Consider the following 144,179-nt stretch of genomic DNA (forward strand, 5'->3'; position numbering starts at 1 on the left):
GTTCTAAAGTGTAATTCCAGATGGTTCTAAAGGGTAATTCCAAAGGGTTGGAAAGTGTAATTCTAGATGGTTCTAAAGGGTGATTCCAAAGTGTAATTCGAGATGGTTCCATAGTGTAATTCTAGATAGTTCTAAAGGGCAATTCTAATGGGTTCCAAAGTGTAATTATAGATGGTTCTAAAGGGTAATTCCAAAGGGTTCTAAAGTAATTCTAAAGGGTTCTAAAGTGTAATTATAGATGGTCCTAAAGGGTGATTCCAAAGGGTTCTATAGTGTAATTCTAGATGGTTCGAAAGGGTAATTCTAAAGGGCTCTAAAGTGTAATTCTAGATGGTTCTAAAGGGTAATTCCAAAGGGTTCTAAAGGGTAATTCCAAAGGGTTCTAAAGTGTAATTCGAGATGGTTCTAAAGTGTAATTCTCGATGGTTCTAAAGTGTAATTCTCGATGGTTCTAAAGTGTAATTCTAGATGGTTCTAACGTGTAATTTTAGATGGTTCTAAGGGTATTGATAAAGGGTAATTCTGGATGGTTCTAAAGTGTAATTCTAGATGGTTCTCAAGAGTAATTCCAAAGGGTTCTAAAGTGTAATTCTAGATGGTTCCATAGTGCAATTCTAGATAGTTCTAAAGGGCAATTATAATGGGTTCCAAAGTGTAATTCTAGATGGTTCTAAAGGGTAATTCTAAAGGGTTCAAAAGTGTAATTCTAGATGGTTCTAAAGGGTAATTCCAAAGGTTTCTAAAGTGTAATTCTAGATGGTTCCATGGTGCAATTCTAGATAGTTCTAAAGGGCAATTCTAATGGGTTCCAAAGTGTAATTCTAGATGGTTCTAAAGGGTAATTCTAAAGGGTTCAAAAGTGTAATTCTAGATGGTTCTAAAGGGGAATTCCAAAGGGTTCTAAGGTGTAATTCTAGATGGTTCTAAAGGGTAATTCCAAAGGGTTCTAAAGTGTAATTATAGATGGTTCTAAAGGGTAATGCTAAAGGATTCTAAAGGGTGATTCTAAATGGTTCTAAAGGGTGATTCTAAATGGTTCTAAAGGGTGATTCTAAATGGTTCTAAAGGGTGATTCTAAATGGTTCTAAAGTATAATTCCAGATGGTTCTAAAGGGTGATTATAAAGGGTTCAAAATGTAATTCTAGATGGTTCCAAAGGGAAATTCTAAAGTGTTCAGAAGTGCAATTCTAAAGGGTTCTCAAGTGTAATTCTAGATGGTTCCAAAGTGTAATTATAGATGGTTCCAAAGTGTAATTCTAGATGGTTCTAAAGGGTGATTCTAAAGGGTTCTAAAGGGTAATTCTAAAGGGTTCTAAAGTGTAATTCTAGATGGTTCCATAGTGTAATTCTAGATAGTTCTGAAGGGCAATTCTAATGAGTTCCAAAGTGGAATTCTAGATGGTTCTAAAGGGTAATTCCAAAGGGTTCTAAAGTGTAATTCTAGATGGTTCTAAAGGGTAATTCCAAACGGTTCTAAAGTGTAATTCTAGATGGTTCCATGGTGTAATTATAGATAGTTCTAAAGGGCAATTCTAATGGGTTCCAAAGTGTAATTCTAGATGGTTCCAAAGGGTAATTCTAATGGGTTCCAAAGTGTAATTATAGATGGTTCTAAAGGGTAATTCCAAAGGGTTCTAAAGTGTAGTTCTAAAGGGTTCTGAAGTGTAATTCTAGATGGTCCTAAAGGGTGATTCCAAAGGGTTCTAAAGTGTAATTCTAGATGGTTCGAAAGGGTAATTCCAAAGGGCTCTAAAGTGTAATTCTAGATGGTTCTAAAGGGTAATTCCAAAGGGTTCTAAAGTGTAATTCGAGATGGTTCTAAAGTGTAATTCTCGATGGTTCTAAAGTGTAATTCTAGATGGTTCTAAAGTGTAATTCTAGATGGTTCTAACATGTAATTTTAGATGGTTCTAAGGGTATTGCTAAAGGGTAATTCTGGATGGTTCTAAAGTATAATTCTAGATGTTCTAAAGTGTAATTCTAGATGTTCTAAAGTGTAATTCTAGATGGTTCTAAAGTGTAATTCTAGATGTTCTAAAGTGGATTTCTAGATGGTTCTAAAGTGTAATTCGAGATGGTTCTAAAGTGTAATTCTAGATGGTTCTAAAGTGCAATTTTAGATGGTTCTAAGGGTATTGCCAAAGTGTAATTCTAGATGGTTCTAAAGGGTAATTCTAAAGGGTTCAAAAGTGTAATTCTAGATGGTTCTAAAGGGGAATTCCAAAGGGTTCTAAAGTGTAATTCTAGATGGTTCTAAGGGTAATTCTAGATGGTTCTAAAGTGTAATTCTAGATGGTTCTAAAGGGTAATTCTAGATGGTTCTAAAGGGTGATTCTAAAGGGTTCTAAAGTGTAATTCTAGATGGTTCCATAGTGTAATTCAAGATAGTTCTAAAGGGTTCTAAAGTGTAATTCTAGAGGGTTCTAAAGCGTAATTTTCATGGGTTCGCACGGGTAATTCTGAGGCGTTCTAAAGGGTAATTCCAAAGGGTTTCGTTTGTTTCTCGGCTTTGCCTATTTCTTTTTTTAAATGCCAAACTGAACCACTTCCTTCAGGCATGGGTGCAATTTTTTAGGTCAACTCATCTCGAAGAGATGGACTTATAAAATGGGTCGTGATGTCTGGATGTCTATCCAACCGTCCATCCATTAACTTTTGCTTTTTTGCTGAGAGAAGAGATGAAGATTTTTCTTGAAACTGAAGAATACGACTACTTTGCCACCTTTAATTCAGAAGACCTTAGCTTGTTATTGTCATCCCTTGCAGATATTTTTGAGGCCTTAAATGTCCTCAACCTCAAAATACAAGGTAGAGACACAACTGGGCAACTATGATGCAATTCGAACATTCATCAACAAGCGACAGCTGTGGAAGTTTCGCATCAAACAAAGGAACACAGCATCTTTTACTCGTCTTGATGAAGTCCGGAATGCCAAAAACCTCAGTGATGGCCTTAAAGCCGAGATTGAGAGTCACCTTAAAGCTCTGGAGGATATTTAGACAGAGTTCCATCGATTTTTCAATGAAAGCTGTTTCAAATTCAGTCTTGCCAGGAATCCCTTTTCCACTGCAGTCGAGGACATCGCTGAAGCAGTTTCTTGAAATGAAGTTTGATTCTGTAGCAAAGTATGACTTTACAAAACTTCCCTTGGAGAAGTTTTGGGTGAAGTACCTACCAATGTACCAGAATGTAAGCCAGCGAGCCCCTCAAGTCATTATCCCCTTGGGTGAAGTACCTACCAATGTACCAGAATGTAAGCCAGCGAGCCCCTCAAGTCATTATCCCCTTTTCAGCTACGTAGCTGTGTGGGGTAGGATTTTCAGTATTGGTTTTTTTTTTTTTTTTTTTTTTTTTTTGTATACAAGATCGAGGCTCGTGAAAGAGCGAACATTAATCACACAGAAAGACAAACAGACACATAAAACAAATAACATCGGGAGCGGTAGACAAGATGGGGAGAGAGGGGGAAGGACACAAACACAACATTTGAGAGCAGGGACCGAGAGACATGGAGACATCGAGAGATCTGTGGGAGGGAGAGGGCTTTGGGGGGGAGGCATGTGAAGGGGGGGAGGCATGTGAAGGGGGGGGGGGAGAGGTATAAACATATGGACACTGCCAGGATTTCCAGGAAATAAGTTGGAATTTCAAACAAGGTGGATCTGGGGTGAATTAGTGGGGGTAGAAAAGATCAAGGTTATGGATGGGGGAAGATAAGAGATGGTGGTGAACAGCTGTTTTAAAGACCTGGAGGGAGGAGAGGGAGTGTGGGAGTGTGGGAGTGTGGGAGTTTGTTCCACAGGCGGGAGAAAAGAGGAATGAAAGAGTGAAGGTGAGCAGAGAGCCGAGATTTCGGCAGTTTAACCATCAGAGGGTTGCTGGCAGATCTTGTGCGACCTGTAGGAATATTTGGGGGACAGAGCACAGAGAGAGCTGGGGGAGCAAGGCCGGAGAGGAGTCGGTAGAAGACAGAAAGACCACCTACCTGCCTGCGGTGAGTGAGTGAAAGGCCCTCAGAGATAGCTTCATCGCGGGAGATTCCAATGATTTTGAAAGCTTTGGATTCAACAGCGTGAAGCCGAGCCAGGTGTGAGGCAGGAGCACCAGCCCATAGGGGAGAACAGTATTCCATTGAGCTGCGGATGAAAGCCTTGTAAGTGGTGAGGAGCTCAGGTGTGCCGAGGAAGGACTTCGCACGACGGAGGATGCCCAGTCGGCGACTGGCTTTGGAGGCCAGCTTGGAAATGTGGTTTTCCCAAGAAAGATCATGGCAGATAGTGAGACCCAAAAGCTTGAGTGACAGAACTTCTTGGAGAGGATTGTTGAGAAAGTAGATGGGAGGGTTGTCCAGTCGATCTTTTCGGAGAGACATAGTAAGAGAGTGAGATTTGGCAGGATTGAAAGACATGTTCCACTTGTTTGACCAGTCTGTGATTTTGTCCAGGTCTTCAGAGAGTGAGGAGGCTGCAGACTGCCGATCTGAGGGAAGAGGAATGGAGCGGCAGAGAGTGGAGTCATCAGCAAAGAGATAGAGAGGATTTTCCAGAGAGTCAGAGAGATCATTGATAAAGACCAGAAAAAGCACAGGGCCCAGCACACTCCCTTGGGGAACTCCAGCCTGAACAGGAAGGGGAGATGAGAGAAATCCATTCAGGGCCACACGTTGACTACGACCAGAGAGGAAGTCCGCAAGCCATGCATGGAGATTTCCATGGATACCATAGGAGGAGAGTTTGGTGAGCAGAGCTGGGTGCCAGACCGTATCAAAGGCCCTTGATATGTCAAGGGAGACAGCTCTGATTTCCTGTTTGGCATTGAGGACCTCCATCCATTGTTGAGACAGCAGAAGCAGCATGTCCAGAGTCAAACAAACATTGAAGTCAAAGGTTGGGGTCAAAACAAAGCATTGAAGCCAGCTTGATGACTTGAGCGATATTCGATGCTCACTTAGCCAGACCACCAAGTATAGCAAGACTTGTGAGTGAAAAGTGTCAGCACCACCCATCTCATTTTTAAAAGTACTTGCTTGTATTTAAATGTTCATAGTGTTGCACAGCAGCTGACTCTATGTGCATTAATAATTAGAACCTTAAATGAATACAGGTATGTATGTTTTGTTACCTCCACCCACCGAAGGTGTAAGGAGGTTATCGTTTCACCATTGTCTATTCGTGTCCGTTCTAGCTAGCCACTTCCCTGCGCAGCAGGAGACAGGGTTTTGCAATCTCTTCTGTGTGTGTGTCTGTGTCTGTCTGTATGTGTGTGTGTGTGTGTGTGTGTGTGTGTTTGTCTGTATGTGTGTGTCTGTGTGTGTGTGTGTTTGTGTGTGTGTCTATGTCTGTATGTGTGTGTGTGTGTGTGTGTTTGTCTGTATGTGTGTGTGTGTGTGTGTGTTTGTCTGTATGTGTGTGTGTGTGTGTGTGTGTGTGTGTGTATGTCTGGGCCGTAACTTTTTCTAACCATTTGTGCGATCAAATTTTCAACGAACCTTTATTATGAGAATATAAAGACAAATTAATAATTTGGTCAAAAGATCAAAGGTCAGCATCACATAAAATCATAATTTTTCATGCAATTGACCTGAATTCTTAAAAATTTGCATATTGGGTCACTGAATTGGTTCACCAATCAAAAACAAGAAGCCGATTTGTTTTTTGGATGAAAAAGTCAAAGGTCAAGGTTGCATAAAATTGTCAATTTTCATCCAAACGACCTGGAATTTGAGCAGGGTTTACACATTGGGTCACTGAAGCAGTGAAGCATATTGCGTTTGAGGTCAAATGGTCAAGATCGCCTAAAATCGTCAAATTTTTTTTTGAGCCGCTAGCCTAAATTAAGGCTAACCCCCGCTCCAGCAGGGAAAATGGCCTTAAAATGCATGTTGTTGTTGTTGTTGTATGGGGTGGGGCGTTGGTTCAGGAATCGGGTCTTAGTGGGTGGAGGTTGGGAGAGCAAAGGTTTAAGAGCCACTAATATATACAATTATAGGGGAAGGTGGGGCAAAATGGCACACTTAAGCTTTCTTTGAAATTTTATCCAAAATGATGCAGTATATCTGAAATCAGACAGTGTCTTTACAATCATTATTCCATTATAAATACACAAATTACTTGGTATTAGAATCAAATCAACCATTCACTGGTGAGAACCAAAGACCAAAAATGTGCTAAGTGGGCCATTTTGTACACCACGTTGGGCAAAATGGCCCCCACATATGGGGCAATATGGTCACCCCGTGGGGTAATATGGTCACCCCGTGGGGTAATATGGTCACCCCATTGAAAAACATAATAATTACCCTCAGAGTCACCAATCAAAACACTTTGAACCTGAAATAATATTTATTGTGAAAAATTACAGACTACAAGGTGAGATTATGCACATAATTAGGCACAAAAGTCACAGATGAAATTCACATCTTCTTCATCCACACCTGCACAACCATCATGGGCCCAAAGACGACAGACTGTGCACTTTATCCATCCTTCTCCTATCACACTATAACTTTCCCGGCAGAATAAGCACATTGTTCCATCATCATCCTCAGACTCGCTAGATTCTTCTGGTGCCGTAAATATAGCCCGTTTACCCTTCACTATCTTCTTTTTTGGCTTTTCTGCAACTTTCTTTTGCTTCTGAGGTTTTTTTTCAGCTCTCTGCTTTGCCTTCTCTGCCTTCTGTGCTTCCTGTCTTTTCTTTTCTTCAGCTGCATCAGCAAGTCGTTTCTTGTATGGGCTTGATGTTAAATGCTCTGACATTGACCTTTTTGATTGACGTGTTGTAGGCCTACCCTTAGCAGGAGTAGCCTTAGGTGGGGGACTGATTTGAAAGGGTGAAATGAACTCCCTACTGGTGCTTGCAACAGCAGGTCTTGGAACAGCAGCATGTCTTTGAGTGTTACCAATGGGTCTCACAGCATTTTCGGGGCCTCTTGCAGCATTACCATTAGGTGCAGGACCATCAACAGGTCTCACAGCATTTCCAGGGCCTCTCGCAGCGTTACCATTAGGTGCAGGACCATCAACAGGTCTCACAGCATTTGCAGGGCCTCTCGCAGCATTACCATTAGGTGCAGGACCATCAACAGGTCTCACAGCATTAACATCAGGTGCAGGACCACCAACAGGTCTCACAGCATCTTCAGGGCCTCTTGCAGCATTAACACCAGGAGCAGGAACATCAGCATCTCTATGGGCATCTTCAAGGGGTCTCTGGTTATCATCCATGGGTCTTGGTTCATTTTGGTTGAGGTCTGTAACTGTCGCTGGAGCAAACTCGTGATCTTGGAAGATGTTGCGGTTCACTGGGAAGATACCAGTTTTCCTAAACCCATTTGCTGCATTCTCGGCTGTAGCGGACTTGCGATATGCAGTCCCAAACAGGCTGGCCAGTTGAAATACTGTCACACATCGTCCCGGGTGCTGCCTCAACCACCTCTCCACCTCCTGCGTGTAATATGTAGATAGTGGCGTCATAAATGAGACATCTAATGGCTGGATCTTGTGTGAACAATGTGGTGGAATGCTCAACATGTATACCCCATTGTCTTTAGCCATGGTGATGACATCAAGGTTCTGGGTGTGTGTTTTGTGTCCATCTAGTATAAGGAGCACTTTATTTTCTTTTGATGCTCCTGAAACCTTCAGGAAATGCTCGAACCATATGGTGAAAATCTCTGTTTGCATCCATCCTGATTTATGGCATTGAGAAATCGAGCCAAGTGGAGCTCCATCCATCAACTCAGGCTTCATCCTCACCCTAGGCCACACAAAAAGTGGGGGAACAAAAGCTCCCGTTGCAGACATGCAAATTTCCGTAGTAACTAGAACCCCTCGTTCAGCCGAAGTTATGGAACCAACTTGCCTCCTGCCTTTTAAGGCAATGATTTTGGATGGTCTTGACTGCACAGTGGTCATACCGGTCTCATCTACATTGTAGACTTTGTCAGGTGGAAAATTGTGTTGTTCCATAAGATCCTCCAGGAGATCAAAAAATCTGTTGACAGCTTGACGATTGAATCCATGTGCTCTTGCAGCAGATGTCGCTTCAGGCTGACGGATGGAAAGGTCTTGATGTCGTGAAAAAAAGCCTCGCAACCAATCTTTTCCAGCGATTGCATTCTTGAAAGGATGCTGGAGGTGATTCTGTTCTGCCATCTGGTACGCCAATCGACGGACCTCCACTGTGGTCATCCCAAACATCATCTGCTCCATACTCAATATATACTGCACTAGTGCTGTTTCCATTTCTGTGGAGAAGACCATCTTGTAACGACCAAGAGTTTTTGATGAGCCCTTAGCACTAGCAGTCTTGTTCCCACCCTTGTGGCGTCGTTTAAGTGTGGTTTTGGGGACTCCAAATTCTTTCGCAGCCTTTTTATACCCCATGTCACCATTCTCTATTGCTTGAAGGGCTGCCTCCATTGCCTCCACAGTCCAAGACTGCCTGGTTGATTTCCGTACATAATTGCGGGGCATCTTCACCTGCAAATACACAAATGTGTGTATAAATACTCATGCATTGTTCCAACTAGGCAATTGTACACGGGTGCCCTCTCAGATTTCTTATAACTAGGGCATGCCCGTACGTGGGTGCCCGTTCCTTGGCAAAAAAAAAAAAAAACGCTACCCGTACGCTCTACCCCGCCCGTAAACAAAAAAAACAACGCTCTTCGCTTCCGCCCTTCGCTCTGACTGAATTGGGAGAAATAATGCGCATAAGAAATCGAGAAATTATTATTTTCTCCGGAAGAAATCGAATTACGAACCGTAATGGCGCACGCGCTCGGCTCGGCTCGCTGCCTCGCTCTCACAGTCACATCGGCCACGCCTGCGCAACAACGGGTTCTGTGATTGGCTGACGGAAGTGAAGTCTTCACTGTCCGGAAGGTCGCAAATCGCAGTTACGATGAATCGCAAATTAGTTTTAATTAGTTTTAAAACATAGTTTAACGCCAACATAGTTTGCCAACGTGAAATAAAAGAATACGCTCTCAAATGTGCCGTCCGAGGCAGAGTGTGTTCGCCACGTTCGGCACACGAGATAACTCGCTGCTCTCTGATTGGTTGAATCGTTTTTTGGACATAGCTCGGTAAGTACTTGTCCGATTAATATGAAACCTTGAAAAGGCACATCCTCGGGTCCCCAGCAATATACCTGGCAAGTTTAAAGTATATCGGACCTGTGGTTGTCGAGAAACAGCGGTCACAGACATACAAACATACAAACAAACAAACATACAAACATACACACAGAGATTAGTGGAATTATAGATAGATCACCCTGCCCCTTTGTGAGAGTAAGGTCCAATGTTTCTATCTTACTTCCACAGAAAATCAAAATTCAAACAGTGACCATTTTGATGACCCATAATCCCTTATTCCTAACCCTCATTACCCGACTTGGTGAGAACAGCACTAACTAAAGCAGACAACAATCATGAAGCACCCTGCCCAATAGATGAACTTATATTTCAGTGCATAAAATGACATGGTATAAGTAGATATGTATAAGTTACATGCATGCATGCAGCCAGCCAGCCAGCCAGCATGCAAGCATGCATACATACAGACATACATACATACATACATATAGGGTAGGCCTACATGTATACATAGGCCTACATATTTGTAACAAAAATAAGAAACATGTATGGGGTAAAATGGCCCACTAAAGGGTAAAATGGTACCCCACGGGCCATTTTACCCCAGGGAAATGGACCGTTTTGCCCCATGAACGACCTCCATGAAAACCTGACATCATTGGAAACCACATGTACTGGGCAGAATGTTTCAAAGGTCAATTTTAGTGACTGACTTATACTCTAAAAGCATGCAGTAACACTAGGAAATATGAGTCACTCTGTCACCACAAACACAATTTTCTCACATACCTACCGATAGATCCTAGTCGGTGTCAAAATGTTGGATGGTTCAGCTCGAGTTCAAGACTGGATAGGGATGGCCACCATGTTGTTACTTTCTGCTAATCCACAAAGGAATGTTTTAACATGAACAGCCACAAGATGGCAGCAGCTGCTGGTGTAATATACCAAGGGGTCCATATGACCCAAGGGGTCCATTTTGTACCACTTTCCCCTACATACATATATTTTCTGCAATGATATCTCTGAAAAGTTTGCGCATTATTGGGAGGGATGTTACAGATCGATATTCTGAAGAACTTATTTCTTCAAACATTATTTGATTGGGAAAGTTTTGCCTTCCACGAAGCCCGTAAAGAGTTTGTTTTCCTTCGAAGGGCTTGTTGAGGCATTAAACATCACGTTTATGATGAACTTCAAATTGTTTTAACAAGACGTGGACAATCTGTGATTGCGCATGCGTTTCTGACAGCTTGATGAATGACGAAATTCCTTATGACACACACGACAGGAACATGGCTTTCCTGGCATGTGGACCCGTGCATGCTGCCGAAGGTTACTCGCATTTTGAAACGTCTCCGGACAAATTGTACATTTGAACGGGCACTCCTGGCTGTGGATTCTCAGGTTCTTTACAAGCTGACAAATTAGCGAATCCCTTAAAACACAACCTGCATGCGTACGGTTGTTCACCTGTATGAATTCGCACGCGTCTCCGACAGGGTGATGACGACGTGAATCCCTTACCACACACGCTACAGGTGTACGGCTTCTCCCCCGTGTGGGTCCAAGTGTGCGTCTTCGATGCATATTTGCGATTCGTACGATAGGAACAATCATTGCATTTGAACTTTTTATCACTGGAAATCGATCGGTGCCATTCCATGTGCACCTGCCGAGAAGTCTTAGTGGTGAAGATGTGAGAACAGGATGTGCATGCGAATCCCCTGACGAGCTCCACTTGACTCCCTGTGAAGATCATGCAAACACATAAAACAGTCACTACAAAGTCAGGTTTCAACCTTAGTGATCGGTAATGAAGGTTTAGATATATCGACTAAAGTACTTGAAGATATATTAAATAAACATAGGGGCAATACCCCTGGCGCTCACCTGGTACAATAAACAGTATACTGCACTAACTAAAAGTATTTTAAATAAATTTCAATGGTTGCTAGAAGACAGTGCAGCATGTAGAATCATACTGACATAATCAGAAGACTTTAAACAAACAAACAAACAAAAAAAATACCTATTGGGGAGGGAGGGAACTCCCCCCCCCCCCCCCCCACTCCGTGTACCACCTCAGACCACAATTTTTAGCTCACCTGGAACGAAGTTCAGGGGAGCTTATGCGATGGCGCATTGTACGTCCGTAAACACTTGAAACTTCTCCGAAACCGCTGATGGGATTGCGACCAAATTTGGCACAAATTATATTTGTTGTGCTGACTAAAGTTTGTCCACGGCATTAAAAAAAAAATCAGGGTCTAAGGGGGTTTACCGGGGGTCAAAGTGGATACAGCTTTGACCCCCAAAATAGGAATTTACTTTTTCCTCTGTAACTACAAACACAATTTCGATGAAACTTGACCACAACCTTCATCAACCGTGATGTACCAATGTTTGTTCATGGCATTAAAAAAAATCTGCCCCTTTGGGGGTCTACAGGGGAGGGAGGTTGCCCCCCAAATAGGTATTTGCTTTCTTCTCAGAAACTCCACACTCAATCTCTGCTCACCTTCACTCCTTCATTCCTCTTTTCTCCCGCCTCTGGAACAAACTCCCCCACTCCCTTCAATCCCACTCCTCCCTCCAGGTCTTTAAAACAGCTGTTCACCACCATCTCTTATCTTCCCCCATCCAAAACTTTGATCTTTTCTACCCCCACTAATTCACTCCAGATCCACTTTTTTAAAATACCAACTTCTTTCCTGGAAGTCCTTGCAGTGTCCTTGTGTTTTATACTTCTCCCACCCCTCCCCCCCCCCCCCCAAGCCCTCTCCCTCCCACAGATCTCTCGATGTCCCTGCTCTCAAATGTTGTGTTTGTGTCCTTCCCCGTCTCTCCCCATCTTGTCTACCGCTCCCCTTATTATATGTTTTATGTGTCTGTTTGATTTTTTTTGTGTGATTAATGTTAGCTCTTTCACGAGCCTCGATCTTGTATACAAAAAAATAAAAATAAAAATAATTCTGATGAAACTTCACCACAACCTTCATCATCCGTGATGTACCAATGTTTGTTCAAGGCATTGGAAACATAGGGGCAATACACCTGGCGCTCACCTGATGGAATAAACAGTATACTGCACCGACTAAAGGTATTTTAAACCAATTTCAATGGGTGCTAGAAGACAGAGCAGCATGAAGAATCATACGAACATAATCATAAGACTTTAAACAAACAAACAAAAGAATACCTATTTTGTGGGCAATTCCCCCTCCCCCAACTATTCAAAACTATTCAACTACTATTCAAAAATACCTCCTAAGACCCAAATATTTATAATGCCTTGAACAAACATTGGTACATCATGGGTGATTAAGGTTGTGGTGAAGTTTCATCGAAATTGCATGTGTAGTTTCTGAGAAGAAGGCAAATACCTATTTTTGTGGGGCAACCCCCCCATAGAGCCCTAAAGGGGCAGCTTTTTTTAATGCCGTGAACAAACGTTGCTACATCATGGGTGGTGAAGGTTGTGGTCAGGTTTCATCGAAATTGTGTGTGTAGATTCAGAGGAAAAAGCAAATACCTATTTGGGGGGGCAACCCCCCGTAAACCCCCAAAGGGGCAGATTTTTAAAATGCCGTGAACAAACATTGGTACATCACGGGTGATGAAGGTTGTGGTCAAGTTTCATCAAAATAGTGTGTGTAGTTTCAGAGGAAAAAGCAAATACCTATTTGGGGGGGTGAAACCTGGATCAACTTTGAACCGGGTAAAACCCCTTAGACCCCGATTTTTTTTAATGCCGTGAACAAACTTCAGTCACAACACAACAAATATCATTTGTGCCAAATTTGGTCACAATCCTACCAAATTTGGTTTCAGAGGTTTCAGAGAAGAAGTTTCAAGTATTTACGGACGGACTGACAGACGACGCGCCATCACATAAGCTCACCTGAACTTTGTTCCAGGTGAGCCAACAATCAATCCTCTGATTGAATACCAAAAGGGGTTTGAAATATCTTTCTTGCAATGACAGTCTGTCATGGTATAAGTGAAATGGTTTTGGTCATCAACTTGAAAGCCTGGTGTTGGCTTAGCGGTTAGGGTGCGGCTTGGGATCCTAGGATCCTGGGTTCAAATCCCGGTGGATCGCTGAATGAACACCAGGAGTGTTGACTCAGGCTGTCATCCTTCTGAGGTCGGCAAATTGAGTACCAGTTCACTGGTAATTCCCTGTGTGTCGCAAGAGGCGACTAACAGGGTTGGCGGCAGGAAGGGCATCCGGCCATAAAACATTGCTTCAAAAAGTTGACCACGGTGCCCGAAAAAGGCCAACCCCCGCTCTGTGGGGGAAAATGGCCTCTAAAGGTGGTTCCGAAGAGGAGTTACCGGTACTCAGTGATGAAGCCTATCTTATCGTATGGATGCCAGTGGAAATTGAGGAATATGGCAGTGGATGAACAAAGATGCATGCACAGACAAGCACACACCTGGTTGTGGGATTACGTGTAGTAATTTGGGAGAATCCCATAAGTTGGAATCTGGTATGTGGGCAAGTAGTTTTTATTTATTTATTTATTTTTAAAGTAAACCATCATATCAGATAATGAGAAAGGTGATGCAGAGCCCCCATGATCCAAAATCGGAAAATCGAAGCCTGAGTGATTGTGTGGGCCATCAAGTAGAAGGGCTGCATCGGGTTTCAGAGCAATCGGTTGGTAAATAAGGGACGAGTATGGATCTGAAGCTTTGGGGTAACCCCACCCCTGGGAACCCCCATGATCCAAAATCGAAAAATTGGAGCCAGAGTGATTGTGCGAGCTACTGTATTATATTCATGTGTCATAATTGCTCCTCTGCGGGCCATGGTGCTTGTGACGAGCAATCTCGGCACAGCCTTCCGCTCAAGGGGCAGGGTCTTCTCCTCCCACTTCTGTTGCCCATGCATCATCATAGATGTGCCATGCCCCTCTCCGCCCATTCACCATTGGACGTGGGCCAGTTTAGTTCATAGTTCACGAGTGCGGCAAACCCTTCCAAACCTCACTGAATAGGGCTGATTATACTAAAATAATATTTATAACGGATTTACAGAATGTAAAACAGAAAAAGCGGGGTTAAAAGGGTTGGAATTCTCGAGACAGACATTGGGATGGGTGGACGTCGTCTATTACATAAGCGATGCATATCTAATACCACAGTTGATTATATTGTTGCGGTTATGAGAATAAAGGATAACCCCCCTCGTAGGTAGACGCACCACAACATGTAGCCTCGCTGTAGTATAGTTATTTCTTAGTAAATGTAAGGTAGACTCCTTTCCTGTGTTAGTTTTGCGGTGAGTAGGCCTCAATTGGGCTAGCATACCATGTGCTCGGCCTGAACAAGTCTGGCAAGGCCGAAGGGAGGAGCTGCAGGAGGGAGTGGCCGGTAAGCAACGAGCCGCCAATCGGAGCTCGAGGGAAGTGGCTAACCACGGCAACGGGAGGCGGAGCATGGAACATTCGGGTAAGGCCAGGGCGGAGCCATAAAACCCTGCCCCGAGCCCCCCGCGTCAGAACGCCAGAGAGTTTTGCCCCGAGTGAGTTGAGAGGGAAGCGAGAACGCACGAGGTCAGAGGTGAGAATGAGTCAGAGATCGTCAGAACCACAGCAGAACGAGTGGATTGAACTGTTTGCAATAGCCCCGTTGTACACAAATTCCCCGTGCCCTGTACCCTGCGCTCTGCGGCTGTATTAATCTCCTGCCTGCATTTCCCTGCATACGTGCCGTGACCGCCAGAGGGCCACGCCGGGCGAGCTGTCCGGGAGCGACGGACGGCAAGGCGCGTTTGGTGCGCGAACTTCCTTCCTTCTTTTTCCCCACGTGAGTGAGAGGGCCCTTTGTCTGGGCATTAAGTTAACATTGTTTAAGTGCTCTGTGTCCCCTTTGCTTTATCCTGATCACTGTACATTATAAATAAACCTGTGTTCTTTATTCAATTTGATCGTTCCCGTCCTTTCCATCCATTGGCCTAGGTACGAATATAGCCGCTAGAATCGGGTTCAATAGAAATAACGGCACAAGTCACATGATACACACACCGCTCGGGCGTACTCGATTAAGCGTGGCTTGTGCGAGGTCCCGTCCCCGTTTTCGTGGCAGCGTGGGTCAAAGGTACGTGCGGCATCGACCCAATACCCTTTTTCATGCTAGCTGCGGAAGTGGCGATTCGGCCTCGTGGACACGAAGACCCAAGGGGAAAAGGGGGTTTAATCCCCCCTTTGTAACATGGATGGGCTTCCGGAGATCTGCAACAATATTATAGGCTAATGGTAAACATTTACTTTAAGGAAATAACTACACTATATTAAGCATATTTAATACAGTTGGAGTCATTTCCACAACAATATTAAACACTAGCAGGGGTACCCGGCGTTGCTCGGGGGGAAATGAGAAGGGGAGGGGGGGCAGGAGAGCTGAGGGGGACAGGAGAACCACCGGGGGCTATGGAGGGACGGGGGGGAAGACTGAGAATGTGGCAGAATAACTGCCGGGGCTTGCGGTAGACGAACTGGCGGGAAGAGTGGGCAAGAGAACTGGTGGGAAGAGGGAGCAAGAGAACTGGTGGGAAGAGGGGGCAGGAGAACTGGTGGGAAGAGGGGGCCGGAGAACTGGTGGGAAGAGGGGGCAGGAGAACTGGTGGGAAGAGGGGGCAGGAGAACTGGTGGGAAGAGGGGGCAAGAGAACTGGTGGGAAGAGGGGGCAAGAGAACTGGTGGGAAGAGGGGGCAAGAGAACTGGTGGGAAGAGGGGGCAAGAGAACTGGTGGGAAGAGGGGGCAAGAGAACTGGTGGGAAGAGGGGGCAAGAGAACTGGTGGGAAGAGGGGGCAAGAGAACTGGTGGGAAGAGGGGTCAAGAGAACTGGTGGGAAGAGGGGGCAGGAGAACTGGTGGGAAGAGGGGGCAGGAGAACTGGTGGGAAGAGGGAGAAAGATAACTGGTGGGAAAAGGGGGCAAGAGAACTGGTGGGAAGAGGGGGAAAGATAACTGGTGGGAAGAGGGGGCAAGAGAACTGGTGGGAAGAGGGGGCAAGAGAACTGGTGGGAAGAGGGGGCAAGAGAACTGGTGGGAAGAGGGGGCAGGAGAACTGGTGGGAAGAGGGGGCAGGAGAACTGGTGGGAAGAGGGGGCAAGATAACTGGTGGGAAGAGGGGGCAAGAGAACTGGTGGGAAGAGGGGGCAGGAGAACTGGCGGGAAGAGGGGGCAAGAGAACTGGCGGGAAGAGGGTGCAAGATAACTTCCGAGGTGGGAGTGGGGGCAGTGGCTGAGCCGGGGAGGCAGGGAGGGAGTTGTGGCTGAACCAGACCAACAACCATTGAACTCCACAATCCTGAGGGAGCGACAAGCAGGGATCAAACTCCAGCCACAGAGCCCTTCCACCCAAATACAAGCACCCTGGAGACAATGTACTGCATCACTCCACCAGGATCTGGACACCCAGATGACTTAAATCAATACACTTGTAATCAAAGTATGTTTTAAGCTTCGGAAAATGATGACAACATGATGAAGTCGCTCACAAAAAAACATATTTTTCTTTTCAACAAACCCCTTCAAAATACATACAGTCACGTGAAAAAGTAAGTACACCCCATGTAAAGTTTTGACTTTTTCAACATATTTCAACATACAGCCATTTGATCTTCATTTCAACAATATTGATAGATAAAGGTGATATAATATAACAAATATCATGAAACATTTACATTTTGTAGTCCATTGTATAATTTAAATAAACATAAATGTAAATTTTGCATGTGGAAAAAGTAAGTACACCCTTGGTTCCAATAGGTGGTATTGCCCCCTTTGGCAGAAAGAACCTCAAGTAGGCGTTTCTTATAACTGTCTACCAGTCTCTGACATTGACTGGGAGAATTTTTTGCTGACTCCTCCATGCAGAATTCTTTCAGCTGTGTGATGTTTGAGGGGTTCAACAAAAAATGTATTCAACAAAAAATTGTTGCACAGCTCGTTTCAAATCCCCCCACAACATCTCGATGGGATTTAGATCCGGGCTTTCACTTGGCCATTCCAGAACCCTCCATTTCTTTCTTTTCAGCCATTCCTTGGTGGATTTACTGGTATGTTTAGGGTCATTGTCATTTTGCAAGGTCCACCTTCGGTTGAGCTTCAACTTTCTGACAGATGGCCTCACATTATCCTCAAGCACCCTCTGGTACAATGAAGAATTCATAGTGGATTATATGATGGTGAGCTGCCCAGGCCCTGATGCAGCAAAGCTGCCCTAAACCATAATATTTCCACCACCATGCTTTACAGTTGGTATCAGGTTCTTGTGCTCAAATGCTGTCTTTGGTTTTCGCCAAACATGTCTTCTGGTACTGTGGCCAAATAGCTCTACCTTTGACTCATCTGTCCAGAGCACATTGTTCCAGAAGTGCTGGTCTTTGCCTACATGTTCATTGGCAAACTTTAGTCTTGCCCTGATGTTCTTTCTGGACAGCATAGGTTTCCTCCTGGCACACCTCCCATGTAGATTAAATTTGTGCAGCCTCTTTCTAATGGTAGACTCGTGCACTTTGACATCAACAGTGGCAAGAGCTACCTGTAGGTCCCGTGATGACATTCTGGGGTTCTTCGAGACTTCTTTCAGCATCTTGCGGTCTGCTCTCGGGCTGAACTTGCTGGGGCGGCCTGGCCTGAACAAGTTGGCAGTTGTTTGGAATCTTCTCCACTTGTAGATGATCTTCCGGACAGTCGAATGATTGATTTCAAATTGTTTGGAGATCTTTTTAAATCCCTTCCCAGACTCGTAGGCATCTATAACCTTCTTTCTGAAGGCCTCAGAGAGCTCTTTTGATCTAGGCATGGTGATGCCACACTCTTCAACAACAAAGAGCAAACCAAACTAAATGTCTGAGGTTTAAATAAGACAGGTTCCTCAAAGATCCTCTCTGACGATGTTCTAATCATTTGCACCTGAGCTGGTGCACATGATTCTAATTTTAGGTATTTGAAGTAGTGATAAATGTTGGGGTGTACTTACTTTTTCCACATGCGAAATTTGGTTTTATAGTTATTTAAAGGAAGACTCCAAACCCCAATTTTTTTTTTAGTTAAATGCTTCTACATAATCTTTGATCAGTACATAAGATAATCTAAAAAAAAAAAAAAATCAGCCCGGGAAGTCGTTTCCTTGTAATCTGATCTTAAATGCGCCAATAATAGACCATCGACGAAAACGCTTCTGCAAATCTTAGACCACGTGCCCATGCACAGTATGACGTCACACTAGGTGATGGGGAAGCCGGAAATACTTTTTAAATGGTTTACAATACAATACAATAGTGTGGAGTGTTTCAATTCTCGTTATATTGTCCTGCATATCGGATTCTAAATGGTTTTTAGTTGCGTTTTGTACGGGTGTAGCAAAGTCTCAGAGGCTTTTGTGCGAACACTGCATGAATTCCCGAAGGATGTTGCCAGTAATAACACTTGGAAGAGGTTTGTCCGACGAACTCGAGCACGATGGAAAGGTCCTACCAAGTCGACGCGGCTTTGCAGTGAACATTTTGAACCAGAGTGCTATGTCAACTTTTTGGCTTGGAGTATGGGACACGCTGCCAGACTAGATTTGAAGCCTTTGCAAATCCCATCCAAATATCCAGAGGGTACCTGCAGGACACTTGCTTCGCCAGCCACCACGTCGAAGAATATAAAGCCGTCTACGTCGATGATGATGATGTCGCCCACTCAGGCCACTGGCGCCGACACTGAATTTGCGATGCCTACCGTCTTGCTCCAGGCCCAGACTTCATGTTCCACGCCGACTTTGAAGAGACCTCGAACTGCTGTCGCTAAACTAGAGTTGATGAGGGTAAGAAATCTCTTTTTATTACTACTTAGGCCTATGCCTTGTGGATGATAATAGTTCGCTTCAATTGACAATTCATCATGCAGGTTAGCTGTTTTCCAGAATTCTCGCTCTTATTTCCACAATATTTATCAGAATTTGCTGAAATTTGGCTGAAATGTTTATTATCTTTTGTCACAACTTCTGTGAAAATTTCAAAAATCTTAGTTTAGAAATAAAACAAAAGGTTACTTTTTGCAGTTATTTTTCGTTGTAAAACAACGGGGTCCCCTTGAGTAGCTCTGTACTTATTCATTTGAGGCTGAAAGTTTCTGAAACTTTCACGTTTCAATTTTTTAAAGTCAACTGATTGAGAAAAAAATACGAGCCAAAACTGCAATCCTGTACAAATAATGGATACAACAATTAATTATTCAATGTAATTGTACCCCGCCCCCCCCCCCACTCCGATATAAAAAGGTAGGGCCACTGCTCATACTTCAAAAAGTACCCCCTATCTCGGGCACGGATCCATGGGGGGCGCAGCGGGCGTGCGCCCCTCCTATTTTGAAAAAAATATTGATTTTTCATGCAGTTTTTACAACAAAAATTCATAATTTATAAATTTGGTGGGAAGAGGGGGCAGGAGAATTCCGCCCCTGTATCTCGGGAACAACATTTGGAATTTAACCCCCTTTTTGTTGATTATTACCCCCGATCCGAGCAAATTTGAGGCAAAAATTACCATTTTTGTTGATTTCTTTATGAAATGTCGAAAAAACACCCCCTTTTTAGCATTTCTCGGGAGAATACTCCCAAGATACAGGACTGAAAAAGACCCCCTTTCCCGAAAAAAGTGGTACGCGCATGCGACCCCCTTGACCCTCGGGAGTGGGGGGGGGGGGGGGGCGGGAATTGTCATGTATAAAATGTGGGCTTCCCCCCCTCCCCCCTTCCCGGGATGCGAGCATAATTGTTTATGTATCGACTTATTTCGGGGTCTAGCGGAACATGCCTGCCATAAATATAAATAAATTGGCCAAAATTCTACGAAACGCCGACCAGTGCATTTGTACACTACACTCAGTAGCTGCAGCCTGCGTGTCTGTGGCTACGCCATGATACAGGCACAAGGCGATCGGGTTTTTACCGTTTTATCGATCAAACAAAGTCACTACTGCAATAACAGTCGCTTCATATAAATATTCCCCGCATATTTAACCGAAACTATCAACAAGTAGGCTAGCCCAACACGTACCAGTAATCTAAATCTGCGAGCCGTTCAGCATCATCTTCGTCGTTTTCCACTTCGACCTCCGTATTTGCCTCTGGATCTTTGTCGACATATTCCGGCTCAAACTGATATGGTTGAACACCAAATTCTCTCCTTTCTATATCAAATTATTCTGCAATACTTTGCTAAGCCTCTGATACGTATTCATCGGCTGAAAAGTCCAACAGATCGGAGGAAATATCGAGCGATTCGGAGTCAAAAACTTCTTCTTCTGCCATGTCTGCCATGTTTATGCACTGTGTGCACCGCGATCAGCTGAGATCTATACCTCATGTGACGTCACAAGGATTCCAGAACTAGCTTTTTTTTTTTTTAATCGTGCCTTTTTAAAAACGCATTTCACGACTAATTTAGCGTCAAATTTTTTTTTCTTTTTAAAAATTAAACATTACCTAATTCTAAAGATTTAAATAATTGTAAAAAAAATTGGATCTGGAGTCTTCCTTTAAATTATACAATGCACTACAAAATGTGAATGTTTCATGATATTTGTAATATTATATCACCTTTATCTATCAATATTGTTGAAATGAAGATCAAATAGCTGTATGTTGAAAACGTCAAAACTTTACATGGGGTGTACTTACTTTTCACGTGAATGTACATATATATATAAAATATATATATAATATATATATATATATATATATATATATATATATATATATATATATATATATATATATATATATATATATATATATATATACTAGCTTGGCTCAGCTCGCTGCGCTCGCCTCACCAAGCGTCGATACTGAGGAACGGGCTTATTTTAGCTGAGGCTAATGACTGTACCTGAGTTGCTGTGTTGTCATGATTTTCACCAATCATAATACAAACAATTACTTTGCACAAATGTATTTGTTGTGTTCGTGATATTACATTTTTATAGGCAATTTAGGTTGAAGATTTAGGTTGAATTTTTTTTTTTCAAGAAAGAACCCCCCAGCACATACATAGGGGAGGGGTAGGTGCAGACTGCAAGTTTGGGACGATTACACCTCATCACCACGTAATTCAAAACACCTCACCACCACGTAATTCAAAACACCTCACCACCACGTAATTCAAAACACCGCACCACCACGTAATTCAAAACACACCACCACGTAATTCAAAATACCTCACCACCAAGTAATTCAAAACACCTCACCACCATAAAACACGTAATAAAAACACCTCACCACCACTAAATTAAAAACACCCCACCACCACGAAATTGAAAACACATCAAAGCCATCAAGCACGTAATAAAAACACCTCACAGCCATCAAACACGTAATAAAAACACCTCACAGCCATAAAACACGTAATAAAAACACCTCACAACCACGAAAATAAAAACGCCTCACAGCCATAAAACACGTAATAAAAACACCACCACCACCAAATTAAAAACACCTCACAGCCATAAAACACGTAATAAAAACACCTCACAGCCATAAAACATGTAATAAAAACACCTCACCACCACAAAATTAAAAACACCTTACAGCCATAAAACACATAATAAAAACACCTCACCACAACAAAATTAAAAACACCTCACAGCCATAAAACACAAAATAAAAACACCTCACAGCCATAAAACCCACAATAAAAACACCTCGGCCACAAAATTAAAAACACCTCACCACCACGGCATTTAAAAACACCTCACCACCACATAATTCAAAACACCTCATCACCAACTAATTCAAAACACCTCACCACCACATAATTAAAAACACCTCACCACCACGTAATTATAAATACCTCACCACCACGTAATTCAAAACACCTCACCACCAAGTGATTTAAAAACACCTCACCACCATGTGATATTAAAACACCTCACCACCACGTCATTTAAAAACACCTCACCACCACATAATTCAAAATTCCTCACCACCACGTGATTCAAAACCACCACGTGATTCAAAACCACCACAACATTATTAAAAACACTTCACAACCACGGAAACAAAAGTTTGTGGGAGTCGTTAAGTGACAACACAGACACTGCCCAGATGTGTAGATATATAAAAACCACCTTTAGAGGCCATTTTTCCCCGCAAGCGGGGGTTGGCCTTTTTCGGGAACTGTGGTTGTTGTTGTTTTTCGGTCCCCTTTTTTGAAGCAATGTTTTACGGCCGGATGCCCTTCCTGACGCCAACCCTTTTTGCCGCCTTTAACGACAAACAGGGAATTACCAGTGAACTGCTACTCAATTAGCCGACCTCGGAAGGATGACAGGCTGAGTCAACCCCCCTGGCGTTAATTCAGCGATTGACCGGGATTCGAACCCAGGATCCTCGGATCCTAAGCCGGCACCCTAGCCGCTAGCCCAACACCAGGGTTAGATGTGTAGATATATACCGTAGATAAATGACTGTACCCGAGTTGCCGTTTTGTCATGGTTTAAACCAATCATAATTCAAACAATCATTTTGTACAAATGTATTTGTAATATACGTGATATCACATTTTATAAACAATTGAAGTTGAAAACTTAAGTTGAAAAAAAAAAAATTCCCCCCAAAATCTCCCCCCCCCCCCCCCCCAAAAAGGAAAAAAATCAAATAAAAAATACCCTTAGGACATACCGACGGGAGAGATATGTGCATACCAGAAGTTTGGTACGATTTCACAAAACTTTGAGAAAGTAGTTCAGTGACACAACACAGGAGAGGACAGACGCTGCACATATATATATATTATATATACTAGGGCATGCCCGTACTATATCTATATCTAAAATTATATCCCCCCCTCTATTTACATGAAATGGTTTGGTCCATGAAATGTTTTGGTCCATTCGCAACGCCAAAGCGAACGGCGAACGCTTTACATGAAATGGTTTGGTCCATGAAATGTTTTGGTCCATTCGCAACGCCAAAGCGAAAGGCGAACGGCTTGCGAGTACAGTGACAATCCCCCCGGGGTTTTAATTAGTTTTAAAACATCGTTTAACGCCAACATAGCGCCAACATAGTTTGCCGACGGGAAATAAATGAATACGCTCTCAAATGTGCCATCCGAGGCAGAGTGTGTTCGCCACGTTCGGCACACGCGATAGCTCGCTGCTCTCTGATTGGTTGAATCGTTTTTTGGACATAGCTCGGTAAGTAATTGTCCGATTAATATGAAACCTTGAAAAGGCACATCCTCGGGTCCCCAGCAATATACCTGGCAAGTTTAAAGTATATCGGACCCGTGGTTGTCGAGAAACAGCGGTCACAGACAAACAAACAAACGTACAAACAAACAAACGTACAAACAAACAAACACACAGAGATTACTGGAATTATAGATAGATATATTGTTACAGACGCGGCTTAGATGTTATTTACCGAGCGGTGGTATTGCCGCGACCTAACAGTTGCCCCGATTCTTCCCCAACTCACCCGATTCCACCCGACGTTGACCAAATCGCGCTGTGCTAAATCAATGAAGGAAAAGGACACAACTGCTGGGATTAAAATGACACGACACCAGGGATACGGTTCTCAAGACCTCCGGAGGAGATTATATTAGGGCGGAAGGTTAGATTACAACTACAAGAGGGACATCATAGAAAGACAGGCACTTAGACACACTCTTATATTAACCCCAACAGACGACAGATAAACGGGACAAAAGGCTGACTCACACGGGGATTGATGGCAAGGAAAGCTGGTATTCGATGGCCAGCACAAGGTGCACCTTGTGCTCAGGGACAGGATAGCGCGGCCCAAAAGATGCAGGAGGTCTCTCAGCGCTCGGAGGTAGTGACTTCTCTTTCTCCAAGCTGGGGGCGCATCTCACGTCACGTCCGGTACGTGGCCGCGTATATCCGGCGGGGAGTGACACGCCCTCGGCTCGTTAGCTCCGCCCCAGATGGAATCGGCACGTTGCTTCTCATTGGGTGCGTGCTGGGGGGGGGGGGTTACCGGCTCCGCCCTTGACGAGGGGCTGACAAGGAGCCCCTTCGTGGTAACCCCGTCGGAGCGCATCGTCAATGGCGGCTAACCGAGCCGGTGTGAGGACGCACACTCCTCCGCGCAGCGCCGTTGTTGTAGTTGTTGTTGTAATTGTTGTTGTAGTTGTTGTTGTAGTTGTAGTTGTAGTTGTTGTTGTTGTTGTTGTTGTTGTTTGGGGAAGAAGACGGGAGGAGGCATGGGAAGGTCCTAAACTCACTACTGGTGCCATATAATCACATTCTGGTGCAACGAAGAGTCAGAATTAATGGAAACGAGTCCTTAACTGACATAGACTAAGAATAACTAGCAAGATGTCCGAAAGTTGTCTACGTGTGATGCGGTGGACCTGGGCACGACATTTAATGGGGGAAAAAGGGGAAGGTCGGTTCTACAGAGTGTTATTTACAGGCAATGGGACTAGGGAATGGGGGATTGGGGATAGTTGGGGAGTATTGGGGAAATAGGGGAATATTTACAAGCGGATATGGAGGCCAAATTCCATATTCGCAACATTGCACCCTTCTCTACCCTCGGGGCGTCCCGACCCGATAAATTTTTACCTAGTTTAGTGTGGCACTCAGATGTAGTTCCCACTACTATTAACTCTACCCTGAGTGCGACAGTTTTACAGATATTCACAAATGAGTAAATATGTCCCCCTGCGACGTTGCACCCTTCTCCTCTCAGAAACACACCCACAGGATAACCGAATCCGGAAAGAATTCTCAAACTAAACATACAGCCGGTAGGGAGCATTTTTTACAAGACTACGCTGATATTTACACTACGATCCAGGACCTGTTTTTGGAGGGACACATGCAGATGTTATGCATAGAGAGAGCACGCATGCCAGCATCGATACACCAACCCACGAGTGCTCTGTGGCCTACGGCCTTTAATAATGTGCAGAGCACCCCTTCCAAGCATCAAAAGCACCACCCCTTCACACAGTCAGCACCATCCGGTGCACCAATAAAGTGTTTATGAATCACCGGTGGTGTCACAGCCGGCCGATGTTCTGCCGCTGGTCTTGCCTTCGTGTGGTGCACTTGGTGTTCTTGCCTCTTTCAAAAAATAAAGAAAGGCGCCAACCGCGTCCATTTCTATATTGTGGCCTTCAGTGGTGTCAACTAAAAGTGGTTCACCTGTATGGCATAGGTGCCACGTTGACCCATAGGTCCATCCACGGGTGGTGCTTGGCCGCAAAAGAGCTGCGGTCCATTGTGGGTGGCCACAAACATTGCGGTCCATATGGTGTATCGATCCAAGCAGCAAGCAGCGAAAGTGCAGGCCCACAACTGCGGAGCCAGCACCCCTCTCTCCTCTCTCTCTGCCCCAAAGCCAGATCCTCGGAGGTGGGAGACAAAAGAAGAAGACAAGTGAGTAAGGTGGTAAGGGCGCAAAAGTGCACGCAATGTAAGGTAATGCACACTGGGGGCACATGGGAACCAGGTGAGACAGGTACGTTCCTACCGTACGCCCCCCCCACCCCACCAGGTAACCTACATGGCCCCTCCCTTACCCCTTACTGTATCCGCAAAACACAACACTACCCATAAACATCTACTTTACAAATCAACAAACATCCCTACTGTCTTCCCCGTTCCTCCCATAAACCAAATTCGTCTTCCCTCCCTCCTAACCAATCAAATTTGCCATTTTCAACTTTCATCAAAATTTGCCATCTCCAACTGAACATCAAAATTTGCCATTACCAATTCATCATCAGTCCCTCCTAAGGGGGGAGAGATGGAATCACCCCAATGTCTCATCCACGTCGTGATGCGTCTCACAAATCCTCACAATCTCATTTCCTGCAACAAAACAAAGAAAACACAGGTGTGGAGTCATCATCATCACCACAGGTAAGTGGCTGCGTATGGTGCGACAGGTTCATCAATCCTAACTATTTCCTAAATGACTTTAACAACTTTACACTACCCGGGGTCTTTCTCCGGCCAAACCATTGGCCCTCTTACACTATGGGTTCTAAAAACCAATTCCCATTGGCCAAACTGTGGTGCTTTTCAATTTGGGGTCTCACTCCCCCGATTCATCTCCCCGTGCCCTCGCACAATTTCTGGGCTGTGGCGTGTACCTCTCCCATTGGGTCTACCCACCTGCACACCCCCACCACTGCAGTTGCCTCCGAGCTTACCTGCTCCTTACCCTAACCTAACTACCTGGGGAAGGCCCTCTGGCGCTCTCCCCACTCGGTGCCCTCTCTGGCACTGGGCTGCCCGATCCACACCCGGGATCCTCAGGCACCCACTCACAACTACCGGCTCCCAGAGCCCACCTGCGGCCTCACCTGGCCGACATCCTCACAGTGGTGGAGTGCCCAACCAACTACACACACTAACAGGCTACACGCCCAGCCATTTCCACAACACTAATGCACCCATCCACAACACCATTCTGCAACCGCACCACAAATGCCAATATCCAACCACAATTTACCTGTACCCTCTACCTAACACTTACACTACCCGCCCCGGGTATCCGTGATAGGGGTCCACTCTTCCCCCATCCACACCTTCGCACCATGCACACCACTCCGTACCACTTACTCCAACTCTCTCCACACACCTGTACTTGCACACCTGTGCTCTCACACCTGGTGCCACCTGCACCCTTCTCTCCCCAAGCGCATTCGCGCTGATCCACAACACTCATTACTCACACACTGCTCCACACACCTGTCCAGTTGCACACCTGTGCAATCACACCTGTTCAATTCTCACACACACGGCATCATCTCAGCAAACTACTCCCTTCTGAAACTTGCGCTTCCCAGTCGTCCCTTTAAACTATTGCGCTCCCTCGTCATTATCATCCACACTAAACTACCTGCGTCCCCACTACAGGTATCAGTCACTAACTAAACTTAACGTTACCTAATGTCATCTTCTAGGGCCCTATCAATATAACCTAACCCACCCGGGCTAGTTTTCACTGCCATCCACCCCATAATCTATTGCTCCTTTGCCCCACTATGGGAAGGGTGGCAGGGATGCCCCCCTTACCCACCGGGCCCATCGCTCACTACCAATTTTGCACATCAAATTGCAACAAATCAAAAATTTGCCAATCACTACCCATCATCTGCCAATCACTACTGCCAATCCCTTGCCAATCATCAAATTTTGTTTTTCTCTAATTTCGGGGCCAAAACACTAACCTCATCACCCAGTCTACTCACTAATGCCTCTCGGTGCGCCAATTCCCGTCCAAAGCCCGGCTTCGTAAAGCCAAGCCATGAATGCGGGTTGTTTGGTGCCAGCGGCTGGATGCGTCCGGCATTCGGTGCAGGGACGGGGGCTTACCCGTGCCGAGATCCCACGCACCATCTCGGCACGGAGCCATCCAATGTCCCGCTCTCGACCTGCCGGCACGTCTCACCAAAAAGTGGTCGCCATGACGACCCTTCCTATCCAGCTGCCCGCTCCGCCTAGTGGAGCACGGACGCGGCCGTTCAAAGCGAGGCCCAGCACGCACCGAGGGCCCGCTTCGGCTAAAAGTCGCTCTTACCTCTACCCCGTCTAACGTCGATGCTTCACCTGGACGCTTACACCCCGCAGCCCGTTCCTTGCTCACACATCCCGCCGTTTCCATGCTCCTTGTACCGTTCCTTACACACCCAGGCACACCCATTCCACTCACAGCCTTGGTCACACACCTGACCACCGAACACTTTGGCACACATTCGTTGGTAGCACACCTCACCAACACACCTCTTCGCACCCCCTCCTCTGTCACCTCCTCTGTGACAATCACAGGTGTGCTCTCATTCGCACACCCAACCACGTGCCTCACCACCAACTCCAGCGTGCATTCCCACTCACGCTCTACCATTCCAGGTGTGCATCCTTCCATCCCAGGTGTACATCCTCGCTCACCTGTCACAACCAACTCACTCTCCTTGTCACTCTCACTACTCTCACCTCCATTCTTGACAGCGCACTCACCCTTACTCTTGACAGCGCACTCTTTCCTCATGCACCTGTCCGTCACACACCTTTCTCGCGCACACTCTTGCGCACACTCTCCCGTCACACCCTCTGTAACACTCACCACACCGCGCTTCCACGTGCTCCCTCGCACACGCGCTACGACCGACTCACTCTCGCCAGCACCCTCACTCCTTGGCACGCACTTTTTCCTCACACACCCCAGAGTCGGACTTTCTTGCACACCTCCTCTTTCGCACACCAGACCTGTCGCACACTTCACCAACGGCCTCTCACGAACACCCGGGTCCATCTCGACCCCCAAGCTCATTAAATCACCTGGCGCATCATACGCACGACCATATTGGTCACCACTTACACCGGGTCCTCTTCCTCTTCGCTTCCCCTCCATCACCTGCGAATCCCTCATCCGGTTAATGAGCACATCATCACGATCCAAACACAGACTTTGGACCAATTCTTTTATCTCCTCTTTTATCTCTTTCTTATCCTCTCTCCGTCGCTTCTTAATTTCGCTCACCCCTTCTTCCACTTCTTCTAATTGCTGCTTCACCTCTTTTATTCCCCGGTACGTCTCCTCAAGCTCGTCCTCCAAGGCTACCTTGACCGTTTCCATGTGCGTCCTCACCTGCCGGTCCTTCGTCTCCATTACCTCTATCACCTCGTCCAACCTCGTTGTCAGTCCCTCACGTACCATCTGACATTCCCTCTTCGTCGCTACCAAGTCATTTTTTAGGTCATTTTGTGTCGCTTTTAACCCTCCTATTACCGCAGTGTTCCTTTGTACCTGCTCCACTAACTCCGTCTGTCCCACCGTCAGCTGCTCCACCTGCGTCAGGTCCTCTATGCCCCCTTGTAACTTTACAGTCCCCTTTCTCACCTCCTTCTCCATTAGTCTAGTAGGAAGACTAGGTCCCCCTGCACCCCCCGGAGATATACTTCTAATCAGTGTTTCTAGATTGGAAAAAATGTGTAGAAAATGACTAGCTATGGCCCCAAGCTGAAAAAATGTCCCACATACCATTTTTATGCAAATTACTGCTGCAAATTTTATGCAAAATTATGCAAATTTTATGCAAATTTTTGATGAGGAGTAGAGTTGAGGGGTCTTTGAGGGCTTCATCGAGGTGCTCTCGGTTGCAAGACTGGGTCATTCTGAGAAGCACAGCAGGGTCAGAGATCATGATGTTCTCCTCCTCAGTGAATCTCTCCATCAACAGCCTCTCCATTGCCTCACACACTGTTTTGAGGCAAAAGAGGGACTTTGCGTAGGCCTTTCCACTGAGAACACCTTTGAGAGATCCACTTGTTACTAGTTGTGCCTCAAAGAGAATCTCTGCATATCCAGAACCACGCATCTTGTGTCCAGTGAGCATCCCGATGTAGTTCATGGATGTGTGGAAGGGTCCAATCGTTACTACATGACTAGCAAATTCATTTGGCCAGCGCCAGATGATGGGAAGGGCTTTCATGCAGACACCCAGATCAAATGTATTCAGGACCCATCTCTGACCCACCTCAGCAGTTGCTGCCTCGGAACGCTTCAGTAGCTCACGAACAACTGCGTTGTCTGTGATCGGTTGGTGGATAGGCGTGCAGTAGTCGACTGTTGATTTGCTGGGTGGGGGAGAACCAGTTGCAGAGGTGAAACCCCCTAGCCCAGGCACAGGCTGCAGGCCATTGCCATGCCATGCAGGCACCAGGCACAGACCGATCACAGACAACGCAGTTGTTCGTGAGCTACTGAAGCGTTCCGAGGCAGCAACTGCTGAGGTGGGTCAGAGATGGGTCCTGAATACATTTGATCTGGGTGTCTGCATGAAAGCCCTTCCCATCATCTGGCGCTGGCCAAATGAATTTGCTAGTCATGTAGTAACGATTGGACCCTTCCACACATCCATGAACTACATCGGGATGCTCACTGGACACAAGATGCGTGGTTCTGGATATGCAGAGATTCTCTTTGAGGCACAACTAGTAACAAGTGGATCTCTCAAAGGTGTTCTCAGTGGAAAGGCCTACGCAAAGTCCCTCTTTTGCCTCAAAACAGTGTGTGAGGCAATGGAGAGGCTGTTGATGGAGAGATTCACTGAGGAGGAGAACATCATGATCTCTGACCCTGCTGTGCTTCTCAGAATGACCCAGTCTTGCAACCGAGAGCACCTCGATGAAGCCCTCAAAGACCCCTCAACTCTACTCCTCATCAAAAATTTGCATAAAATTTGCATAATTTTGCATAAAATTTGCAGCAGTAATTTGCATAAAAATGGTATGTGGGACATTTTTTCAGCTTGGGGCCATAGCTAGTCATTTTCTACACATTTTTTCCAATCTAGAAACACTGATTAGAAGTATATCTCCGGGGGGTGCAGGGGGACCTAGTCTTCCTACTAGACTATGTGCTCCTTACAGTGCCTCACCTCCTCGCGCACTCCTCCGACCTCCTCACTCACTCCTCTCCCATCACTTGCATCTCCTGCCCAGATGCCACCCTCATCTGCTCCATTTCCTCCCTGTGAGCATCCAGTTTAGTTTCTACCCCCATTCTGACCCCCTCTATCTGCTGCCCCATTTGGTTAACTTCCCTTTCCGCTTGGTCCCTCAATTTGCCTTCCATCCTGTTTTCTAACCCCTCTAACCCATTTCTCACCTCTTTTATCCCGTTGTCTAACCCCTCAAAATTATTGTCTAACTTCCCAAATTTCTTGTCTAACTCCTCAAAATTATTGTCTAACTTCCCAAATTTCTTGTCTAACTCCTCAAAATTATTGTCTAACTTCCCAAATTTCTTGTCTAACTCCTCAAAATTATTGTCTAACTTCCCAAATTTCTTGTCTAATCCCTTAAAATTATTGTCTAACCCCTCACCGGTACCCCTCGCTTCGTCCCTCATTACCCCCATTTGGTTTCCCATTACCCCCAATTGCTCATTCTGAGCCTCCATCCGGTTCCCCATTTGTCCCATACTGCTTTTCAAACCTCTAATTTGGTCTCCCAATTGCTCACCCATTTGTTCCATAAGGGCCCTCATTTGCAACATAAAAAGGTTCGGATCCACCAGGGGCGCTGCCACGGTCGCGGGCGTGGACGCCGTGGCCACCTCGTGCGTGACAACGCTATTTTGCGACCCTGCCGCCCTCACTGCTTCGCTCTCCTCGCGTCCCTCAATTTGGTCCTGGACCGACCCTGCCTCACTCTCCCCTACCGGACCCCAGCTGTCTTGGTCTGCCATAGCGCGACTTTCAAAATTCGGGTTTTTATTTCCGTATAACAAAATCAAATTTCGCCGTTATAATTTCGCGCGGGAAACGCACTCCGAATCGATTCTACTACAAATTTGGGCCTAATAAATTTAGTCCCGGGTCCGAATTCCACTCCTCGACACCAATTGTTACAGACGCGGCTTAGATGTTATTTACCGAGCGGTGGTATTGCCGCGACCTAACAGTTGCCCCGATTCTTCCCCAACTCACCCGATTCCACCCGACGTTGACCAAATCGCGCTATGCTAAATCAATGAAGGAAAAGGACACAACTGCTGGGATTAAAATGACACGACACCAGGGATACGGTTCTCAAGACCTCCGGAGGAGATTATATTAGGGCGGAAGGTTAGATTACAACTACAAGAGGGACATCATAGAAAGACAGGCACTTAGACACACTCTTATATTAACCCCAACAGACGACAGATAAACGGGACAAAAGGCTGACTCACACGGGGATTGATGGCAAGGAAAGCGGGTATTCGATGGCCAGCACAAGGTGCACCTTGTGCTCAGGGACAGGATAGCGCGGCCCAAAAGATGCAGGAGGTCTCTCAGCGCTCGGAGGTAGTGACTTCTCTTTCTCCAAGCTGGGGGCGCATCTCACGTCACGTCCGGTACGTGGCCGCGTATATCCGGCGGGGAGTGACACGCCCTCGGCTCGTTAGCTCCGCCCCAGATGGAATCGGCACGTTGCTTCTCATTGGGTGCATGCTGGGGGGGGGGGGGGGGGGGTTACCGGCTCCGCCCTTGACGAGGGGCTGACAATGAGCCCCTTCGTGGTAACCCCGTCGGAGCGCATCGTCAATGGCGGCTAACCGAGCCGGTGTGAGGACGCACACTCCTCCGCGCAGCGCCGTTGTTGTAGTTGTTGTTGTAATTGTTGTTGTAGTTGTTGTTGTAGTTGTAGTTGTTGTTGTTGTTGTTGTTGTTTGGGGAAGAAGACGGGAGGAGGCATGGGAAGGTCCTAAACTCACTACTGGTGCCATATAATCACATTCTGGTGCAACGAAGAGTCAGAATTAATGGAAACGAGTCCTTAACTGACATAGACTAAGAATAACTAGCAAGATGTCCGAAAGTTGTCTACGTGTGATGCGGTGGACCTGGGCACGACATTTAATGGGGGAAAAAGGGGAAGGTCGGTTCTACAGAGTGTTATTTACAGGCAATGGGACTAGGGAATGGGGGATTGGGGATAGTTGGGGAGTATTGGGGAAATAGGGGAATATTTACAAGCGGATATGGAGGCCAAATTCCATATTCGCAACAATATATATATATATATATATATATATATATATATATATATATATATATATATATATATATATATATATATATATACACAGACTTGGCATTTAATATGGAATTTTTTTTTGTGGGGGTGAACTTACTTTTCAAGATGTCTTAGAACCAAAAGTTCATTGGAATTATGTTGAAATTATTCTCGATTTTGTTAATGTGACCTTTAAAAGAAACAAAAACCACATTTGACATTTCAAAACAAATAAATTGATCCTTGAAAGTGATGTAAACTGATATCGAACGCAATTCATGGACAGTTCTGTGTTAAACTTCTGTACGTTTTCCAGAAGTATCTCTTTATTTTGCACATTAGCCAAAATTTTTTTTTAACAAAAACAAAAGTTAAATTACGACTGGGATTACGGACAGTAAAATTACAGTTCAGTACTTCGTGTAACCCCCACGAGCATTCAGGAGAGCACGTACACGTTAAGGCATGCTGTTCACGAGATTTGCCAAGGTTTGGACAGGAATCGCTTGCCACGCAGTGACAATAGCCTGCTGCAATTCACGCACAGAGGTCGGCTGCTGGTCCAAGTGGTCGATTTGACGCGTTAATTCTGCCCAGAAGTTCTCTATCGGATTCATATCCGGGGACATGGCAGGCCACTCCATATGCTCTACACCACGGTCAGCAAGAAAGTGTTGGATCATGCGAGCACGATGAGGCCGTGCATTGTCATCTTGGAAGACAAAGTTTCCTCGAAAGGCTGCACGAGCAAATGGAAGCAATGTTTCTTCCAGAATGGCCCTGTACTTGAACTGGTTCAGGTTTCCATTCAGAACAACCAGGTCAGTTTTGCCCCCTGCTTGAAAAGCAGCCCAAACGGTCACCCCACCACCTCGAGCTTGGACTCTTGGCACTATACAATCTTTGTTGTAGGCTTCCTGCACTTGTCTGCACACTCGGACGCGGCCATCTTGACGATAGACCAGAAATCTAGACTAGTCACTGAAGATCACGTGATTCCAGTGTCCTGGCTGCCATTGACGGTGCTCTCTGGCCCACTGCAATCGGCGCTGGCAGTGTTGTCTGGTCAGGCGTGGCTTTCTCAGGGGACGCCTGGCACGATAGCCTGCTTGAACCAGTCGTTGGTTGACGATCTTTCTGGATACAGGCACATTTGTCAGTTGCTGCCACTCAGCCCTAAGCCGATTAGCTGACTTGGTACGGCCATTGCGGACTAACCGGTGCAGCTGGCGATCATCCCTCCTTGTGGTTCTGCGGGGACGTCCTGGCCTCAGTATTGGAGTGGGGACACCCCTCTGAGCATTTCATTTCAGGATCTTTGACACCTGACCTTGAGTGATGCCATACTGCCGAGCAATAGCATGCTGTTTCATGCCGTAATTTCGTAACGCCACCACTCCATGACAAACAGCATTGTCGAGTTGACGGACCATCTCCAGAGGAAGCGGCAATAACTTTTGGAGATGTGCAGCAGTTGTTTTCCACTAATACAGAACGCAACAACCCTTGTATACCCGACTGTGAAGCCAATCATCAAATGCACCTGTCCGTACATTTTGCCATGCCACCTGTGATATAATCCTGTTGTTGACTTCTTGCTGCAACAGACAATCAGTGACATGGTTCTTTTAACAAATAAATCACAAAAGTGTAAAAGAAACTCACCAGATTGATATACTGAGTTAAGAAAGTAAACCCAAGTCAAGAAAAAAAATAATATTCCATATTAAATGCCAAGTCATATATATTGCTGCGGTTTTGAGAATAAAGGCAACCCCCCCCCCCCCCCCCCCCTTTAGTTAGTTGCACCGCAACATGTAGCCTCGCTTTAGTTCAGTTATTTCTTATTCAATGTTAAGTATCGTTTCCTTCCCAGTGTTGGTATGCGTCGAGACAGGTAAGTAAGGGTAGGCCTCATTGGGCCTGCAATGGAATGTGCTGGGCATAGAAGTCTAGGAGGCCCGAGGGAGGAGCTAAAGGGGAGTGGCCAACAGCAGCAGCCAATGGAGCTAAAGGGGAGTGGCCAGCAGCAAGTGGCCAAGAAGAACTAAGTGGAGTAACTGATGGGGGGAGATCACGACACGTGACCCCCGGTGGCCAGTGGAGGCCTTTGGAACATTCTCGTGGGGATATATAAGCCCTGCCCCAGAACCCCAAGCTCTCTCGGTGGTCGACGTCTCTCTGTGCCCAGATCGCTCTCTCTCTGCCCCCTAACTCAAGAAGCTCTCAGTGCTCTCTCTGTAGTCAGCGTTGTGCCCTGCTCTCTGCTGCCTTGTTCTCCCTGGCTTTCGTGAGATAAACGCCTTCGCAGGACGATCCCTCGCATGGCCCTGTGCTCCAACGATCTCCTGCCTGGACGCCCTACACGAGCGCTTCACCTCGTTAACTTCGGGTCACGCTGCGGAGATTCCCGTGCATGCACGACTGGAGGCCGACGTCCCTGCTACGAACATCATCGAGGGGAACGCCCAACGAGCTGTCCGGGGCAAACTGCACGGAGCGGCCGCGCTGTGAGCGCGTCCTCTTCTTCCTTCCTTTCCCCGCGTGAGTGAGAGGGCCCTTGTCTGGGGATATTAAGTTAAGAACGGTTAAGTTTCTGCCCTGTGTCTCTTTGCTCTGATCATTGTACAAATTGTAATAAACCTGTGTTCTTCCTTCCATTTGACCGTGCACGTCATTTCACACCATTGGCCTAGCATCGCACGAATAAAACCGCTCAAATCGCGTTCAATAAGAATTAACAGCACGAGTCACATGACACGCAAACTGCTCGGCGTATCCGATTACCGTGGCTCGTGCGAGGCCCAGTCCCCGTTCTCGTGGCGGCGTGTGTACCTAAGGTACGTGGGGATTCGACCCGATACCTTTCCGCACGCTCGCTACGGGAGTGGCGGCTAGGCCTCGTGGACTCGAAGCTCGAAGGGGGAAAAGGGTTTAACCCCCCTCTGTACGTCGATGGGCTCGAGAGATCCGCAACAATATATATACACTCGTGTGTGTGTGTGTGTGTGTGTGTGTGTGTGTGTGTGTGTGTGTGTGTGTGTGTTTGTGTGTGTGTGTGTGTGTGCGCATTACCGGTCAAAAGTTTTAGAACACTTCAATTTTTCCAGTTTTTATTGAAATTTACGCACTTTAATGTCCAGTGAAAAACCTGAAATGGTACAAAGGTAAGCAGTAAACTGCTCGAGGTTAAAAAAAAAAGTTTAGGTTAGCAAAAACAAGAAAATAATGTAAATGGCACAGTTATATTGTAAAAAAAAGGCCTTCTACAGGGGACAAGTAATGGGTTAACAACTTACAGCTGTTCTGCAGCAATGTAAGTAAATTAAGCCTTGAAAGTTGATGCAAACAATTCCTACAGGTGTCCCAACCTCTGCTGATTACTTGATTACAATCCCCCTGTCTGTATAAAAGGAGTATTGGAACAGACTGTTATTACACCCTCTGAAGCATTATTTGGACCAGGGGTCGGCAACCTTTTTGACATGAAGTGCCAGTTTGAAATGTTCTTGTTAATTAGTGTGCCATATCAACATTAAGGTTAACATTAAGTTTAATTATGACACCACATCAAAAAAATATTTCCAACAGACATGGAATTTTATTCCATCCATATAGGCTACATGCATGGCAACAACATTTTAAAGAAACATTTATCTCTCATAATCAGGACATTGTAATGATCATTTTATCATTGTAAAATTTGTCCCCCATGAGGTTACAAATAATATGCATGGACCCCATTTCAAAACACTGCTTTCAGTAACTCATTTACAAAGTATTGCATTGGGAACAAATGTCAAAAAGGGAGAATAAACTGTATCAAACAGAAATACCAGTACTATACAAGAATGCTGCCATCCTCAAGAAAACATCCACATCTGAGTTGGAAAAAAAGAGATGGACAAACAGCTACATATGCAAACCCATGTGTACTACAAATAAACAGATGCCTACCATAGGCCATGGGGCATAGGGCTAAAATGTGCTCAATTTGACAATTTCGTGCAACAACGCAGGGGATTACTTAAAATTGCTATAGATGGGTTGGGGATGTGCTCCTGAACAAGAAACACCATGTCCCCAGACACCAGGGGTGCTCATTAATTTTTAACGCGCACTTGATGAAAATGCAAGTAAATATATATTCATCAACTATACGTTACTGCATTTTCTTTTATTTCTGGATAGTTTGAGGAGTAAAATGAAAAAAATTGATTGTGATATTGTTTCTAGACCTCCTTTTCACTAAAATACACCAATAAACATGATATTTTTGTATCTAGATAGTCATAGCGATAAGTTGAAAATGAATCCAATCTGAAAATATGGTCCGCCGCAGCTGAAACACATGTTGTGCCGCAAATAAATCATTTTTATTTTACTTTTTTTAAATTAACTTCTCACTTCTACCTTCTATGATCAGTTCATCTTCTTTGATTTGAAGAATGGCAATGAGTGGCAGTTGACGGCTGACTCCTTTTACTTTTTAGAAGATTCATTTTCAACTTCTTGCGAAAATTATATCTTGCGAAATTGATAGCAGCCTTCTTTGTTTGTCATCTGGAACTTCTACAAAGTCTGCACCATCCGGCTCACTGGATACACCTATCAGCCAAGCAAGGAAGTTGAACAGTTGAAAAGGAACCTCTGCCTTTACTTTATCTTCTGTTAGGTCGTCAGAAGTAGGTGGCCATGGTGGTGGTGAAGATGGCTTATTGGAGACAGCAGCCTTTATGATAAGTGCAGCGCTATACAGCATGCGTAAGTCGTCATTTGTGGGTGGTACTTTGGATTCTGAAACAGTTGGTATACTCTCCTCTTCATTATCTGTGCTGTCATCTGTTAAACTCCCTGCTGTATAGTCTACCAAGTCCTCGGCCAAATCTTCTGCTGATAGACACTCACTAAACACAATGTCACTCATGTTTCTACTTTTGGCTTTGATGAAGACTAACTGTGGAAAGCTTTTCTGTAGTCGCGTCTTCAGATGCCATGTTCGATATGGTGCATCGATGCCGCTGACATCTTTAATGGCGCGGATAAATATCTTATTGAGTTTACTCAATGTAAGAATTTCTTTGCCTATAATTAGACGCTTTCTGATGGTGTTTTGGCTGAATTTGACAAAAGCATCAATATAGCCATTTTGAACTGGGGTCAATGGCTTGCCAGGTTTACTCAAAAATCTTGTGTAGTTCTTGTAGCAGCCATGATGGTACTGAAGCTCCCTGGCAACCAAGTCCTCCCCTTCTATTTGATGCAGCATTTGTACATCCTCTTTTGCTTTTGCAGCCTTTAGAAGTTGACCTCCACTGATGAGTTCACATTTTACTAGCCTTACCATTGACCTCTTTCCTGAGATGTGACTGCGCTTGTATTGGTTGCTATGGCAGAAAATGCACTCTTCAGGAAACATATGTCGCCTGCTCCAATCTCTTTGGCTGCTGTTTGCATCTGAGGAACGCAACATTCTCTTTCTGCTGGGCTCTCCACTGCTTTCACTAACTACAACTGGACCATCGTCAAGTTCGTTCATGTCTGTCCCGGAATCTGCATCAAACAGAAGGAAGAAACAAATTTTGAGTGATTAGAATTTAACTTTTTTTCAACAAATATGAAACATGTATTTATTTTCTTCCTACCTACCAACCATTGAATTATTGTCTAAACATAAATATACACAATTGTTTTCATTTTTTTTCTTCCAGTTACTTGTATACCCAATTTTTTCTGACAATATATTTAAAAATATATATAATACAACAATTATACTTTTGTTTGGCCTTTAGGATATCATGGGATGGAACGTGCAATTTGATGCAACAATAAAAACTTGTGCCATCTCACGTTGGTATTTGCCCCAAATAAAGCCGGCAGCATCATCCATGCATTGACAAAATAGCGGTCACACTCAAAGTAACTGTGCAAGTAAACATTTGCACCTTAAAAGTATACATGCACACTGTGCACAAAAAATTGTCGATAGCTCCGCCGTCTTCCAGGATTTTTTGAGAAACTGTTTAGAACAAAGTCCACATGTTATTTTTTTAAATTGTCGATAGCTCCGACGTCTTCAAGGATTTCTCGGGAACTGTTAAAAACAAAGTGGGGTTTTTTTTCCGCCACCAAGACGGCAAAGTGTTTTTTCATATCTAATGTATTTCATTGATATTCAGTTGTTGTTTTTCTACTCAGATCAGTGAGTAAATTTTCTTTTTTGCCTCAATAGTAGGTGACGTTTTTTTTCTTCAAAAAACTTCCATGTCCCCCCCCCCCCCCCCCCCCAAGAATCTATTGGTGCATCCCTTGTTATACATTTGTACACGCTTTGCTAGTAAAAATATTAATGACCATGACCACCGCGCAAAAAAACAACAACAAAACAAAAATACAAAATAAAAATAAACTCAACATGTGTTTATTGTTTATAATTATAGAGTTTAAAATTTTGCAAACATCTGTCTTTTTTAGTAACAAATATCAAATCATGGTTTTTTAAACAACTTCTCCGACAAGGTAAACATACTTTTTATTACCATCATTTACAGGACAGTAAGAAGTACCTACCGTACAATTTAGTAAAAATGTGTAGTCTACATGTACAAAATTATTTCTTAATTCTTTGTGGATCCTAAAAACTGTAATGAGGTGTGACATGAGCCTGATGACATAAACCACAATATCCCCACATATCATGATACTATTACTAAAGTAAAAGAGCATGCTTGCAATAGTACGATTTGTATTATAAATTGTAGTCTTGAAATAGATAAACAAAATCATAAAATGTACATTTCATCATGCATGACTTGCTGAGTCTGCTGTACATTTGTCAATTGAATTTGAAGATACTACTCTTCTAAGGCCAACTCCAAATCTTCCGAAACTTGTTACTAACTTGCTTGAATCAAGCATGATGATTTATTTGATCATGATATATGGCAATGTAATGTGAATTCTATCATCACGATCAGATTCTATCATCATGATCATGTCTATGTTTGCAGAACAATTGAAACTTTTGGCTAAACTTAAAGCTTACTAAAAAAATTACTACATAATCATATTAACTTACCATGAGATGTAGATGTTTCGGTCTTTTTCTCCTTCAGCCTGTTCACTTTACTGATGTCACAAAAGCGACGTGAACAATCATAATGGTAGCCAATGTTGGGATTTTCTGGTTTGGCTTCAATGCAGGATTGTGTATCGGCAAAATCAAGCCCCAGCTTTACCGCACAGTCGGCCAGTAAATCGCGTTCTTTACAGTCATAGAGCAACCATTTACTCGCAAATTCAACAAAGCGGGCCCAGTTTTTATCATTGAATTGAATGAAATTGCTTTTAGTTTTATGGACAACATGCATCACGCAAAATTTGGACGAAAATTGAACAGGTTTTCCTGTCACTGCCGAAGCAATGGGCGTCGCCATCTTGGTTTGTCAGCTACCGAACGGAGCTTAGTATGAGCTGCGTGATTGGCCAATTACGGCACCTGACGTATCTGGAGCGCTCATTCGCTGAATTTATCACGTGAACAACCTTGTCCGCGAATATTAAACCTGATTTTTTAATCGAAATTCTTTCTTTATTTGTATTTTAATGTGCAGGTATATTTATTGGGGACATTATTATATCGAATGGAACGAATATTTTGCTGATTTTCATGAATAAATCAAGTAATCCCCATTCCTGTTGCACAAAAAAGTGGATTTTAATGGTATGCCCCATGGCCTACCAGTCAGTGTGATCCCTGGCCCTGCTTTCCTTTGCTGAGCTCCATTATCTGGGGGTTGTAGTTAGTCACGTTAAGTTGCACACATGCTTCGGAGTGGTCGGTTGTCAAACGACTGCGGGAGGGGCTGAGCACGTTCTTCATGTGTGAGAATATCTGCTCACAGAGGTACGTTGACCCAAAGACTGACAGCAAAGCCAGTGCAACGTTCCGGAGACAGCTGAACTTCTTCGGCACGGATGTCCAGCAGGTGAAGATGCAGGTTCCGTGATCTTGCACTGCCGTGGTTTCCAGTTGTTTCTGTAGCTCTGCAAACTTAGTCACCCACAGTGTTGAACTCTTCAGCTCAATCAGCTGCATTTCCATGTCCTGTGTATCCAACCAGTCTATCAGAGATAAATCCAATTCGTGTCCATCAAAGCTGTCTGGCTTGATCAAGAAAGAGAACATGGGTCCATACTTCTGAAAGTCCCCAAATCGTGTTGTGAACTCCGACTCAAGCTCACTCATGTATTTGCGTATTTCAGCAGTGCTGATGCTGTGCTGCGAGGACAGCTCCCTTACATGTCTGAAGTAGCGGAAAGTTGAGGTAGCAACATCGCTTGAAAAGATTGCTAGCTTGCCGACAAAAGCCGTCCATGTGTCGAACATGTCCAAAACAGTTTGCCCTGCACCTTGCAGTCGGACATTGAGCTCGTTGAGGTGTCCCGTAATATCCGTGAGAAACATAAGTTTCACAACCCACTTCTCTTCCTCGAGTTCTGGGTAGTTTTGGCCCTTTTCATCCAGGAAAGCCTTGATGGCATCAAAGCAGCTGACAAACTGCTCCAAAACTTTTCCAGAGCTTAGCCACCTAACCACTGAGTGGAGAGGGATATCTTTGTATGTGCAATCCATTTCTTTGAGCAGGGACTGGAACTGTCGGTGTGTCAGAGCAGATCGCTTAACTATGAAGTTAATAACCTTTACGACCGTAGCCATAACTTCATTAAGATCTGAATTTGAAATCTTTGCACAGAGCTTTTCTTGGTGTATTATGCAGTGGAGTTTCATGATGGGGTGACCGACTTTTTCCTCAATGAATCTGACAGCTCCCCTCTGTTTCCCGACCATGGCGGGGGCGCCATCTGTTGTCACTGCAAAAATCTTCCTGATGTCAATCCCTCGCTCCTCAAAATGTTCCATAAACACCATGGCTATGTCCTCACCTTTTGTTGTGTCCGACATTGGCTTTAAGCAGCAGAGTTCCTCTCTTACAGTCGAATCACAGTATCTTGCCATGACTGCCAAACGTGGTATGTCATTCACGTCCACGCTCTCGTCAAGTGCAATGCTAAATACCACAGCATCTTTTAACCCAGCTATTTGCTGCACGCTCACATTTTCTGCCATTTCTTTGATCCGTCGCTCAACACTTCTAGCTGACATGGGAATATCTTTTATTCTTGATTTGATTGTCTCTTTGTTTGGTAAGCCTTCAAACAGAACCTCTGAGCTACAGAGAAAGGCCTCCTTAATATATTCGCCATCAGTGAATGGCTTTCCGCGTTTTGCAATGCAATGAGCAATGCGATAGCTTGCTTCAGTCGCATGGTTTTTAGCAATGGCAAAGATTTTGAGGGTGTTGGCTTGCTTCCCATACCTGGACACGGCACGTTTGATGGATTCTGCTTTGTCTGCCTGATCTTTGAAAGTTTTCTCATGCTTTGTCTCAAAATGGCGCTTAACACTCGACGTTCGACAAACAACATTTTCAAAACATAAAGTACACACAGCACGGTCCTTCTGAAAAACAAAACCCCACTCTTCGGTCCATGAGGGCTGGAATGCCCGAACCTTTACTTCAGCTTTCTTAGCTAGCGGGGTTGCCAGCAATCTACCGAACCTGAACCGCTTCACTGCAATTCCTGTGGGAAATGTGAGCGGGAGGCCGTACCGTAAATCAAACTAAATAAGACAGGCCGCGTGTTACGAGAAAAACTATTACCCCCATTTTCATTACTACCCCCATTTTCATTATTACCCCCATTTTCATTACTACCACCCCATAAAAAAACTCAAAATAATGACGAGATTAATATTAAAATGCAGAAGGCAGCCTGAATGATTACAAAGAGTGGAGATGCAGCCGCTGACCACCGGATGTTAACAGCACAGTCGCTCTTACAGCACCTCAGGTTGCCGCGAAAGGCGTATCGGAAGGCACCAAGCCTGCATCTCCTGTTTTATATCTGCGATTATTATACAATTCAGAATAATGATGAGATTAATATTAAAACTCAGAAACCAGTCCGAATAATAATAATGAGTGGAGATGCAGCCTCGGACCATCTGCTGTGAACAACACCACTGTTCTTACAGCACATCCGGTTGCCGCGAATATTGGGTTTGAATGCACCAGGCCGGCATCTCATGTTGTGCACCTTTGATTATTATTCCAGTAAAATAATTTGGAATTGGAATGGTGACTCTGTTCTGATCCATCTACCTCATCACCCTGCACCATCACACCGGAATACTGTGATAGTGCAACATGCGCAACAGCCAATGGCTGTTCAAGAGGTGATTTGGCATGCAGCGGAGAGGGCACTGCTTTCGCCAGTGTGCCAATGATTACGCTGCCGCGTGCCAATGGTGGCACGCGTGCCTAAGGTTGCCGACCCCTGATTTGGACACTATTGCGCTGCATGAAGTAGTATATTGGAAACTGGAGGAAACTCTGATAGGAAGAGGTCTGGCAGACCCAAAGCCACAACAGAAACAGAAGACAAGTTTCTGAGAGTCGACAGCTTGCGTGATAGGCGGCTCACAGGACAACAGCTTCAAGCATAGCTTAACACTGGTCGAAGTAAGGAAGTCTCAGTTTCAACTGTGAAGAGAAGACTTTGACCTGCAGATTTGACAGGTCGAGCGGCAGTAAGAAAGCCATTGCTAAGATGGCAAAATAAGAAAAAGAGGCTTGCCTGGGCCATGAAGCACCGCCAGAGGACTACTGAAGACTGGAAGAAGGTGTTATGGACGAAGAATCAAAATTTGAAATCCTTGGTTCATCACGCAGGGTTTTTTGTACACCGTCGAGTAGGCGAAAGGATGGTTCCCCAGTGTGTGACACCAACTGTCAAACATGGAGGAGGAAGCGTGATGGTCTGGGGCTCTTTTACTGGATCCAGAGTCGGCGACTTGCACAGGGTGACTGGCACCCTGAACCAAAAGGGCTACCATAGTATTTTGCAGCGCCATGCAATACCCTCTGGTATATGCTGGTGTTCGGCTAGCGGCTAGGGTGCCGGCTTAGGATCCTAGGATCCTGGGTTCGAATCCCGGTCGATCGCTGAATTAACGCCAGGGGGGTTGACTCAGCCTGTCATCCTTCCGAGCTCGGCTAATTGAGTACCAGTTCACTGGTAATTCCCTGTTTGTCGTTAAAGGCGGCAAAAAGGGTTGGCGTCAGGAAGGGCATCCGGCCGTAAAACATTGCTTCAAAAAAGGGGAACAAAAAACAACAACAACCACGGTTCCCGAAAAAGGCCAACCCCCGCAAAATGGCCTCTAAAGGTGGTTATTTTTATTATATATATGCCTAGTTGGTCAGGCGTTCATCCCACAGCAAGCTAATGACCCTAAACACACCTCCAGGCTATGTTAAAACTACCTTCGAGGAAAAGAACAAGATGGTAGGCTTCAAATCATGGAATGGCCAGCACAGTCTCCAGACTTAAACCCCATCGAGCTTGTTTGGAATGAACTGGACAGAAGGGTGAAAGCAAAGCAACCTACAAGTGCAACACATTTGTGGGAACTTCTGCAACAGTGTTGGGAAGAACTCCCCGAACAATATTTGATTTCCATTGTAGAAAGAATGCCACGAGTGTGTTCGGCGGTTATATCTGCAAAAGGTAGCGACTGTGCTGAGTCAAAAATTTAAATTAAATTTTGTTAAACAAAATGATTCTACGATTTCTTTTTTATCTCCAATTGTTTATTTGTTCTATGCTTAATTTCAGAGTACATTGAGACATTAAACTGCGTAAATTTCAATAAAAACTGGAAAACTTGAGGTGTTCTAAAACTTTTGTCCGGTCGTGTGTGTGTGTGTGTGTGTGTGTGTGTGTGTGTGTGTGTGTGTGTGTGTGTGTGTGTGTGTATATATGTATATATATATATATATATATTTATTTTTTTTTGTATATATGTATATATGTACAATATATATGTATATATGTATATATATATATATATATTGTTGCGGTTTTGAGTTTTGTACAACAAAGGTTAAATTTCCCCCTCATAGTTTAGTCACACAAACAACACGTAGCCTCGCGATAGTTCAGTTATTTCATAGTGTGAGCATAGTCCTTTTCCTATGTTAGTCTTGCGTTGAGAAGAATAAATGAGAGTAGGTCCTCCATTGCCTTGTGCCTCTTACGCCTCCTTGTGCTGCCTTTGGCTTTTTGGCGCGAAATAACACGAGGCAGGCCTGGCAGGTCGGGTCTGGACCGAATGAGGGCGGCGAAGAAGCTGACGGTAAGCGCAAGCCGCCAATCAGAGCTCAAGGGGAGTGGCTGCGGCAGTGCGTGACAGGGCGTGGTTGGAACGTTCGAGAGGGCTCAGGGCGTGTCCATATAACCCGTTGCGCAAAGCCCCCACGAGAGGCAGCTCAGCGAGTTGAGTGTGGTGAGTTCGGTGAGTTATGAGCTATTGGAGAGGCGCATATTGATGAGAGTTACCAGATCGGAGAAAGACGCGCATGAACCAAGTATAAGCGCTCGTATTAAAGAAGACGCTCGCTTCAGCTTGAGGCTGAGCCTCTATTGCATTGGGTTACACGAGTGATAGCGCGCTGGTGACAACGCGGTGGAAAGCCGCCGAGAGACGCGTACATTCCACATTCCCTCCCACCTTCCTGCCTCATCTGCTGCCTGTTGTTTGAGAGACGTGCTGCGAGGATCCTTTCCACCACCTGCTTGCCATCTTCGCGGGACGTGCTGGGACCGTGGAGAGCATGCCGGGCCGCCGTTCCTGGACGACCAAGGCAGCGCGTGGACACCAGCCTACCTGCAATTCCCCTGTGTGAGTGTGATCGGGCCCGCGTCTGGGCTTTAGTATAAGACTGATTAAGTTCTGCTCTGTGTCTGCTTTCTACCGACTTGTACATTGTGTAAATAATAATAATAAAATCCTGTTATTTCTTTATTCGACCGTCTCGTGTTTTCCATCATTGACTAAGTGTGGTACGAATAGAACCGCTCGAATCGGGTTCCAACACTAGAAAACTGCAAGGACCACGTGGTACGCAATCCGCTCAGTGTACTCAAATTACACGTGGCTCGTGCGAGGCTTGCTTCCCCGCTTCCGTGGCGGCGCAGGTATTTAGGTACGTGCGAGACATGGTCCCGAAACCCTACCTTGCGTTTGCCCGGAAGGGGCGTTTCAAGTCTCGGTTACGCCGGCCCAGGAAGAACAAGGGGCTTAATCCCCCCTTGGTAAGGGTAGGAGGGCGGCAGAAAACCGTAACAATATATATATATTGTTACGGATCTCGGGGGTCGGCGCTCCCCTTATCAAGGGGGGGGTTAATCCTCTCGTCTTTTACTGACCGACCCGAGTCCTTAGACGTTATAACGTTCCTTCCGGTCGGTGGTAAGTAGGGTTGTTGGTCGAGTCTTAGTCCAATTACCTAAGTACTACCACGGGCCGTAAAGTAAGGAGATAACTCCTGCTCGAACCACGGATAAGATGGAAAATGCCGAGCGGATAGAAATCCGCGATCCGAGGCTTTAACAATGAGACTAAACCCGATTCTGAGCGGTTAGATCGTGCCACATTTACCCAATGGAAGAAAGGACGGATGCGATCGGACAAGAGGAAACCAAGAAAGTAGGAAGAACAAAGATGGGTTTATTACAAATGTACAGAAAGAAGAGGAAACGAAAGAATGTACATTAAAGGAAGAGGAAGAAGCAGCACACAGGGCAGTCTTATAAACAGTCTTAACTTATTACTCCAGCACAAACATACACACTCACACAGGGATTGTAGCTGGTGGATGGTCAGGTAGAGGGTCCGGTGATGGGGTCCAGGCTCCAGTCCAGCGGCGAAACCCGGCAGGCAGCTCCGCATATCTTGGAACGCGACCGGACCTTATATATAGCGGGGGGGGGGGGGGGAGGCTGGTGTCCTGCACACGTAATATTTGTAGGGTCGTGCTAAACGCACCCTCTCCAAGTTCTCTTATCAGCGCCAGCGAGCGAGTCCTCTTCCAAATGTGCAGTCTTTTGAAACAACCAGCGCTCCCTACAAGTAGTCCCTTTGCAATGCACTCTCCCGACCAAGTCCGTGAAAGGGCTTTGCGTTCGCGCTTATATAACGCGCCACGCGATCACTCCGCGCTCCACAAAGCCACGCCTGCCAGCGATGTTACCTCAGCCCTGGTTGGCTGGTGAGGGCTTACCGGCCACGCCTTTGATGACTGGTTGACATGCCACACCTTCTTCTTGGCGTTCCGCCCCCTTTTTCCTCGGGCCTAACCGCATGGCTTATTGCGTCGCTTGAGCGAGCGCTAACAACAGCGCGTAACAGAATTGGGAGGGGTCATGGGGCACCGACTGTAGGGGCGCGTAATGGCGTCGCTTGGAGAGGGAGGTCGCAAAATGAACGGAAATGGGACCTACTCTTATTTGATCGACGCAACGCAGATTCAACTATTGGAAACACGGCCCGATCTAAAACACATACTAATGAAATAACTGAGTCCTATGGTGGCCTACGTGTTGCTTGTGGACTAACTAGGGGTGCTACCTTTCACCTTTAATGTCATATTTACAAGTGATGTCATATTTACAAGTGTGGGTTCTAAAACCGCAACACTGCACCTCCCCTTTTTCCAGGCTCAGCCCGAGCCGAAACAAAAGGGACTATCTTTTAAATTAATGTGACACTTAGGTGTGGTTACCCTCTACTTTTAACCTCACCCTGAGTGCGACAGTTTTAACACTAGATATGTCACACCTGCTGCGTTGCATCCTACCTAACTAACTCACGCCCACAATTAACCGAATTACGGAATTATTCTCAAACTAAATAATTAGCCGGTGGGGAGCATTATTTACAAGACACTAATTATTTACAAACTGCAACCCAGGGCCTGTCTTTTGTGGGAAAAGAAGAACTTTTGAACAGGGGAAAATGCCATTGCCATGCACTGCACCGATACACCATACCATATGTACCCAATAAAATGAATGCACCATAAAGCACCATAAATGCACAAAAAGCACCATAAAAGCACCATCCATGCAAAATGCACAAAACGCATTTCAAAAATAATAAATGGTGTCGTCTTCTTCTTCTCTTCTCTGCTGGGCCGATGTTTTTGGCTGTCTTCTTGCTTGATGTTACTTTTTTTTTAAAGAAGGGCACACACCGCGTCCGCATCTTTATTTGTGGCCAGCAGGGCCAACTCAGGTGGTCCACTGCTGGGAATAGGTGCCACTTAGAACACAGTGGTCCGCAAGCCATATGGTCGGTCCCAGCAGAGGTGCCAGGCCACAGAACGTGTGGTCCATAAGTGGTGCCAGGCCACAGAACGTGTGGTCCATATGTGGTGCCAGGCCACAGAACGTGTGGTCCATATGGTGCATCAGTGCAGGCAGGAGGCAGCAAGGGTGCGGGCGCACAATCTGTGGCACCTGCACACTCCCCTCGGGCACAAAAGAACATGGTCCATGAGGGGAAGGAAGACAAGCAGAGGTTAGCAGGGGGCAAGGGTACACATCATACAAGGTAATGCAAGATGAGGGGCGTGGGAGAACGAGCTGAGAAAGCTCGTCCCTACTCGTACGTCACCCCCCATGTCACCTACTCTACCCTTGCCCCTACACCATATTTAGACAATCTACACCTTTACAAATTCGTCGCTAACGTCTTGTCCCCCCCATCCCCTAATCCAAATTCGTCATCAATCCCTCCTAAGGAGGAAGAGATAGAATCACATACAATGTCTCCCCCATGTCAAGATGCGTCTTACATTCCAAATAGTTCACAACACCTGGTGTGGAGTCCTATCACCTAGGTAAGTGGATGCGGATGGTGCGAAGAGATTTTCCTCCTATCTATCTTCTAAATGACATTAACACTTACACTACCCGGGGTCTTGCCCTGCCAATCCAATGGCCATCATTACACTATGTGGTTCTAAAAACCAATTCCCATTGACCATCCCTGTGGTGCCTCCCAATTTGGGGTCTCACTCCCCCAGTTTTTCTCCCTGTGCCCTCGCACAATTTTGGGGCTGGGTCATGTGGCTCACCAGCAGGTCCGCTCACCTGCACACCTCCGCCACTGTAGTTGCCACCCGAGCTTACCTAGCTCCTCACCCTAACCTGGGGAAGGCCCTCTGGCTCCCTTACCCCACTAATGCCCCCTCTGGCATCGGGCTACCCGGGTCCTCTCTCGGGATACACGGGCCCCACTGAACTCTACTACCTGGCTCCCAGAGCCCACCTGCGGCCTCACCTGGCCGACAGACTACCAGTGGCGGAGTGCCCATTTAACCATTCTCACTAACAGGCCACACGCCCAGCCATTTCACTTTACTCATGCACCAAACCAAGCAATACCTTGCTACTTTCAGCACCACAGATGTCAATATCCAACCAAATTTACTTACTCCCTCTACCTACTTTTAAACTACCCTCCCCGGGTATTCGTGAAGGGTCCATCCTTCCCCCCATCCACTCCTTCGCACCATACACTCCACTCCACGTTTTCCACACTCCCACTCCACACCATTTATTCACTTTTACACACACACACACACATCCTTCCCGAGCATATCCTCTCAATTCCTCATTTCATCACACTCACCACAAAGATTCTCATGCACACAGTGATTCCCACAATCACACACACACAGCATCATTTAAGCTATCTACTCCCTTCTAATACTGGTGATCCCCGTCATCCCTTATACTAAGCACTCCCTCGTCATGATCAACCAACTACTCTACTCTACTCTACGTCCCCACTACAGGTACAATGTCACTACTTAAATCTTGGTCACCTATGGTCATTTCTAGGTCCCTATACATTATCCTAACCCTCCCGGGCTAGTTTGTACTGCCACCCCATAATCTATTGCTCCTCTGCCCAAAAAAGAAGGGATGGTAGATTTACCATCCCTCTACATCACTATTTATATTTGTCCACTACACCCAAGCCTCTCGGTGCGAATACATTTTTCACAGCTCGGCTTCGAAAAGCCGAGCAATGCATGCGGGTGGTCTGTCTCCTGCAGGTTGGGTCCGTCCGGCATTTGGATTCAGGGGAGGAGATTTTATCGGGCCGAGATTCCAGGGTCCATCCCGGGGCAGACCCTTTCGGTCTCCGGCCCGATGACCCAACCTCGCCCGGTTGGAGCACCGCTCCCGCCAGGGGGCGAAGGTCCGACCTGGCCTTTCTCCCCCGAAATCGTGCCGCTCGCCGCTACGGCGCGGCACCGACCATACAGGGCAGAGCCCGGCCCGAATCGTGCACGGCGCTCCGTGCAGGAGCGACGCTGCAACGATCACCGCCGGCCCCCGCAGCACACAAAACGCACCACGCCCCGAGAGCTCGCGTCGGCTACCCGTCAGCCTAACCGCTGCCCCGGTCAGCGTCGATGCTTCAGTCGCATTCTCACATTCACACGCAACTCTTCCCATACTCACACATCCAGGTGTCTCCATACACTCCGCACATTTCGTCACCGCACGCTCTCGTGCACACTTTTGTTCCACACTTTCGCACACATTCCATTCGCACACTCCATCACCACACACACCTCCGTTACGCACTCTGTTGCACACCCACTCAGCGCACACCTACCCACGGGTGTGCACTCTTTTGCACACCCAATCACGCGCTCTAATGTGCATTCCCGCACACTCGCCACAACCAACTCAGGTGTGCATCCTTGCACACGCTCCTCATCCATCTCACTCTCCGTATCACACTCACCCTCACACATACACTCCGATGTGCATTCATTCTCACTCTCTGTAATACACTCGCGCTCTGGCGCCATTCGCACACGCACGCCATTTCCACTCAAACAGCGCACCACGGACCTTCCACAAGCGCCCGGATTACGCCGGGATCCCAAGCGCGTGAAAAATCCTCTCGCGCCAAACACTTTTGCGCCAAATCTTTTCGCGCCATATACTAACCTACTCACCTTGGCGCTTCCTCCTCTCCGCTCCACCACCTGCAAACTTTCATTTTGGTTAAGAAGTACGGCATCATGATGTAAATACAGACCTTGCACATATTCCATTTCTTCCTTCAACGAGTGCTTTTCTAAGTCCGCCGTCTCTTTCGCCCCAATTTCCACTATTGCTTCGCTTTTATTTCCTTTATTCAGCTCGACGACCGCTGGCGCCAATAAAATCAAATCTTTTAATTCGGCGGTCGTCGGCTTCTCTATACCCCGGGTCGCAATTTCTACCCTGGTCCATTTAACTGTGCCTCGCTCAGGCTCGCTTTTCCCGCGTTCCTCACACCGCGTTCCTACCTCGTCGTGTACAAATGCGCCCCTCCCGCTCAACTCGCGGTCTCTGCCTCTCCCCATCTGTCTCATCTCATACTGGGCTTCCTCCCTCGCTAACCCCCTGTTAATTTCTCGGGCTTGGCCACCCATGTCCTCCAATTGAGCCCCTAATTTGCTTTCTAATCCTCCCAATTTGTTTTCCAATCCCCCTATTTTTCTATCTAATCCCCCAATTTCCCTCAATTGGTTTCCCACTTGCTCCCCCATTCTATCCATTTTTGTATGCAGTTGGGTCAGGAATAATCTGAGGTCAAACCCGATTTGCACAGCGGCCCCAGTCGCCACGGCGGGCTCGGCCTCCGCTGCCATGTGCGCGGCGCCGCCATTTTGTGCGCCTGCAACCCCCACTACCGCACCTTCTTCAATTCCCTGTTCCAATACTCCCAATTGTTCTTCTTCCTCCCGGGGGTCCTGGGTTAACTCTACCCCCTCTTAATCTACCCCCACCGGCATCCGATCGCCTTGGTTATCAAATGGCACAATTTAATTTGGATGTTAATAAAAATTTCGGCCGCTCAAAATTGTGACCAAATTTGTTCAGATGATAAAAAATTTGGTTCGGGTTCCAAATCCCACTCCCCGACACCAATTGTTACGGATCTCGGGGGTCGGCGCTCCCCTTATCAAGGGGTGGTTAATCCCCTTGTCTTTTACTGACCGACCCGAGTCCTTAGAAGTTATAACGTTCCTTCCGGTCGGTGGTAAGTAGGGTTGTTGGTCGCGTCTTAGTCCAATTACCGAAGTACTGCCATCAGCCGTAAAGCAAGGAGATAACTCCCGCTCGACCACGGATAAGATGGAAAATGCCGAGCGGATAGCAATCCGCGATCCGAGCCGTTAACAATGAGACTAAACCCGATTCTGAGCGGTTAGATCGTGCCACGTTTACCCAATGGAAGAAAGGACGGATGCGAGGAAACCAAGAAAGTAGGAAGAACAAAGATGGGTTTATTACAAATGTACAGAAAGAAGAGGTAACTAAAGAATGTACATTAAAGGAAGAGGAAGAAGCAGCACACAGGGCAGTCTTATAAACAGTCTTAACGTATTACCCCAGGACAAACATACACACTCACACAGGGATTGTAGCTGGTGGATGGTCAGGTAGAGGGTCCGGTGATGGGGTCCAGGCTCCAGGTGAGGCTCCCGTCCAGCGGCGAAACCCGGCAGGCAGCTCCGCATATCTTGGAACGCGACCGGACCTTATATATAGCGGGGGGGGGGGGGGGGGGGGGGAGGCTGGTGTCCTGCGTACGTAATATTTGTACGGTCGTGCTAAACGCACCCTCTCCAAGTTCTCTTATCAGCGCCAGCGAGTGAGTCCTCTTCCAAATGTGCGCTCCGTATCAGTCTTTTGAAACAACCAGCGCTCCCGACAAGTAGTCCCTTTGCAATGCACTCTCCCGACCAAGTCCGTGAAAGGGCTTTGCGTTCGCGCTTATATAACGCGCCACGCGATCACTCCGCGCTCCACAAAGCCACGCCTGCTAGCGATGTTACCTCAGCCCTGGTTGGCTGGTGAGGGCTTACCGGCCACGCCTTTGATGACTGGTTGACATGCCACACCTTCTTCTTGGCGTTCCGCCCCCTTTTTCCTCGGGCCTAACCGCATGGCTTATGGCGTCGTTTGAGCGAGCGCTAACAACGGCGCGTAACAGAATTGGGAGGGGTCATGAGGCACCGACTGTAGGGGTGCGTAATGGCGTCGCTTGGAGATGGAGGTTGCAAAATGAACGGAATTGGGACCTACTCTTATTTGATCGCCGCAACGCAGATTCAACTATTGGAAACACGGCCTTATCTAAAACACATACTAATGAAAAAACTGAGTCCTATGGTGGCCTACGTGTTGCTTGTGGACTAACTAGGGGTGCTACCTTTAACCTTTAATGTCATATTTACAACTGATGTCATATTTACAAGTGTGGGTTCTAAAACCGCAATATATTGTTACGGATTCATCACTTCCGTTGTTGTGGTTTTCATCCACTGTAAATATTTTTGATTCCATGTACGATTATTGTTGTCGTTTAAGGGAGATAGAGGTTACTATTTCAAAAGGTAAAAAGTCAATGTTTTAAATGAAACGGGAACCGGACGACTACGAAGAGGAAGAGGAGGAGAGGAAGGCGGAGCGAGTGAGTCGGGGAAGAAGCCGAGCTGCTTCGAGGTCTGGAGCAAACGTTGACGAACGGAGGTCACTAGCGAACTTTGGGTTTCCCGGGAAAGGGATTCTTGCGACAGAGTTGTTATCGCTGTGACAGATCGGCCTGCGTGTCAGGTTTGGGTGGTTGATTCCGAGGAGAATCATCATCGTGCCGTTGCGCCTCGAGAGCGGGCCGTCGGCCCTTTTGTCTCGCGCGCTTTGTGCATTGCGCAAGGTTTTTTGCTTCGCTTCAACCATTTTCACCGCATCCAGACGTGTGTGTGTGCGTGTGCGTGTGTGTGTGTGTGTGTGTGTGTGTGTGTGTGTGTGTGTGTGTGTGTGTGTGTGTGTGTGTGGGGGGGGGGGGGGGGTGGGTTGTGAAGGTAAATCTGCGGTTCGCCGGCTTGGAGCCGTGAAACGTCCATACCCGAGGGTGTGATTTCCCAGTCGCCTGTAGGGCGCCTTTGGATTTCCCCGTCGCCTTGAGGGCACCTTTGCGCAGCTTTGGCCGTGTGACTGTGAATGTCATCCGAACGGGATTCTGGTCTCGATTGGACATCGTTCTGACAATTGCTGGAGCGGATCGACTTGGGCTTGATGCTGGAATAGAGACATTGGGGAATGTTCTTCTTTTCGCTCACTTGGAGCACAGTGAGTTATATTGTACGAACCTGGTGGTACCATCATGGGAAATATATATTGGTTGTACAATTGATTACTATTGTTGTTGTACTGTTATTCTTGTGTGATCTTAATACAATATTTGTTTGATGGTAACAATTGGTGTGGCTTCACCATTGATTTTTGACATACAGAATAACACATTTTTCTGCCGTGACTCCTCTCGGGGCTCGGAGGTACACCGTGACCGGAGGTTGGGGAGGAGCACGTAACAGAAATTGGGGACTCGTCCGGGATTGGCCAAAATTGAAATTGGGGGCTCGTCCGAGAAATTGGGGGCTCGTTTTTGCTAAGAGAAATTGGGGGCTGGTCTTTGCTGATTGAATTCCCTAACATCCTTGTCCGGGATTAAATTCCCTAACACTCATCCGGGATCGAATTCCCTAACATTCCCAAAATTCCCAAATTTGGAAGTTTTCTAACATTCCCAAATTTGTCAAAAAAATTTGAAAATTTTTGTGTGAAGGTTAACAGGTGCTAACTAATAGTCACCATGGTGTTTGACGCAGAAAAGTTTGCGGCGTTCCCTAATGAGGCACAGTTCCAAGCGTTAAAAAGATCGGAACTCTTGATATTGGCCAAACATTTTAACTTGGAGGTCCGAGCTCATATGAAGAAAGCAGAGATGCAGACATTGGTGGTAGAATCTCTGGTGGGACAAGGAACATGGAAAGAGGTAGCCTTGGATTGGTTACCTGAGGAAAAAGAAAATGTGGAGCTCCGGAAAATGGAGATGCAACTGCAGAGCCAGGAAAGGTTAAAAGAGTTGGAATGGAAAGCCGAGGAAAGAAGAGCAGCGGAAAGGAGAGCTGAAAAGGAACTCGAGGAAAGAAGAGTGTAACAGGAACGAGAACTCGAGGAGAGAAGAACAGAGGAGAGGAGAGCTGAAGAAGAGAGAAGAGCAGAGGAAAGGAGAGCTGAAGAAGAAAGAAGAGCAGGGGAAAGAGCAGAGGAAAGGAGAGCCGAAAGGGAGTTAAAGGAACGTGACATGGAGTATCAGAAGGAACTTAAACTCAAGGAGCTGGAATTAATGGGAGAACGGAGAGAAGTAGTATCCATGCCGGCTAGTTCGACAACTAGTCAGAACACCCTGTTTGAAATGCCAACTTATTTCCTGGAAATCCTGGCAGTGTCCATATGTTTATACCTCTCCCACCCCCCCCCCCCCCCTTCACATGCCTCCCCCCTTCACATGCCTCCCCCCCTTCACATGCCTCCCCCCCAAAGCCCTCTCCCTCCCACAGATCTCTCGATGTCTCCATGTCTCTCGGTCCCTGCTCTCAAATGTTGTGTTTGTGTCCTTCCCCCTCTCTCCCCATCTTGTCTACCGCTCCCGATGTTATTTGTTTTATGTGTCTGTTTGTCTTTCTGTGTGATTAATGTTCGCTCTTTCACGAGCCTCGATCTTGTATACAAAAAAAAAAACAAAGAAAAAAAAAACACTTGGGATGTTGATAGGCATGTGAGGCTGGTTCCACCCTTCAATGAAAAGGAGGTAGCCAAGTTTTTTTTACACTTTGAGAAAGTGGCTCAAATGCTAAAATGGCCTGTGGGGTCCTGGACTATGTTAGTGCAAAGTGTTTTGGTGGGAAAAGCTCAAGATATCTATTCGGCTTTACCGATTGACCAATGTGCAGATTATGAGATAGTGAAGAAAACCATTCTCAAAACCTATGAATTGGTCCCTGAAGCTTTCCGGCAAAAATTCAGGAATGCCAGGAAGAGGGAGAGTGAGACCCATGTGGAGTTTGCCAGAATGAAGGAAACCATGTTTGATAGGTGGTGTGACTCGAAGGGGATTGGGAAAGACTTCAAACTGTTGCGACAATTGATCTTGGTGGAGGAATTCAAACAGTGTGTCCACGCGGACATTAAAGTACATCTGGATGAAAAGAAAGTACCAGAATTGTATGAGGCAGCAACTGTGGCAGATGACTATGGCTTGACACACAGGATGGGGTTCCACAAACCTAACTTCCCGCCTAGAGTTAGCCAGGGGAGTTATAGTAAATCAGGTTCGGAGAACAAATATTCATGGAGGCGGCCTAGAGATGACTACGAGGACAAATCTGATACCGCAACTTTTATGGATCAGAAGACTACAGTTCCAAAACAGACTTATCTTCCGGGGGGCCCGAGGCAGACCACGAGTTTTTCCTCCGGACCTACTTGCGCTTTTTGCAAGAAGCCTGGGCATTTGATGTCCCAATGTTATGCCCTGAAAAGGAAAAATCAGGAGCGGAGTCAGACTAGTACAACTCCGAATGCATTGGCCAATGCGAGAAATCGTCCTTGGAGGACAGTGCCTTGTGAAGGTTCCCATGCCAAAGTTACGGCATCACAGAACGACCTTGTTCAAGAGGGTTACAAACCTTTTATTTCAGAGGGGTTTGTGTCACTGGATGGAGACTTGTCTAACCAGAGACCTGTTAGGGTATTGAGGGACACAGGAGCACATCAATCTTTGATGCTTGAAGGCATTTTGCCATTGTCAGAGAAGACTGCAACTGGTGTTAGTGTTCTTTTACAGGGGGTTGATGGCTATGTTAAAGCTCCACTTCCTGTCATCCATTTGAAGTCTGATTTGGTGTCAGGACCGGTCACCGTAGGTTTAAAAGCCACTCTTCCTGTAGAGTGAATCTCTTTTGTTATCGGGAATGATTTGGCCGGTGGTCGAGTTTCTGGTAATCCGATGTTTGTTGAAAAGACTAGTATGGAAAATAACACCGCACAGTTAGAGCAGGAGATTCCGAGTATCTTTCCATCCTGTGCCGCGACTCGTGCTATGGGTAGGAAGAGCTCTGAAGAGAAGGAGAAGGTACTGACGTCAAGCTTTGCACAGGAACTTCTTGTCGAGTACCCTGAAACTAAGTGTCAGCACACACAAGTCATGGATGGAGGCAATGTTGGCAAGCTCTTTGTAGGTGGACTGAACTTTGACACAAGTGAAGATGTTCTGGACTCTATCTTTGGCAAATATGGACCACTCTTGGAAGTGCTGCTGATAAAAGACAGGGAGACGCAAAAGTCGAGAGGGTTTGGCTTTGTCACGTTTGAAAACACAAAGGATGCCAAAGATGCAGAAAAGGAATTGAATGGCAAGGATTTGGATGGTCGGACCATAACAGTAGAGAAGGCAGGCCATGGGCGTCGAGGGGGCTACAGAGGAGGAAAACGTGGAGGTAGTTTCAGGGGTGGCAATGGCTCCTGGGGTGGGAGTAGTAGTTTTGGTGGTGGCCACAGTCGTGATTACTACGGAGCCTCCCAGCAGCAGCATCGCAGTTTTGGCAACTCTCGACGGAATGACTATTACGGTGGTAGCCGAGATGGGGACCGCTACTCACGTGACTACAATACCCGACTCTACAACTGTGATTATGATTTTTATGATCAAGAGAAGAGTTGGAAGCACTGAGTGCTCAGGTGCAGCCGAGCCAAGATTCCTACACGGATTAACCCGTGAACTCCACGTTCCTAAATGCGTCCATGCAGTGAATACTTCCAGGCCTCACCACCCAACCACCATGAAACCTGGCTCTCAGCTCGGCCTCCTTCAAAAAGTGCTATAGATTTGCTTTGCTTTGGATTTTTGATCGCATCTCCTTAACCTTCATTCAAAAAAAAAAAAAAAATGAAAATCAAAATTAAAGGTTGATGAGATGGAGTTTGGCTTTGCAGGAGTTCAACTTGGAAATTGAGCATGTAAAACGCAGGGACAATGTCGTTGCTGATGCTTTGTCCAGAGTGAACTAATTTTGGAAATTTCTGTAGGTTGTTTGGAAGTTTTGTTGCTTTATTTTGGGAAATATTAATTTATCGTTGCTCACGGGAATTGATGATGTGGGTGTGAGTTTTACTTTTGTTTGTTAAAAGAGTTTTTGCCTGCAAAGAAAGTTTTCACGATGTTCAAACTTTCTTTCTTGAGGGGGGGAAGTGTTACGGATTCGTCACTTCCGTTGTTGTGGTTTTCATGCACTGTAAATATTTTTGATTCCATGTACTATTATTGTTGTCGTTTAAGGGAGATAGGGGTTACTATTTCAAAAGGTAAAAAGTCAATGTTTTAAATGAAACCGGAACCGGACGACGACGAAGAGGAAGAGGAGGAGAGGAAGGCGGAGCGAGTGAGTCGGGGAAGAAGCCTAGCTGCTTCGAGGTCTGGAGCAAACGTTGACGAACGGAGGTCACTCGCGAACTTCGGCTTTCCCGGGAAAGGGATTCTTGCGACAGAGTTGTTATCGCTGTGACAGATCGGCCTGCGTGTCAGGTTTTGGCGGTTGATTCCGAGGAAAATCATCGTCGTGCCATTGCGCCTCGAGAGCGGGCCATCGGCCATTTTGACTCGCGCGCTTTGTGCATCGCTCAAGGTTTTTCGCTTCGCTTCAACCATTTTCACCGCATCCAGACGTTTATCTGGTGTATGTGTGTGTCACGTGGATTTTGAAGGTAAATCTGCGGTTCGCCGGCTTGGAGCCATGAAATGTCCATACCCGAGGGTGTGATTTCCCCGTCGCTTTGAGGGCACCTTTACGCAGCTTTGGCCGCGTGACTGTGACTGCCATCCGAACAGGATTCTGGTCATGATTGGACATCATTCTGACGATCGCTGGAGCGGATCGACTTGGGCTTGATGCCGGAATAGAGACATTGGGGAATGTTCTTCTTTTCGCTCACTTGGAGCACAGTGAGTTATATTGTACGAACCTGATGGTACCATCATAGTGTTACGGATTCGTCACTTCCGTTGTTGGGGTTTTCCTCCACTTGACATATTTCTGATATTATGTACTATTATAATTCATTTATTTTGTATAGCGCTTTTCATGAAGCCCAAAGGCACTATATCCTCTTTGATTTTACGATCTTCCTCTTTTCTTCCTCTTTGATTATTATCTTCAAAAGGTAGTATTCACGAACAGTTATCAAAAGTTTAAAAGGTTAACTTTAAATGATACAGGAAACCGAACCGGAAGACGACGAGGGGAAGAAGAAGAGGCGTGGCGAGCAAAGTCGGACAAGAAGCGTGGCTTCCAGCTCGATAGCGAGCGTTATCGAACGAACGTCGCGAGTGAACTTCGAGTTTCCTTGAAAGGACCTTCCAGCGATAGGGGTTATCGCTAGAGGATTGAGAAACCTGCGTAGTCAGGTTTAGGCGTTGAGATTCTGAAGAATCCTCGCTTGGTTGCTTCGCCTCAAGTAAGAGCCGTCGGCCATTTTGACCCTCACGCTTCGCTCACTGAAAAAGGTTTTTGCTATGCGTCAGCTTTTTTCACCATCCTGTCGTCTGTCGGGGATGTGTGTGCGCAAACGCGGCATTTGAGGATTACGTTGCGGTTCGCTGATTGAACTGTGAACGTGTACGTCTAGAGGGGGCCTTTGGGACTTCCCATCCCGCTGCCAGTTTACCTTTGGTTTGGACCACTTGACTGTCTACGCTTTGCCTACGCTTCATTACTCGCCTCATCGTCTCATCACTACTCGCAGGAGGGGATCACCTTGGAGTTATAGAGACATTGAGGAGGGTTCTTTTTCACTCACTGGGAACGCAGTGAGTTATCTGGCTTTAGCTTGTGTCCTGTGTCCTATGTCTTGTGTCCCAAACCCATCCCTCTCTGTACCCACCGTACCCAGTCATACCCAGCTGCTCCTGGACTCTGTGTCCTTTGCTCCTGACAAGGTGGAAAAGTTTCTGTCAACCCTCGACTCGGATTCTGCAACTGGACCTGACGGCATCAGCCCACGGGTCCTAAAATCCTGTTCTTCCGCTCTTTCACTCCCTCTCTCTGTTCTCTTCACCCTCTCTTTTGCTCAAGGTCATCTTCCATCTGCTTGGAAATCTGCCAACATCACCGCTTTGCACAAAAAGGTGCAAAAACAGATCCCAGCAACTACAGACCAATTAGCCTTCTCCCAATTATCAGCAAAGTCATGGAATCCATCATTGCTTCAGATATGAAATCTTTCCTCTTCTCCAATGGCTTGATCTCTGATCATCAATTTGGTTTCAGACCTGGACACTCGACTCTGGACATGCTGCTTCTGCTTTCTCAACAATGGATGGAGGTCCTCAATGCCAAACAGGAAATTAGAGCAGTCTCCCTTGACATATCACGTGCCTTCGATACGGTCTGGCACCCCGCTCTGCTCACCAAACTCTCCTCTTTTGGTATCCATGGAAATCTCCACGCATGGCTGGCGGACTTCCTCTCTAGTCGTAGTCAACGTGTGGCCCTGAATGGGTTTCTCTCATCTCCTCTTCCTGTTCAGGCTGGAGTTCCACAAGGCAGTGTTCTGGGTCCTGTGCTTTTTCTGGTCTTCATCAATGATCTCTCTGACTCTCTTGAAAATCCTCTGTATCTCTTTGCTGATGACTCCACTCTCTGTCGCTCCATTCTTCATCCCTCAGATCGGCAGTCTGCAGCCTCCTCACTCTCTGCAGACCTGGACAAAATCACAGACTGGGCAAACAAGTGGAACATGTCTTTCAATCCTGACAAATCTCACACTCTTACGATGTCTCTCCGAAAAGACCGACTGGACAACCCTCCCATCCACTTTCTGAATAATCCTCTCCAAGAAGTTCTGTCACTCAAGCTTTTGGGTCTCACTATCTGCCATGATCTTTCCTGGGAAAACCACATTTCAAATCTGGCCTCCAAAGCCAGTCGCCGACTGGGCATCCTCCGTCGTGCGAAGTCCTTCCTTGGCACACCTGAGCTCCTCACCACATACAAGGCTTTCATCCGCAGCTCAATGGAATACTGCTCTCCCCTCTGGGCTGGTGCTCCTGCCTCACACCTAGCTCGTCTTCATGCTGTTGAAACCAAAGCATTCAGAATCATTGGAATCTCCCGCGATGAAGCTAACTCCAAGGGCCTCTCACTCACTCACCGCAGGCAGGTTGGTGGTCTTTCCGTCTTCTACCGACTCCTCTCTGGCCTTGCCCCGCAAATATTCCTACAGGTCGCACAAGATCTGCCTGCAGCCCTCTTATGGTCAAACTGCCAAAATCAAGACTCTCTGCTCACCTTCACTCCTTCATTCTTCTTTTCTGCTGCCTCTGGAACAAACTCCCTCACTCTCTTCAATCCCACTCCACCCTCCAGGTCTTTAAAACAGCTGTTCACCACCATCTCTTATCTTCCCCCATCCAAAACCTTGATCTTTTCTACCCCCGCTAATTTCACCCCAATTCCACTTTTTTGAAATACCAACTTCTTTCTGTCCTGGAAGTCCTCGGTGTCCTTGTGTTTTATACTTCTCCCTCCCCCCCCCCCTTCCCACGCCTCCTCCCCCCAAGCCCTCTCCCTTGCACACATCTCCCTGCTCTCAAATGTTGTGTTTGTGTGCTTCCCCTTCTCTCCCCATCTTGTTTTCCGCTCCCTCTTTTTATATATTTTGTTTGTGTGGTTGATTTGTTTGTGAAGTAAATGTTAGCTCTTTCACGAGCCTCGATACAGTATACAAAAAAAAGAAAAAAGAAAAAAAAAAGCTGATGGTACCATCATAAGATGTATGAAGTGTACTTTTGATTGCTATTGCATTGGTTGTACTGTTATTCTGGTGTGATTTTCAATACAATATTTGTTTGTTTATAATCATTGGTGTGGTTTCACTATTGATTTCTAACCCAGAGTAACATATTTTTCTGCCGTGGCTCCTCTCGGGGCTCGGAGGTACACCGTGACCGGGGGTTGGGGAGGAGCACGTAACAATATATACACATATACAGTCGGAACCCGTTAATATGCGATGCATTAATATGCGATTTCGGATAGCACACGGTCGATCCTTGGTACCCAAAAATTTTGATAAATTAGTTGGAAAAAAATCAAAAAATGACAAGAATCGAGCATGTAGTACATTGTACACGGCAGCCGCCATCTTGATTTTTTTTAAATCACGCGCGTAAAAGTTCGCTCTCATAACACCAACATAACGATCATAACACCTCTGGGTTTACTTAACATTTCACAAGTTATTATTAATATGATATAGACACGAGTGTTTATATAAGTAAGATGATTTAACCTTTCATCTCCACTGGCCGGGCCCGGGAACTGCAAAGTGTCAAGACGCATTGACAACTGTCTCTCTCCCCGACTCATCTCAGTCAGTGCTTCCCGTATAAATATGGCATCCGTTTCAACTCAAATCATATCACCTTCAGTTTCTACAACGAAAGGATGAACCCATTATGGAGGGTTCATAGAGCTCCAAGAAGCAAAAGTCAATGGATGACTTCTTGATGGATTAAATCATCATCACCAACACACCCAATGTCACACTATTGTATAAATATGTGTAAACATTGTATAAACACCATCACCAGTGATGACTCCATCGACGTTTCGTATCCGCGTCTGCAGCAAGGCAACGCGTTTTCCCCACTCACCCATGCAAATGGTTTTGTATTTTGAACAATATTTCTTGATTTCTATGTTTTTTGTATATTGTTTTGTATAATAAAAATTGTATAAGTATTATTACTTACATATGTGTTGTTTTATTACGAAAATGTATCTAAAAAAAATTGTACCTAGTTTCACTCGTCACCCGACACAATCCAGGATGGTGGCCACCACGCTCGCGCTGGAAGATAGGTAATACACGGTCTCACTTAGCACACGGTCGATTTTCCTGGCTCCCATGGATCGCATATTAACGGGCTCCGAGTGTACACACACACAAACACACACACACACACACACACACAAAACAGGAGGAAAGTTCAGTGTGTAGTACTGGTGAACAGGTGATTTTTTTTTTTAGCTGAACAGTTTCCTTATAGTCTTATAAACAAGAACCATGCTATTAGAGGTCATAGAAGTACCCCTAATTATTGTTATCTTTACACGCAATTTACAAGAAATATAATATTTTGCATGAAATTCGTTATAACTTTAAATTTGCATCATTCTTTTGGGCTGAAATTTGGACAGGATATTCAGAATATCACTTCCTTTAAAATGATGAAGGCTTTTGTTTATAGGAGTAGCCATTGTGGATTTATTGAAGGACAACCAAGTTTTATCTGGTAATTGGCATAATTAGCTAATGAGTGAACATTTGACATAATTGCACAAAATCCTCTCATCAGGTAGTAGAGTAACACATGTATAATACATGTACCAAGTTTTGTGTGAAAAGAATGATAGGTGACATAGAAGATAGAAGTAGAAATGTGTTCTTTGTTTTTCCTTGTTTTTTATTGACGGTCTAATTTATGCAAATTATATGCATGTAATATGACAAAGAAGCGTTGAAACGTCTGAGTTAAAGTCAAGATTATATCTTTCAAGAAAAACTGAAAATTAGATATTAACTTGACTTTGTTTTTGTGTAAAGGCCTCTCAAAGGTACCTATGTAGTTTTCTCAATTTTTCACCAGTACTACACCCTTAATCTAAAGAGCACAACTACGTTTTTTGTTTTTTTATTCTTCAAAATTTCAGTTTTTGTCTGGTTGGGTTTTAGAAAGTTGATGTTGTTTAGGATTGAACCTCAGGAAGATAAAGTAAAAAAACAAAAAAACAAGAGTGGCTCTGAAAACACGAGAGAAAAACAGATCAATATTTGTGTATCGTCGTGTAATATAATAATATAAATAACCACCTTTAGAGGCCATTTTTCCCCCGCAAAGCGGGGGTTGGCCTTTTTCGGGAACCATGGTTGTTGTTGTTTTTTGGTCCCCTTTTTGAAGCAATGTTTTACGGCCGGATGCCCTTCCTGACGCCAACCCTTTTTGCCGCCTTTAACGACAAACAGGGAATTACCAGTGAACTGGTCCTCAATTAGCCGACCTCGGAAGGATGACAGGCTGAGTCAACCCCCCTGGCGTTAATTCAGCGATCGACCGGGATTCGAACCCAGGATCCTAGGAAATCCTAAGCCGTGTAACTACCGGTATAAAACAATTGTAAAAGTAAGTACGTTTTTCGTATTTGCCAAAGTCATTTTGTGTAAGGAGTGGTATATTCGATGTTACTTTATATGTTGTTGTAGTGTTTTATATATGGGCAGTGACATTATTTATAGTGTACTGCCTGTACATGCTTCAACTTACCATCCTCCGAGTCCCTCGTCTGCTCTGCAGGGCCAAGGGAGTATTCATCTTCCACTTTAATCCGTAGAACTCCAGCGGGTCTTCCCATCTGTGCGTCATTTGCATATCTGGACACCACGTCCAGTTCTGAGCTTGTCCGTGCAAGGCAAGACTCCATGAAACGGCAGAGTATGATGTACATGGTGGAGGTGAACTTTTGTGTGGCTAAAGAACAGAGTCGAACCCTCGCCGGAGTGGGCTCGGCGCGGGCACAGAGCGCTCCGAGGATCTCGATCCCCAATCCAGTAACCGCGGCTCGGAGCGACTCCTCCGTCAAGCCCTGGATCTCCAGCCAGGCTGGGATGACATTGATGCTGCCTTGAGCTCTCGCAGAATCCATAATCTGTCTGGATCCTGCAAAGAAATCAGTGAGTGAAAAAACCCATCTTTTCTCAAAGAACGTCACAAACACTCAATATGGCCCTCAATGTACCATATTCTTTAGAAAGCGTCAGTGCTGCTGAAGCGGTTGTTGGCACAAGTTACACTGTGTGGTTTGCCATTCCATTACCCAAGAAACACCAAATAATCCTGAATATGAAGGAAATCGGAAGCATTTATGCAAGCATGTGTTGCAAACTTGCTGCGAATGTTCCTACTTCGCTCTCAGTGACAGGTCACAACACAAGTATCACCGATTTAAATGGTGGAAAACATAAATATAAAGCAAAGGTTTCCATCTGTCATCTTAAACTGAGGAAAATAAAAGGCTGTTTATTTTCAGCAGCCTGTAGATTCTTATATTTTATTTTTCTTCGAGAGGGTCGAAGACTCGTGGAAGAGCTGTGAATGACAAATTACTTCCTTTTGTAGCAAAACAGGTCCAGTCATAGCAGGTTTACACGAGTGCAGCATATAGAACCGCCTTTCGAGGCCATTTTCCCCCACGGAGTTGGGGTTGGCCTTTTTTGGGCACTGTGGTCCCCTTTTTTTGAAGCAATGTTTTAAGGCCAGATTGTGAGTGAAGAGAAACAGGTTAAGATGGTTTGGTCATGTGTTGAGGAAGGATGAAAGTGACTGGTTGAGAAGAGTGATGGAAATGAATGTAGAGGGAAGTAGAGGACGGGGAAGACTTATAAAGACTTGGCTAAAGATGGTGGAAGAAGAAATGCGGGCAAGGGGGTTAAACAAGGGGAGATGCAGAAAATAGGGCAAAATGGAGAAGATTGTCCTGGGGCCGGCAAGGCCAACCCCCGCTCTAGCAGGGAAATGGCCTTAAAATGCCTGTTGTTGTTGTTGATGTTTTAAGGCCAGATGCCTTTCCTGCCGCCAACCCTGTTAGTCGCCTCTTGTGACACCAGGAATTACCAGTGAACTGGTACTCAATTTGCCGACCTCGGAAGGATGACAGGCTGAGTCAACACCCCTGGCGTTAATTCAGCGATTGACCAGGAATCGAACCCAAGATCCTAGGATCCCAAGCCGGCACCCTAACCGCTAAGCCAACACCAGGCTCCAGTGCAGCATATCGAGGACAAAATATATATATATGGACAATATATATATATATGGACAATATATATATATATATATATACATATATATATATATATAGTAAAAGGAGCGGTTGGGATTACACATTTTTAAAGAAAGAAGGTGCTTCCAACCAAAAAGTAAAAACTTTATCTACTCCTCAATTTTAAGCAAATAAGCAATAGCAGACCCGGGCTCAGGTGACGTTACACATCAGGCCTCAGGCCAACAGACCACGATCCCCGGCACATACCGGTTTTTATTCACCACGTGGCCGCTTCCGGTTACGTGGCGGTGCTCAGGTTAGATGGAGGAGTTTTTTTTATTTTTGCAAACCTCAAGCAAAAGAAACGTCAAGGCACATCATTGATGGGTTGCTCTGCTCTTTTTTAGTTATTACTCACACGTGATCTGGTATTCTAGGAGTGTGCGTGAGCAGGTGTGTGTGTTTATTACCCTGCGCTCGCGAAGGGAAAAGCGGGGTTAAGCATTCAGTTGTGTCCGTACATGTGGCGTACGTCTGCATTTTAAAAATACATTTTCTTGGCAACCGTTGGTCAGATTGACACGAAATTTGACCATGGAGCACCTCCGCCTGTAAGAAAAAATTTATTCATAATTATGACGTCATAGGTCATGTGGTACGGACGCCATCTTGGAAAAACGTTACACCTCTATATCTCCCAAACCGCTCAATGGAAAAAGTCGAAACATGGGTCATTGTCAAGTATTCCCCATGGGGTATAACACGTCAATGATGATGTCATCGGTATCTTATTTATGACGTCCTAATTCAACAATTACATCGCTTGATTCGATCAGTATGAATTGTTTTTTCTCTGCAATTCTTGGTCCGATTGACACAATTTTTTTTTACCATAGGAGCACCTCCTCCTGCAGAATATTTTAATGATAATTATGACGTCATTGGTCACGTGGTACATGTGCCATCCAGGAAAAATTTTGTACCTCCATATCTCTGAAACCACTCAATATAAAAAATTGAAACATAGCTCATTGTCAAGTACTCCCCATGGGGGATAAGATGTGTTAGTGATGATGTCATTGGTGCCTTCGTTATGACATCATAATTCGACAACGATAACACTTCATCCCATTAGTATGAATTTTTTTTTCTCTGCAAATGTTGGTCTGATGTAAACGAAATTGTCACCATAGAAGTGCCTCCTCCTGTAGAATATTTTAATGACAATTATGATGCAATAGGTCACGTGGTACAGGCACCATCTTGGAAAACTGAAAAACGTTGCATCTCTACATCTCCAAAACTGCTCCATGGAAAAAATTTAAACATGCCTCAATGTAAAGAACTCCGCATGTGGCATAGGTGTTGTTAATGATGACGTAATTGGTGTCGTAATTATGATGTCATAATTTGACAGGGACAATGCTTACTTAGTTTGCTCAGTTTGAAATATATTGAACGTGATCTATGCAACAATTATATTAGAGAATATAAATTTATGATGTCATCGCTCACGTGGTCTGGCAGCCATATTGGATCAAGGAAAAAAAAGAAGTTTAAAAACAAAAGAGTTGGCTCGCAACAAGTTGGCTGCGCAGGGTAAGTATTCTATGAATACCATGTCGTTGTTGTTTTTTATTTTGTTGTTCGTTTGTTTTTGTTGGTGTTGTGTTTCCGGAGCACGACCATGGGTTGTTTCGTGTCCGGGTTGGATGTGAAGAGGTGCGGATGGTGTTGTGCACACATGGGTGTTGTATTCAGGATCGAGGGTTGTTGTTGTTTATTGCTCACCTTATCTAGCATCTATCGCCAAAATATTTTAATGGGACGGAAGAAGACCTCATCCAATGGCTGGGTCAAGTGTGTCGAGTTGGGTAGGAAAAATACGAATGCAATTCCATCTTCTTCACAATTCTCAATGGCGTGGGCAGAGATGTGGCTGTTTAAATTATCACCAATCAAGCGACCATTAAAGACGTGGATGACTTCGACAAATTCTCAACTCTCTCGGCGTATCTGGATCCACGCTTGACCACCACAATGTTTCGTCAAGGATCGTCAGTTAAATTTGTCTCGTCGTAGTTAACGATGTTGCTTAGGGCAACTATCTGACTTCAGATTGTCGAAGTACGAGTTGATCATGTCTGGACAAACCTCTGAACGTGAATATTTAATATATTGAGATAGTCTCTCGGAAAGATGCTACCAAGTCTTTTCATGGACCCTTTGACCCATTTAATGCCTGGAAGAGGACTGATCACAACTGAAAGTCCAACAAATCAGGTTTTCTTTTAAAACCTCAGTTGTTACTTTTTTTCCTGGGAAAACCACATTTCCACGCTGCCCTCCAAAGCCAGCTGCCGACTGGGCATCATCCACCATGCAAAGTCCTTCCTTGGCACAACTGAGCTTCTAACCACTTAGAAAGAACCTTGATCTTTTCTCCCACCGCAAATTCACCCAAGATCCATTTTTTGGAAATTCCAACTTCTTTCCTGGAAGTCCTTGCAATGTCCATATGTTTTATACCTCTCCCACCTCCCCCAAGCCCTCTCCCTCCCACAGTTCTCTCGATGTCCCTGCTCTCAAATGTTCTGTTTGTGTCCTAGCCCCTCTCTCCCCATATTGTCTACCGCTCCCCTTATTTTGTGTTTTATGTGTCGGTTTGACTTTTTGTGTGATTAATGTTAGCTCTTTCAAGAGCCTCGATCTTGTATACAAAAAAAAGAAGAAAAAAAAAGCTTTCATCCACAGCTTGGAGTAATGCTCTCCCCTCTGGGCTGGTGCTCCTACCTCATGCCTAGCTCAGCTTCACTCTGTAGAAACCAAGACTTTTAGAATCATTGATATCTCCCGTGATGAAGCAGATTCTGAGGATTTTTTTCTTCTCTGTCTCTGTCTCTGTCTCTGTCTCTGTCTCTGTGCAGGCAGGCTGGTGGTCTTTCTGTTTTCTACCGACTCCTCTCCGGCCTTGCACCCCCTGCTCTGTCTGTGCCCCGAATATTTCTGCAGGATGCACAAGATCTGCTAGCATCCCCATTTTGGTGAAACTTCCAAAATCAAGACTCTCTACTTACCCTCACTCTTTCATTCCTCTTTTTTCCCACCTCTGGAACAATCCCACACTCTCCTCAATCCCACTCCTCCCTTCAGGTCTTTAAAATAGCTGTTCAACACCATCTCATATCTTCCCCCATCCAAAAACATGATATTTTCTACCGCCATTAATCCACCCCAAATCCACCTCCTTCAAATGCCCTCTTTTCTTTCCAAAACATCTTGTTTATCCCATGTACCCCACCCCAGCCCTCTATCTTCCACAGATCTCCTGATGCCCCCGTTTCCAACTGTTGTTGTGCTTCCCTCTCTCGTCCCCGTATTGTCTCCTGCTTCCTTTGTTATATGTTATAATGTGTTAGCTTCTATACGAGCCTCAACTTAGTATACAAAATTAATTTTTTTTAAATCAGTTTCTGATTTCAGTAGCAGTGATCAGTTAAGGTTGGCTCCACAGAAGCTTCATGCACCTGACTGTCAGATGCACCTTGAAACTTGAAGACTCACGGTTGCTTGGCTGGCTGAGCAAACACTCTCGCTTCGTCAGGGGGTTGCGACTTTTCTTTGCGGCCTGAAACAAAAAGACACAAACAAAACTTTGATTGCATGTGACCAAATAAATTACTAAAACAAATACCACGACACTGGAGAAAAGGATTGATTTTGCCCACTGCCAATGCAACAATGGAGGATCAGCATACACTTTATTATCATTATATCATTATAAAAGACTCATTTACCTCAATCAAATTTGATAATATGCAGCTTTAAACCATGCTATTGATGAGAATGCAATTAAAATGCAAATGGAGGTTGTTAAAAAAAAAAAGAAGACAATAGAAACTATGCATACAAATCACATAAAGATTTCGGAACTTACGTTTTGTAGATGTTTTGGAAAGTTGAATTGTGTTGGCACAGCATGAGCTCTCAGTCGGGTGATTTGACCTGTACGGTCAATCATGTCCTCTATGAAGTGCCCACTGCATATCCTGGTTGATTTGTTTGGAACAAATCCATCGCGCCTCAGGTTGGCTGTCCATCGTTTGTGTCTTTCGGGAGACCTTGCTGGATCTGGAAACCTGAGAAACAAAATCCTCACCTATAAGAGATCTATAGAACTTGAAAACATTCACATTATTTTGAACGAGTCAGTAGACAGCTGGAACAAACAACAAAAGACACAAACACACACACACCCACCCACTGTGAAGCACTTCACTGGTGATTTTAGCAATATTATTGTTATATTATTAACAATACTTTTGAGTTGAAACTTCACCGCCGAGAACCAAACAATAAAAAACAAGAAATATGTCGTGCATAGCATGATACTTGCGAAATGCCTAAAATAAGTCGTTGGCCTATGATGACCTCAAAAATAGTTGGTGGTTGCATTATAGTGATCTGGTATGCAAATCTTCTTAAAATTTCAAGTCAATCAGATGAAAATTGAGTATTTCAAAAATTTGGCCTATGTTGACCTTTTGGCCTATGTTCACCTCAAAAATACTTGGTGGTTGTATTCAGTGACAAGATATGCAAATCCTTTTAAATTTTCAAGTCAATCGGATGAAAATTGAGGATTTTAGAAATATGACCTATGTTGACCTTTTGGCCTATGTTGACCTCAAATATAATTAGTGGTTGGATTCAGTGACCAGATATGCAAATCCTCCTAAAATTTCAAGTCAATCGGATGTAAATTGAGGATTTTAGAAATTCGACAAAGTTGGTGACCTTTGGCCTATGTTGACCTATTCACCTTTTGACTCCCAAAACAACAGGCTTCTTGCTTATGACTAACTCTACCATTTGGTGAGGTTTTGTGAAGATCCGGTGAAAATTGTGACCTGTAGGCGACTGACAGACAGACAAATAGACAGACAGACAGACAGAATAACGCACAAGACCAACCAATATACTTGAAAAAAATCTTCGATTTTCATCAGTAATAACAATGATAATAATATCGTTAAACATTTCAAAATCCTATTTGATATAAAATAAGGTTCCCTTACTTGTGAAAAGTGATGCTTTTGGTCAGTTTCAACTCTCGGGAATGTCTGTGATTGCAGCCGAAAGCACAGCAGAACACCATCTTTTTGATGGAAACCAGTACAGCTGGCAGCGTCCCTGGGGTATTCCAAGATGGAGGTAATGACTAATCGCTGGTGCCACTCACGGCCTACTTATCGCAACAGCAGGGTGCGCTTCAGTTAGATATATTAGCAACGGTACCCGCCCTACGGGCGGGGCTTGAATTGGGAGGCCCAAATGAAAAGGCAAAATATCAGAAATTGAAGACTTTTTTTAATTTCAAACGATTCATATAAACATCCGTTAAATCATATCACACGCAAATCATCAAAATCTAAACAGTATTTGTAGAATTTCAATAAAAGCCACATCACTGTTCATATCGGTAAATATTATTCCATCGTGTCTGGAAAAACTGTAAAATTGGGAAAAAAATTGCAAAAATAATATAGCCTATTTTACTCCAGAGGTTCCCATGATTACCCACCCAAAATTTCGTTGCGATCGGTTCAGCCGTTTTTGCGGTACCTGGGAACAGACGGACAGATGGACAATTGGTGAATTATAATAAGATATACAGCTCAGAGGTTTACATTGACTCAGTTCAACTCGTCAAGCACTTTTAACCTGCCGATGCCAACATGTATTGTGCCATTCAAACATAACTTTCAGCATTTAAATGAAAGAGGAGAAATTTCATGATGGTAAACCATAATTGTGTTCCTGAATGCAAATCGAACTCGTGGAAAATGGGAATACGAGAAATATCATTGATTGAGAGGTGTCGCGTTCGTACGATTTACTGGTAGTACATTCTCACATTGGCCGTGGATATAACACACGCGCACATGCACAGCCGCTGCATCCTTTCGATCGTGCCTTGCAGAGCCTTATGGTGACAAAACATTGAGGCATGAGGTGAGTTTTGTTTTTGTTTACTTAGTTGAAGATGTATAAGAGCTAACGCATAGAACATATAATAAAGGGAGCAGGAGAAAAGAAGGGGAGAGAGGGATGCAAACAACAGTAGGGAAAAGGGACATCAGGAGATCTGTGGAAGGGAGAGGGCTGGGGCGGGGAGTAATATATTCTTATGCACGCTGTATCAAGGTAAGGGAAGAATTCCAACCAGTGATACATAGTGCGTACATCTGGAAAGTGTGTCGTAGTTTGAATGATATTATCAGGAAGACGTTCAAGGAGTGGCAGAAGGTGGAGGGTACGGAGGCAGAAAAGGCAGAGCATGAAAGTTATAAGGCAGCCAAGAAGGCTGCAAAGAAAGAGGTAGCAAAGGCGCAGGCGGCATGTAGGAAAATGTTCGGAGAACGCTTTGATTCGGAAGACGGTCAGAGAGCCGTATTCAGGATTGCAAAGCAGATAGCGAAAGAGAGGTGTGATGTGATTGGGGTGAGTTGCTTGAAGGATGAAGTGGGACAAATCGTTGTGGACCCAGATGGAATTAAAGGAAGATGGAAGAGATATATGGAAATGCTGTTGAATACAGAGAATGAATGGGATGGCAACATGGAGAGTAACCCAGTTTTAGGACCGGCAGAGAAGATAACTGAGAAGGAAGTTGAGGAAGCGATAAAAGCAATGAGGAGTAGAAAAGCGGGAGGGCCGACGGGAGATGTCAGAGATATGTTGAAGGCAGCGGCAAGTTGGGGTGTGAAGAGATTGACAGAGATCAGTAATCTGGTGGTGAAAGAAGGCCGCAATTCCAGTGGATTGGGAACTGAGTACCCTCGTCCCTCTATACAAGGGGAAAGTTATTGGAGCATGGAATGAAGGTATTGGAAAGGGTGTTGGAGAGGGGGATAAGGAAGAAAGTGAAGATCGACGAAATGCAGTTTGGATTTATGCCAGGAAGAGGAACGACAGACGCGCTTTTTATTGTGAGGCAGTTGCAGGAGAAGTACATGGAGAAGAGGAAGAAGTTGTTTCTTGGGTTTGTTGATCTGGAGAAAGCATTCGATAGGGTTCCACACCAAGTAGTGACATGGGCATTGAGGAACTTGGGAGTGGAGGAATGGTTGATTAGAGTCGTGATGGCAATGTACAAACTTGTACGACAAGGGTACTCCACAGACAAGTGGTAAAGCATGTGGTGAGGTGGAAAGAACTGGGAAGTGGCCGTGTGCTGTGTGCAGGAAGGGTGTCGGAGCGAACTCCATTCAATGTTACAAAGTGCGCTGAGTGGGTTCATCAAAAATGTAGTGGTCTAAGAGGGTCATTAACCAGTGTGGCAGCTACATTCAAGTGTAAGGTGTGCCACAGAGGGAGCTGCAGATGGAGGAAATGTTGAGTTGGATCTTGGAGACGGCGTAAAGCTGGAAGGTGTGAAAACATTTCGCCACCTAGAAGACATGCTGAATGGAGAAGGTGGATCAGACTCGGCAACGGTTGCTCGAGTGAGATGTGCATGGAAGAAGTTTCGGGAACTGAGTGGCGTGCTGACAAGGAGGGGAGTGTCGTTGAAGCTGAAGGGAAAGGTGTATGCTGCATGTGTGAGAAGTGTTATGATTTATGGGAGCGAGACATGGGTAATGAACGTAGAGCAGCAACGAAGGCTGGAAAGGGTGAAAATGCGAATGGTTTGGTGGATGTGTGGAGTATCGTTGAGAGAGAGGAAGACAAATGATGAATTGCGAAAGATGATGGGAATAGAGCCTGTGATGGATGCTGTGAAGAGAAACAGGTTGAGATGGTTTGGTCATGTGTTGAGGAAGGATGAAAGTGACTGGTTGAGAAGAGTGATGGAAATGAATGTAGAAGGACGTAGAGGACGGGGAAGACTGAGAAAGACTTGGCTAATGGTGGTGGACGAAGAAATGCGGGAAGGGGATTAACAAGAGGAGATGTCGAAAATAGGGCAAAATGGAGAAGATTGTCAAGGAGACCGCAAGGCTAACCCCTGCTCTAGCTGGGAAAATGGCCTTAAAATGCCTGTTGTTATTGTTGTTGTATCAGGATGAATGGTGAATTGTGCGATTGATAGGATAAAATGTTAATCTTTGATTTAAACGTGATTATTAGCGCCACTTGGAAATCAGCATTGTGAGGTGGATGGGAGGGGGTGGTTCACCAGTACCACACAATTAAATCCCACACGTTGCAAGCTTCGGCCACTTTTTGCACATTCATTCCACACTTGTTGAAATTTTCTCATTTATTATCACCTTCACCACCAATGGTGGATGGAGATTATGGGTCCCTGTTTGTCTGTCTGTGAGCAGCATATCTCAAAATGTTATGGACGGATTCGTACAAAACTTGGTGGACAGGTTAGGTGTGTGAAAAGGAAGAAATTCATTATATTTTGGTGAAGATTAAATGATTTAAAAAAAAAAAAAAAAAGGCTTTTTTACAATTGCGAGATCAGGCCAAAATCGATATTTTGCACTGTTTCAAAACGTTGTGGACTGGTTGTGACAAACCTTGGTGTACGGGTTGGGTAGGTGACGAGAACAGGCAGATAAAATTTTGGTTCAGGTCCGAATCCAGATCCGGCCTATCAGTGGGATACAAAACATAAACCGTTTAGCCTAGCGGAGGTATGCGCTCTAGTGAGTGCCGTTGTCGTTATTACTAGCAGAGTACCTGTACTGTGGGTGATGTTGCGCCAAGCGTGCAACATGTTTTTCTGACACATTCCTTTATTTGGGCGGTGTATAGGCGACAGAAGGCTATTTCGATCGCTCCCGAGAAGAAAAAAAAAACCCGGTTTACGTGCATGAAGCAAAAACACGTGTACTGCTTATGTGCATACAAAATACATCGTGATTATATAGCAAGGACAATTCCAATTGCACTGGACCATATGCTTACACCAGAGTTTTAGGCTTGCCATAGCACCAAAATGGTGGACATATTATTGTTTTTTCAGGTTATAATTGTGGGTGGCCTTGTCAGTTGTTCGACTAATTGGGTATAGAGCTTGCTTATGCTGACAAACAACCACTTGCTCCATTATATATAGAAGATATACAGGGTGAGTCAAAAGTAGCGCCCGATTTCTGTTATATATATATATATATATATATATATATATATATATATATATATATATATATATATATATATATATATATATATATATATATTTCTGTCAGTTGATTGTTTTTTGACATTTGTATTACAGTGTACAAGAAGGTATAAATAAATGAATGACATGTTTATCTAACCATTTATTCAGGGGGAAATTATTACGGAAGTGTACCAAGCTGTTTTACTTGCAATTTTCAAAGTTCCCTCCCTCGTGATCGATGCACAATTGCAGCCGAGCAGGCACAGAGTGGCACACACGCTTGCAGAGTTCGATATCAATTTCCTCAAACTTTGCAGTGATTTGAGCCTTCAATTCCTGAATGGTACGAGGCTTTTCATGATAAACAAGGTCTTTCATGAGCCCCCAAAGAAAGAAATCTGGAGGTGTAAGGTCTGGGGAACGTGCCGGCCACTCGATCGGACCGCGGCGGCCGATCCACTTTCCGGGAAAGTTTTCATCAAGCCACTGACGAACATGACGTCCATAATGAGGTGAAGCTCCATCTTGCTGGAAATAACAGTCCTGATCTTGTACCCTGGGCCAAAAGAAGGTTTGCAGCATATCCAGGTAAATTTCTGCAGTGACAGATCCCTCAAAGAAAAAGGGTCCAATTATCCCTAATGGAGATATGGCTGCCCAAACTGTCATGCCAGGTAAATTTACCTCCTTATCAACTGTCACTCTGGGGTTCTCCGCAGCCCAGTAGACACAATTGTGTCTGTTAATTGTGCCGTTAAGCTTAAAACATGCCTCATCTGACCACCAGATGTTGTCTAGCATTGTGTCCTCTTTGTCAAGTTTAGCTAAGAACTCTTCGCAAAATTGAAGACGCCGGTCGTCATCTCCATCATGAAGGGCATGCAGTAAGCGTGGCATGTAAGGTTTCCAGTTTTTCTGGTGAAGGATACGGATAACACTTGATTGGCTCACTTCCAACTCTGCAGATAAACGGCGAGTTGACTTTTGCGGACTTTGCTCCAGTCTCCTGATGGCTTCTTCATCCTTAGCTACATTCGTTGCCGTTTTCGGACGACCGGACTTCTTTGCAGTGGCTACCGACCCTGTTGCTTTAAATTTCTCGACAATCAATCGCATGTTTCTTCCCTGGGGTGGGTTAATATCGAATTCCTGTGCCAAACGGCGTACCGCCATCGTTGGTTGTTCATTACATTTGTAGTAATGTTTCACGGCCGCAATGCGTTGATTCATTGAAAGGTAATTCATGGTTCAATTTGGTGCAACTTCAGTAACTTTCCAAACTCTCAGCAATAACCTGCAAAACAAAAACCAAAATAAATAAATTAAGAAAATTAATAATCTGCAAGACAATTATTAACAACATGACATCCCAGAAAGAATCTGACAGCCGAAAAAACAGAAATCGGGCACGGGCGCTACTTTTGATTCACCCTGTATATTATTTAAGAGGAAGAAGGAAAAAACAACGAATGGGGCAAATCAGCTCGCAAAAACAACTCAGGCAAGTTCATAATTGTGACGAATCTGCATCACAGAATCAGCCACTTCACTCAAAGAAAAGCTTGATCATTAATTAAGTAAAGCAAACAATTGTGATGAATCTGCATCACAGAATTAGCCACTTTGTTCAAAGAAAAGCTTGATCATCATTAAGTAAAGCAAACAATTGTGACGAATCTGCATCACAGAATGAGCCACTTTGTTAAAAGGAAAGGTTGATTATAAATTAATCATTAATTAAGTAAAGCAAACAATTGTGGCGAATCTGCATCACAGAATTCGCCACTTTGCTCGAAGAAAAGCTAGCTCATCAATTAAGTAAAGCAAACAATTGGGACGAATCTGCATCACAGAATTATCCACTTCGCTTAAAGAAAAGCTCGATCATCATTGGCTCCGTTATTGGTGAGGGAGGGGTGGTATACCCATGCTGGTATCATTCATTACATATCGATATGCATGCAGATCGATAAATCGATTGGAATTTTTAATCCCGAACATGGATTTTAACAAAATGAGAGAAATTCTCCAGGAAATGTTAGATAAATCAATCCCGAGGGTCCCCGGGTTGAACAGGTCGTTGTTTAACACCAAAGGTTTACGTTTCGGTTTAGTGAATCATATCAGCAACAAACGGATTCGTGGAACACTTACTTTATTTATCCCGCGCAGTCGCGAGAGAAGCTTGCTCTGAGGAAAACTCCACACGGCTCGACCATTCTTAATGGGATTTACAGAACTCTTCGATTATCTAATGTGGAATTTAATACCTGGGGTTCTGTTTTCTGCTCGATCCTCTCACTAGAGCACGTTATTGATCTGGTTGAAGTCACTCTGTTAGTCTCCACACGAACGTGATGACGCACTGCGATCGGCAAATATCATTGGTCGAGACGGCAGATAGATTTATCACATTCAGTTCAGAGCCAAAGTACATACTGCTTGCCAAAAGGTTTACCGCCGTTGATGCATTTGGGAATCGCCGTCTTTTACACCACCATGCTTTTAGGTTTCACAGTCTTTTACACCACCATGCTTTTAAGTTTCAGTCTTTTACACCACCATGCTTTTACGTTTCGCCGTCTTTTACACCACCTTATCACATCAGATCGCCAGGTAGGGGATCGTAAGTAGCTCCTGTCGTTATCCCGGTCCTGTAGTTATTAATTCGACACATACACCAAAGGCTGTAGGTCAATAACCTTTGGCTCCACCAATCTCGATCCACCATTACTTTTGAACACTGATAAGTGATAAGTGATAAGTGATATTCTTAGCTTCGGACAATTACCTGTGCATAAAGATTGTTCCAATCATTAACGACCCTTTGGTTGAAAGATTTATTTCTTACCAGCAAAGGTACCCAGCGTCGCCGGGTCCCTCCTACCACCCCACTCATTGTTCCAGACCACCCCTCCTTCCAAACTCCCAACCAACCCCCTCCCTCATCCCACCCATTCCCCTGCCTCATCCCACCCATTCCCCTGCTGCCTCCCATCCCTTCCTCATTCCAAACTCCCAACCAACCCCCTCCCTCGTCCCACCCATTCCCCTCCCTCATCCCACCCATTCCCCTCTCTCATCCCACCCATTCCCCTGCCTCATCCCACCCATTCCCCTGCCTCATCCCACCCATTCCCCTGCCTCTTCCCACCCCTCCCCCTGCCTCTTCCCACCCCTCCCCCTGCCTCGTCCTACCCCTTTCCCCTGCCTCCTCCCACCCCTTTCCCCTGCCTCCTCCCACCCCTTTCCCCTGCCTCCTCCCACCCCTTTCCCCTGCCTCCTCCCACCCCTTTCCCCTGCCTCCTCCCACCCCTTTCCCCTGCCTCCTCCCACCCCTTACCACTGCCCCACCCCAATCCTTACCCCTGCCTCACGCCAACCCTTACCCCTGCCTCACCCCAACCATTACCCCTGCCTCCTCCCAACCCTTACCCCTGCCTCCTCCCAACCCTTACCCCTGCCTCCTCCCAACCCTTACCCCTGCCTCACCCCAACCCTTGCCTCACCCCAACCCTTGCCTCACCCCAACCCTTACCCCTGCCTCCTCCCAACCCTTACCCCCTGCCTCCTCCCAACCCTTACCCCCTGCCTCCTTCCACCCTTTGCCCCTGCCTCTTCCCACCCCTCCCCCTGCCTCTTCCCACCCCTCCCCCTGCCTCTTCCCACCCCTCCCCTCCCCCTGCCTCTTCCCACCCCTCCCCTCCCCCTGCCTCTTCCCAACCCTCCCCTCCCCCTGCCTCTTCCCACCCCTCCCCTTGCCTCTTCCCACCCCTTACCCCTGCCTCTTCCCACCCCTTACCCCTGCCTCTTCCCACCCCTTACCCCTGCCTCTTCCCACCCTTTACCACTGCCCCCTCCCACCCCTTACCCCTGCATCCTCCCACCCCTTACCCCTGCATCCTCCCACCCCTTACCCCTGCATCCTCCCACCCCTTACCCCTTCCTCACCCTCACTCGAAGACGACACACATTCCACTATTGTCGTGGTGGGTTGGGGGGGGGGGGAGGCTGAGAGAGCAGCATAAATTAGGCTGGAGGAGGCGGTTAAAAAAAAACAACAGCAAAGAGGCCATGAACCTGAGGGCGATGTTGGATTACGATGGTTAACCCCTTCACCACATCTTTGTTTTTCACACCCGGGTTCCTCCACAGCCGCCCCGGGTTCCCTCACTCTCGCCCTTGCTTTGTGTCCGCCAATTAAATGTCCCTCCACCGAAAGTCCTCAATGCCCTACCCCTCTCTGCTCCGCTCCATGCTCCCCCACCACCTTCCAAAATTCCTGCACCCTACCAACAGTGCCTCACCCTGTCTCTAACTGTATGGACCTACAATACCTGAAGTCTCCAGTCTAATAACAATTCTCTCCATCCAGGTCGCTATCGATAAACCTGACATTATCTGCTTAAAACAATCATTCCTCCCACAGGATGACTCTGAATCCTCTGTGTCTCTCCCTGGCTATTGTCTCCTCCAGTTCGACAGGCCTGAACCCCATCCCAGTCGTGCTTTCACTTTCCATCTATAACTCCATGTCTCACTTTCCATGTCAAAACCCCGAAGAGCACAATTGCCTGCACTTTTCCCTTCACAACAACTTTTTCTTATGTGATTCTGCACTTTTAAAAGTGCATTAAAGGGTCGTCCATCGATGTCCTCCATGATGGTCATGAGACGCAGGATTCAGCCTCCACTTTGGTTTCCAGATAGATACAAGCGTTACGCCGAGGTCCTCCGTCGGTGAAGTGATGTGAGTTGACAAAGTGGAAGACGCAAGGCGGCCATCTTGGATTTTGACGTGGCGACCCAATTTTCAATAGCGTTCTTCCTTATGCCTAGATACACCCACACACCAGATTAGAAGTTAGTAGTTCGTTTATTTTTCAAGATAATCCGCTCACAAGGTTCAGACATACATGGGGGCGGCCATCTTGGATTTTGACGTGGCGACCTAATTTTCAATAGGGTTCTTCCATATGCCTAGTTGCACCCACACACCAAATTAGAATTCGGTCCTTCGCTTACGCACGCACGCACGCACGGACAGACGGACGCACACACGGACGGAGGGGAAAACCATGGTCCCCCTGTCGCTCCGCGGTGCGACGGGGGACAATAAGGTCAGACAATCTGTTTCCTCAGATTTTCTTCGTATTCGTAGTCGAGGCTCATGGAAGAGGTGGTATACTCAATGGACCAGGACATAACAGAACATAAACAGGATGCAACGCACGCATACATGGGGTGAACAAAATGGATGCAAAGGATGCATGGGTGGACAAGATGGATACAGAAGGAAACTTCAAGGAGCGAAAACTGGAAAATTGGGAGGAGGAGGGATTTGGGTGGCGTTGGCGAGTGTAGAAAAGATCATGGGTTTTGGATTGGGAACAATCTGAGAGGGTAGTGAACTCTCTTGAAGAACTGGAGGGAAGAATGAGATTTAAGAGGATGTGGAAGTGGATTCCACAGGTGGGGAAAAAGAAGAGGAACTCTGTTTGCTCATTTTGAGGTTTACTCTGTTTGCTCAATTTGAGGAGAGAAATAAGCCCTGGCAGGCAGTCATATAGCCTCAGCACTCCAGCCTCTCTCCGAGCTTCTGCTGCTGTGAGGAGGGACCCAAGACTTGGGGTTTGGCTCGGCATGCAAATGTGGCAAGGAAGTGTGACCTTGAAGAAGCATGGGAACCTAGAAATATAAAGAGAACCATGGCAAAAGTGATACGTAGCTGACCTCAGCTGTTTTTGTGAACAGTCACTCTGGAAAACAGGAAGCTCACTAGATCCAAAACAAAACAGCACAGCTCCACGCTAGTCCTGATGTTTGTCTTGATTTGGCTGAACTTGAGATCCTGCAATGAAACTCAGTTTTTAAGGAGTGGAGTTCCTACCCTTCTCAGTTTTAAGGAGTTTTTAAGGAGTCCCAAAAATAGTCCTTCTGCCGCATTCCTACCCTTCGTCCATCCATCCCTCCATCCCTCCACATCATCATCATCATCCTCCCAACAACCCGCATCTCAATTAAGAGACCAGGACTGTCTTCCAGGACATACTACAGCGCCTTCAGAAAGCATTCACACCTATTGATTGTTTACGCCTCCACCGGCGCCGAAGTAAGTATGTTTTCAGGTTGTCCGTCCGTGATAGGTTTTGACTGAATGCTTTGAAGAAGCGTTGCAAAAGAATAAAAAAGAAGAAGAAAAGGAATCCTTCATTTCTTGACAACTTTTACTTTTTTATATTAAAGAGTGTAATATTTAAAACATAAAAACTGTATCACTTAGAAAAAAAATAAAAATAATTTGATTGTCATCATTTTCACATTCATTGTAATTTAGCTACACAATACTTTGTGCAAATCTACCTTAACCAACGGTATCTGCCGACATCCCTTGCTTAGGTCAATCCTCGGAAAATACTAATCCTGACTGAGCTTCTGGACGAGGTCACAATCATTATTGGGTACGGATCAGATACAGCAATTAATCAACACACATGCGCTTTTGTCCCATCCTTCTTTCGAATTACCACTGCTGATGAGTACAGAAAACGAGACTGCCTAATAACCTGCATTTTTCACCTTGTATATTCTGGCTAAGAGACTCCCAAACACAACAGTGCTGACAGAAAGTCTACACCCCCTTTCAAATTTTTCACCTTTTGTTGCCTTATAGAATGAATGAATGAATGATCGTTTTTAAGGCCATTTTCCAAGCTAGAGCGGGGGTTAGCCTTGCGGGCCCCATGCCAATCATGGTTCCCTGTTTGAGGCAATGTTTTTTTTATGGCCGGATGCCCTTCTTGACGCCAACCCTTGGTCGCCTCTTACGATGCGCAGGGATACGGTGTACCTATTCTAAATCGGGGTACACACCGTGATCATTCATCCCAGCAAGCTGGTGCTCAATTTGCCGACCTCGGAAGGATGACAGGCTGAGTCAACCCCCCTGGCGTTAATTCAGCGATCGACCGGGATTCGAACCCAGGATCCTAGGATCCAAAGCCGGCACCCTAACCGCTAAGCCAACACCAGGCCTTATAGCCTGGAATTAAATCAGACTTCTTCCACCTTTATTTACACATCGTAACCCCCAACTTCCAAGTGAAAAACAAATTCTACAAATTTCAGAAAATTGATGAAAAATACAAAACTAGAATATCTTGGTTGGATAAGTGTCCACCCCCCTGACTTAATACTTGGTGGAAGCAGCTTTGACAGCAATTACAGCTGTGAGTCTGTTGGGCTAGGTCTCTACCAACTTTACACACCTTGATTGGGCAATATTTGCCCATTCTTCTGTACAAAACTGTTCAAGCTCAGTCATGTCATGCCACAGATTTTCGATTGGATTTAGGTCGGGCCTCTGACTGAGCCACTCAAGGACATTTATATTTTTGTTCCTTAGCAGATCCAGTGTAGCTTTGGCTGTGTGCTTTGGGTCTTTGTCATGCTGAAAGGTGAACTTCCGTCCCAATTTCAGCTTTCTTGCAGAGGGCAGCAGATTTTCCTCTCGGATATTTCTGTATTTTGCTGCATCCATTTTCCCTTCTATTCTGACAAGTGCCCTAGTCCCTGTTGATGAGAAACATCCCCATAACATGGTGCTGTCACCACCATGCTTCACAGTTGGGATGGTGTTCTTTGGGTGATGTGCCCCAAGCATAACATGTTGGGGCTTGCCCCAAACATAATGTTTTATGCATTTAGGCCAAAAAGTTCCATCTTGGTTTTGTTAGAGCACAAAACGTTTTTGCCACATGGCTTCAGAATCTCCGGAGTGGTTTTTTGCATAACTCAAACGGGACTGTAGGTGGGCTTTTTGGAGTAATGGCTTCCTTCTTGCCACCCTACCGTACAGGCCAGATTTGTGGAGTGCTGGGGATATTGTTGTCCCATGCACACAGTGACCAGTCTTTGCCACAAAGGCCTGTAGCTCTTTCAAAGTTGTCATTCTTGGTGACCGCTCTGATAAGTATCCTCCTTGCGTGGTCATCCAGTTCGGAGGGACGGCCTAATCTAGGCAGGGTCTTGGTGGTACCATACACCTTCCACTTCTTAATGATTGTCTTGACTGTGCTCCAAGGGATATTCAAGGCCTTTGAAATATTTTTATACCCATCCCCTGATCTGTGCCTTTCCACAACTTTATCCCGGAGGTCTTTTGAAAGCTACTTGGTGCTCATGGTTGAGTCTTTGCTGTGAAATGCACTACCCAACAGAGGAAACCTACAGGAACAGCTGATTTTATTCTGAAATAATCAGAATCACTACAATTTAACACAGGTGGAGGTCGATCATCTTGGTGTGTGATTTTGAAGGTGCTGAAAAGTCTGATTTAATGCATTTTAATTTGAGGCTACAAGGCAACAAAAGGTGAAAATTTTGAAAGGGGGTGTAGACTTTCTATCTACACTGTGTATGTTTCTGCAAATTTGGTGAAATTTCAGATCGTATATGCAGAGCAGGTGTGTGACCGTCGTTTTCTTTTTTTGGAGATAAGAATTATATACATGTGCTTGATCAATCATCAATTTACTTCATCCAAACCTAAGCAAACAGTAGAGGGGAGGGATTATCTCATTGGAAGATACATTACCATTACGTGTTAACATCTGGGATTTAGGTTGTTCCTTCTGAATGATGTTCGATCAAGGTTGTGCTTCATAGTTTCCATTCTATATTCCATAAAAGACAAAATATCAGCATCAATGTTGTACAGTTGCATGCACAGTGACCCACAAGTGTGATATACCATTGAATACCTTCTTATTTTCGATATATGCTGTTGACAGTTCTGTTCCTGTTTTTTGTTTTCCAGTTTTTGAGGAAGAGGTGACCCACAATTCCACAGCAGTTTATTTTGCATCCTTTTGTTTTGCTACCCGGAATTTTTGTTCAGGCAATGATTATATTTCTTGTGCATGATGATTCTTCTGAGGAGATTGCCTCTGTTTGGTCGGCACGATATGTCTTTGAGGTAATTTTCTTCTGTTAGATTTTGGGATTTTAGAAGGTGTTGACCTCCGTGAGTCATGTCACTCCGTGAGTTCTTTCTTTCTTGGATACGTTTGTTTAAGTTTCAAGGACGATGTTTGTTGAGAAGTTGTAGGTGGTAAGTGAATCCGGAACAGAGGAGGTTATATTCAGCGTTTATGTCAATTGTCTCGATTATTTCCTTGATAAACTCTTATTTGAGGCAATTCTTTCAGATGTTGATTCTTTCATTTCAGGCTTTTGGTCCATTCTGCCTTCTTGTGTGAATTCTGTAGTGTCTGCTGTAACTGTAGGATGTAACAAATCCCTTGCCACACACACAACATATGTATGGACGTTCACCCGAATGGACTCGCATGTGTCTCTGACAGGGCGTCGACTCAAGGAATGCCTTACCACAGATCATGCAGGTGTACGGACGTTCACCTGAGTGAATTCGCATGTGTCTCTGACAGGGTGACGACTCAAGAAATCCCTTACCACACACCGTGCACGTGTAGGGATACTCTCCTGAATGAATTTGCATGTGTACCAAACAGCGCGATGACGATGTGAATCCCTTACCACAAACCCTGCAGGTATATGGTTTCTCCCCTGTGTGGACCCGAGTGTGTCTTGTGAATACCCATTTACGACAGGAACTGTAAGAACAAACAGTGCATTTGTACTTTTTATCAGTGGAAGTTGGTTGGTTCCTCTTCAGGGGAGTCTCAGTGGTGAAGCTTTGAGAACCTGAAGTGCATGGGGACTTCCTGATGAGCTCCACTTGTCTCCCTGTGAAAATCATTCAAACAGACAAACCAAGTCAGTTATCAGCCTCAGTCGCAAATGAAATTTTGAATTTGTCCTTTTAGAATTTGCAAAAAATAAATGAAATCAATCTTCTGATGCAATTATTATTTTATCAGATGTTTTCTTCATGCGAGATTATTATTTTATCAAACACTAGCAGGAGTACCCGGCGCATGCACATGTATGGGGGTGGGGGGGGGGGGGGAAGGGAGGAGGCAGGAGAGGGAGGGATGAGGAAGGGAGTGGAAGGGGAAGGGTGCGAGAGGTGAGGGGAGAGGGAGAGGGAGAGGAGAGATATACTACATATACATATTTTTGGGGGGGTTGGGGGGAGGCTTTGATAGGCCCCTCCATCCCTCCATTTTGGTGGAGGGGGGATGAGAAGGAGACAAATTTTACCTGAGCAAAGAGTGCTTTAACCTCAGTGTTGCCCAGGTTAAAAAAAGGAAATAGTAATACCCTCTCACCGCAGTGTTGCCCAGGTAAAAAAGAAAATTGTAATACCCTCTGCCACCAAAACCAGGTGGCGCTACACGGTACACATTTACAAAGAGAATTTACGCCCGTCTCCCAGTCCCCCCACTCCCCCGCATGAGGCTGCGGCCACATAGCCTATGTTACCCCCCAGACAAAGTTGTATTTGTATTTGTACCCCGAGTAAAGTATATAAGTGTTTATAGCTGGAGTACCCGGCGTTGCTCAAGCAAAAAAGAAACATTAACATATTTGAAATGAGGGCAAATATAATGGAAAAGCAATTACATCCAATTCAGAATCCATCACAAATGTCAAATCGTCATTTTACCTTTTCGTTGAATATCTGCTGGTGAATGTACCGTTCATCACGTTTCTGAGTTAAGTATGATGACGTTCACGAAGGAGAAGAAGAAGAAGAAGAAGAAGCCTTACTACCACCTTCGTACATTTCCGGAATTGTTCGATTCATTTGTGTTCAAATGTTTGCGAATCGTTTTGTATTTATTAATGTGAATGTGTGCTTGTATATAATTATAACTGTCATTAATTAAAAAGGCTTTGGGACTATAGAGAGATTTTTTTTAAATCCAAAAAAAACGAACTTTTTTTATTTCAAAAAATGTTTTTGTTGTTGTTGTTTTTGCTTAAAACACTCCCAGGTACTCACTGATGAACCTCTGAAAGTTTGACGAAGATCCGTTCAGCCATCTCTGAGAAAAATGGCGACACACAGACAGACCAATGGCTCTCTTATCTATCTATAATTCCAGTAATCTCTGTGTGTGTGTGTGTTTGTCTGTGTGTATGTCTGTGTGTCTGTGACCGCTGTTTCTCGACAACCACGGGTCCGATATACTTGAAACTTGCCAGGTATATTGCTGGGGACCCGAGGATGTGCCTTTTCAAGGTTTCATATTAATCGGACAAGTAGTTACCGAGCTATGGCGATTTAGCCGTTCGCCGTTCGCTTTGGCTTTGCGAATGGACCAAACCATTTCATGTAAATAGAGGGGGGGGTTCTGTGGTCGTTGCGAATGGACCAAACCATTTCATGTAAATAGAGGGGGGGGGTTCTGTGGTCGTTACTGCCACGTGGTTTCAAAGTTTTTTTTTGTTGTTGTTGTTTGCACGCATGTTTTTTTGCACGCACGTACGGGCACCCACGTACGGGCACGTCCTAGTATAGTAGATGCCAGTGGAATTTCAGGGGGGACAAAGCGGTGCTGCACGATACGAGTTCTTGTAATGAAGGGAAAGTCTGTTCAAAGTGCCGTGACTTATGAGGCAATCAATGCATGACAGTGATGACTGCAATGAGGCCATGTTATGTGGTATGCGTCGGTAAGGCGATTGCGATAAATGATTCTAATTTGTGAAGAAGTACAGAACCAATTGTCCTGTCGCTCACTTGGCTGGTTGCCAAAAAGTGGAGTGACGGATGGCTCAGGGTAAAAATAAGAGCTGGATTTAGAATACACAATTTAGGTCAGGTAGTATTGACGTGATGTTCACAGTTGTGCAACTCAACGCTGTCTATGAGCCTTAGTTTACGAGACATATCCCACTTCCGGTATGATGATGTCACTTCCTGCTGTGTCAAAATTTGCCATCTACTAAATAAGAGAGCCGTTAGTCTGTCTGTGTCGCGATTTTTCTCAGAGATGGCTGAACGGATCTTCGTCAAACTTTCAGAGGTTCATCAGTGAGTGCTTGGGAGTGAGTGCTTGGGAGTGAGTGTTTGAAAAAATAATAATAATAATTTTTTTGGGGATTTTTTAAAAGTCGCTCTGTAGTGCCTAAACCTTTTTGTTTAATGACAGTTATATACAAGTACACATTCTACTGTAGTTCACATAGATAAATACAAAACAATTACCAGACATTTGAACAAAAATAATCAAACAATTCTGGAAGCGGTCAAAGTTGGTGGTAAGTCTTCTTCTTCTTCCTGAACGTCATCATACAAAACTCAGAAACGTGATCAACGGCACATTCAGCAGCATATATTCTATGAAAAGGTAAAATGACGATTTGACATTTGTGATGGATTCTGATTTGGATGTAATTGCTTTTCCATTATATATGCCCCCATTTCAAATGTGTTAATGTTTCTTCTTCGCTTGAGCAACGTGGGGTACTCCAGCTCCAAACACTTATCTACTTTACTCGGGGTAGAAATACAAATACAGCTTTGTCTGGGGGATTAGATAGGCTATGTGGCCACGACCTCATGCAGGGATGTGGGGGACCAGGAGAGAGGCGTAAATTCCCTATGTAAATGTGTACCGTGTAGCGCCACCTGGTGCTGATGGCAGAGGATATTACAATTCCCTTTTTTACCTGTGCAACACTGAGGTTAAAGCATTCTTTGCATGGGTTAATTTTCACCTCCTTCCATTCCCCCCCCCCCCCCTCACCCAAAACGGGGGGTCCTATCAAAGCCACCACTGCCCCCCCCCCCCAAAGATGCATATGTAGTACATCTTTGCCCTCCCTCTCCTCTCATCTCTCCCTCCCCTCTCCCCCCCCCCCCCCCCCCTCCAGCAACACCGGGTACTCCTGCTAGTATTTGATAACGTGCAATTCCAAGGTGTCTATAATTAATATTGTTTGAGACATTGCCCACTATCTGCATTACGTCACTGGTGGCCATATTGTGTTTCAGATCAGCTTATTTTAATCAAACGTTCCCATAGGTTCTCCCTTACCCCTCATCATTACCTGCATCCCTTGTTTGTCCATCACCATCCACTTTCATCCCTCTGTTCTGCTGTTGGCATTTCCCCTGTTTTTTTTTTTTGTTATGTCATGTCTTGATCTACTCTGTGTCCTAGTTATTCCACAAGCCTTGACCATGTGCAAAAAATATGAAATAAAAAAATAGGTGGTCGAGCATTTATTTTAAGTTTCGCATTGATCGGTTAAGAGGTTTCAGAGAAATGAATTTTAAAGGTTTTCTTATGCTCAGTTATGCCTGCCATACCACGTGACTGATGATATAATTGTTAACAGATAATGTTTCCATGGGAAGCATCATAAGTTTAAGTTACTCATCGATCAGTTCAACAGTTTCAGATAGGATGGTTTTTAAGGTTCTCTGATGATCTGTGTGATGGAGAAGGAATGACCGGTTTATTGAACGGTGCGCTTTGGCACATGGAGAGCTATCGCTCTGTGAGGTCGAAACTGCATGGCTCGTGAATAGCGGTACGGATGTGGGGCGAGTGAATGCACATCTGTGGCGAGCGAGTAATGTGTGGCGTCTTTATGTGAGGCACATAGAATAGATGAAGAGAAAGGGGGAACACTAAAGGGGGAGCCACCAGTGACAGACTGGTTAGCAGCAGAGGTAGACCGGCTTCCCTTGGGATTAGTGGGAACGGCTCCGGCCTGGGGTGAGCCCAAGGATAAGCAGGGGGGTTCCACATGACGGAACATGCGTGCACGGAGACCCCCATAGCTTAGTTAGAGTTGGGTTGATGTGCTCCATCCAGGTTTTATGGAAAACCCAGAGTACAAAAAAGAAACGACACCGTTTGGCCGTGTTTCACTGCTCCAGAAAGCCTGACAAACAAGGATTGGGCTTCCATGAAAAATGGGGAGGAAGACAAATCCTCCATGAGCCCTAAAGAAAGGGAGGGACCGGACAGAAGGAAAAATTGCAAGATATCCCCTACCCCTACGAGTATTGGCTTTAGGGTTGAGGCACCAAAACGTGCAGGGATGGGTCTGGTGGGGAACCCGCGAGGCATGCGCAGCAGACCACCATGCGTGCACGAAGGACCATGTGGGGAGCATGACTGGCCGTGCTCCTGAGGAGTGCACGGCCGAGGTGGGAGTGGCGACTGTGATGGAGATCCCGCCGATGTTCCGCTTCACACGTGTCGGCCGTAGAGGCTGAGGCTGGGTTCTCCGTGAGCAGTTGTAATTTAGGCAGAGAAGGAACCAGCAGGCAGGTTGACGGGGACGATTAGGATTACAGGGATTTTATAGATGACAATTTCAATTGACGTACGAGATATGTCTTTTTATTGGAAGACTGATAAATTTGATGTTGTCGTTTCATATGCAGCCTGTGGCTGTTGGTCGCATCATTTTCTGGAAGCGCGGCTATGCTGCTGATGCAGTGCCCCTGTTACCAGTAAACCAGTACTCATTTTACCGACCTCGGAAGGATGACAGGCTGAATCAATCCACCTGGTGTTATTTGAACAGCACGACAGGGGCTCAAACGCAAGACCATCAGATCTTAAGCCAGCCCCCTTAACCGTTAAGTCAACACTAGGCTTGATAAATTAGATGCCTTCCACCTTCATCCTCTTCCCGTCCAGACGGGATTAGGAATGAGTGAGAATTGACTAATGAAGTGAATATGATTGAGATACGTGGACTGATTTTTTTTTACACATCACTTTATTGACTGAATTGTGCGAAGAGGGTCTGAATGATGAAGAGGAAGAGGGGATTCAGCCGTTTCGGAACAGGATGCCATTCCGGTATTGGTGCTGGTTGTAGCAAAGTTCATTTTAATTGCTGAAAATGTAAAATTGAAGGGCTAGGGTGTGGCTCATTGGGTGTAGGTATTTGGGGAAGGAGGGGGGGCACTCTGACCTGGAGCAGGCCAAGGGGCCCAGAGAGGTGCTCTAGATTTTGTTGAGGTGGGCCCGGATACCCAGAGAGATGACCAGAAAGCTTTGGGGAGCCAGCGAAGGGTCCTCAGAATTCGGCCAGAGCAAAGTAAGCTCAAAGGTTGCCCCAGCAGCCCGGGCATGCCACATTTGAAAAGCAGGCGGAGACCTGCAGAGGAGCCATACCGCCCAGCCATAAAATTGTGTAAAGATACATATTAGTTTTTTTAGGAAGAGGCCCGAACTTGTGTGAGCAGCAGCATGAGGGACGGCGAGTAAATTGGTTACATAGAACCGCAGAATAGCGGGTTAATGATAAAGGAGAAATGTGTTGTGAGTTGCATCAGTATGAAAAATTCCAGCTTTCTAGGCCACTTAAAAATACCAAGCATTTATCAGTGAGTGAGTCAGTGAATGGTCAGAAAGAGCTTTATGTATAAGATGATATCCTGGTGACGTTACTGTGCCTGCTTCACTATTCCTATCCCCCCTCCCCCTACAACTTCAGCTACCGACCCAATTCAATTAAGGAAATTGTTACGGATTTGTCACTTCCGTTGTTGTGGTTTTCATCCACTGTAAACATTTTTGGTTCCATGTACTATTATTGTTATCGTTTAAGTGAAATAGAGATTACTATTTTCAAAAGGTAAAAAAAGTTAATGTTTTAAATGAAACCGGAACCGGACGACGACGAAGAGGAAGAGGAGGAGAAAGAGAGGGTGGAGCGAGTGAGTTCGACAAGAAAGTCGAGCTGCTTTGAGGTCTGGAGCAAACGTTGGCGAACGAGGGTCACGAACGAACTTTGGGTTTCCCGGGAAAGGGATTCCTGCGACAGAGTTGTCATCGCTGTGACAGATAAACCTGCACGACAGGTTTTGCGGTCGATTCCGAAGAGAATCGTTGGAGTGCCATTAGGTCTCGAGAACGGGCCGTTGGCCATTTTGACTCGCGCCCGATTTTCGCATCGCTCCAGGTTTTTCACCTCGCTTCAACCATTTTCACCACACCCAGACGTTAATCTGGTGTGTGTGTGAAACGTGGATTTTGAATGGGAAATTGCGGTTCGCCGAGTGGGAGCCGTTGAACGTCCGTACCAGAAGGTGTGATTTCCCCGTCGCTTCGGGAGGGTGCCTTTGCCCATCTTTGGCAGTGTGACTGTCAACCGAGCGGGATTCTGGTTTCGATAAGACATCGTTCTGACGATCACTGGAGCTGATCGACTTTGGCTTGATGCCGGGATAGAGACATTGGGAATGTTCTTGTTTCACACACTTGGAGCACAGTGAGTTACCTTGTACGAACTGATGGTACCATCATAGGAAAATGATACATTGGTTGTACAATTGATTACTATTGTTATTGTACTGTTATTCTTGTGTGACCTTAATATAATACTTGTTTGTTGGTAACAATTGGTGTGGTTTCACCATTGATCTTTGACATACAGAATAACACATCTTTCTGCCGTGACTCCGCTCGGGGCTCGGGGTTTGGGGAGGAGCACGTAACAACAGTTACATTGATTTTTTTCGTATTATTAACATAGCTCATGCATGATTGGCCAACTGGCCTCTTCTTGTATCAAAGTTGCTTGTGTATATTATTGTGTAGAGTTAATAATGTAGTGCTTGCATTTCCGACAACTTACAATCCTCTGTGCAACTTCCTTCCTCTTCGGGACCAGCTAGGTACTCATCTTCAACCTTTACTTGCAGGACTTCAATATGTCTTTCCATCTCTGAGTCATTGTCACTTCCTGGTACAACTGGCTGTTCTGAGCCTTCCCGGTCAATGCACGACTCCATAAAATAACAGAGCTTGGCGTACATGGTGAGAGTAAATGTTTGTGTGGACACAGAACAGAGTCGAACCCTTGTCGGAGCAGGCTCAGTGTGGGCCCAGAGCCATCTGAGGATTTCGATCCCCAGGCCCTTAACCGCAGCTTGGAGCGACTCCACCGGCAAGCCACGGCTCTCCAGCCAGGCAGGAATGACACCGATCCTGCTATTAGTTCTTGCACAGTCCATGGTTCGTCAGGAATCTGCAGTGAAGTGAGTTAAAATGTAAACAGGCCTATCCTTTTTACAGGAAGTACTTGAACACAGATAAAGTAATCCTAAATGAGCAAATCATAAACGCATTTACAGATAAGTGTTTTCTGTTGTAATCTTCTGGTGAATGGACCTACTTATTCTCAGTGAGTGGCAAGTTTGCAATACAATACAGTGCCTTCAGAAAGTATTCACACCCCTTGACTTTTTCACATTTTGTTGTGTTCCAGCCTCAATTTAAAAAGGCTTAAATTAGTATTCAACCGCCTCAGTCAATATTTCGTAGAAGCGCCATTTGGCAGTGATTACAGCTTCGAGTCTTCTTGTGTATGTCTGTATCAGCTTTGCACATCTGAATTTGGGGAGTTTTTCCCATTCTTCCTTGCAGATTTGCTCAAGCTCTGTCAAGTTAGATGGAGAGAGTCGGTGAACCGTATTCTTCAGGTTTTTCCACAGATTATCAATGGGATTCAAGTCTGTGGTTTGGCTCCCACTTAAGGACTTTCACATTCTTGTTCTGAAGCCATTCCAGTGTTGCTTTGGCTGTATGTTTGGGGTCGTTGTCCTGTTGGAACATAAATCTTCACCGCAGTCTGAGGTCTTTTGCTCTCTGAAGCAGGTTCTCCTCAAGGATTTGCCTGTATTTGGCTCCATTCATTGTTCCCTCTAACCTTACAAGTCTCTCAGTCCCTGCTGCTGAAAATCATCCCCATAGCATGATGCTGCCACCACCATGCTACACGGTAGGGATGGTGACAGATGGGTGATGAGCTGTGCTCGCTTTCCGTCAGACATAGCGCTTTGCATTCAAGCCAAAGTCTTCAATTTTCGTCTCAGCAAACCACAGAATATTTTACCTCTTGCTCTCAGAGTCTTTCCCGTGCCTTTATGTGAACTCCAGGCGTATCATGTGCCTTTTTCTCAGGAGTGGCTTCCGTCTGGCTAATCTCCCATAAAGCCTAGATTTGTGAAGTGCTGCAAAGACTGTTGTCCTTCCGGCATGTTTTCCCATCTCAGCCAAGGAACTCTGTTGTTCTGTTAAGAGTGGTCATTGGGTTCTTGTTCACCTCCCTGACCAAGGTCCTTCTTGCCCGGTTGCTCCGTTTGGTCGGACGGCCAGCTCTAGGAAGAGTCTGGGTAGTTCCATGTTTTTTCCATTTCCTAAAGTTGGAGCTCACTGTGCTCTTGGGAACTTTCAACACTCTAGAAATTGTTTTATACCCTTTCCCAGATTGATGCCACCTCACAATTATATCTCCGAGTTCTATGGATAGTTCCTCGGACTTCAAGGTGGAGTTTCTGCTCTGACATTCACTGTCAACTGTGCGACCTTGTATAGAAAGGTGTGTTTCTTTCTAAATCATGTCCAATCAATTGAATTGGCCACAGGTGGACTCTAATCAAGTTGTCGAGACATCTCAAGAATGATCAAAGGAAATTGGATGCACCTGAGCTAAATTTGGAGTGTCCGAGAAAAGGGGTTGAATACTTATTGACACAAGACATTTCAGCTTTTCATTTATAACTATTTTTAAAATTAAAAAATATATTCCACGGACATTATGGGGCACTATGTGTTGATCAGTGATAAAAAAAAATCTCAATTGAATCCATTTGAAAATCAGACTGGAACAATAAAATGTGAAAAAAGTCAAGGGGTGTGAATACTTTCTGAAGGCACTATATGTTGTATGTTTGGTATAAAGATAAATATTCATGGACTGATGCTGACACAGCTATAAATCTCTGTACAAACTGGGAGTGCTGTCTTTCAAGTAAAGGTGAACGAAAAGGGAGTTCGAGTAAAGTTCCAGGTAGATCATTTCTGCTGCCACTAGTTACCTCACACAAACCACATCACAGCATGCACTTACCCCACCACCCACACTCGTCCAACTAGCTGCACGAGCCCTAACTTCACTACCGAATGCACTCTCTCCACTATTGCCACCACCCAAAGTCGTCCCAGCCTCGCCTGCACTCACCCCACCCTTGCTACTGTCTGCACCCACCATACCCACCCACACAACTGCCCCACCCTTGACACCGCCTACACTTGTCCCAACCTCACCACCACCTGCACTCGCCCCACACTACTACAACCACCTGCACGACCCCCAACTTTGCCATCCTCTGCATGCTCCCCACCGCCAACACTCACCCCACAGGCCGCCCCACCACATGCACTTTCCCCACCCCTCCCAACTATTTTATCACTACATTTCTTTATCTGCACTGCCCTCCAACCTCACCCATTCCCAGCATAAAACGTCCCCCATGCCTCAAAATATAACAACATGCTTCAAAATAAAACCACAAGAATTACCACATAATCTCCTTTGAACAACACCATACTGCAATGTCAAGGAGCATCAAATACACCAAACCTTGCCTTAAATCACAATGAGGAATCCTAAAGACATAAATCCGAAAGACACTCACACTAAAGACAGGGAACATTAGAACAGCACTCGGTAGGCAGAGGCCAGGCTGAACAGTTCACGTTTTGTATCCCACTGATCGGCCGGATCTGAACCAAAATCAAACCGGCTTGTTCTTTTCACCGATCCAACTCATCCACCTAGCTTTGTCAAACTGGTCCACAACTTGTTGAGTTATCCTGTTCATAAACAAAGACAGATTGATACACAGGGGTAAAACCATAACATCCATGGTGGAGGTAGTAACCATGGTTGTGTTCTGCAGTAAGTAGCACTGGATCTATCAAATTATCTTTTTCTCTGACAGGGAAGGAGGGGTTGGAGAAGGGAAGGGAAGGAAAAGTAAGAATACATTTGCAATCAAAATCTCACAAATCACAAGCTTCGACCTCCATTCACACATCCATCCATTTTTTTTATTTTTTTTTGTATACTGAATCGAGGCTCGTGAAAGAGCTAACATTTACTTCACAAACAAATCAACCAGACAAACAAAATATATAAAAAGAGGGAGCGGAAAACAAGATGGGGAGAGAAGGGGAAGCACACAAACACAACATTTGAGAGCAGGGAGATGTGTGGAAGGGAGAGGGCTTGGGGGGAGGAGGCGTGGGAAGGGGGGGGGGGGAGGGAGAAGTATAAAACACAAGGACACCAAGGACTTCCAGGACAGAAGTTGGTATTTCAAAAAAGTGGAATTGGGGTGAAATTAGCGGGGGTAGAAAAGATCAAGGTTTTGGATGGGGGAAGATAAGAGATGGTGGTGAACAGCTGTTTTAAAGACCTGGAGGGTGGAGTGGGATTGAAGAGAGTGAGGGAGTTTGTTCCAGAGGCGGGAGAAAAGAGGAATGAAGGAGTGAAGGTGAGCAGAGAGTCTTGATTTTGGCAGTTTGACCATAAGAGGGTTGCAGGCAGATCTTGTGCGACCTGTAGGAATATTTGCGGGACAGAGCCCAGAGAGAGCTGGGGGGGCAAGGCCAGAGAGGAGTCGGTAGAAGACGGACAGACCACCAACCTGCCTGCGGTGAGTGAGTGAGAGGCCCTTGGAGTTAGCTTCATCGCGGGAGATTCCAATGATTCTGAATGCTTTGGTTTCAACAGCGTGAAGACGAGCTAGGTGTGAGGCAGGAGCACCAGCCCAGAGGGGAGAGCAGTATTCCATTGAGCTGCGGATGAAAGCCTTGTATGTGGTGAGGAGCTCAGGTGTGCCAAGGAAGGACTTCGCACGATGGAGGATGCCCAGTCGGCGACTGGCTTTGGAGGCCAGATTTGAAATGTGGTTTTCCCAGGAAATATCATGGCAGATAGTGAGACCCAAAAGCTTGAGTGACAGAACTTCTTGGAGAGGATTTTTCAGAAAGTGGATGGGAGGGTTGTCCAGTCGGTCTTTTCGGAGAGACATCGTAAGAGTGTGAGATTTGTCAGGATTGAAAGACATATTCCACTTGTTTGCCCAGTCTGTGATTTTGTCCAGGTCTGCAGAGAGTGAGGAGGCTGCAGACTGCCGATCTGAGGGATGAAGAATGGAGCGACAGAGAGTAGAGTCATCAGCAAAGAGATACAGAGGATTTTCAAGAGAGTCAGAGAGATCATTGATGAAGACCAGAAAAATCACAGGTCCCAGAACACTGCCTTGTGGAACTCCAGCCTGAACAGGAAGAGGAGATGAGAGAAACCCATTCAGGCCCACACGTTGACTACGACTAGAGAGGAAGTCCGCCAGCCATGCGTGGAGATTTCCATGGATACCAAAAGAGGAGAGTTTGGTGAGCAGAGCGGGGTGCCAGACCGTATCGAAGGCACGTGATATGTCAAGGTAGACTGCTCTAATTTCCTGTTTGGCATTGAGGACCTCCATCCATTGTTGAGAAAGCAGAAGCAGCATGTCCAGAGTAGAGTGTCCAGGTCTGAAACCAAATTGATGATCAGAGATCAAGCCATTGGAGAAGAGGAAAGATGTCATATCTGAAGCAATAATGGATTCCATGACTTTGCTGATAATTGGGAGAAGGCTGATTGGTCTGTAGTTGCTGGGATCTGTTTTTGCACCTTTTTTGTGCAAAGCGGTGATGTTGGCAGATTTCCAAGCAGATGGAAGATGACCTTGAGCAAAAGAGAGGGTGAAGAGAACAGAGAGAGGGAGTGAAAGAGCGGAAGAACAGGATTTTAGGACCCGTGGGCTGATGCCGTCAGGTCCAGTTGCAGAATCCGAGTCGAGGGTTGACAGAAACTTTTCCACCTTGTCAGGAGGAAAGGACACAGAGTCCAGGAGCAGCTGGGTACGACTGGGTACGGTGGGTACAGAGAGGGATGGGTTTGGGACACAAGATTTAGAGGCAAACACAGAGTTGAGGCATTCAGCTTTTTCACGTGCGGAGTCAGCCGTGTGGCCATTTGAGGTGAGGGAGGGGATGGAGGGGGAACAAACACCAGAAACAGATTTGACCAGACGCCACCAGGATTTGGAAGAGGGAGACAGATAATCCATTATTACTTTTGTTTAAAAAACAATGCATTTCTGAAATGGTTTAATTTTATTTTTCAAGAAGGAGAAGCAAAAAGCAATGCAGAGCGAGAATAACCCGCAAAGACTATTTAATATGGGAAGTAAATAATTATGACGAATCTGCATTTCAGAATAAGTCTGCAAAGACTTTAATATGGGAAGTTAATAATTGTGACGAATCTTCATTGCAGAATAAGCCCGCAAAAACTATTTGCGCAGAGCGCAGAGCTATGCAGTAACCATTAAGCAGTCTTAGCCGTAACCGGCAAAGACTATGTGACACTTGTAAAAAGGCCGTCAAAAATGACGGGTTGGACAGTTATTTCGACGGTGCAGCCTGAAGAGCGCACCAAAGTCCGAAGCCTTGTGTCAGGTGTGCTTATAATCTGTATTTATTAGACATCATATGGGCGTAAATTAACACTCGTTTTATTCTGCGCACGTTGCACATCATGTGCAGCAAATTTCACCTCCCTGCACCTTGTATTTGTTATTTTAATAAATCTGCATTTCAGAATAAGTCAAAAGGACTATTTATGTGGGAAGTTAATAATTGTGACGAATCTGCATTTCAGAATAAGCCGAAAAGACTATTTATGTGGGAAGTTAATAATTGTGACGAATCTGCATTTCAGAATCGGGACATCACAGTCACTCACATCGATCGTCTCGTTTCGTCGGTTAGTTATTAGTAACGGGTCGTATCGTTACATGTTGATATTTTAATTGATTCCCGTTTGGAATTTGTTCCATTAATATGAATTTTAACAAAATGATGAGAAACTGTCATCTCTGTTATTGCTAGTTTCAGGGTTTCCTCCCATCCTCCTTTCCTGTCAATTCCCACGATGTTTGTCCCACTGACAGATCTACCTTTCTCTTCCATGAGCCTCGTTCCTGTAAAAAACAAATAATGGTTGATAAATCAATGCCGAGGATCCGCAGGTTGAAGAGATCGTAGTTTGAGGAGACAGACAACACACGGAGCGCTCACAATGGCCCCTACCCAACCACAGTCAGGGTGTATTCATAAGATGAGCAACGAACGGACTCGGAAATCATGAAAAAACAACAACGAACCAAGCACGACGATCTCAGACTCCAAACTTCCCTCCGAACATTCAGTCAGGACAAACCCCGCCCTCCTCGCAATGCATGCCGGGAAACCTCCCTCCAAACATCCAGTCAGAACAAGCCCCGCCCTCCGCGCAATACATGCAGGGAAACTTCCCTCTGAACATCACGGAGGTATATAATATGGAGAGCCAATTGGCCACCTCGCAGCATTAGCCGCCGTGAAGCCACCGGAAATAGTCTGGCGGCCATATTGGGAAGCCGATCGTAAGCCTGTCAAAGCAAAGGCGTGGCGCACTGATGATGCAGCTGGAGCGAATTTTAGGACCGCCGACTATTTAATTAATATAGAATACTAATATTTGAACTGATATTCGGGCTCAGAATCCCGTTCTTTAAGGAAATGGTGTTCATTAAGTTTGAAGTTGATTCTAGACGCATTTTTCCTGGGGAATCCAATGGTTTAGAGCTTGTTTAAAAAATAAGTGCCCAAAATTACCGCTCGGTGTTCTTTATCGTTCTTCTCATGACCCAATCACCCACTAGTAGGAATAAGAATCCTGACATGTTACACCCCTGTTTAACTCCTGTCTTCACCTTGAACCATTCTGTTGTTTCACCTTGGTCGACGACCGCACATTGAAAGTCTTGGTAAAGGGCTTTTACAAGGTTCACTAATTTTCCAGGTATGCTGTATTTCTTCATTATGACCCAGACTTTCTCTGGGCAAGGAGTCGAAAGCTTTCTAGAAATCTATAAAATTGAGGTACATCGTCGTTTGCCATTCTTTGGCTTGTTCTATAATATTCCTCAATATAAAGATCTGATTTGTTGTCATGTTATATGATGTTACTTAATTCAGTCATTATATTGTAACTAAGATGTGTATGTTTCTATTACCGAGATGTTAGAAACCACGCAGATATAATGATAACCAGAGTTTATTCTACACTGACATGGGTCAGCAACACATCAACAGTGAGTCAGTCACATAAATGACATGAAACGCTGTCATGTAGTTAACCCACACAATTCACAGTTAACCCACAAAACACACCCACACCATGTAGAGATGAGGTCGCTCTTATATTTCAGCTTGCTCTGGTGTTGCCTCACTGGTGAGCAAACAGGACCAGTTTGCAATATTTTTTCCTGATGCGCTCTTCCTTCATGTCATCATCGAGTGTTCTCACAACATGATGGAAACGTATCTTGCTGTATGATTGTGATACAGAATGTATTAAAGCAAACACATGGTTGCTGTCTGCCTCACAGTCAAACATGTGCCGATCCAAGGAAGCAAATGTAGACCGACCGACCTCAGAAAGGACAGAAGTGGAAATTGCCACTCTTATCCCACTTTCACGAGGCATTTTGCCATTGCTTACAGCCAGGAGCCTCTTGACACAGCGTTCAGTCGCCTCACAGACACGAACAACACTGTGCGAGGGAACTATGAGGCCACCCCTGTTCTTGGTAACAATCAGGCTGTACATTGGTGTGGTTTGCCATTCTTCGTTGTTACTGGTCAATGCAGAAAGACATTGGCTACACTTCAGAGTCTTCCTCACCATCCTCACCACATAGCCGGCAATAGAGCCAACACATGACTCTGTAAAGATGGAAAGTTGCTCAAAATTTGGAATATCCGCATAGTCGTGGTCCTCTTTTGCCGGCGATCTCAACTCCAGGTCGTATCGTCTGGCCACCAACATGTCGTGACTCTCGTCAGGCACAGCCTGCTTTGCAACGCACTTGAAGGAAGCCGCATTCAGGATTCTGGTTGAGTCCTGTGCAGAACAGTTCCCACTTGCAGACTTGATGTCATGTCGCATCAAGAGGCGCTTATATGCGGCAACAAACTGCCGGGCCGTTGGGTTATTCCCACTTCCACATGCAATGCGGACCGCTCCAAAGAAAAGTTCAATGTGGTCTTGGCTCATTTTGTACGTGAGCAGGTATCGCAGGGGAGATGAGGCAGGTTTGACATATGTGAAATACAAAATTTTGACACTCTCTATGCAGATCATGAAACCAATGAAGGGGGTTTTCAAACGCGTATTGGTCATAACTTGACCATTCATGTTTTTGATGTTGGACAAGTAACTGTAGGCAGTATCCAGGAATGGCAGGAAAAGTCCTTCTCGTGATGTCATGAGTGGTGCCTTGTAGTTTCGTGCCAATGGATTGCGAGAATTTAGAATGTCAAACAGTTTGTCCAATGTTTCAATGTATTGGCAGGTAGCCTCACTGCCCTGAAATTCTGATAGTTGCAAAGTGTCCCTGCAAAACCGAATTGCATCTGCCACACTAGTGCTCAATGTCTGAGCAGCTGTGTCCACCTTCATGACATTGCTCTTCCACTCGATGTGTTTCCGGGAGAGCTTATTTCCCAGACGCAAGCCTTCCCTCTTCTGCAGATCAAAGAGTGCCTGGATGTATTTCCACGCGATGACTTTTTTGTTGCCATCCTCCATCATTTTCATGGATCCAAGACAGTTTCTTGCAAGTTTAAGCATGTGACATGCATCGAGTGCAACACAAATTTTCTTTTCGGGATTTGCTGGGTGGGGAAATGTTGGTTTCACATTCTGCGGCGTGATGTCGGCACCTAGCTCACGTAACATTGTCAAATGAGCGGACGGTCCATCGCAAGTTAAGGAAACCACCTCTGCACCGATATCATGCAATTTTAGTAGACATTGTGTCACCAAATTCGCCTGTTCCTTCCCCGACAATCCATTTATCATAAAGTATGCTACAGGCACTTTCCAACTGTCATTCAGCTTCCATTCCCCGATTCCGATTTCCCGATCGACGTGGGAGCCCCAGCTCCTTCACTAGCAGACAAGACAGCCGGCTTAACGTTCGCCAGGATGATCAGTCGCCCTGCCCGTGAAATACCAGGATCGGGATTCGTACCAGGACCCTGAACAACTTCCTGCCCTACCTACTGCTACTGCGAAGTGGGAAGGCAATGGCAAACCACCTAGTGCTGTAATTTATACAACCCTCATTTGCAGTTATTGGCATCAGATAGCTAAGGAAAAATAACAACTATTGAACAATAAACTTCCAATTTAGTTGCATGTTCGAGTCCGGTGTATTGTATTACTTGCCCTGATGGATGTGGACGAATGTCACAATCGGCTTCCCAATATGGCCGCCAAGCAACTTCCGCTAGCTTCAGCCGACAGCCGTCATTGGCTCTCCAGTTTATTATATACCTCCGTGCTGAACATCCAGTCAGAACAAGCCTCGCCCTTCCTCGCAATGCATGCCGGGATGCCTTTCTCTCCGTCTTCAAGTGATCTCGGGCGGGTGTCTGTTTATTACGTATGCAAGATCGGAACAGCGCAGAGGAGCACCACATGAGCGGAACAGCCACGCCCCCTATAAATTATGCAGCCAATCAGCCACCGGCTATATACGAAACAACAGCACAGCACGAAATATTAGTTGATTCTTTGAACGATTTGTTGAACATATAGACACGATTATAACTCATCAGCAGTCGGAGAATAAGACTTCTCCCATTTCCACATTGGCTCCAATATATCATCTTCCTCCATCACACATAATAAACCAGGACACTCGGTAGAGAGCACAACTCAGCTCGGTTGAACAGTTTACCTTTTGTATCTACTGACCGGTCTCGGATCTGGATTCGGACCTGAACCAAAATCTTATTATAATAGAGCAAACGTATATGGTTCGCTATGCATGTTTATATGTGACGAAAACGTCTTTTTCTTCCTCAAATAAAATTACCACCCTCTTAATTAACCCTCTTAATTGCGTTAAGACTGCTGAGACCCCTGAGACCTTTAACGACCCTTTAAATTAATTCCCCCAAGAACCCTGAAGACCCAAAATACCCTGAATACCCCCAAAGACCCAACATACTCTGAAGACCCCCAAAGAGCCCAAAGACCCAAAACACCACAAAGACCCAAAATACTCTTCAAGGCCCTAAGGCTGAAAAAGACCCTGAATACCCAAAAACCCAAAAGACCCCAAAGACCCAAAACATTCCCAAGACCCAAAACACCCCGAAGACCCAAAACACCCCGAAGACCCAAAAGATCCAAAATCCCCCGAAGACCCAAAACACCCCAAAGACCCAAAATACCCTTCAAGGCCCTGAGGCTCAAAAAGACCCTGAATACCCAAAAGACCCCAAAGACCCAAAACACTCCCAAGATCCAAAACACCCCGAAGACCCAAAACACCCCCCGAAGAAACAAAACACCCCAAAGACCCAAAACACCCCAAAGACCCAAAACACCACGAAGACCCAAAACACCCCGAAGACCCAAAACACCCCGAAGACCCAAAACACGATTATAACTCATCAGCAGTCGGAGAATAAGACTTCTCCCATTTCCACATTGGCTCCAATATCCTCAGCAAAAGCGCCATTTCCTGTGCGTTTTGTATTTTACGGTGATGGCCCCGCTTCACACAGGAGCGACAAAGGCTTCATCGGCTTGAGCTGTCACCTGAACCAGGTGGTGGTGAGGTGTTTTGAATTACGTGGGGGTGAGGTGTTTTAAATTATGTGGTGGTGAGGTGTTTTGAATTACATTGGGGTGGTGTTTTGGATTACATGGTGGTGAGGTGTTTTAAATTTGGTGGGGGTGAGGTGTTTTAAATTACGTGGGGGTGAGGTGTTTTAAATTACGTGGGGGTGAGGTGTTTTAAATTACATGGGGGTGAGGTATTTTAAATTACATGGGGGTGAGGTGTTTTAAATTACATGGGGGGTGAGGTGTTTTGAATTACATGGTGGTGAGGTGTTTTAAATTACATGGGGGTGAGGTGTTTTGAATTACATGGTGGTGAGGTGTTTTAAATTACTTGGTGGTGAGGTGTTTTAAATTACATGGGGGTGAGGTGTTTTGAATTACATGGTGGTGAGGTGTTTTAAATTACTTGGTGGTGAGGTGTTTTTAATTTCGTGGTGGTGAGGTGTAATCGTCCCAAACTTCCAGACTGATGAGGTGTTTTGAATTACGTGGTGGTGAGGTGTAATCGTCCCAAACTTCCAGACTGATGAGGTGTTTTGAATTACGTGGTGGTGAGGTGTAATCGTCCCAAACTTCCAGACTGATGAGGTGTTTTGAATTACGTGGTGGTGAGGTGTAATCGTCCCAAACTTCCAGACTGATGAGGTGTTTTGAATTACGTGGTGGTGAGGTGTAATCGTCCCAAACTTCCAGACTGATGAGGTGTTTTGAATTACGTGGTGGTGAGGTGTAATCGTCCCAAACTTCCAGACTGCACATACCCCTCCCGTATGTGCTGAGGGGTTCTTTTTTGAATTAAAAAAAAAATTTCAACCAAAATCTTCAACCTAAATTGCTTATAATAATGTAATATCACAATCACTACAATTAAATTTGTGCAAAATAATTGTTTGTATTATGATTGGTGTAAATCATGACAATACAGCAACTCAGGTACAGTAATTATCCTCAGCTAAAACAAGCCCGTTCCTCTGTAACGGCGCTTGGTGAGGCGAGCGCAGCGATCCGAGCCAAGCTAGTATATATATATATATATATGTAGCCAAACCACTCAATGGTGAACAATGACTTTTAAAAACTTTCTGATCTGGATCTGCATTCGTGTCTTCACCAAAATTGAATCAATTCTTCCTTGTCACATACCCAACATCTCTCGTAAATTTCATACGAATCCGTCTGCAATTTTTTAAGATATCCTGTTCACAGACAGACAGACAGACAGACAGGGGTGAAAACAGAACCTTCATCCACCTTCGATGGCGGAAGTAAATATGCTATTTGGTGTCTGTCTGTCTGTGATCCATTCCGTCGTTATTTATCCAAGATCAACCAAACTTGACAGGAGGATTAAGTGATGGAGGTTGTAGCGACTTCATTTGCCACCCCCTTTCCCCAAGGCGGTTTCCATCTTGAGTGAAATCCGTGTTGAGGTGTACAATACGTGCCAAGTTAGCTAATACGTGACGTTTTTCGAAGGCCGAGTCTAATAACAAAAGCAATAACAACACCAATGATAATAGCATAATATTTATGTTACTGTGGGTGGAGAAGAGGTTGGAGGTTCAAGGTGAAATGGCATTGGGATTTGTGGAGCTGGGAGAAGGCCTGTGTGACACTGTCCCAAGAGATGGTGATGGTGACACCGAGATAGATGGGAGTAACGGAAGCAGAAGTTAGGTTGGTGGAAGGGAACGAGGGAAGAGTTTTGGTTGGTCCTGGGATGGCGGAGGAGTTCAACATGAACATCGGTTTTAGGCAGGAACGCTCTCAGCCCACTCATGTTTATCATGGTGATGGAGCTGGTAAGCAGGAAGGATATCGTATGTGGATGATCTTGCACCAATTAATTAATACCAATAATATCCCTCCTCCCCAATGGGGTTTTCCTCCTTAAACTAATACCGTATTAATTATCAATGCAATATATTGCTATCAATGGAATCCGCTATTTACTTCTCCCAGTGGAGGCTTCGGCCCTGAAGCAGCGTCTTGGGTCCAATCTGGTTATTTATCTACGGAAAGGACATTTTCAGTGCTCTGGAAACGCTCTGGAAACAGCAGCTGTCACTCTTTGATTGAGCTCAGGTGCATCTAATTTCCTTTGATCACCTTGAGATGTCTCTACAACTTGATTGTAGTCCACCTGTGGCCAATTCAATTAATTGGACATTATTTAGAAAGAAACTCACCTTTCCATATAAGGTCCCACAGTTGACAGTGCATTTCAGAGCAGAAACTCTACCATGAAGTCCAAGGAACTGTCCGTAGAACTCCGAGAAAGAATTGTGAGGAGGCATAGATCTGGGGAAGGGTGTAAAACAATTTATTGAGTGTTGAAATTTTCCAAGAGCACAATGAGCTCCATCATTGGGAAATTGAAAGACAATGGAACTACCCAGCCTCTTCCTAGAGCTGGCCGTCTGGCCAAATAGAGCAACTGGGCAAAGACCTCGGTCAGGGAGGTGAACAAGTACCCAATGACCACTCTGACAGAACTAAAGAGTTCCTTGGCTGAAATGGCACAATCTGCCAGAAGGACAACAGTCTAATGTCTATGCAGCCCTTCACAAATCTAATCTTAATGGGAGAGTGGCCAGATGGAAGATTGACGTTCCAACAGGACAATGACCCCAAGCATACAGCCAAAGCAACTCTGGAATGGCTTCAGAACAAGAACGTGAAAGTCCTTGAGTGGCCGAGCCAAAGCCCGACTTGAATCGCAATGAGAATCTGTGAAACGACTTGAAGATTGCTGTTCACCGATGCTCCCCATTCAACTTGACAGAGATTGAGCAAATATGTAAGGATGAATGGGAGAAACTCCCCAAATGCAGAATCCAGAGCTGATACAGACATACCCAAGAAGACTCGAAGCTGCAATCACTGCAAAAGGCGCTTCTACGAAGTATTGCCTCGGGGAGTTGAATACTTATGTAAACTAGGTGGTATTCATAGAATACTTACCCTGTGCAGTCAACTTGGTGTGAGCTAACGCTTCTGTTTTTGGACGTTTTTTTTTCTTCTTTGATCCAACATGGCTGCCAGACCACGTGAACGATGAGATCATAAGTTTATATTCTCTCATATAATTGTTGCATAGATCATGCTCAATAAATTTCAAAATGATCAGCCTAAGCATTGTCCCTGTCAAATTATGACGTCATAATTATGGCACAAATGACGTCATCGTTAACAGCACCTATTCCCCATATGGAGTTCTTTACAATGAGCCATGTTTCAATTTTTTCCATGGAGCGGTTTTGGAGATATAGAGGTGCAACATTTTTCCGGTTTTACCAAGATGGCGCCTGTACCGCATGACCTATGATGTCATGATTATCATTAAAATATTCTACAGGAGGAGGTGCTCCTATGGTGAAAATTTCGTGTCCATTAGACCAACAGTCTCTCTCACCTAGCTCCTCTTCACGCTGTTGAAACCAAAGCGTTCAGAATCATTGGAATCTCCCGCGATGACGCCATCTCCGAGGGCCTTTCACTTACTCACCGCAGGCAGGTTGGTGGTCTTTCCGTCTTCTACCGACTCCTCTCCGGCCTTGCTCCCCCAGCTCTCTCTGGGCTCTGTCCCACAAATATTCCTACAGGTCGCACAAGATCTGCCTGCAACCCTCTTATGGTTAAACTGCCAAAATCAAGACTCTCTGCTCACCTTCATTCCTCTTTTCTCCCGCCTCTGGAACAAACTCCCTCACTCTTCAATCCCACTCCTCCCTCCAGGTCTTTAAAACAGCTGTTCACCAACATCTCTTATCTTCACCAATCCAAAACCTTGATCTTTTCTACCCCCGCTAATTTCACCCCAAATCCACTTTTTTGAAATACCAACTTCTTTCCTGGAAGTCTTTGGTGTCCTTGCGTTTTATACCTATCCTGCCTCCCCCCCCAAGCCCTCTCCCTCCCACACATCTCCCAATGTCCCTGCTCTCAAATGTTGTGTTTGTGTGCTTCCTCCCCTTCTCTCCCCATCTTGTCTACCGCTCCCCTTTTTATATATTTTGTTTCCTTGTTTGTTTGATAAATGTTAGCTCTTTCACGAGCCTCGATTCTTTATACAAAAAAAAAACAAAAAAAACAGTTGCTGAGAAAAAAAAATACATAATGATTGGATAAGTGTTGTATTTGTCGAATTATGATGTCATAACGAAGGCACCGATGACATCATCATTAACATATCTTATTCCCCACGGGGAGTAGTTGACAATGACCCAGGTCTCAATTTTTGCCATGGATTGGTTTCAGAGATATAGAGGTGCAAAGTTTTCCCAAGATGGCGCCTGTACCACGTGACCTACGACGTCATAATTATGAATAAAAAAATTATACAGGTGGAGACACTCCTATTGTAACATTTTGTGCCAATCGGTCCAACGGTTGCCGAGAAAATTGATTTAAAAAATGCAGACATGTACGCACGCATGTACGCCACACATACGTACGTATGCACACGAATGCTTAACCCTGCTTTTCGCATCGCGAGCCCAGGGTAATTAGATATTTCTGTATTTCATCAAAAAAAAGAAGAAGAAAAATTCCACTCTGCCATTATGGGGTATTATGTGCAGATTCGTGAAAAAAGTCATTTCAATCCATTTTAAATTCAGGCTGTAACACAATAAAATGTGAAAAAGTCAAGGGGTGTGAATACTTTCTGAAGGCATTGCAAGCAAGTCTCAATTCGTCACAATGTTTTAGTATTGACAGAAAAATCAACCACTAATATACTTTTGTGATCATTATCTGAAAGAAATTCAGTCCTTTGAACTTCTGGGCTTCAAAGTCAGGAGATAACTCAACCAAGGAAACTACATCACCAAGCTCGTATACAAAGACATGCAACTACAGAAGTGAGTTATTGACGGCACTATGGCCAAACTACAAATTCCTGCTCTGCTACTCACAGCCATGTGCCGTATACCAAAATACGAGGCTTTCAAAATGATGGAATCCATCCCAGAATGTTCGGCGTGCATGAGCAGAAACCTCTAGAGACAACGATCTTTGGGGCATGTGAACTGCTATTGTGCGTGCATGACAGGGTAAACCTAAAATGGCTCACAAAGCATCTAAAATAAGCTGAAAGTACTTAGTAAGTATCTGAGAGACAGCGAGGGTCCATATATACATATATGTGTGTGTGTGTGTGTGTGTGTGTGTGTGTGTGTGTGTGTGTGTGTGTGTGTATTCGGGTGGTTCTTAGCTACATAAGGCAAAAAAAAAAATTGAATTGTTTTACTCCTAACCTTTAATTTTTTTGGTATAGAGGTAAAACTTCTGCATGTGAAATATATTTTGAATACATCAAGTTTTACGGGTTGCACAGTGACGCATGGTTGCCAGACACGCGTTGATTTCCTGCAATTGGGAAACCTCTTGCAATGTTCCTTTTTCCTTTTTTTCAATTGAAACAATGCCCCCCTATTTGCGAGTTTCGCTATTCGCGGATTTTCCAGGAACGTATCCCCCGCGAATAGCGGGGTCCAAGGGTATAATCAAACGCCTCTCATCCATGGATATTTCTCATGATTCTATACATTTTCTTCAGTCCCATTTGCATCCACGAACAGAACGATTATGATTAACCATTTGGAAATTACCACTCTTTGGTTTAAAATAACATTTGAACTAGAACGGGCACTCGGTAGAGCGCATACCTTCGCCGCAGCTACTGTTCTGTACTTGGCATGGGAGTGTAGGGAACAGAACAACAAAAATACGATTTTGACCTTTTCGTGACCTTGACCTTGACCTTTGACCCGATTGCTCCCAAAATCTAATCAAATGTGTCCCGTATAATAACCAATCATCCCACCAAATTTCATGCAATTCGGTTGAATACTTTTTGAGTTATGCGAATAACATACACACACACACACACAGACATACAAATAAATACACAGCGATCAAAACATAACCTTCCGCTTTTGCGAAGGTAATTACAGATTTGACACGAGCAACGACAGGTTGGCAGAAGCGAGTCACTGCAAATGCACACATAGCACATGTGTGAAATGCCTCGTTAGAATTCATACATCATTTTGAAAGTCCCACATTGTAGAACTCTCATCCAGGTGTTGCATTTTTTTTTTACATTTCTCCTCCAGTTGTTGCACCTTTTCCATCACTGGCGAGAACAACGTTCTGCAATTGATTAATTTCCAGCCAGGAGACAGGCGAATGTGGTCTAAACTTAATTTTATTGACAAAGCCAAAAAAAGCGACATTCGATACACCATTGCAACACTGTACAATGAAAAAGGTAACTGGCTTATTCTTCCTGTTCCACTCTTCTTACCCTCTTTCACCATATTCATGTGTCCTCCACTTGAAAGATGAGTTCATAATCACCATACTCTCGCAAACTTTCAAGAAAGCCCCTCTCAATTGAATGATGTCGTTCATTAACGAGGTGTTTCCACAACACAGAAGTTGCTGTAATTTTCACTGAACACCGACAATCTCTCCAAGGGTTTTTAAAATCTAACTTCAAGCATTAACACTTTTCACATTAAACTTTATATTTACAACTCGTGTCTAGCTCAACAAATATTATAATATCGTAAATAATAACAGCATTAAAGTGCATAGAACATAAATATACTGCTCAACAAAATCGTTCATAAAGAATCTGTGGCACAATTGTCCTCCTCAAGAAAAAATCTCAATGTTCCGAATTGACACGAATTACTTTACAAAACTGTCAGGACACATGAATAAAAATTGAAGAGGAATCCACCATCAGCTGGTTGCCTTACCCATCTACAGCAATGGCTGGTGATCAGTCAAAAAAATTTAATTTGGTCCTATTGAGATGCCCCACACAAAAGCAAGCCATTCTTTCTCCATGGTAAAGTAGTTCTTCTCTTAGTTCAGCAGCTTCTTCCTTGCCACACTTGCAGTTAAGAGTGCCAAACTCACGGATCGTGTCGCTGTAAAAGACCAGATCTGATGCCAGAGTCAGAAGGACCTTTCCTGAGCATAAATGTCTTACGATGGTCCGGTTGGGTTTGTTGAGTTGCTTGAGGGTCACAGCCACCTTGTCCAGACACACTGCCGTGCTAGGTCCATTCATTGTCGAATTTGCAAGTGGCACTGAGATGGCTGCATAATTTGGGATGCAATCCCGGAAGTATCCGCTTGACCTGCAGCGGTTCCCCCAACACATCAGTGCCGACCCCTTTAAAGAAGTCTGAAGGTTTCCCACCTCTCCCTCACCCCACTTCCCTTGCAGATGCCAGCTCGTTGATTAAACAAGACAAAGCAGGTTATTTGTCACATTTACAGTGATGACATTTCAATGAGGGATGAACTTGTTTCTTTTCAGGATAAGAAGTTTGATTCTTGATTCTGTTGCTGAAAGCACATCTCAAGCCATTTTTGTGGAACCAGGCAGTTTCAATATTTGTCCTTCAGTTGCTGAGGTCAACGACTAACAGTGAAAACACTCAAGTACTGTTCTTCTCAAGTTTTATTTATTCATGGAAAGTCAGGTTCGTAATAATCATTCATTTCTCCACGATAAACAGTGACAGCAATGTATATCCAGTCCTCGTGATTTCCATTTGGGAACATACTGTCAAGTATCAATACGACATCCTTTTGTTCTTCCTTTGTTCCCGAGTGCCTCTCTTCCGTTTGCTTCGTTTTGACATCCTTTGCCATTGCCGAGAAGCGACATCCATTGATAAAAAGTTCATCTGTAGCTCGATCCAACACCTCTTTCAACTCCATCACTTCGTTGTGGTTGAATAACGAGTTCCACGTGGATGACAATCCACCTTCTAGGTACTGTTGAAGAAATAGACTATTCCACGGATCACCCCATACGACGTTTATCCGGTGTTTGATCCACTTTTTCAATCGATCACGTGGTGTTGGAATTGGATCAAGACAAACTGTTGCCTTCGCACAGCAGACACTTTCTGATTCAGCTGACCATTTGTAAGCTTTGCAGTGTTGACAGTAGTTATAAAACGGTCCCAAATCACCGACTCCAACTGTGTTCTTCATTATAACTTCTCCGAAATCTTGTACATCACTCTCGCCTGTGATGCCTGGCATAATGTTGTTTCTTTTCTTTCGTAGTAATGCCACTCTACGATTTTTATCAGATGCAGTCTCATTTATTCTCCTATATCGAGCATGATTGGCCATTTGGAGTAAGCGGTTGCATCTTCTCGATGGTGATTCAGCTAAGCGTTGTTCCCTGGCACGTTGGGACTTTTTCTGAAGTCGCCTTTTTCTGTGCTCAGCAGATTCAGATGCTGTTGACTCTTTCGCATATTGAGACATTTTATAGAGTCGCCTTTCTCGGTCTTCAGGAGATTCAGATGCCCTCGACTCTCTGGCATGTTGAGCCATTTGCTGAAGTCTACGTTTTCTCTTTGCCGGTGACTCTAACGTCCGCACTTCTCGAGCATGTTGAGACATCTGCTCAAGTCTGCCCGTTCGATCCAGGGAGGACTGGGTTTTTCGATGTTCACAGGCATTTTCAGCCATACCTTTGAGTGTTTTGCTCCTACATTTTGTACTTTGAGATGCACGTCTTTCTCGAGCTCGTTTTGCTCTTGCTGCAAGTCTTTCACTTTCATCTTGATATTTTTTTGGTCTTCCAATTTTGCCTGGTGGTTTAAACGGCTGTTGTCATTATGAGGAACAGAAACATCGTACCCACATATTTGGTAATCAAGTCATGTTTTTGAAATGATAGTCATTGCTGAATTGTTCCTGTCACAGAATAATACATTGTCATCAAGTCACGTTTGAGTTTATTTTATTTTTAAATAATTTTTTTTTAAATGTGGAATAAAAATTAAACTTTCTACATTTTGTGGAAAGTTGCTGAACCAGTGTAGGATCCCCTCCCTCTCCCCCCTCCTTTCTATACTGCTTTCTATCAATAGAAAACTCAAAGTCTGGAACTTCGAATGTATTCAAATATTCATGTATAATTGCCATTCACTCATAGCGTACATCCGCAAAACTTATTGATATGTCACACACCATTTGCTCATCGTCAACACTCAAACATTGTCCAGTCTGTTGCAGTCCTGTCAGTTTCCATCCCTTCAGTTCCCTCAGATCACACAAAGGTGTTGCACAATCCAGAATGCCAATCTATCCTCATCCTTGGTCTAGTGTTGACCAGGCTGAGAGTGTGTCAGCTGTATGGGCTGGATACATGGACATGTTCCATGTAACACCGCTGTGCCAGCTACCGCTCTGCCAGGCCCCGGAAGTCCCTTGTCCGGCTTCACCTCCATCGTTAACACCAACTGCAGTAGGAGATCGATAGACTTTTAACTCCAACTTCGGTACGACTCCCCGAAGCTAAAATATAATAAATGCAGTTCAGTTGCAACAGTGTGCCATCCTCAACTTCTCAAGTCGTGTCAAAGTCAGGTTCTATCAATCATAGAAACCTCATCCACCCCAGGAACTCACATTGGAGGTAATATACATTTTACAACAATCCAATACACAAATCTCTTTCGCCCTTTAATTAATTAATTAATTAATTACTCACACCAATATGTATCGTCTTTACAAAGATATAGTACATTACTGAAAACCAGGCCGGTCTGGTCAATGCAATAGTCCCGGCTGATAAAATTCAATTTTAACACGCTCAGTATCTTTCAAGATCAACGGTAATGAAAAAAAATATATGTATTTTGAACAAAATAAGTGTTTTTTAAATTTTGGATTGACACAATTTCCACTTCAGGAAATATTATAAATAGCCATGGATCGCCGGGAACTTGATGACGCCGGAAAGAATTTCCAAGTTGAACACCAAGATTAAAATAGATAGGCCAATTTTTACGATTTCACATAATTTCTGCTTCCGGAAGTATTAGTGCCTTCAGAAAGTATTCACACCCCTTGACTTTTTCACATTTTGTTGTGTTACAGCCTTATTATAAAATAGATTAAATTGAGATTTTTGTCCCTGATATACCTCATAATGTCAAAGTGAATTTTATTTTTTTTAGAAATTTTTACAAATCAATTAAAAATGAAAAGCTGAAATATCTTGGTCAATAAGTATTGAACTCCTTTGCAATGACTCCAAATTGAGCTCAGGTGCATCCAATTTATTTTGATCATCCTTGAGTTGTCTCGACAACTTGATTGGAGTCCACCTGTGGCAAATTCTATTGATTTGACATGACTTAGAAAGAAACACACCTTTCTATATAAGGTCCAACAGTTGACAGTGCATGTCAGGGCAGAAACTCTACCTTGAAGTCCAAGGACCTGTCCGTAGAACTCCGAGATAGAATTTTGAGGAGGCATAGATCTGCGGAATGATATAAAACAATTTCTAGAGAGCTGAAAGTTCCCAAGAGCACAGTGAGCTCCATCATTACGAAATGGAAAGAATATGAACTACCCAGACTCTTCCTAGAGCTGGCTGTCCAACCAAACTGAGCAACCGGGCAAGAAGAACCTTGGTCAGTGAGGTGACCAATAACCTAATGACCACTGACAGAACTACACCGTTCCTTGGCTAAGATGGGAGAACCTGCCAGAAGGACAAGAGTCTCTGCAGCACTTCACAAATCTAGGCTTTATGGGAAAGTGGCCAGACGGAAGCCACTCCTGAGAAAAAGGCACATGACACACGCCTAGAGTTTGCAAAAAGGTACATGAAAGTCTCCGAGAGCATGAAGCAAATTATTTGGTGGTCTGACGAGACTGAAATTGAAATCTTTGGCCTGAATGTGAAGCGCTACGTCTGGCGGAAACCAAGCACTGCTCATCACCCATCTATCACCATCCCTACCATGAAGCATGGTGGTGGCAGCATCATGTTATGGGGATGCTTCTCAGCTGCAGGGACTGGGAGACTTATAGTACAGGCATAGATGGAACAACGAATGGAGCCAAATACCGGCAAATTCTTGAGGAGAACCTGCTTCAGAGTGCAAAAAACCTTAGATGCGGTGAAGATTTACGTTCCAAAAGGACAATGACCACAAGCAAACAGCCAAAGCAACACTGGAATGGCTTCAGAACAAGAAGGTGAAAGTCCTTGAGTGGCCTAGCCAGTGCCCAGACTTGAATCCCATTGAGAATCTGTGGAAAGACTTGAAGATTGCTGTTCACCGACACTTTCCATCCAACTTGACAGAGCTTGAGCAAATCTGCAAGGAAGAATGGGAAAACTCCCCAAATCCAGGTGTACAAATCTGATACAGACAGACCCAAGAAGACTGAAAGCTGTGATCGCTGCCAAATGGCGCTTCTACGAAATATTGACTCAGGCGGTTGAATACCTAAGTAAATAAGATATTTCTGCATTTCATTTTCAATAAACATGTTTAAAAAAATTAAAAACATGTTTTAACTTTGTCATTACGGAGTATGGTGTGTAGATCGGTGACAACATTTTAAAATTCAATCCATTTTAAATTTAGGCTACAACACAAAATGTAAAAAAGTCAGAGGGTGTGAATACTTTCTGAATACCCTGTATATGATGTGTTGAAGGCAAATATTTTACATTGCCAACAAATATGGCGAAATGGTCAAATAACTATTCCTTATTTACCGTTGCCACCTAAGGTGGATGGAGGTTATGTTTTCACACCTGTCTGTGAGTAGAATATCTCGAAAATGTTTTGGACGCATTATGACAAAATTTGGTGGATGAGTTTGTCAGGTGACAAGAAAAAGCCAATTAGATTTTGGTACAGGCCCGGATCCAGATCCAGCCTATCAGTGCACTCTACCGAGTGCCGGTTCTAGTTTAACATAGGGTGTCAAAGTTCCATGGAATTCTTGTCATATTAACATAGTTCAGACACGATTGGCCAAATTTATTGTGTAGAGTTCATAATCTACTACTTGCATTTCTGACAGCTTACAATTCACCGTGTATCTTTCTTTCTCTTCTGGATCAACAAGGTACTCGTCTTCAACCTTTACTTGCAGGACTTCAATATGTCTTTCCATCTCCGAGTCATTTTCACATCCTGACACAGCGGGCTGTTCCGAGCCTTTCCGGTCAAAGCACGACTCCATAAAACAACAGAGCTTGGCGTACATGATGAGAGTAAATGTTTGTTTGGACACAGAACAGAGTCGAACCCTTGACTGAGCGGACTCGGCATGGGCACAGAGCAATCTGAGGATTTCGATCCCTAGGCCCTTAACCGCAGCTTGGAGCGACTCCTCCGGCAAGCCACGGCTCTCCAGCCAGGCAGGAATGACACCGATCCTGCTATTAGTTCTTGTAGAGTCCATGGCTCGTCAGGAATCTGAAGTGAAGAGAGTTAGAACATAAATAGGCCCATCCTTCTTAAAGAAGCTACTTAAACACAGCTGAAGTGATCCTAAATATGAAACAAATCATAAACACATTTACTCAGTGGAACGGCACTCAGTAGCGCACATACCTTCATCAGACAGATCACTTTACGTTTTGTATCCCACTGATGGGCCGGATCTGCATTCGGACCTGAACCAAAATGGAATTGGCTTGTTATTGTCGGCTATCCATCTCATCCAATAGGTTTTGTCCATAATCTGTCCACAATCTCCTCTACATGCTACCTTTGCAGCCATAACCAACTTTTTCACTCCATCACCTGCTGCAAAGCAGCTATTCCTTCCTTCAAGCCATTTGTAGTGATCCTCAACTAAGCCATTTTGACATACGTACTACCTACAGCAACTACTACCCTCTCTCTCCACTAACCCAGAATTACCCATATTAACCACTTCTCACACTGTTTAACATTTTCCTCCATTCTTCCATTCTCCTTATTCCCTGGTGTTGGGCTAGCGGCTAGGGTACCGGCTTAGGATCCTAGGATCCTGGGTTCGAATCTCGGTCGATCGCCGAATTAATGCCAGGGGGGTTGACTCAGCCTGCTCATCCTTCCGAGGTCGGCTAATTGAGTACCAGTTCACTGGTAATTCCCTGTTTGTCGTTGAAGGCGGCAAAAAGGGTTGGCGTCAGGAAGGGTATCCGGCCGTAAAACATTGCTTCAAAAAGGGGACCAAAAAACAACAACTACCACGGTCCCCGAAAAGGCCAACCCCCGCTTTGCGGGGAAAAATGGCCTCTAAACGGTGGTTTTTTCTTCCATTCTCATTATTCCACGATTATTTGCACTGCCCTTCCACAAACACTATCATAGTGCAATGGTAGGAACCATCAAATACAGCAAACCTTGCCAATAAGGGAAAGTAACCACGTATCGCGTTGTGCCGCAAGTAGCACTGAATCTATCAAGTGATTCTCTCTGTCTTTCTCTCTGACAGGGAAGGTGGGATTGGGAAGGGAAGGGAAGGGAAGGGAAGATTACATTTACAATTAAAATCCCACAAATCACGACATTCAAACTCTTCCACACATCCTTACATTATTACTTTTGTTTAAAAAACATTAAATTTCTGAAATGGTTCAATTTTATTATTGAAGGAGAAGCAAAAAAGAATGCAGAGCGCAGAGTGAGAATAACCTGGAAAGACGTATTTAACCAAGGACATTAATGGTGATGAATCTGCATTTCAGAATAAGCCCGCAAAGACTTTCATATGAGGAGTTAATAAATGTGCCGAATCTGCATTACAGAATAATCCCAAGAAGATTTTAATGTTGAATGTTAATAATGGTGACGAATCTGCATTTCAGAATCTGACATCACTGTCACACATAAACATCGATCATCTCGTTTCCTCCGTTATTAGTAACGGGTCGTATCGTTACATTTTGATATTTTAAATGATTCTTCATCGGAATCTGTCCCATTACTATGAATTTCAACAAAACGAGAAATTACCATCTTTTATTCCTCGCTCTTCCTGTCCATAGAACAACCTTCCCGACATTGTTCTGTCTCACTCTTCCCTTCACTCTTCAGGGATTCGAAATTCCAAATCCATGCCTAGGATCCCCGGGTTGAAGAGATCGTAGTTTGAGGAGACAACACACGGAGCGCTCACAATGGCCCCTACCCAACAATAATCAGGTTTTACTCATCAGGTGAACAACGAACGGAATCGGAAATCATAAAAAACAACAAAAAAACAACAACAACAACAACGAACCGAGCACGACGATCTCTGGACTCCTCAAACTCCAAACTTCCCTCCGAACATCCAGTCAGAACAAGCCCCGCCCTCCTCGCAATGCATGCCGGGAAACTTCCCTCCAATCCAGTCAGCACAAGCCCCGCCCTCCTCGCAATGCATGCCGGGATGCCTTTCCCTCCGTCTCCGAAGAACCTCAAGCGGCTGTCTGTTTATTACGCATGCAAGATCGGTCCAGCGTACAGCACGTTGCAGTAACTAGTGGTGACTGAGTGAGTGTTACTGCGCCAGTTAGCCGAGATAGACCTTGTGGTGTTCACAATTCTTAGGACCACACACAGCTTCTGTGAACAGATCGAGGTTCATTGAGCGCTCACACAAAACACACCGAGCCCGTGGAAATCAGAGAGCCAAGAGGAATAAATCATGGGAGTGATGAAGCAAAACAAAGCATGCGCAGGACATCGTCAGGTGACGTCACGTCATAAGCAGTAAAACCAACAACCAATACTGGCGGTGCAAGTTGTGCATGTACGAATCTCAATCCTTCGGAGGTGACAAACATCTATTTTGTAGTCATTGACCAGTGAGAATAAAGGGAAAACAATTTTGACCACATGGATTTTTTTACACCTCCATTTCATCCAATTATATTACTTCACATATATTATTTAATAAAATGTATCTAAGTAGTAAGTACCCCTCTCCCCTCTGATTAAATGGCAGTCCTCAAAATATACAATATGGCGAAATAAAAAAAATATTGGAACAAACTTTGTCTCATACAGATAAGTATCGGACTAAAATACGCAATTCGGTGTCTGTCTGACCGAGATACATTTGGTTGTTACTTATACAATCTCAACCCAACTTGACAGGATGAAGGGCCACACGACGGAAGTTGTACCGACTTAATTTCCCCCTCTCCCTAAACCTTGGGTGAAATCCGTGTTAAGGTGTATGTCCACGTTAAGATACCTAATCATGGCATTTTTCCAATGCTGCTTCTAAAAACGAAAGTAACAAGAAAGAACAATCAAAGCCTGCAGACCCTCGCTAGGACGTGTTTTTAGTGTTTTTTAAGGTTTTGTGTTAAAACAGAAATGGTGGCCGAACCACGTGACCGATAGTCTTTTTTTTCTCCACCAATTTATCCTTAGATTATGGTCAAGAAATTTAATCTTGATTGGATGAAGTTTTGTACTTGTCGAATTATGACGTCATAATGGAGGCACCCATGACATCATCATTAACAAATTTTATTCCCCATGGAGAGTTCTTTACAATGAGCCATGTCTCAATTTTTTCTATTCAGCACTTTTGGAGATATAGAGGTGCAAAGTTTTTAGTTTTTTCCAAAATGGCAGCTGTACCACGTGACCTATGACATGACATGGTGCACTTATGGTGAAAAATTCCTGTCGATCGGACCAATGGTTGCAGAGAAAATCATGTTTATTCTGTGCGTACAAACAAACAAGAAATATGTCGTGCATAGCACGATACTTGCAAAATCCATAAAATAAGTTGTTGGCCTATGATGACCTCAAAAATAATTGGTGGTTGCATTCAGTTACCATATGTGCAAATCCTCTTCAAATTTCAAGTCAATGGGATGAAAATTGAGGATTTTAGAAATTCGATAAAGTTGGTGACCTTTGGCCTAAGCTGACCTATTGAGTTTTTGACCCCCAATAACAATAAGCTTCTTGATTGTGACCAACTCTACCATTTGGTGAAGTTTCGTGAAGATCGGTTCAATATTGTGACCTCTAGGCGACTGACATACAGACAGACAAACAGACAGAATAAAGCACAAGATCAACCAATATACTTGAAAATCTTAGATTTTCGCAAGTAACAAACAGACAAACGGACTCAAATACAATACCCTCTCCTCTGGTGAGGGTAATAAAAGGTTACATGCACGTTCCAGATGGACCCCATGGATTAACATATGGACAGTGGAGCAGTGAGCTTGTAGATCCTGATGTTTGGCCCCATTCCGTGACGGTTCAGCTTGGGTTGTCCCAGCGTCAGCCAGATTGGGTCGGAGAGCTGAACCCCCAACCTGCTCCTGCAGCAGAGGCCCCGACTGATTCCTGCCTGTTCAGCCACACATCACATGACCCACAGAGGGTATTCCACGATCTTGTCTTTTCTCCCTGGTATTTTCTCCTGTGGTGTGATTGGGGCCCAATAATGTTCGGATCTTCCATATATACATTACCTGGGGAGCATAATTCAGTCAGTAAACAGTACGGCAAACAAATGCTCTCCTGTCCTTTGTTCTTCCCTCCCCTGTTTTTAATAAATTTCCATATGAAGTTACTTGGAGTCTGCAAGTCATTTGAGTTTCCCCCATAATGAGCCGCATCAGTCATTAATCATCTGCTAAAGGACATACTGTATTGAGTTTGGGTCCAATAAGCGCCCATCACGAACCCGCCCCATCCAGTGCAGCAGAACAGCTCATGCCGTCAAGTCGGTGTCAAGCATGAGGGAAGTACCACCACTCTGCTTAATCAGCTCAGAAGAGAGAGGGGATTGGGGAATTGGGGAAATGAAGTGATTCTTCAGTGTTGAGAGATGGGGCCAAACACTATATATAGCATGATATTTCAAAATGTTCTGGACGAGTTATGACAAAAATAGGTGGAGGAGTTGGTTACGTGACAAGACCAAGCCGATAGGATTTTGGTTAAGGTCCGAATCCAGATCCGGCCTTTTATAGCGGTGGAATCCAAAACGTAAACTGTTCAGCCTGGCGGAGATATGCGCTCCGCCTGTGAACCTCAAGCATCCGAGGTCTCTGTTCCAATGCTCCAACCTGACAGATCTCCCAATCTAGGCCACTGTCAATAAACCGGACATTGTCTGTTTAACAGAATCCTTTCTCCCACAGGACGTCTTCGACTCCTAAGTGCATCTCCATGGCTATTGTCTCCTCCAATTTGAGAGGCCTGAACCCCACCCGGCAGAGGAGTTTGTTTCAATCTAGCCTTCCAAACCACTTAGTTTGTTATTTGATTCTGTGCTCTTATAAGTGCATTCATGTGTCTTCCATCCATTCATCCTAAATGAGCCATGGGATTCGTCCTAAATCTTGGTTGCCAAATGTACAGAAGCTCAGGCAGTGTTTGCTCAGTTTGAGGAGAGAACCTCAGTACACCAGGCTCTCAAATCACGTCTGCCATTGTGAGGAAAAACACAGGACGTGGAGTTTTGGATATACATGCAAATGGGACAGGGAAGTGTGATCTTGAAGCGGGAGAACGTGGAAAGATAAAGAGATGCACAGCAAATGATATACGTAGCTCACCCCATTTGTTTTTGGGATCATCTACTCTGGAAAACAAGAAGCTCACTTGTTCAAAACAAAACAGCACAGATCCACGCTGGTCCTGATGTTTGTTTTCATTTGGATGAATTTGACATCCAGCAATTAATCTCTATTTTCGACGAGTCTCGGGTCATGGGCCTTAACCCCCACTGCATCTGTACCCTCATCTTCTCATCCCACCAATAGTCCAGCTGCCACATCATTCAGACCTGGCTTTCTGAATTTCTCCATCCATGAAGTCAATGTTTAGCTTTCAATGGAATCCGTTATTCTCCTTTTTTAGGCCAGTTCTTAAACTTTTTAAGCCGCATCCTGAATCCAAACCATTAAGTATGCTGGCAAAAAAAAAAGAAAAAAAAGTGTGCCACACAACCCTAACCCTAACCCTAACCCTAACCAACTCTCTTCAATCGCACTCCTCCCTCCAGATCCTCAAAACAGCTGTTCACCACCATCTCTTAATATCTTCCCCCATCCAAAACCTTGATCGTTTGTACCCCTGTTAATTCACCCAAAATCCACCTCTTTCAATCTATGACTTCATTCCTGAAATTCCTTGAAGTGTCCATCTTGATTATCCTGTGTACCCTGCCCCAGCCCTCTCCTTTACACAGATCTCCCAATGTCCCTGTTCTCTACAGTTGTTGTGCTTCCCTCTCCTGTCACCCACTCCCTTTATTCTATGTTTTTTTAAATTATATGTGTTAGCTCTTGCACGAGCCTCAACTTAGTATACAAATGAATAAATAAGTAATGAATTAAAAAGTGAATAAAATATATTTAATAATTGCAACAGTTTCAACCAGTGCGACTGCAAACTACATAAGGAACTAATGAGCTGAATGGTTTTTTTGTAGCTCTTGCTAAATTTTTGAAGTGGGGCTTCGTCGAGGACAGGCTTGCAGCACAGATCGTGTTCGGGTTCATCGTCGTCACAGTCAGCGCTGAAAAACCTGCCTAACAGATGTATGTGGTTGTGAAAGACAGGAGGACTTTCACGGATTTCGCCCCATAAGACTTTTCTGCATGGATGTTTTTACCCAGAGGGCACTGAGGGACTCCCTTTGCATGCTGAAATTGTGGCGCAGTGCTTCATCGTGTTGGATTTCTATCAACCATTCCTGCAGTCCTACGCTCATCGTGATGTCCTCAGACAAATCTTCGGCAACCATGTTGAAAGGATTCCTCCAATCCAGATAAGTCTCAATTAATCACAATTTTTTAGTATTGGCTGGAAACTCAAACCACGAATCTACTTTTGTGATCAACATCTGAAAGAAATTCAGTCCTTTGAACTTCTGGGCCTCAAAGTCAGGAAAAACCTTGAATTAGGAAACCACATCACCAAGCTGGTATGGAAAGCCATGCAACCGCAGAAGTGGGTTATTGACAGCATCATGGCCAAATTCCAAATTCCTGCTCTAACCTACAGGCAGCATTGCATCAGTGGCACCACCACAAATCTCCCCTGATCTGGAAAAACCTAGTAAATGCTCTCCACTGGTATTTGAAATATTCGGAAACTAGAAAGGCACTCTTCAACATCATGACGTCGACCGATATACACCCACCCACATTATTACATTAATGTACATACTTGTACCAAGTTTGATTTAAATCCCTTCAGCTGTTCTCAAGTATCCCATTTTTACCTGACATGACCTCTAACCTTTGTTGCAGAAATCTAATCAGTTCATCTTTTCATCATACTACATACTTGTACCAACTTTGGTCAAAATCCCATCATTGGTTCACAACTTATAGCGGTAACAGGATTTTAACCTAACATGACCTCTGGCCTTTGACCTCGTGACCCCAAAATCTAATTAGTTAATCTTTACCTCATTATACATACATGCACCAAGTTTGATTTAGATCTCTTCAGCCATTCTCAAGTTATCACAGCAACAGAAACCTATCACGGATGGATGGACAGACGGACAAGTCGAAAACACAATGGCCCCAGCGACTTCGGCGGCAGAGGTGTAATAACAATGGACCTTTGGGAATAGGTTTCTGGGAATAAGAGGCAATTAATTAAGGCATGTGAGCTGAACATGGGGGACAATGTTTCCAGTGCACTTATTTTTTAAATTAACCTTTGTTTATATGGTTATACATAATGACTTGCTAGGTTTTACCCAATCAAACTATCAATTTGGAGCAAGTATATAATACAAGCGAAAACCTAGTATGTCAGTAATATCTTACTTCATAGTTCAGAATCTGTCAGAACGTGCATATTCAACAACATGAGTTTCATAAAAGTATAAATGACTCAAAATCAGGTTAAACTTTAGCTCTTACACAAGCCTCGATCTTGTATACAAAAAAACAAAACAAAACAAAAAACAGCCAAATCTGATAATGTTGTGAAGAGGTGCATAAGGTTGACAAGGACGAGAAAACACACATGTGGCAGCAAAACCTAAAGCTCTGGCAAACCCTTACACTTTTCAGGTATTTGTAAGTCAAAACTTTACATGGGGTGTACTTACTTTTTCACATGACTGTATATATATACATTTCTAAAAAAGCAAAAAACAAGTAATACAAACATTTTTTTTTAATGCAAAAGGATTTAGGGATGTTACTCCAAAAAGTATGTAAACTAGTTAGGGATGATCACAGGAAATGATCATGTGAAACCATCCCACATCTTCCTTTGAATAATGGTTGTCCCGAGAAAAGACAAAGTTATATCGCAATCGCAAAAAAAACAAACACACACACACACACACACACACACACACACACACACACACACACACACACACACACACACACACACACACACACACACACACACACACACACACACACACACACACACACACACACACACACACACACAGTCTTTTCTAGGGTTAGGTTTACTATCCAAAAGACGAAGTGATATTGATCATCATGAACACACAAAGCACAAGACGAGTGTATACAAAATTTCACAATGAAATCAAGAAGGAATCATCAGTTGATTATTAGGCCTACTCAAACTGCTGGAGGGGATCGTTATTTTGGTCGTTTGTGGGCAGGTCAAGCCAGAATTTCCTCTTAGCAGGAGGGAAAGATGCTGCCAACTTCACAATATTCTCCTGTTTTACACAAGGAATGCCTCTACGCTGACTCGTGGTAGGGTTATTATCAATTCAAAACTTTGGTTTTAAGAAATCTACTTCACTGAGATCATCTTCAAAATACTGCTTGTACCAGAAGGATCGGGCAACCCTTCCTAAATTCAACTAGGCATACTTCACCTAACTCCGGTAGGTTTACTTTTTTTACTTTGCCTGCTCCTGTGGCCATCTTCATCGAGGTAAAATTCATCATGGTGCATGACTACAGGTTTTATATTGTGACCTGCGTTACCAGATATCAACAAAGTCATCAAATGTGAACACTGCATTTCTGGCGCCTTGTTCATTTTGCTACTTATGCTGCCATGCACGCTATCTGCCCGCATAAAGATATGCCCCCCTTTCAAGATACAGCGATCTTCCTTGGGCCCCACTCTTGATTGACACCAAGATAGAGCTGTGTAAAGTGACCAGCTCGTGTTTTTGGCAGTGCAACTGTCAGCCAAGAACACCACCATGTCCTTCCCCTACAAACACTAGTCTATAGACTTGATAACTGATGTCACCATATTTTTCTTTGTAGTCCTCCCACATAGCTGTAATGGTTAAGGGGCGCTCAAAGTATTTCCTATTAGGAGCGTGCACCAGTTTATATTGACCAACGTGTTTTTGATATGAAAGGATGTGCTCCCGGATAGATTCCCTATCTTTTTTATTGGTTGGGGTTGCCCTACCACGTTTATCTGATAACGAAGCCAGCATGTTGTTAGGACTAGCTAATTTTGATTTAACAAATTCGGTAACCATACCATCGGTTTTCATTCCGAGTGTCCACAAGAACATTGATTTACAAACTGAGACCTTTGATGTCGACAATGGCAGCTGATAGATAAGAGTATGGGAGCGTGTGTACTGGTCTTGTGCCTCTTTCCTGCTTTTAATGGGGTTAATGAGTATGTGGCCATCTAACCAAAACCTCCTCTCTCTAAAAGACAAGCCCCAGAATGTATCATTGATGATTTGGCGACGATCATTGTTGATCTTTGAACTACATGATTTCCTACACGAGTCCTTGCATGGGTCGAGAAGGGGGTACTTCAGCTTGTTGTAGGCAGTCTTTTGTTCATCTGTTCGACGCCTCTTCCTGTAAAAAAAAAAAAAAAAAAAATGCAGATGTGAGGGTTTTGCAAGATTTACTCGTGTCCTACTTTAAGCACTGTATGGATCCTGTTGCAGTATGGATCAAATCAACATAGGGGCAATACCCCTGATGCTCACCTGGTAGAATAAACAGTATACTGCACTGACTAAAGGTATTTTAAACCAATTCCAATGGTTGCCAGAACACAGGGCAGCAGGTAGAATCATACGAACATAATCATTAGACTTTAAACAAACAAACCAAAAAAAAATACCTATTTTGGGGGGAAACCTCTCCCCTCTACCCCCCCCCCTCTCCCCCCCCCGCCCCCCGCAGCTCTCCTTAGGGCCCGTTTGTTTTTAATGCTGTGAACAAACGTTGCTACATCACGGGTGGTGAAGGTTGTGGTCAAGTTTCATCGAAATTGTGTTTGTAGTTACAGAGGAAAAAGCAAATTCCTATTTTGGGGGGTCAAGCCTGTATCCACGTTGACCCCGGGTAGACCCCCTTAGATCCTGATTTTTTTTAATGCCGTGAACAAACTTTAGTCACAACACAACAAATATCATTTGTGCCTAATTTGGTCACAATCCCACCAGCGGTTTCGGAGAAGCAGTTACAAGTGTTACGGACCGACGGGCTGATGGACGGACGTTGCGCCATCGCATAAGTTCACCTGAACTTTGTTCGAGGTGAGATAAAAATCAGGGCCTATGTCTCCAAGTGCAATTTTACACCAAGTTGCTTGAATAATTTTCCCAATAATGAATTCCCAGCTTAGAACTAGAACGACACTCTTCGATGTCACGACATCGACCGATATGCCTCCGCCCACATTGTTACATCATTATACATACTTGTACCAAGTTTGATTTAAATCCATTCAGCTGTTCTTAAGTATCACATTTTTACCTGACATGACCTACGACCTCTAACCTCACCAAAATCACCTCATTCCTCACCTTTGATGCCAAAATATAATCAGTTCATCTTTGCATCATAATATATAATTATATCATTTTTGGTGAAAATCCCATGACTGGTTCACAAGTTAGCTCGGTAACAGAATTTTTACCTAACAGGATGTCTGACATTTGACCTTTGACTTCTTGATCCCAAAATCTAATCCATTGCTCTCTACATTATACATACCTGTAACAAGTTTTAATTCGATCCTTTCAGCTGTTCTCAAGATATAAACCTTTTACAGACTTTGACCTATTGACCCCAAAACCAAATCAGTTCATCTTTGCATCATAATACATACTTGTACCAACTTTGGTCAGAATCCCATCACCTCTGACCTCTTGTCTTTGACCTCGTAACCCCAAAATCAAAAAATTTCATATTTTCATCATTATCCATACCTGCACCAAGTTTGACTTAGATCCCTTCAGCCATTCTTAAGTTATTGTAGTAATGAAATAATTGTAACTTAACATGCATGACCTTTGATCTTTGACCTCTTGGCCCCAAAATCGAATCAGTTTATCTCTGCATCACAAAATATAATTATACCGAGTTTGGTCAAGATCCCATCACTGGTTCAAAAGGTCAATCGGTAACATAATTTTTACCTTACCTGAACTCTGACCTTTGACTTCTTGACCCCATAATCTAATCAGTTAATCTTTACATCATTATACATACCTGTACCAAGTTTGAATTATATCCCTTCAGCCGTTCTCAAGTTATAAACCTATTACAGACTTTGACCTAACGGGATTTTTACCTAACAGGATGTCTGACACTTTGACCCAACATAATTTTTACCTAACAGGTTGTCTGACATTTGACCTTTGACCTCTTGACCCCAAAATCTAATCGGTTCATCTTTGCCTCACAATACATACTTGTACCAACTTTGGTCAAAATCCCATCACTGGTTCATAAATTATCGCGGTAACAGGATTTTTTACCCAACATGACCTCTGTCCTTTAGCCTTTGACTTCATGACCCCAAAATCTAATCAGTCTTTCACTAATTTTTAAGTTAAAGATTGATTAGACTTTAACTAAATCAAAATGTAATTTATCTTTCCCTCATTATACATACCTGCACCAAGTTTGACTGAGATCCCTTCATCTGTTCTCAAGTTATCGTGGTAACGAAAACCTGTCACGGACGGGCAGGCGGACGGACGGACGGACAGCCGGATGGACAACCCGAAAACATAATGGCGACTTCGTCGGCAGAAGCATAAATATGCCCATCTTTTGTAAACAAAATTAGTAATTCACATCATTCTAGTGCAACATCATTCCAGACCACAGCAAAATACGTACTTTGGCAATACCGTTACCCTGTTATCTTCACCAGGGCCATCCTCAGCATTGGGCATGTTGGGTCGGGAAATTGGGGAATTAGGCTCCTCTGTGGCCCCCCCAGTTTCAGAATCCTCTGTGAGCACTACAACTAGGCAGGATGGTGTAGATTCAGCTGCAACAGCAGCCTGGGTCGGCCTAATACTAGTGTTTGCATCTGCATGGCTAGAGCTTGCGGAAGGAAGCACGATGGGCCTAAAAGGCAAAATTATCCTCTGAGAGCTAGTATCTGGTTTCTTCCATCATGTTATTGTGCCATTGCTTCCTTCAAAGCCAACTCGTAACATCATTTTACCACGAGAAGCCATAATAAACTCTTCAAATAGCAGAATTTGCAGCAAATGTAGAGACAACACTATAGACTCACAGGTAACATGAGGATGGTACTTAACCATGATTGGCTGTTCCTACTTACTAGGTTTTTCCTGATCAGGTACCTACTCTTAGCCAACTGCTAAGATTTGCCAGAACGAAATATCCTAAAACAAAAAATAAAATGTATTAAAATATTTAATTGGACAAAATGAAGAGGCAAAACCTAGTAAGTCCAAAAATATACCCGATATAATTTTGACCAAAATTTCACTTGCAAGTGTTTTCCAGATCAGGGGAGAGTTATGGTTAACCATCTTCAAATTGCCATTCTTTCATCTAAATGCAGAAAATTATGTTCGAAAGACTATTTGAATTACAGATTTCACGCTAGCAAAGACAGGTTACGCAGTCATGCTAGCAGAAGCGATTCACTGCAAATGCACACCGTGTGAAAGACCTCATTAGAATTCATACATCATTTTGAAAGTCCCATATTGGAGAACTCTCGTCCAGGTGTTGCACCTTTTTAATCACTGGCGAGAACAACGTTCTGCAATTGATTAATTTCCAGCCAGGAGACAGTCGAATGTGGTCTAAACTTAATTTTATTGATAAAGACAATACAAAGCAACACTCGATACACCAGTGCAACACTGTACAATGAAAAAGGTGACCGAGTTATTCTTCCTGTTTCACTCTTCTTACCCTCTTTCACCATATTCATATGTCCTCCACCAGCAAGACAAGGTATTCTTTCACCATAATCACACTCTCACCTTACAAACTCTTGAAAAATCTACTGGGAGGGGCTATCACTCATTAACACGAGGTGGTTCCACACGCAGAAGTCGCTATAAGTTTCACTGAACACCGACAATCTCTCCAAGGGTTTTTTAAATCTAGCTTCAAGCATTAACACTTTCACATTTAACTTTATATTTACAACTCGTGTCTAGCTCAACACACATAATTATTGAAAACATTAAGCAATTTGCTCCATAGTGAAATGTAGGTATACCAGCATTAAAGTGCACAGAACATCAATAAATTGCTAAAAAAAATCGTTCATAAAGAATCTGACACAATGCCCCTCCTCAAGAAAAAATCTCAATGTTCCTGACTATTCTCCAAAACCATCAAGGAACATGAAGAAAAAAAATGAATGGGAATCCACCATTCCCTCATAAGAAAATGTTGAGAGACTAGAATGGCACTCAGTAGAGAGCATACCTCCGCCTCCTGAACAGTTTACGTTTTGTATCTCAGAGTAGACCAGAAAATCACAATACAGAATTTATATAACTAGCGTGACTCGGCGCGCTGCGCACACCTCAACCACACGTCGTTTCAGAGGGATAGGCATCTTTGACCATTTCGGTGTCTTTCGGATCTTCAGGGTCTTTTGGGTCTTCATGGTGTTTTGGGTCTTCAGGGCCATTTGGGTATTCTGGGTCTTTTGAATCCTCTGGGCCTTTAACGGTATTTTGGGTCTTTGGGGTCTTTTGGGTCTTTGGGGTGTTTTGGGTCTTCGGGGTGTTTTGGGTCTTCGGGGTGTTTTGGGTCTTCGGGGTGTTTTGAGTCTTCAGGGTCTTCAGGGTCTTCAGGGTCTTTTGGATCATCAGGGTCTTTTGGATCCTCATGGACTTTAAAGGAATTTGGGTCTTTGGGGTGTTTTGGGTCTTAGGGTTTTTTTGGGTCGTCAGGGTATTTTGGGTCTTTGGGGTGTTTTGGGTCTTCGGGGTCTTTGGGGTCTTCAGGGTCTTTTGGATCAAAAGGGTCTTTTGGATCCTCATGGCCTTTAAAGGAATTTGGGTCTTTGGGGTGTTTTGGGTCTTAGGGTTTTTTGGGGTCGTCAGGGTCTTTTGGATCATCAGGGTCTTTTGGATCCTCATGGCCTTTAAAGGAATTTGGGTCTTTGGGGTGGTTTGGGTCTTAGGGTTTTTTGGGTCGTCAGGGTATTTTGGGTCTTTGGGGTGTTTTGGGTCTTCGCCCTTCGGGGTCTTCAGGGGCTTTTGGGTGTTTTGGGTCTTTGGGGTATTTTGTGTCTTCAAGGTATTTAAGGGTATTTTGGGTCTTCAGGTGTCTTGGTGGTCTTAAGGGTCTTGGGGGACTTAAAGGGTCGTCAAAGATCTGAGGGGTCTCAGCAGTCTAAACGTAATTAAGAGTTCACGGGCTGTGTTTTGGGTGTTAATTTATATGAAGAAGAAGAAGACATTTAGGTCACATATAAACATAACCATATACGTTTGCTCTATTATTATAAGATGGATAAACATTCTTCACCGGTATTGAATCGATTCTTCCTTGTCACACACACACAACCTCTCCAACAAGTTTCGTCCAAATCCATCCACAACTTTTTGAGATATCCCGCAATGTATAGTTTTTGGCCCTGTCTCTCAATGGTGAAGAATCACTTAACAAATTAAATAATTCTCACATACAAATCCATATTCAGATCGTCACCAAAATCGAATCGAATAGTCCTTGTCAGACACAAAACCTCTCCACCAAGTTTCATCCAAATCCATCCATAACTTTTTGAGATACCCCACTATGTATCGTTTTTGGCCCCATCTCCCAATCGTGAAGAATCAATTAAAAAATTCTAGTAGCCGGATCCGAATCCAGATCTTCACCAAAATCGAATCATTTCGTCCTTGTCACATTCGCTACATATCTGCCAAATTTGGTCCGAATCCGTCCACAACATTTTGAGACATCTTGTTCACAAACGGACAGACAGCCAAATGAAAAATCGGTCAGAGACCGAGGACTTGCCGAAATCTATTTTTTTTATCGGCCATTTTGGACAAATATGGCGGCTGAACCACGTGACCGATGACGTCATCATTATTTGTTTTCTAAACTAATTTATTCCTAGATTATGCTCAAGAAATTTCATCTTGATCGGATGAAGTTTTGTACTTGTCGAATTATGACATCATCATTAACATGTTTTATTCCCCATGGAGAGTTCTTTACAATGAGCCATGTCTCAATTTTTTCAATTCAGCACTTTCGGAGATATAGAGGTGCAAGGTTTTTCCAAGATGGCGGCCGAACCACGTGACCGATGACATCATCATTATTTGTTTTATAAATTAATTTATTCCTAGATTATGCTCAATAAATTTCATCTTGATCTGATGAAGTTTTGTGCTTGTCAAATTATGACGTCATAATGGAGGCACCTATGACATCATCATTAACAGATTTTATTCCCCATGGAGAGTTCTTTGCAATGAGCCATGTCCCAATTTTTTCTAATCAGCACTTTCGGAGATACAGAGGTGCAAAGTTTTTCGGTTTTTCTAAGATGGCGGCCCAACCACGTGACCGATGACGTCATCATTATTCTATTTTTTTCTCCACCAGTTTATGCCGACATGGCGCTCAAGAAATTGCATCTTGATTGGATGAAGTTTTGTATATAGAGAATTATCGAATTACGACATCATAATGGAGGCCTTGGGACGAGAGTGTTAAAAATTGGGCACAGTCCATTCCAGGGCAAGACAAATATGTGTGTAAAGTATGGCGATTCTATGTGCAACGGTGTATACGTAGTAATGCGAACAAACAGACAGACAGACAGACAAACAGACAGACAAACCAACCGATCAACATACTTGCCGGATTTTTTCCGGCAAGTAACAAACAGACAAGACACGTCTGTCACTGCACTGCACCCAAGGGGTGAAAACAACCTCCATCCACCTTTGGTGGCGGGGGTAATAATGGTGAAGAAATCCTGATCAATAAATCTGCCCCAACATTCTTTGTCCCTTCAGTAAACTGAGTTTTGCAGAAATATGGTCCATCTCATCTATTCCATCATTGAGAAACTTTGCCTTAGCCATGTACACTGTACAGCTATGGCTGGTGATCAGTCAAAAAAGTGAATTCAGTCCCATTGTGATACATCATAAATCTCTTGATGCCCCACACAAAAGGACGTCATTCTTTCTCCATGGTAGAGTAGTTTTTCTCTTGGTTCAGCAGCTTCTTCCTTGCCACACTTGAAGTTAAGAGTGCCAAACTCACGGATCGTGTCGCTGTAAAAGAACAGATCTGATGCCATTGTCAGAAGGACCTTTCCTGAGCACAAATGCCTTATTAGCGTCCGGTAGTCTCAAGCTGGGTTTGTTGAGTTGCTTGGGGGTCTTGTCGACCTTCGCCAGACACACTGCCTTGCTATGTTGGCCTTTCATGGTCAAATTCGAAAGTGGCATCGAGATGGCCGCATAATTAGCGATGCAATTGCAGAAGGATCCGTTTGACCTGCAGTGGTTCTCCAACATGTCAGTGGCAGTCCCTTTAAAGAAGGTTGAAGGTTGTTTCTCCAATTTACAGCAATAGGATTTCAATGAGGGATGAACTTGTTTATTTTTAGGATAAGGACTTTGATTCTTGGTTCTGTTGCTCAAAGCACATCTCAAGTCATTTCTCTGGAACCAGTTGGTTGCAATTTTTATCTTTTATGGTTACCAATGTCAAAAAGGCAGCTTCACCGAGATAGGTTTTGGAGGAAAGGAGACAAATTCTAGTGTTCTTGGTCAGTTTGGGGCCTCGAGGCATGCATAAGTGAATCCAGCTGGAAAGTGATGTTTCCTCTCCGAAACTGGAGTTCACGGTTGCCTCATTTATAAACTCGCAGAAAGTTTATTGGGTTGCTTCAAGGACATCATTCACATTAGGAGTGCTCGGCTTCTGGGGAAAAAGAAGGCCATCTCATCTACCTGCTGGGCAAAGTTTAATAACGGACCCAGAGAAGAATTGGAGAACTATAGATCTGTTTGCTTGACTTCAGTAGTGGGGAAGTTGTTGGAGACGGAAAGGATGGGGAAACGTTTTATTAATTTCAAATTAATTAAAAGTAGTCAGCATAGATTTCCCAAAGCGAGAGAATGTACTAATTGTACTATACTAGGACGTGCCCGTACGTGGGTGCCCGTACGTGCGTGCAAAAAAACATGCGTGCAAACAACAACAACAAAAAAAAACTTTGAAACCACGTGGCAGTAACGACCACAGAACCCCCCCCCTCTATTTACATGAATGGTTTGGTCCATTCGCAACGACCACAGAACCCCCCCCCCCCCTCTATTTACATGAAATGGTTTGGTCCATTCGCAAAGCCAAAGCGAACGGCGAACGGCTAAATCGCCATAGCTCGGTAACTACTTGTCCGATTAATATGAAACCTTGAAAAGGCACATCCTCGGGTCCCCAGCAATATACCTGGCAAGTTTCAAGTATATCGGACCCGTGGTTGTCGAGAAACAGCGGTCACAGACACACAGACATACACACAGACATACAGAGATTACTGGAATTATAGATAGATAAAAGAGCTGTGTGTGTGTCTGTGTGTCACCATTTTTCTCAGAGATGGCTGAATGGATCTTCGTCAAACTTTCAGAGGTTCATCAGTGAGTGCCTGGGAGTGTTTTAGGCAAAAAAGAAAAAATTGCAAAAAGAAATGTTCCTTTTTTTGGATTTGCCTTAGCCATCTCTGGCCATAGGTTCACTATTGGAAAAAAAAGGAAAAAAAAAAAAGGCTCGATAGTGCCTAAGCCTTTTAAATTAATGACAGTTATATATAAATACACATTCGCATAAATTAATACAAAACAATCACCAGACATTTGAACACAAATAAATCAAACAATTCCGGAAGTGTATGAAGTTGGTAGTAAGGCTTCTTCTTCTTCCTGATTTCCATCACACTTAACTCAGAAACGTGATGAACGGCACATTCAGAAGCATATATTCAACGAAAAGGTGATGAACCCCCTTTCACTCCCTTCCTCACCCCTCCCTCTCCTGCCTCCCTCCCTCCCCCCCTTCCCCACCCGGCAACGCCGCCGGGTACTCCTGCTCGTGTTTCATAAAATTTTGGAGTTCTATGAAGTCGATTCTGAGTGGGTGGATGAGGGAAGTGCAGTGGCAGTAGTGTATGTAGACTTTCAGAAGGCATTGGATGAGGTACAACATGGGAGGTTGTAAGCCAATAAGAGGGCTTGTGGAGTGACTAGTCAACTGGATTCGTGATAGGTAACAAAGAGTGGCTATGAGTGGGAGGATGTCGAGCTGGGAAGATGCAAGTAGTGTGGTCATCATGGACCATAAGTAGTCATAATTAACATCAATGATTTGGACAGTGGGGTTTACAGTTTGTTTTCTAAATTTGCAGATGACACAATGCTTGGAAGTTAGGTAGATAGCAGAGGGGATGGTGATCAGATTGAGGAGAGTCTATATACTTTCATAGTTTGGGCAAAAGTTTGGCAGATGCAGTTTCACATGGATATGCAAAGTGCTGGGGATGGGTAATAGTCAGGTTCACTATGTTTTTTCGTTCAAAAATTTTGGAGATTAGCAAAACTATACATTTTTGGAATATTCAGAGCATGTGGAATCCAAAAATTAATGTTGGCATTTGCACAGACACCTGCATGGCCGCCATTTTGGATTTTCAAAATGGCCACCATAAAATACATAATTTGCGCTATCTCGGCTTCTAGTCAACCTAGAATCTTATTTAAATATGCTAATCCTATGTTTTCTGGGTCAAGAAAACCATTGGTGGGATCATTAGACTTCTAATCCTAACACTTGCTTCACTTTTAGGACTTTCCAGATGTTAGTGATACAAAAAATATTCCGCTCACATCTTCCGACCTATAAACTTTTCATTGAATATGCCTATTCCATGTTCAATCTGATACTAACAAGTCTGCTTTCTTGCTTTATAAACCCATACCTATAACTTCAAAGGACTTGCAATATCATGTATTATGTAATACAGTTATATCACAAATATAAAGACAATGGTTTTCAATTACCTTTGTTTGTTGCTTTTCTATAATCCTGAGCACTATTTTGAGGCCTTTATTGGATTCCTTGACCCAGAAAACATAGGATTAGCATATTTAATTAAGTTTCTTGGTTGACTATAAGGCGAGATAGCGCAAAATATGTATATTATGGCGGCCATTTTGAAAATCCAAAATGGCGGCCATGCAGGTGTCTGGGCAAATGCCAACATTGATTTTCGGATTCTCCATGCTCTGATGATTCCAAAAATGTACAGGTTTGCTAATCTCCCAAAATTTTGAACGAAATTATATTTGTTAACATAGTGAACCTGACTATAAGATAAGAAAAATGAAAATAGAGGTTACATGATCCAAGTGGCAATCTTAGACTGTCACACAGGAGAAGGATCTGGGGGTGGTAATAGATACGGGTAGAGGTGTGGGGGTGGGGGGTGAGTAAGCTGACAACACATTGCCGAGCAGCTATAGGTACAGACAGCTAGCAGTGTTTTAGGTTGTATTAGTCAGGGTTAAAGGATAAATGAAAGGAGGTAGTTTTAACACAATACAGGAATTTAATGAGGCCTCTTCGAGAATATTGTGTACATTTTTGGTCACCACATATGAGAAGGATATAGTTGTCGTGGACAGGGTACAGCGTCAAGCAACACCATCGGCTCCAAGGTGAGCTTGACTAAGCCAGGAGGAACAGTTGAAGGAGACAGGGCTTTATACTGTTACGGATTCCGGATTTATGTGAATTACTATTCAGGTCATTGCTTATTAATGTTTATTCTATTAAAGGTTGTTGTGGTTAAATGGTTAGAAGCGCTCCTGATAACAGGAGACCGGAAACGGGATGGTGAACCGGAAGAAGAAAAAGACAAGGTCGAGAGAGAGGCGGCCATCTTGATCCTCGACCAGCTCCGACGCGAGCCGAGTCGATCTTTACCTGCTTTGGAACGCTGAGTTTGAAAAGCCCGTCTGGCGAGAGGAGTTACCTGCGCGGGGTGATTGCCTGTTACGTGTCAGGTTGCCGTGGGTTCCTGGAAGGAACCAAGCGTCCGGCACTGTTCGCCTTGACGCCTCCGAGGGCGTGTACGGGTCGCACCTTGGGCCTCGCGCACTTTGCGAGCCGTTCACAGCCCAGAGGCCGCGATCACGGGCTCCGACCTCGGTGGCTTGCCGAGGAGGTGTCCGCTGCAGCAGCTGTTCCCGGTACGTGACGTGCACGTTTGGAGCACGTCAGCCAGGGGTCCGTTCAACCGCCCGTGTGCGGAGAAGTCGACCTTCACCTTGGTCTGGAGGGGCCCAGAGACATTGTGAGGGACAGTGACTATTGAGGATGTCGTGAGTGGGGCAAGGGGGGAAATATATGAGATGGCCATCTTAGTAATATTGTTGATTGATTGTTGATTGTTGTTGATTGATTGGGAATATATTATTGATTAATCCGGATCCTTGGTGTGGGGTTTCTTATTGACTGGAATTCATATTGATTGCGTTACGAAAGCGTATAAATCATATATCTTTCTGGCGGGGTTCCTCTCACGGTCCGGGGGTCACCGAGACCAGGTAGTCACCGGGAGGACCACGTAACAGAATTGGGGGCTTGTCCAATTGAATTCCGGGATATAAAATTGTATAAACTAATAAAATAATATTTTTATTAATTAAAATTTATTAATTAAGTATTAATTGGTAAATATTTGGGAAATTGTGGTAAAGTCTTGGGTGAAGGTTAACAGGTGTTAACGATAGGCACCATGGCGTTTGTGGCACAGAACTTTGCGGTAACCCCGAGTGAGGCACAGTTCCGAGCGTTACTAAAATCGGACCTCTTGAAATTGGCCAAACATTTAAACTTGGAGGTCCGAACTAATTTGAGGAAGGCAGAGTTGCAGACCGCAGTGATACAATCTATGGTGGGATTAGGAACATGGGACGAGTTAGCCTGGGAGTGGCTACCCGAAGAACCAGAAGACGTTGAGCTCCGGAAACAGGAGTTGCAATTATGGAGCCAGGAACGGATCAAAGAAGAAGAAAGGAAAGCAGAAAAGGAAAGAGCAGAAGAAGAAAGGAAAGCAGAAAAGGAAAGAGCAGAAGAAGAAAGGAAAGCAGAAAAGGAAAGAGCAGAAGAAGAAAGGAAAGCAGAAAAGGAAAGAGCAGAAGAAGAAAGGAAAGCAGAAAAGGAAAGATCAGAAGAGGAAAGGAAAGCAGAAGAGAGGAGAGAAGAGAAACAAGCAGAAGAAAGGAGAGTGGAACGAGAACTCCAGGAAAGGTTAGAAAGGATGAAAACAGAGGAAAGGAAAGCAGAAAAGGAAAGAGCAGAAGAAGAAAGGAAAGCAGAAAAGGAAAGATCAGAATAGGAAAGGAAAGCAGAAGAGAGGAGAGAAGAGAAACAAGCAGAGGAAAGGAGAGTGGAACGAGAACTCCAGAAAGGTTAGAAGGGAGAAAGGCAGAGGAGAGGAGAGCTGCAAGGGAACTCAAAGCAGAGGAGAGAAAAGCCGAAAGGGAATTAAAGGAACGTGACATGGCGCTTCAGCAAGAAATTAAATTCAAGGAGCTGGAGTTAATGAGAGAACGGGGAGAGGTACCACCCTTGCTGACTGGGCCGACACCTAGCCAGAACACCTGGGATGTGGGCAGACATGTGAGGCTGGTTCCACCCTTGAGTGAAAAGGAAGTCGCTAAATTTTTTCCACACTTTAAGAAAGTGGCTCGACAGTTAAACTGGCCGGAGGAGGCCTGGACCATACTAGTGCAAAGTGTGCTGGTGGGTAAAGCTCAAGATATTTATTCGGCGCTACCAATGGACCAATGTGCAGATTATGAGGTATTGAAGAAGCACATTCTCAAAGCCTATGAGTTGGTTCCTGAAGCTTACCGGCAAAAATTCAGGAATGCCAGGAAGAGGGAGAGTGAGACCCATGTGGAGTTTACCAGAGTGAAAGAAAACATGTTTGATCGGTGGTGCGAGTCAAAAGGAGTCGGCAAAGACTTCGAAGCATTGCATGACTTGATCCTGGTGGAGGAATTTCAACAGTGTGTCCACGAGGACATCAAAGTGTACCTGCAGGAAAAGAAAGTACCAAAGTTGTGGGACGCAGCCACCATGGCAGATGATTATGCCTTAACACACCGGATAGGGGTCCACAAACCTAACTCCTCGCCTAGACTTCAGCAGGGGAGTTATGGAACACCCGGTGCGGAGAACGACAATACATGGCGGCAGCCTCAAGAGGAATATGGGGACAACTCGGATACCCCAACTGTTCAAAATCAGGGGGCTACGGGCCCAAGACAAACTTATTTCCCGGGGGGCCCGAGGCAGACCACGAGTGTTTCCTCCGGGCCTACTTGCGCCTTTTGCAAAAAACCTGGACACTTGATGTCCAGTTGTTACCTCATGAAAAGGGACAACCCAGAGCGGAGTCCGACTAGTACAACTCCGAATGCGATGGCAAACATAAGAAATCGCCCACAGAAGAGTTACCAACCATTTATTTATGAGGGGTTTGTCTCACTAGAGGGAGACTTGACTAACCCAAGACCTGTTAGGGTATTGAGGGACACAGGAGCCCATCAATCCTTAATGCTTGAAGGCATTTTGCCATTGTCAAAGAGTACAGCAACTGGTGATAGTGTTCGGTGACAAGGGATCGGTGGCTGTGTTAGTGCCCCACTTCATGTCATCCATTTGGAATCCGATTTGGTGTCAGGACCGGTCACCGTCGGTTTACAAGCCACGCTTCCTGTAGAGGGAGTATCTGTGGTTATCGGGAATGATTTGGCCGGGGGTCAAGTTTATGGTAACCCGAGAGTTGGTAAAGAGCCCAGCAGGGAAAATAACACCACACCAGCTCGGGAGGGCGACAAAAGTGCCAAGTTATTTGTAGGGGGACTGAACTTCAAAACAGAGGAAGAAGTTCTGACCTCTGTCTTCAACAGATATGGGCCGCTGGTGGAAGTGCGGTTGGTAAAAGACAGGGAAACGCAACGGTCAAGAGGGTTCGGCTTTGTCACGTTTGCAAGCACAAAAGACGCCAGAGAGGCAGAGAAGAATTGGAATGGTAAGGATTTGGAGGGTCGGACCATAACAGTACGGAAGGCATTTCGTAGGCGTCGAGAGGTCTACAGAAGAGGACAACTTGGCGGTAGTTTTGGTGTTGGCAGCAGCCGATATGACTATGGAGGCTCCCAGAGTTACGGCATCCCCCGAAAGAATGATTGTCAGAGCACTGGCCGAGACGGAGACCGCCAGTCAGGTGACTACTGGGTCAAGTGGTCCCACCGTAACTGTTAGGAGTCCGGAGAAGTTGAAGCACTATATACGGCGGAGCCGCCGAGCCTGGGCTCCTACACGGACTAACCGTGAACGCCACGTTCTTAAAGGCGTCCAGGTAGTGAACTTTCCTGCACGGACTAACCGTGAACTCCACGTTCTTAAAGGCGTCCATGTAATGAACTTTCCTCCCCGGACTAACCGTGAACTCCACATTCCTTGAGGCGTCCATGTAGTGTATACTCAGCTTGGCCTCCCGAAAAAGTGCTATCGAGTTGTTTAACTTTGGGGTTTTGGTCACCACCCCTTAACCGGCATGCAAGAGAAACTAGAAGTGTTGACGCTTGGTCCAGAGTGAATTACCTTTGGAATCTCTGGGGGTTTTGTGAAATTTTGTTGCTTTGTTTTTGAGATGTGATAATTGTGCCCGGGGGAACTGATGATTTGGGGTGTGAGTTATCTTGTTTGTTTATCAAAGTTGGCCTGCAAAGAAAGTTTTCGCTGGGTTCAAACTTTCTTTCTTGATTCTTGAAGGGGGGGGGGAGTGTTACGGATTCCGGATTTATGTGAATTACTATTCAGGTCATTGCTTATTAATGTTTATTCTATTAAAGGTTGTTGTGGTTAAATGGTTAGAAGCGCTCCTGATAACAGGAGACCGAAAATGGGATGGTGAACCGGAAGAAGAAAAAGACAAGGTAGAGAGAGAGGCGGCCATCTTGATCCTCGACCAGCTCCGACGCGAGCCGAGTCGATCTTTACCTGCTTTGGAACGCTGAGTTTGAAAAGCCCGTCTGGCGAGAGGAGTTACCTGCGCGGGGTGATTGCCTGTTACGTGTCAGGTTGCCGTGGGTTCCTGGAAGGAACCAAGCGTCCGGCACTGTTCGCCTCGACGCCTCCGAGGGCGTGTACGGGTCGCACCTTGGGCCTCGCACGCTTTGCGAGCCGTTCACAGCCCAGAGGCCGCGATCACGGGCTCCGACCTCGGTGGCTTGCCGAGGAGGTGTCCGCTGTAGCCGCTGTTCCCGGTACGTGACGTGCACGTTTGGAGCACGTCAGCCAGGGGTCCGGTCCGTTCAACCGCCCGTGTGCGGAGAAGTCGACCTTCACCTTGGTCTGGAGGGGCCCAGAGACATTGTGAGGGACAGTGACTATTGAGGGTGTCGTGAGTGGGGCAAGGGGGGAAATATATGAGATGGCCATCTTAGTAATATTGTTGATTGATTGTTGATTGTTGTTGATTGATTGGGAATATATTATTGATTAATCCGGATCCTTGATGTGGGGTTTCTTATTGACTGGAATTCATATTGATTGCGTTACGAAAGCGTATAAATCATATATCTTTCTGGCGGGGTTCCTCTCACGGTCCGGGGGTCACCGAGACCAGGTAGTCACCGGGAGGACCACGTAACAATACATTGGAAAGGAGGTGATGAGGAGGTTTGTTTGAGGCGATAGTTAAAAGTGTTTTTTATCAGAGTGGAGAGTACTAGGTAGGATCAGGCCATATCTCGAGGGGAAAGAAAATGAGAGTTAGGACAGTTCCAGGTTCGTGGTCTTTCAGTCGGAAAACGGTGATGCATGGGATGGTCTCCCTGGAAATGGCATGGCAGTGAAGGGGTGGATACGTTTAAATGGGAATTAGATAGATACCTGGATGAATTGAAGATGGAGAAGTGTGGGGATATTGGCAGGAGTTGTCGTTAGCTTGCGTGGATGGGTGAGGAGACTGGGATTGATGCAGCGCAGACATAAGAGGCCGAATGGCTTCCACATGCACCAAATTTCCTTGTGTGTCCTTGTCTTAAGTCGTTCTCAATTTCTTAAAGACGAGAAAGATAGGAGGATATTTGCTTTTGACATCAGTGATTGTATTTTCTTCATCTTAAAATATTTCTTCTTCCAAGACGTTTTCATAATCATATTTACAAATAAATTTGGAACTCCATTGGTGAGATGTGGTGGGTCCAATAATCATATTGTTACCTCCACCACCTAAGGTGGACAGAGGTTTTGATTTCGCCCGTCTGTCTGTTTGTTTGTTAGTTGTAACTAGAACAATGCGACTGTGTCGCCAATATGCCTCCGCATAGTCCCACAACGGGTAGATGCCCTCGTTCACTGTCCTAAAAAGAAACAAGTTTGATTTAAATCCCTTCAGCTGTTTTCAAGCATCACATTTTAACCAGCCATGACAGATTTCACATCGATCGGTGAAGTGCAGAGAAGGGATTAAAAAAAAACATTGGCTTTCAGGCTAATATGGCTGCCATACCACATGACATATGACCTTAAACAAGAGTAAAAAATTGTACACTCTGCATATGTATGGGTAGGGGATAACGTTTGTGAAGTTTAGTGTTGATCGGATAAGGTTGGTTTTTCTATCCAAGATGGCTGCCAAACCACGTGACGTACATCATCATTTTCAAACTATATGCAGCAATGGTGATAGATGATATTTGTAAAAATTCGCATCAATAGGGTGAGCAGTTTCAGAGATAAAATTATTTAATATTTTCCTTCAATCCAATATGGCTGCCAAACCATGTGACCTATGATGTCATGAATTTTATATTTCACTAAAAATGGGTCATAGATCATGTGCAGGCAATTTCAGATTTTCAGGATATGGAATTCGATTGAAACGTTTTTGACTGGTATACCACTTCACCTATGATGCCATCATTATCATGCTTTTGTTGCCCATTGGGAGTACTTGACAATATGGCAAGTTTCAAATTTTTCAGTTCAGCGGTTTCTGAGAAATAATTTTCTCATTATTTGCGTTTAATCCAAGATGGCTGCCATACCACGTGACCTATGACATCACAATTATCATAAAAACATTCTGCATGGGTGTCGCTCCTACCCTGAAAGTTTCGTCTCAATTGGACATGTGGCTGCTGAGAAAAACGAGGTTTAGCCCGTACGGACGGACGGACGGAAGGACAACTCGAAAACATAAAGCCTCCGGCCACCTTCGGGGGTGGAGGCATAAAAATCTAAGATTTTTCAGGTATATTGGTTGGTCTTGTGCATTATTACTTGCAAAATCGAAGATTTTTCAAATATATTGGTCGGTTGCGTTTGTGGTTCTGTCTGTTTGTTACTTGGCCAAAATTTTTTTTTTTTTTTTTGCAAGTATGTTGATCACTCCGGTTTGTGTGTTTGTTTGTTACTTGGCAAAAAAAAAGTTTTTTGGACAAGTATGTTGATCACTCCGATTTGTGTGTCTGTGTGTGCGTTTGTCAGTCCGCTCACTTATACTTGCCTACAGGTCACAATTTTAAACCGATCTTCACGAAACTTCAGCAAATGGTAGAGTTTGTGGTCCGACAAAATCCTATATATTTTGAGGTCAAAAGGTCAACATAGGCCAAAGGTCAACCACTTTTTTTAAATTCGTAAAATCCTCAATTTTCATCCGATTTACTTGAAATATGAATAGGATTTGCATATCAGCTTACTGAAACCAACAACTAACTATTTTTGAGGTCAACATAGGCCAAAAGGTCAACTTAGGCCAAATTTCTAAAATCCTCCTAACTATTTTTGAGGTCAACATAGGCCAAAAGGTCAACTTAGGCCAAATTTCTAAAATCCTCAATTTTCATCCGATTGACTTAAAATTTTCATCCAATTGACTTTAAATTTGATTAAAATTTTCATATCCGCCAACTGAATTCAATCACCAACTATTTTTGATATCAAAATAGGCCAAAAGGTCAACATAGGCCTAAGGTCAACCACTTTTCCCAGATTTCTAAAATCTTCAATTTTCATCCGATTGACTCGAAATCTGAATAGGATTTGCATATCAGCTTGCTGAAACCAACCACCTACTACTTTTGAGGTTAACATAGACCCAAATGGTCAACATCGGCCAAATTTCTAAAAGTGGCAATTTTCCTGTGATTAACTTAATTTAAAGAAAATTTGCATATCAGGTCACATAATTCAACGACCAATTATTTGTGAAGTCAAAAGGATGCTTTACCGAGTGCCATTCTACTTTCTCTTTTGCCAAGTGTCGCTCTATGAGTGATTTTTCATTTGTCTGTCTGTCCGCTCACTTATACTTGCCTACAGGCCAGAATTTTAAACCGATCTTCACAAAACTTCACCAAATGGTACAATTCGTGGTCCGACAAAATCCTATATATTTTTGGGGTCAAAAGGTCAAAATAGGCCAAAGGTCAACCACTTTTTTCAAATTTCTAAAATCCTCAATTTTCATCCGATTGACTTGAAATTTGAATAGGATATACATATCGGCGAACTGAATTCAACCACCAACTATTTTTGAGATCAGCATAGGCCAAAAGGTCAACATAGGTCAAAGGTCAACAACAATTTCAGATTTCTAAAATCCTCAATTTTAATCCAATTTACTTTAAATTTGAATAGGATTTACATATCAACAACATGCATTTTAAAGGCCATTTTCCCTGCTAGAGCGGGGGTTAGCCTTGCGGTCCCCATGACAATCTTCTCCATTTTGCCCTATTTTCTGCATCTCTCCTTGTTAACCCCCTTGCCCGCATTTCTTCTTCCACCATCTTTAGCCAAGTCTTTCTCGGTCTTCCCCGTCTTCTACTTCCTTCTACATTCATTTCCATCACTCTTCTCAACCAGTCACTTTCATCCTTCCTCAACACATGACCAAACCATCTCAACCTGTTCCTCTTCACAGCATCAATCACAGGCTCTATTCCCATCATCTTTCGCAATTCATCATTTGTCTTCCTCTCTCTCAACGATACTCCGCACATCCATGGAACCATTCGCATTTCCACCCTTTCCAACCTTCGTTGCTGCTCTACGTTCATTACCCATGTCTCGCTCCCATAAATCATAACACTTCTCACACATGCAGCAAACACCTTTCCCTTCAGCTTCAACGACACTCCCCTCATCATCAGCACGCCACTCAATTCCCGAAACTTCTTCCATGCACATCTCACTCGAGCAACCGTTGCCGAGTCTGATCCACCTTCTCCATTCAGCATGTCTCCGAGGTAGCAAAATGTTTTCACACCTTCCAGCTTCACGCCGTCTCCAAGATCCAACTCAACATTTCCTCCATCTGCAGCTCCCTCTGTACACACCTTACATTTGAATGTAGCTGCCACACTGGTTAATGACCCTCTCAGACCACTACATTTTTGATGAACCCACTCAGCGCACATTGTACACTGAATGGAGTTCACTCCGACACCCTTCCTACACACAGCACAGGGCCACTTCCCAGTTCTTTCCACCTCACCACATGCTTTACCACTTGCCATCACCTTCGTCTTTCCGATATTCACCTTCAGACCTTTTGTCTCCATACATTCCTTCCACGTGTTCATCTTTTCCTTCAGTCCATCCATACTTTCCGCAATCAACACCAGATCATCTGCATACAACTCCCACGGAAAACCCTCCTTTACGTTCTGAGCCAGCACCTCCATCACAGCTACAAATAGTAGTGGACTTAGTACCGACCCCTGATGCACTCCCACCTTCACCTCAAACTCACCACTGTTCCCGTCCTTCGTCCTTACAGCTGTGCGCGCTCTTTTGTACATTGCCATCACTACTCTGATCAACCATTCCTCCACTACTAACTTCCTCAATGCCCATGTCAATACTTTGCGTGGAACCCGATCGAATGCTTTCTCCAGATCAACAAACCCAAGAAAAAACTTCTTCCTCTTCTCCATGTACTTCTCCTGCAACTGCCTCACAATGAAAAGCGTGTCTGTCGTTCCTCTTCCTGGCATGAATCCAAACTGCATTTCGTCGATCTTCACTTTCTTCCTTATCCTCCTCTCCAACACCCTTTCCAATACCTTCATTCCATGCTCCAATAACTTTATCGCTCGGTACGAGCCACACTCCAGAGGGTCACCTTTCCCCTTGTATAGAGGGACGAGGGTACTCAGTTCCCAATCCACTGGAATGCGGCCTTCTTTCACCACCAGATTACAGATCTCTGTCATTCTCTTCACACCCCAACTTCCTGCTGCCTTCAACATATCTCCCACAACTCCCGTCGGCCCTCCCGCTTTTCTACCCTTCATTGCTTTTATCGTGTCCTCAACTTCCTTCTCAGTTATCTTCTCTGCCGGTCCTAAAACTGGGTTACTCTCTATGTTGCCATCCCATTCATTCTCTGTATTCAACAGCATTTCCATATATCTTTTCCATCTTCCTTTAATTCCATCTGGGTCGACAACGATTTGTCCCACTTCATCCTTCAAGCAACTCACCCCCATCACATCACACCTCTCTTTCGCTATCTGCTTTGCAATCCTGAATACTGCTTTCTGACCCTCTTCCGAATCCAAGCATTCTCCGAACATTTTCCTACATGCCTCCTGCGCCTTTGCTACCTCTTTCTTTGCAGCCTTCCTGGCTGCCTTATAACTTTCATGCTCTGCTGTTTCTGCTCCCGTACCCTTCGCCTTCTGCCACTCCTTGAACTTCTTCCTCTTCTCGTCAATCCTCTTTCCAACTTCATCATCCCACCACCATGTTTCCGAGTGCCTCGGTGGTCCATTTGTCCATCCACATACCTCACCAACGGCTCCCAACAGACTAGCTTTCATTGACATCCAACCACTTTCAAGCTCAACCACATCATCCTCGACCCTACTCAGCCTCTCTTTTAATGCCTCCCTTACTGTCACCTCTTTCAACCTCCACACCTTCATTCTCGGTTGGTACTTCACACGCCGAGCTCTCCTCGCACCTTTCACCCTTACGTCGCAGACAACCAAGTGGTGCTGTGAAACAGCCTCCTCCCCCGGGATCAC

The 144,179-nt window shown here is 44.6% G+C and overlaps 3 protein-coding genes across 9 annotated transcripts; all 3 read right to left on the minus strand.

Annotated features, from left to right (window-relative positions):
- Positions 1-6,323: 6,323 nt before the first annotated feature.
- Positions 6,324-77,398, minus strand: LOC137417320 (uncharacterized). The gene is made up of 7 exons (XM_078770470.1): positions 77,353-77,398; positions 70,456-70,570; positions 69,315-69,516; positions 68,942-69,005; positions 63,880-64,272; positions 10,778-10,854; positions 6,324-8,485 (listed from the first exon to the last, which is right to left on the minus strand). Exons 2-7 carry the CDS (start codon positions 70,533-70,535, stop codon positions 6,389-6,391), a joined length of 2,913 nt encoding a protein of 970 aa, XP_078626596.1. The 5' UTR covers positions 70,536-70,570; positions 77,353-77,398; the 3' UTR covers positions 6,324-6,388.
- Positions 77,399-80,710: 3,312 nt separating this feature from the next.
- Positions 80,711-97,585, minus strand: LOC137416317 (uncharacterized). Of its 4 annotated transcripts, XM_078770455.1 has the most exons (5): positions 97,474-97,585; positions 93,889-94,066; positions 91,044-91,436; positions 84,164-84,269; positions 80,711-83,176 (listed from the first exon to the last, which is right to left on the minus strand). In XM_078770455.1, exons 3-5 carry the CDS (start codon positions 91,420-91,422, stop codon positions 83,107-83,109), a joined length of 555 nt encoding a protein of 184 aa, XP_078626581.1. In that variant the 5' UTR covers positions 91,423-91,436; positions 93,889-94,066; positions 97,474-97,585; the 3' UTR covers positions 80,711-83,106. The 4 variants fall into 4 exon arrangements, with proteins under 4 accessions (XP_078626581.1, XP_078626580.1, XP_078626582.1 ...); XM_078770454.1 differs by having other exon boundaries at positions 80,711-84,269; positions 97,474-97,550; XM_078770456.1 differs by lacking the exon at positions 93,889-94,066 and having other exon boundaries at positions 97,474-97,543.
- Positions 97,586-108,192: 10,607 nt separating this feature from the next.
- On the minus strand, positions 108,193-116,161 carry LOC137416315 (uncharacterized). 4 transcript variants are annotated; one of them, XM_068101852.2, is made up of 4 exons: positions 116,079-116,137; positions 115,811-115,915; positions 113,888-114,280; positions 108,193-110,635 (listed from the first exon to the last, which is right to left on the minus strand). In XM_068101852.2, exons 3-4 carry the CDS (start codon positions 114,264-114,266, stop codon positions 109,491-109,493), a joined length of 1,524 nt encoding a protein of 507 aa, XP_067957953.1. In that variant the 5' UTR covers positions 114,267-114,280; positions 115,811-115,915; positions 116,079-116,137; the 3' UTR covers positions 108,193-109,490. The 4 variants fall into 4 exon arrangements, 2 of the variants coding, with proteins under 2 accessions (XP_067957953.1, XP_067957951.1); XR_013621910.1 differs by lacking the exon at positions 116,079-116,137 and having other exon boundaries at positions 113,895-114,280; positions 115,811-116,032; XM_068101850.2 differs by lacking the exons at positions 115,811-115,915; positions 116,079-116,137 and adding an exon at positions 114,419-114,556.
- Between the last annotated feature and the right edge of the window lie 28,018 nt (positions 116,162-144,179).

Source organism: Myxine glutinosa, chromosome 1 (genome assembly GCF_964187855.1).
Source record: "Myxine glutinosa chromosome 1, kmMyxGlut1.1, whole genome shotgun sequence".
Lineage (NCBI taxonomy): Eukaryota > Metazoa > Chordata > Myxini > Myxiniformes > Myxinidae > Myxine > Myxine glutinosa.

Excerpts from the sequence above, each read along its gene's own strand:
- LOC137416317 (XM_078770454.1), bottom strand. The coding sequence starts at position 91,422 with ATGGACTGTGCAAGAACTAATAGCAGGATCGGTGTCATTCCTGCCTGG. Across the intron at positions 84,270-91,043 it reads AGGAAGTTGCACAGAGGATT|GGAGACAAGTGGAGCTCATC; the intron begins GTAAGTTGTCGG and ends TGATTTTCACAG.
- LOC137417320 (XM_078770470.1), bottom strand. The coding sequence starts at position 70,535 with ATGGTGTTCTGCTGTGCTTTCGGCTGCAATCACAGACATTCCCGAGAG. Across the intron at positions 10,855-63,879 it reads GACGAGGGACTCGGAGGATG|GGAGTCAAGTGGAGCTCGTC; the intron begins GTAAGTTGAAGC and ends TGATCTTCACAG. Across the intron at positions 8,486-10,777 it reads CCACTAAGACTTCTCGGCAG|GTGAAGATGCCCCGCAATTA; the intron begins GTGCACATGGAA and ends GTGTATTTGCAG.
- LOC137416315 (XM_068101852.2), bottom strand. The coding sequence starts at position 114,266 with ATGGACTCTACAAGAACTAATAGCAGGATCGGTGTCATTCCTGCCTGG. Across the intron at positions 110,636-113,887 it reads AGAAAGATACACGGTGAATT|GCAAAATTGGAAGACCAAAA; the intron begins GTAAGCTGTCAG and ends TTAAACCACCAG.